Source organism: Mangifera indica, chromosome 4 (assembly GCF_011075055.1).
Source record: "Mangifera indica cultivar Alphonso chromosome 4, CATAS_Mindica_2.1, whole genome shotgun sequence".
Taxonomy (NCBI): Eukaryota; Viridiplantae; Streptophyta; class Magnoliopsida; order Sapindales; family Anacardiaceae; genus Mangifera; species Mangifera indica.
The window spans coordinates 12,072,951-12,210,804 of record NC_058140.1 but is presented as its reverse complement, the minus strand read 5'-3'; the positions used below and the strand labels follow the sequence as shown (position 1 = coordinate 12,210,804).

Sequence of the window (137,854 nt, the reverse complement as noted above, 5' to 3'; positions counted from 1 at the left end):
GATTTTTAAACTATTGGGGGCGGGGGAACAATGATAAAATTTTAGTTTTTTAAATATTTTAAACTAAATTATATTTTTACCTTTAACCATAACAATGAACCTTAATAGAGGAGTAAGTGTTTAAGTGTTTTAAACTTTATAGGTGAGAGTTGGAATACACTAAAGCTTAGGTGGGCATAAGTCTTTTGGGCTATAGAATAAATATATTCTTGAAATATCAAAAGACTGTGTGACACATTTTTTATGAATAATTGTTCATATTTAATTAGGCTTGATTTAAAAGAAGTGGGTTTATACTTTTTTGTCTTTTCATTTGAAATATTGGAACAATTTCTTAGGTGAAATTGGCATTATCTGATTAATCTTCTTATTCTTTATTATGTTACATAAACTACTTTGTAATTTCTATATGTCTACATGAATTACCTGGATATTACATTACCATAAAAAAATTAATCAATAATAAGATATATAATATATTATTGATGAATAATTTTGGGATGAAATGTCTCGAAAATGCGCATTATGGCACATGGGAGTTTGATTTGATTATTTTCATTTTAATAAAATTATGTGTACATATTTTTATATACAATTTAGAAATATAAATAATGTGTTATCATGTGATTGAATTATCTTATATTAAAGATAAAAAAATATTTAATCATATGATGACACAATATTTATATATTTAAATTGTGTATAAAAAATATGCACAAATAGCATTGCTCTTATCATTTTCTTTGAGGTAAAAGGACTATTTCCTACCCAAGTTTAGTTACGTTTATAAAGTCATACTTATAAGGTTTGAAAAACCTAAAATCCCACCCATTGACCAACTACGATTAAAATTTTCTATTAGAGACAGAGGTAAAATCATCATTTTACTAATAATATTAAAAAAATAAAATTCATTACACATTTCTACTAAGTTTTAAAACTAACATTTCACTTCTATATAAAAGTTTTCTAATTTTGAAAAGTTATATTTTCCTCTCCCAAATCTTAGAGTTTTTTTGTTCTCCCCTCTGCCCATTATCTTCGACACCGATGACCTCTCCTCTCCATCTTAAACCGTTGATCGATGTATAAAAAGTATTCTGAAACGAATCTCTTCGTTACAGATGAAAAGTTCCTTTTTAGATTGCTTTTTATGCATCGACCAAAGGTTTAACGTGGAGAGAAGAGTTGTCAACATCGGAGATGATGACCGGAGGGGTGAAGAAACATGTTGAGAGAAAAATGTAATTTTTCAAAATTAAAAAACTTTAAACAAGGGTAAAGTTATTAGTTTTTAAAACTTAGAGGGAAAAACGTAATAAAATTTATATTTTTTAATATTATTAGTAAAATAATAATTTTATCCCAACTTTTAATATAAAATGTTAACGATAATTGTGATAAATGTGAGATTTTAGATTTTTTAAATCTTGCTGGTATAATTTTAAGTACGCAACGAAATTGGGTGGAAATAGTCCTGTGGCCTTTCTTTGTAGAAATAATGCGTCAAATTATAAACCAATTATTCAATCGTTTTTATATTAGCTAGACATGTGCGATATTTAATATTATAATATTTGCTAAACTAAATTTTGAAATATATAATTTGATCTGTAGGGAACCCTTTGGTACGATTGTTATCAAGTCTATTTCCATGGGCTAAATAATTGCATCATTAACAAGCTAGAGAAAATCTATTTCCCACCCATGGTTTGCAAAACGCACTTGTCATCCTTTCAATTTTTAAACTACAATTTTTTGTAAAATTTCTAACTCTATTTGTGAATGATCATATTATTCCTAATAATTTCAATTTTTTTTTGAAATTATATTATTACCTTTAACCATGATTGTTGACAATTTAGTCAAATTTACAACTAAAACACATTCGAAAAGTGAGTGATTTAGCAATCTAGCTTCAATTTTTTTCAAAATTTTGGAAAAGTAAATGACGGTTTTGCATTTTAATGGTTGCTCTTTTATTTTTAACATGGTTGAGTTTTGTTTTGTATGGTATTTTGTAAATGGTGAATTCAATGGGGGAAAACAGTGTTTCCCCAAATTATAGGTAGGCAAATGGAATTCACTTGACAGCTTATAATCACCCTCCACAGGCCTCCCTTGGCAAATCAAATTAATTGAAGCTTGTTATTATTTCAAAAAGGGAATATTACGTATATTTATTTTGGTTATATAAATATATATATATTTATATATATTATTATATAATTAATTATTATTTTATTTTTAATTTAAAATCATAAAATTGTATAATAATATATATAAGTATGTATTATATACTTAAAATAAATATATATAATTTTATTATTGTTTTAATTAGATTCTTAATGTCTTACCCCCACTGACAAATTAGAATACTCAATTATGAAAATTAGAAGAAATGGATGTATAATTTAGAACCCAAATATCTAAGCAATTTCAAATGCACTTTGTCCAGTATCTTCATAGACAATGTATTAAACTCATGAAGATTGATAAATGATAAACAAAACTAGACTGCAAGGATTTGGAATCAATCAATGAATTTCAACATTGAATATATTACAAATAAACAGCCTCATAGTTCTCCCTTAGATTCCTGCAGCAGCCTCTTTGTGCACACAAACCAGTCTTGAATACATTAATTAAATAGTGAATTGCAGAAGAAGAAGAAGAACAAGAAGAAGGAGGAGGGTTTCTGTCATGGAAAAAATCCAACGTGGGGAAGAGGAACAGCAGTAGCAAAAGAAGTTGAAAGGTCTGGAGACATATTCTGCTGAATAAATATTCCAACTGCTTCTGCAACAACGAACACAAACTTAATAGCCAGCTTCACAAGCTCTATGCAGATCTCCAACCTCTGAATCACCATTTCTTTCTTTAATTTAGGGCAGATGAAATCTAGTACGACCCACCAAGCTTTCACGAGTAATACTGTGACTCTATCTCTGATATGTATATGTACAACACGGCTGATGAGATTTATGTAGATGGAGTTGATAGGAGTTACGTCGGATGGAGATGGCCATCCATTTTTCATTTACAGATGCGACATAGGCAGGAGAGATGCACAGTCGATAAGGACAAATAATTGGACTAGGAAATGGGACCAACCAGTCTAGTGAGGAACAAACAAAACATCAAGGAATGGGTCATCTGTTGCTTCATCTTCACTAAATGAATCAACAACCCCTCTCAAACAACAATACACCCTGTTGGGTCTCACCTGTAAGATCATTAGCGGAAGACCTTTAATCAATGTGAACACATTAATATTATGTGCTCTTACATCACACTTTATAAAAGATTGGTCCACTGAATAACCAAAAATGAATCCACATGATATCTTATGATTAAATGGTTGAATATACATTGCTTATTCAAGATTACTTCACCCTTTTATATTATAAATTGTCATAAAGGCTCAACATTTCGCCCTCATAATTAATAACATCATGAAGTAGTGAGAAAGATGGCTGCAAATTTGGGGTTAATTATATGGCCAAAAGACTTATTCCCACCCAAGGTTTAGTGCAAACCCAACTCTCGTCAACTAATTTTCGAAATTTCAAATATCCACTTATTTGTTAAATTTTACTGTTATTATCAGAAGTAAAATCGTTATTTATAAAAAATTTAGCAAACTAATATTTTATCTCATTTTTACCCCCTTAGTTTTAAAACATAACAGTTTTTCCCAAAACTTAAATTTTGAAAAGTTACAATTTCCCCCCAAAACCCTAAACTCAAAAACCAACCCATTTTCCAATGACGAAATCCACTCTAGTCATGTGTTAGTTGATTGGTGACCGTTCTCTGACATTCTCAACGATAGAAGAATCGAAGGAATTGATCGAATCTTAGAAAATTTAATCCATGAATCGGCTTTAGATTTCATCTTCCGTCAACTTCTCTTGATGCCTATCTTTGACTGACTAGAGATGAAGATGTCGGCTTGGAGAGAAATGGGTTGATATCGGAGGGGAAGGGAGGCAAGGTCTTGGGTAGAGGAGTTGATCATAAAAGGTTGTCAAAATATGTAGAAAGTTAAAAATGAAAGGGGGTTGAAACTAAGATTTTTCAGAAGGCTTGGGGGAGACTTGAATAGAAAAAACATGGAGGTTGCAAACTCTAGACATGGGAAAATGTCAGTTTTTAGACTTAGAAAATATGTGGATAAAAGGGAATTGTGAATTTTCAAAACTAAGACAAAAAAAAAGGAGATAATTTTTTTAAATAAAATTTCTAAATGACGATTTTATTTCTGATAGTAATAGTAAAATTTAACAGATGGATGAGAATTTGAATTTTTTAAAGTTAGCATGTGAGAGTTTGAGTTTGCACTAAACCTTAGGTGAGAATAAGTCTTTTGGTCTAATTATATTTATCTATTGACTATTGGTTGTGTATTGCTTGAAGAGAAAAATAAGTATTTATTTGCCGAATCAATGAATTAAAATTGGTTAAATTGGATCATGATGTTAATGATCCAATTTAAGTGTTTATGTTTTCATTAACTTCTAATGTTAATGATGTATCTTAATTATTCATGTTAGTTGTTCAATCTTTTAAGTTTGTAAGTGTTAATGACCATGACTTACCCAACAAATACTCATGTTAAATCTAATCCAATAATAATAAACATAGCAATTTGCATTGAGTACACTACATCTAATACAAAACAACACAAGTGTACCAATGTACGATGAACACACTACAACCAATATAATATATCAGCACAAATGAAATCAATCTACTTGGCCAAAAAACATATGGGTAATCAAACGTGCCTTTAGACACATTGAGTCCTTATTGTGAAAATCTCACGCTCGATCCAATGCAAGATGTTCAATGAATCATAACATGAACTTCTTGCAGTCTCTTAATTTGGTTCTCTACTAGGGTATGTTGTCTCCCTTGTGCAAAGTCAAGGGATTTGAGTGAAAGACACAACCGCATCCTTTGTATAACTTTTCATTGAGTTATACACTATTAATGACAATTAAATCAGGTAAACTTTACAACAAACTTAGTGTTTGTTGTCAGAGTTGATCAGAATGTAAACTTATAGCTATAAACATACATAATATGTTAAATAAACTTAAACAATTATCCTTTTGATAAATATAATACCAGACGATAGTACTTAAAGTGTGGTAAGTTGCCTTTTCAATGACACTTCATGGCCTAAAAAATTGGACACCTCCTTGAAAAGGTGTTCGATGAAGAATGTGTAGACTGTCATTTAGTTTTATATGTTATCAATACTGTCAATTGTTGATACTGTCCAAGTGAGTCGAGGTAAGTGCCCACATTTTCTAACATGTATACAATTGATATTAGAAATGTTGACCAAACATTTGATTTACATATATTTGAATGATGGGTATAACTAATCTAGTTTTTTAACCACTCTCCCTTCATCAGAAGCAGAGACAATAATTGTGACATCTAATATATCAAAATGGATAATATTGTTATACTAATTAAATAAATAAATATTAAAAATAATGTTCAAAATAATTTAGCATCATATATATCCGAATTGATTTAATATATAAATAATCTTGGCTTCATCACAAGGTCATTTATATTAATGAACGAGGCGTTGGGATCTAAGTCTCGGTAATTGAAATCTTTTTAACGGTGGAGCAGCGTGTTCAGGGAGTAAATTGTAAGTGCATTTAGATTTTTGGAGAAGAAATGAGATGATTGAAGAGATTTGGGTGAGAAAGTTCTTTTATCATAGTTTGGGTTGAAATTAGTGATTCAGCAAAACCCTGTTAGTCAGATTCTAGGGTTTTACAGTTGATGCTCTGAGAGCAGACAAGTTCTTGACCTTCTCTGTAACTCAAAAGTAAAGCAGCCTTTTCTTATTCTCTTAAACAAATCCCACTTCAACATTTGAACAATTCAATTAACTCTATATAAATAAACACGTAAGCATTTGATTTGATTAAAATGACCAGCACTTTCTTCCATTAAATGCAGCATTTTTCATACAATTTCTGGTATTGGTCGTGCAGAGTTTGATTGCAAAATGGGCATTGCAACTTTCAATTCCATTTGTTTCACACGAGGGTTTTTGTGGAAGGTTTGTTTCTTGTAAAGAATTAAAATTTAGTCATTTTAGTAGAAACTTTCATGTCTTTATTTAGTTTCTTGAATAATAGGATGAAGCTGAGAGTTCAAGGGCATTGAAGAGATATGAGAAACCAAAGAGGCTTTACGTAAGAGGGTCTGCAACTTTATCAACAAAAAGCTTACAAACGGAGGAGGGGAAGTCTCAGAAATCTGAAAAGCAAGTTCGCATTGGGCTTCTGGGTGCCAGTGGTTACACTGGTGCTGAGGTTAGTTCATGCATGTTTTGTGGGTTCAGTTAATTGTTTTCGATTGTTTGTTTGGTTGCATTTCAAATTGCTGTGTTGCAGCTTGAGCCACCGTTTTTGGAAAACTGTTGTGGATTAAGCCTGAAGTTGAACTAAATGAAGCGTACACTTACATGAAATATAATTAAATGCATCTTTTTCTCTCCAATTTTAAGTGTTTGAAGTTTGGCACTGCTTTTCCGAAGAGGTTTTTATTTTTTAATGTTAGCACTTTAAGTTTAGCCATCTTCAGTTGTTTTCATCCAACTTATTGTTCATCTGGCAGATTGTTCGACTCCTTGCAAACCATCCATATTTTAATATTACCCTGATGACTGCTGATCGAAAAGCTGGTCAATCAATTGGATCGGTCTTTCCTCATTTGATATCACAAGTATGATTCTTTTAATTGTATAACTTTGTTTTGAATAGTAGTTAAAGTTGCTGAACAAACCATAGTCTGATGGCTGTTGAAAGGGCCATAGAGCTTCTTAATATGGTTGTTGTTGGGATAACTTCTTGATATTCCTCCATTGTTGGTATATGGTCCCCTTTATGCTTGCAGAATCTACCAACTATGGTTTCCATCAAGGATGCAGATTTTTCTAATGTTGATGCTGTGTTTTGTTGTTTGCCTCATGGAACCACGCAGGTGTTTTCTTGTTGCCTTTACATCGTTTACCTATTCTATGATACTTTCAGGGCCTGATGAAGTTTTCCATCTCAATGTGGATAAGAATTTACTAAGCGATTGTATTTTTGTTACTCTGTACAGGAAATCATTAAAGGCCTTCCAAAGAGTTTGAAGATCGTTGATCTTTCTGCGGTATGCTTTGAATGCAGTCTTATAATTTGTTCTATCTTGCGTTACAGGAAGCCTGTAAAAAATTTCAAAGTTTTCCCTCCTGTCAAGTACTATTTTATATATTGTCTTGTCAGGACTTTAGGCTGCGTGATATTTCTGAGTATGAAGAATGGTATGGTCAACCACATATTGCACAAGATTTGCAGGTAATTTTCTTTTCTGGCTTATATGTCAATATTAGCTGTAGAAGTGTTACAATTGTTATTTTACAAATGGTTTAAAATTTTCCAGAAAGAGGCTGTATATGGTTTGACGGAAATTTTGAGGGAGGATATAAAAATTGCACGTCTAGTTGCTAACCCTGGTTGTTATCCGACATCAATACAACTCCCTCTTGTTCCACTGATTAAGGTTTGTGTTTATAGCTGTTTTTAAGTTTTTTATGCTTATTTAAGTCTTATTGGATACGTAATAGTTGACTGACAATTTTAAGCATTGTAAAAGGTGTTTGTTGGACTAGGAATGCTCATGCAAATGCCAGATACATGTTCAAATTTAGAACACACACACACATATACATACGTATGTATGTATGCATGTATATGTATATATGATAAACTTGCTTGAATAAACTGTACTACTGGAATCAGACTTTATGCTATGTAGTTTCAGCCAAACCAATCTACTTGCAGCATAATCACTATCCTCTTGTTGTTGACTTTCTTTTTCTCATTGCTTACTTCTTTTGAATGTCCTGTGACTTTCTACTTTGTTTTGGCTTTCAGGCTAATCTGATTCAATATAGAAATATAATTATTGACTCAAAATCTGGTGTGAGTGGAGCAGGTAGGAATTCATTTGCAGCCTTTGATTTATTTTCAGTTTTATCTCGATGTACTTTGTTAACAAGTTAAAATGTGTTACTTGTTGCCTTCTTTGAATATTGAGCAACTGTCCTTGATCAGCTTCTGATGTCTGGTATATTGTTCAGGACGTGGTGCCAAGGAGGCAAATTTGTACTCAGAAATAGCTGAAGGCATTTATTCTTATGGTGTTACAAAACATCGTCATGGTGAGCTTTGAAGAGGAAGGTTAGAACTTTAAACATTTGGATCCTGGGTTTTCTATAGCACTATTCTTAACGGCATAATGAAAGAAATGAATCTTATTCCACCAACTTAAATTCTATTTATGTTATTATGTCTTGAGACTGTGACATGGATTCTGTGTTAAATGCAGTCCCTGAAATTGAACAAGGACTATCAGATGCTGCACATACAAAAATAACTGTCAGTTTCACCCCACATCTAATGCCAATGGTATAGTTGCACTCATTGTATTTGAGGGAATCTTAATGCCTTGTTTTCTCTCTTTTCTTCAAAAGGATATCTCTGTCAATTTTCTTACAGATTCGTGGTATGCAATCAACTATATATGTGGAAATGGCTCCAGGAGTGACAGTTGAGGACTTATACCAGCAATTAAAGTTTTTCTATAAGGTATATCTTACTTTATGAATTCTTCTTATACATCAGTTCCTATACACATAAATCTTTGAACACATTGTCTTAAAGGAAAAATTGTCAAGAACCAAGAAAACTTCAATATGCTTGTATTATTGCCTAGAATTCTCGGATACAAAACCAACTGGAGGGCCTGTTCATGTTAATCCTGGTCACCCTTATGGTTTTGAGGCTTGGCTCAACCTTACTTAGGTTTGCGGATGGACTTATTGATATGCTACCTATCAGCTTACACTTTTCTTGTTCTATTTGTTGATGTTTTGGATCCTTGATATTGTTAAAACTTCTACTACAGGACGAAGAATTTGTGAAGTTGTTGGAGAAGGGAGTTGTTCCTCATACTCATAATGTTCGAGGGTCTAATTATTGTTTAATGAATGTCTTCCCAGACCGAATTCCTGGAAGAGCAATAATTATATCTGTTGTATGTGTCAACTCCACCTTGTGCTCAACTTTATTTATGTTTCTAGCATACCCTTGACGACTCTGTTCCATTGTTACTAAGCTCCTTATAATGTGTCTGCAGATCGATAATCTTGTAAAGGGAGCTTCTGGTCAAGCACTGCAAAATCTTAACATAATGCTGGGATTTTCGGAAAAAACAGGGCTTCTTTACCAGCCCTTGTTTCCTTGACACCTTATTGCTATATATACGCCAGAAACCATATCATGAATTATATTTTCAGAGCTCTCGGATGAGTGTATTGTCAGAGAAAAGTGGTTTTAGGACTCTGTATCATATAACTGGAAGAATAAGCTGATAAATGCTCCTCTTTGATGGTAATTTATCTTGTAATAAGGTTTATGGGGTGAGATGTTAATTTATCAATGATGAGGGGTTCCAATGAATTTTTAAATGGTTGATTAAACAAAACAGATAATTTTGATTAATTTGAGTTGGATCAGGTTGATTCGAATATTAAAAAGTTAGGTTAGAGTAAAAAAATATTGATACAATTCTAATTTAATTAGATTAGAGTTGAAAATCTCTAGTACAAAAGCTAAATTAATATTATACGAATACGATCGATTGACACAAAAAACCGGATCTAGTGTTTGGTATTATAAATAAATTAAAAAGATTTCTATATCTGACATTTAATACTTTTGATGTGTTGTAGTGAGAAAAAAAAAAAGAGAAAATAAATAAGATCCAAATTTTGCGAGAAGAAGCTAGCCACATAATTGTTTACGGTGTGGCGCCAGATCAGCGGATTGTGGCTCAGTCCCTTAAACCCTTCAACAGAAACGTTTCATTCTCCTGAAACATCGAAGTACTTCTGTGAAGATCTTCCTTATCCTTGTATGGCTTTTCTCTTTTGCTTTTGTAAATTTGGTGGATAACATAGCAAATAAACAAAATGAGAACCAACCCATATCACTCTCACTTGTCATCTTCTACTCAGCTTCAAACGCCCTCTCTCATGGCTCTTCATGGGCTCAAGGTCAGCCTCTTCTCTTTTATGTTGTGAACACGCATGGCTTCTTTTTTGTTTTTGTTATAATTTCATTTTTCGGTGGTATGTTTAGTGTGTGAATATGGTTCATGTTTTTGATGGAAAATATTATTTGGGAAATGGGTTTACAAATTTAAAGCTGTTCTTGTTTTGCGTTGATTGATGGTTTCTGGGTTTTTTATTCTCTGTTGATGGGAAAATTAGATTCTTTAAGGTTGTTTGAAATCCAGAATAGTGGTCCTACGATCTTAATTGCAGAGATGTCTAGCATTTAAAAGTAGAATTGCAATTTTCTTTCAAAATTAAGTGATATTACTCTTTACAGCTAGGTTGAATTGCTAGTCAAGGAGGTTGTGTACATGATATATTTTTCTCAGGTAGTTTTTATCGTTCAGTCGGTGATTTCATTTACATAAAGTAATAATAATGAATTGCCATTTTTGGGGCTTTCCTACATTACTGTTGTTTTATGTCGATTAAGATAGAGGGATAAAGTATGGTTTAGGAGATTTGAGTTTAGTATCTAAGATAGAGTAACATTGAATTCAAGTTTGGTAAAATCAGGGCTAGAGTTAGAGCTGGGTTGATGAAATGGACTATGGCTGTATTGTTGTTGTGATTGTGGGATATTCATAAACTTAGAGTCAAAGTTTTATGGAAGGACTGCTACAGTGAAAAGAAATTTGGTTAGTCTAGAAAAAACATTGTTGTTTTTCATTTTTTACGTTAGCAAATACTTATTTCTACTGTATTTCTCTGTTGACAAACTTCTCTTGGCAGGTATCACCATGTTTTAAAGCCCATAACTTAAGTTTGAGTACAAAACTAAATGGAGTCTTTCAGAAAGCTAAGCCCAATATATGCTGTGCTATGAATATGGCTTCCGGACAGTCACGTGATCCTGAGAGGTTAAATTTAAGCAGTATCATGAACAAGGCAAGCGAATTATGGGACAGTTCTCCCCAGCCAGTCAAGTCCTTTCCCTGGAATAGAGCACTGGAGAACTTTGTTCAACTCATTATTGATCTTTTCTTGGCAGTTGTCAAATATTTAAGCGTACCTTTACTGGCTGTTTCCTCTCTCAGTGAGATGTCATATTGTGCACATGAAAAGAAGTTGTTTTTTGTCCCTGTTCCACTGCTCATTGGCATGGCTATTGCTGACATCCTAAGAGAAACCTCATTGGAAATATCTCCTCTGCTCAAGGTTGAAATATTTTACAATTTAGTCATTTTGGAATTTTAAGACATTAGTTGAGTACATGAGGATGGGTTGATATCCTACACCATTTGTTTGAGCAGGCAATACTTTTGTTTCAGTGTTATAGTTTTTGGGCCTTTGCACTTGCGTGCCTCAGTGTGTGTGTGTGTGTGTGTGCGTGCACGCATTCCTGGTTTTAACTAATTGTTTGGCTTGATTTTCAGGATGCAGAAGTTCCTTGGCATCTGATTACCATTGCAATATTCTTTACTTTGGTCAAATTGCCAGGTCCTTATTATCCATACTGGGGACGCATATTCATTCCTCACTTAGCAAATGGGGCACTATTGAGGACTCTGTGGTTTGCATTTTTGTGGAATAGAAAGCCCAAAAAGGCATCAGAAACAGCACAACCCAAAACTCAATGATTCAGTAATCGTTGGCCATTCTGGATCAAATAAACGCTAAATTATTGGGTAAAATTCTTTTACCTTGTATTTTTTGCCCATCCCTTACATGTGGCATTTTGCCAGTGCCCTTCTACTAGACAATGTGCTTCAAATTGGGCTATTGGCTGAAATATTGTTCTTTAGGATTTTATAAATTCAGTTTATTTTTGGGGTGCATTAGTCATCTTTCTTCTGATGTAAATACAGGTGAACTATTTGTACCAATGAAGGAAGGTGATCGGAAGCTTTGGCCACTCTCAAGACTTTGAGTTTTTTATTCTGAGAGTAAAGGACTTGCAATTTAGATGGGGTTGATAAATGTTAAACTAGTTTGTCACTTCATTTTATACATTTTTCTTACAGAAGGTTCTGGAAACAGGCCTGTAATTTATTTGAGATTCAAATTATATTGGAATCAAATGCTTTTCATCCACAAGTACTTCTTTTGTTCTATCTAATGGTATTTGTATTTAAAAATTCTGTTTGGCCAAACCTTCTATTAGACTAATAACCTGTATGGGTATTAGCTGATCCAACTATTGTACTTAAAACTTCTGTCACACTGCCTTTAAAGAGGAAAATGGGGATTATTTTTAACCCATCTGTATGTAGGCACCCTAGTCACCATATCCCAATTGGACTTTGTTGAAGTGGCAAGCATCAAACCCAAAAGAAATATTATTTTACTTGCCTTGGTGATTGAATTTTTTATTGGTTGAATACAAGCAAAATTCTATCCAAATAAAGTGTTAGAAGGGTTTTTATCTGTTACAAATGTACACTTAATAAACTGCGGAGGTAATTGATTACATTATCAAAGATTGCTGTATGCCTTCTCTTACAACCGCATTAAAATTTTCTGTGTTTTAGACCAATTTATCTTACAGTGAAAACAGCAAACAGGTCTATCTAGCCTAAATGATACCTGAACTGGATTTTCCTCAAACTTGTATCTCACCTGAGCAATATTGTACAAACTCACAGCAGAGAAACAGAGGAACTCTTGCTTGCTATAATCCACATGTGAAAATCTGATAATAAACTGTATATATTAGACTGATATATAACTCAAACCATATACAACATTTTGATCTTTACCCTAGTGAAACACACAAAATGAAAACAAGGACTAGATTATGCTACTAATAATGGGCTTGGTAGTTGACTATTATTGGATATGTAGGAAGTATTGGCCCTTGGTCTACCACTTGGCCTTTTGCCATTTAAAAACCCAGCAGATTCTTTGATGCATTCTGATTTTTAGATATTCCAGTTCTTTCCACTTCATTAGCATAACAAATTGTCACAGTAAAACCCATGTTTCCATCATACCTGAAAAGCAGAAAATCATGGCTCCTCCAAGAGTTATCTCTGACAAATTCCACCCAGCCATCCTCCATACCATAAACACATTTCAATGATCTTCACTGTAACAGTCCACGACCCACTAGAGAACTCTCAAAGTTTCTGCATCTGATAGCATCTTTGACAAATGCTTCAAGAATTGCCGAGGAATCCTCTTCTGTTAACAAACAAAATAAAACAAAGATGTTAGCCATGGATATAGGTAAAAAAAAAAAAAAAGCCACCATAAGTAAGAGATCCCAACTGGACTTTGCACGACAATGAAAATGACATTGAGCTTGAATTTGGGGACTGTTATAGAAGTGAGAAAATAATGTTAAAACTAATAAGGAAGGCCGTAGCATGAAAATGAATTTGAAGCATGGTAGTGCCGCGACATTGATGCATGATCATTTGGCTATAGCAATGGCTGACTAATTGTCAATTGAAATTGCAACAGGTCCATCTTGTGAATGTTCCAAATCTGATAGTAATTTTTTAAGCTAAATGTCTTGGTTTGTTGGATTTGCTGCTGCAATGTACTCAGCTTCAGTTGAAGATTGAGCTACAACTTCTTGCTTTTTAGAATTACAAGAGAAAACTCCATTTCCAAATGAAAAACAATAATCAGATTTACTCTTGGAATTATCCACACTTCCTGCCAAAGTTACTGTCTATATACCAAACTAGTTTGTCTAATACCTTGAACGTACTTCAACACCCTCTTAACTGCCAAAGATGTAGTTTACTTGGTGAATGCATGAATCTGGCCAATAATGAAGCTGAAAACATTATATCAGATCTAGTAGATGACAGATACAACAAGCTTCCAACTAGACTTCAATCAAATGAAACAAACGCCTTGTCAAAGTCATCATTCTTACTCAGCTTCTCATTCACCACAAGAGAAGTTGGCACAACTTTTGATCTCTCCATAAGAAATTTCTTCAAATCTCTTCATACCAAGGAGATACTTTTCAAGGCATATTTCTTTTGAGAAATTAAAATACCATCGTTACATTGATCAATCTTCATACCAAGGAAACATTTATTAGTTTCTCCTAACTTGTAAATCGCAAAGTGATTTTTCATATTCATCTTAAGTTGATTAACTAACTTCAAATCTCCCCCTGTAACTAAGAGGTCATCAACATAAAAGACACTATAAGCTTCACTTAAATTTTAGACAGGCACGTAGCCATATCCATTATTGATTCGTTATTCCTTTCACTCACTCTATTTTGTTGAGAAGTGTAGGAAACAATTAGCTATTGTATAATGCCTTCCTAGTTTCTAAAGGTGGTGAATTCTTTTAAAGTATACTCAGAACCATTGTTTGATCTGAGCATTTTTGCTTGAGAACTATTTTGCTTTTCAGTCATAGCCTTAAAAAACTTAAACGCTCATAAAACTTCAGATTTTTTCTTTAGGAAATATATTTAACACCGCCTTGAAAAATCATCAATAAACAACCAAAATATATTAGCTGCCATTCAAGGATGGAATGGTCATGGGACCACACAAATCAATGTGTATCAGTTGGAGTTTTTCGGATGCTCTCCAATTACTTGCGGAGAATGGCAATTTAGTTTGTTTTCCATACCGACAAACATCACCTACAACCCCATCATCATCTATAGTTGGCAAATTCAACACTAACTCACTTGAGTACATTTGCTTCAAAGTAAAATGAGGGAATGTGATAGACCTCCCATAATTAGACAATATCACAGGAAGGGCAAAATGAAGAAAACACCAATTCCAGCTGTAATCCAATCAGCAGAAGCAATGGATCAGTTTGCAGAATCAGCAAATCAAACCAATTTAATTATCTTCAATAAAGCAGATCATAAGGCAAGAACCAAGGGAGAGCAGAAGGCTGAAATGATGCAGAAACTGAAGGAAGAACAGAAGGCGGAAATAGTGCAGAAACTGAAGATGGAGTAGTTTAAAAGAAGAAGAAGGACGAAGGTTCAGGCATCCAAAAAAATAGAATGAAGTCTTGGGTGGGAATTAGGTGGCCTTTGGCCTAGGATGGAGAACTTGGTTCTGTATCAAGTTTATGTTTTCTAAGCATTCGATAATAAAATCTCTTGCTATAAACTCTTGTTTTATTCAGCATCTCAACAATAAACCCTGTGCTGTAATTTCATATTTCATTCAATAAAACAACATCACTCATTTAAATATAACTGTTCATTATAACTTTCCTTGCTTACAATTACATTGTCATTACAAATTCATTACATGTAAATGACCATATTCCTAGGTATCCAGCAGCTGCAACAGACGTAGAATCCATTCAACCTCAACAAATAGCCTCTGATCTAGTGGGTACGCAACAGAATGACTATTTCCCACTCAAACTATGCCGAAATGACAAGTTCCAACCTTAAAGTTGGCAAAAGACATTTTCTCATCTTCCGTAAGACACTTTGTAATTTGTTAATTTTTAGGATAGACACTAAAAGATAAAAATAACCTTTATGACTTTTAATATTTATTAAAAATAAATAACATTTTACCCAAAACTTTTTTATATGCATTTTATACCCTTGTTTCATAATAGATTAATTTGAAGATTTTAAAAAGCCGTTGCCGATGAAATGTCACCAATGACAATTAAAATTGTATTGTATTAGTGTGAGTTTAATCGGAATCATGCACTTCTAGCCAAATTCGCATTGAAATAGTGTGATTAAGCCAAAATTGTAATGTTGATTCCAACTAAAATCTCACTGTTATGATGCATTTTCAGTTGGAATTGCACTGATATGATGTAATTTTAAATGAATGATACCATTTTAGTGTGATTCTAACCCTATTCAGTTATGATAAATGTGATTACAAATTTGAAACTAGTCAAAGTTAAGGTTAGAGTTTTGATATTTTTCAATTGAAGGTAGTGGTCTAAGTGATAAATTTTTAAATTAGTGGGAGAAAATGTGATTTGCTTGTACTTTAGGGGTTCAACTTATATTAATACTACAATATTTACATATTTTATAAACTAAAGAAAATATAATTTGGCCATTAAAAGTAATATTTGATTTTTTATATAAAATTAGAAAATATCATTTTTCAATTTCAATGATAGAACGTATCGTTTTAATATAGGTAATAAGAATATTCTCTCAAAATAGAATAACATCTGTTCTACACTTAATATGCTATGAATAATTTAAATACAACTAACACATCATGAATCAATTTTGTACGTAATGGTATTTCAATTACGACCACACTTTTACTTCAACATCAACAAGTTCACCGTTACAATCTTCACCTTGGAGATGTACATTTTATCCAACTCCTTAAAGATTCCAGCATCAAAAGTCATAATGGTTGAAGCAACCACTATCAATCAACCAAGTTTTCTCTTGTTGATTTGTCGCATAACGAGTAGCAACAAACAAGTTTTCTTCTGTCATAATGGTTGGAGTAACCACTATCAATCAACTAAGTTTGCTCTTATTCATTTGTTGCATAACAAGTAGCAACAAACAAGTTTTCTTCTGCTTCCTCTTTCTTTTCTACCACAAAAGCTTGCTACCCTTTGTGGCTTCCTTTGCTTTTGCAAACTTTCTTGATATGGTCTAGTTGATTGCAAGCTTCATGTCATATTTGGCCTGAACCAGCTAAAATTTGTGCGGTGATTCTTCTTCTATATGAAAAGCTCCCTCAACTGACTCTTCAAGCCTTTTAGCTCTTTTTTTATCCTAAACTTGAAAGGCATTAATAACCTCTGTCAAAGTAAGCTGAGAGAAGTCTTTAGAGTCTTCCAGAGAAGATATCTTTGCTTCGAACCTCTAAGGAACACTTACAAGAAACTTTTCTACCACTTTTTCATCAGTCAACTCTTCACCAAGCAACCTAATTTGATTTACCACCTTCATGAGTCTATCAATATACTCCTTGATAGTCTCAACATCCTTCGCCCTTAGTATTTCAATCCCTCCTCAGATTTAGCACATGTATATGCTTTGATCTTTCACTGCCTTGAAACTTCTCATTAAGCTTATTCCATGCCTCATTGGCCGTTTCACAAGTCACAATTCTTGTGAAAATAGCATCATAGACAACTGAATGAATATTAGACAAGGCTCTTGAAGCCCATGACAGTTCCTCTTCATGGAGCCTGATTTGGTTAGAGTTGGATATGGTCCTAGAGGAGGTGGTTGCTTCTGCCATGGATCAATACCCCTCAAGTAGGCTTTCATTTTAACATCCCATATATGATAATTTTCTCCATTGAAGACTAGTTAATGTATTGTCACTTTGCCTCAAGTATTGTCACTCAATACTTGGTTATTGTCACTCAAGTACTTTTACATCCCATATATACCAATACTTGGTTGAGAGTAGGACCACTAGTTTTGGATCACCACACAAGTTTTAGCTAATCTCGCCAACTCTTACCACTCCAAGCTTATACGAAAAATAACATTTACCATAAAACCTCACAACTTATCAGGGGAATGGTGAAGTACACAGTAAAGAGAGAAAATAAATACATGGAAAGAACAATGTGTTTAAAAAAAACTCAACAAGGCAGCTGTAAGCACAAATTTCTTAATGTGCCTAAAACTCAAACATGGCATCCGCAGAATTTTTGTTTTTATTTTAAGAAGAGATTACAAAAGAGTGAACAAGGTATTCACAAAAGTATAGATCCATTAAAAGGATTATAAAAGATATAAATGGAAAAGTTTTGAAAAACTAAGCAAAAGCTGTAGACAACTCAAAATTCAATGCCAATAGCACAAAATTAAACGAAAGCCCCTGATAACCTAATCTAAGTCAATCAAGGAAACAGAAGAATCTGAAAAGCTTTAGAGACCAGAGAGCGCAGAGAAGCAAACAAACAAGCTCTGTCCCACAAAATAAGAAATCCTAGTCATATTTTGTTTGGCAAGTTACCCAAAAAATAGCTAAAATGACACAATAGTACTTTGGCTTTATCTCTTCTTCTACCAAAGCTAAGGTCATATTCTAAAATAAGAAATCTCTACACGAGGCTGGAATAACCCAGTTCATTTTTGTAAGTTGAATAAGTTTATTACCACAATCTTAACGAGAAGCTACAGTGCAAGAAAAGGTGATTTGAAAATTCATTACCACCAAATCAACCATTAATCTTATTTTCTTGAAAATTCATAGGATTGATAGAGAAACAATGAATGTTATATCATATGGGGTAAGGTTATTTCATTTAAATTCTCAACACTAAATTTTATTAAAAAAATTATTAGTTGCTCCAACTGGTAAGAATTGAAATTGTTAAGATGTAACTTTCAATTTTGGTTCTTACTTGGAGTCACCTTATCATGCCTAGGAACCAATTCTAATTTATATAGAACTAGTTGGTTCTGATTTCATTTCTAATCTTCTAAAGAATTGAGACTAAGAACTAGATTTTAATCTAAAATCTACACAATCCGGTTGACCCTAATTGTTGAATGATCGAATCCAAAATTATCAATTAATTCAAGGATTAAATATGGGTTAGTAATTATGTACTAAACAACTCTAGTTTCCCCTCAAATTTTTATAAGCAATAATAATTTTTCTAATAAAACTCAAAAACGTGTTAATTTACTCTTCTATCGGAGTGGTTGAGTTTTTTTTATTTGTTTGAGACATTAAAAGCAAAATTCTATCCATTTAAAGTGTGAAAGGGGCTTTTGTTGCTGCAAGGGGACTTGATAAAATTGTCCAAATGATACCTCAATGTTAAAATTCCACTACAGAAGAGACAGAGAGCCTTCCTTTCTCACCATAATTCAGATATTAATATTTCATAATAAACAGTGAAAATATCAGACTGAGTTTAACTCAAACCAATTACAGCATCTAAAGTTCAACCAAGTTAAAACAAAAGCCAAAACGAAAACCAGATAATGCAAAATAGTTCAGAGATCCATCAACTTCATCAGGAACTGGAGCATTTTCTTTGTTTGAAATGAACTAGTCCAAGAGAATGGGATGACTTCTCTTGGATGTGAAGGAAGGTTTCTTCTTTTCAACACTTGGTTTCATTGTAGTTCTCTTCGGTTGCTTGCTTGAACTCTCAATTCTGTTGGCATTCACATTGTTTCCTTTCTCTGTCGTTTTAAGCTTCTTGGATTTGTGAGATGCAAGGCTTTGATCTCTTGCTTCACAGGAAAAAAACAAAAAATCAAAAAAAAAAAAAAAAGTAAACCTTTGGTAGATTCAATCAGGCAGTAATAAAATTGAGAGGAGGAACTTTATGTGGAATTACAATAAGCATCTTTTTGATTCGTGTGTGAGCCTTCATCAGAGGAGTTTAATGGAGTATACTGGAGGTTCAAAGCATCAACAGGGTCCTTTCTTGGCCTTTTACCAATTTCATCAGAGGAGTTTAATGGAGTATATTGGCGGTTCAAAGCATCAACAGGGTTCTTCCTTGGCCTTCCCTTTGGCATTCTACCAATTGAGATCCCTGAAGATTCTTGAGGCATTCTAATGCTAGATGTTCCAATTCTTTCCACTCCATTAGGGTCAAAAATCTTCACACTGAAACGCATGTTTCCATCATACTCGAAAAGCAGAAAATCACTGTTCTTCACAGAGTTATCTCTGGCGAATTCCTCCCAACCTTCCTCCATGAACACACCGTTTCCAATGATCTTCACTTTAACCGTCCACAACCCACCAGAGGCAACTCTCAAAGTTGCTGTATCAGATAAATCCTTCCATATATGTTTCATGAATTGCGGCGGAAATCTCTTCTGTTATTGAACAAAAGATAAGATCTCAACCATGGATATAGCTCAACCAAATAAACCAAAAAAAAAAAAACCAACATAAAGTAAGAAAAAAAAAGGACGAATCACCATTGGTTCACCGTCCAAGATGATCTTGTAAAAACATGGCTTGTGGTCTGTCATGGTGCCCATGTTTTCTTTCTTCGAGCTTTTCTCTATAAAGGAGGGGCTTCGATGAATATCCCGGCGTCCTCTTGAGGGAGACCTGCCGTTAAGAGTGAATTTGGAAGGCGTGGTGAAGCAAAAACTCAACAAGAAGGCAGTTGTAAACACAAGTTCTCAATGTGCCGAAAACTGAAACTTGTCAGCTGCAGAAACAGAGTGCTTGCTCTTCTATTTGAAGTGGTTGAAAAAACTCACTCACAAAGATTTTCCCAATTTGTGTTCTATCATTTGGACTATTAGACGAGAAAGAAAGAAATGATCAAAGGGCTAAAAGGGCTTGCCATGTCTGCATCATTAGTTCATTATCAAGCGACCAAAAAGCTCAAACAGATCGAAAACTTAAAAGCAAAGGGATTTCCTTTATCAGCAGTACTGCCAACATTTTTAAGCCAAATACAAAATGGTCAACCATAGTCCACCTAGCTCAACAGGCTTTGCTTAATCGTTGTTGTACATTAGGTAGAGCATTGAAATGATCGAAGGGCAAAAAATCAAGGCTCAGAATATCTGCGTCTTTGATTCAGGTACCAGCTTGGAAAGAACCCGTATGTTGTTTGACAGTTCTTCCCACGCAAATATCATTGATAATTATGAGATATGATACATATTTTATGAAATTGATATAATACAGATGAAAAATGATATATATTATGAAATGCATCTAATTAATATAATATATTAAAAATATTATACGATATAATATATATTACATATTTTTTGAAAAAAATAATAATACATTAGGGTATATATAAAAAAATCTTAAATTTTTAAAAGTATTTATAATATTTTTTAAAATAATTATTTGTTAATTAAAATTTTTTATTATTTTATTTTTTAAAAATTATATCATATAATATAAAATATTAAGTTTTTGGTATGTCATATGAGATATAATTCGACTATCATCTGTTTTCTTTAATTTAAGATTTTTTAAAACTAATTTTCTTGTTATTTTTATTCTTAAAAAATTCGGAATCTAACACCAACATGCTTAACCGTTTTTAAGACAAGGTCCACCTAGACTGCCTATTTAACCGTTTCCCGCGTCCTATTTGTCCTATCCCGGGCTTTTCCCCCTGAATAGTTCCGGTTTGATATTTCCTAGAATTCATCTAAACACTTACCAACAAATCTTCCTTATCAATTATATTCAACGCTTTTATTCGTAATTAATCACCGCCAAATCAACCAATAATCTTGGAAATGTATTAAATCCTTAACCACACTGGTCTAGCAAAATCTTCTCAGAGCATCAATGGGGAAACATTAAAGCTCTATCATTTGGGGTAATCTTGTTTAATTTTACTTTTATGTTTTTTGTTTCTTGGGTAATATTGGGTTTTTATTTTTTTTACATTCAAAGCGGTTGCTGGTTTCAATGAATTAAGGGCTGGTTCTTGGTTGAAGAAGATAAAGATGATGATGAGAGATTTGATGGTGGTGGTAATGTTGGTGGCGGGGATGATGAATAATTTTGCAGATGGAGATGATACGAATGCTGTTTTCAGTCCTTGTGATAATGCAAAAATTAAAAGATTCGATGGATTCACATTGGGGCTTGCATTTTCATCAAAAGAATCGTTCTTTCTTGATCAAATTCAACTTTCACCCTGTGATAAGCGTCTCAACCTGGCCGCTAAACGTGCCCAATTCGCCGTTTTCCGGCCCAAAGTTGATGAGATTTCCCTCCTTACCATCGACAATCCGGTATATATAATATATAACCGATTTATATTCAAGCTAAGAATCAAATCAATGCATGAAATTTCACCAGCCCACATTACAATGTGTTGCTTTTTCAGAAATTGGCAGGCGGGTTCGTGGTGGCATTTGCCGGAAGAAGGTATGCAGCAAGATCACTTCCACAGATAATCTCCGACGCTGACAACACAGTCACTACTTTAACATTGGTAAAACTCAATAAACATGGAATGCAAGTAAACTTTTTCCATATTCTTTCGAGAAATAATTGGTTTTTTTGTTTTTTTTTTTTTGCAGGTCCTGGAATTCCAAGAGGGAACTCTGCTGAACTTGTATTGGAAGAGCTTTGGGTGTGAAATGTGCGGCGGAGATGCCAGTGTCTGCCTCAACCAAACGGTGTGTGCAGTGCCAAATAAAAAGTGTAAAAAACAGGGGGGGCCGGCAGACTGCAACCTGAGCATACAGTTGACATTTTCCGGCACCGATGAACGCAGAGAAGTGCTGAATTCATGGTATGAGGTGGAAAATCTTAGGAAATTTTCCTTGTTTGATTTGTAAGGTAAATTCCGTGATGCCATGCCTGGCCTACCAATGTGAGAAGCCTTCTTTTTTTCCCTGTAAGCACATAGCATAATAGCAATTGCAAGCAGACTAGAGTTCAATTTCTGTTCTCTGTCAACACCTAATAGATTTCTGAATCAAAAATCGACTGGCTACGGTAATTCTGGGCTAGTTTTGATCATTAGTCTCTTGCTTCTTACCCATCAAATTTTATTTTTCTTCTATTTCATTTAAAAAAAATTATATTCACACACTTTTAAATATATAATTGAGTACTAAAATAATATATCATTATGTAATTGAATGATACTATATCTTTAATTTAAAATTACCAAATCACACTTTATCTATATAACCAATTGTATACCTCAAAGTTGTTTGAATAAATTATGTGTCATCATATAGATAAGCGATTTTGAATTAAAGATAATACACACTCTATTACATAATGACGTATTATTTGCATATTTAATTGTGTATTTAAAATTGTATGTACATGATATTATGCAAACATTAATGCATATAATCCTCAACTGTAAGAAGCCGAACAAACTTATAAAAGAGCAATATTATATACATATACTTTTAAATACACAACTAGATATATAAATAAAATGTCATTATATGATTCGATGAATTTCAATTACGAATATAATAAAATTCAATCATTTAATAATATATTATTTATATACTAAAAAATATGTAAACATAATTTTACTGAATTTATATATTCAATTATATACTTAAAATTGTATAGATATAGTTTTATTATTTAACTTTTTTTTTTTTTTTAAATCAAACAAATCCTGGAACCATTGACCATAATGAATAACCAGCAGAAATCAGGCAAATAAAGAGGGCAATATGCGGAACCCAAATTCTTAACTCATCGATATCCAAGGGGCCTTTCTTGGGAGTCAGCCTTGATTCTGTGTAATGGGATAATTTAGTTTTTAAACATGCAACTAAAATAAATGAACTGGATGATGAATGATAATGAAAGAATCAATTGATAGTCTCATCAGTATTTTGTCGACTATGCAAGATAACAAAATCCCCTCCACTGGGGGAATTCGCTTGAATACAAGCATTTCTTTTTCTTGTTTCTATACAGGCTCTAATGTACAATTGCCAAACTATTCCCAGAGTTCTAAACAAATTTCCATGCGACTAACCAGTAAAGAATCTCTCTTGTCTGTATTATGATATTCACATGAAATGTCATTGAAAATATGCACCAGAAAGTGTTGTTAGGGCTTTATTATGCCGGTGGAACTCGCATCTTCTCATGAAGGTTTAGTATGAGATCCCGCAACTCTGGGAACACCGATATGATTATGAGTTCAAGTATTGCGTATGCAAGTTGCTTTACACATATGGTAGACTGCAGTAATCATAAATTATAGATGTTATATCAAATTAGACCATCAAACAATTAATAAGCACAAGAAAAAAGGAGAAAAAATAAGTGTCACAGCACATGGCGTAATTGAGTAAGAGGACTAACCTGAGTGAAATAATATATGTCTTTGGCACACCGCTTGTACTGCTTAGCCCCGATCAAGCTGACCAAGGCAGTTGGAGCTCCCTCTAACAAAAGGAAAGAATAATGAGTTAAAGGTCGGCTCAAGTGGTTAGTAGAAATAATCAGTCAAGTAGTTTCTCAATGGCACAAGGACTTTTGTGAATCTTCACAACAGTAGAGAAATCATCATCAGTCAAAATAGGAAATAAGAACAGAGTTCATGGTTCCACATCCATGCAGAAATTCCGCTCGCAGGATGCAGAAATTTGCTTGTGCAGGTATCCATGCTCAATTTCTTCCAAAGATCATGGTTTGACAAATAACTTTTGATAAATATACAAAATTGTCAATGAGATATCAAAATATGAAGAATTAGTTTCTCCTCAGGCGAGCATAAGAGGTTCTTGACCAAACTGGAAACAGAAATTTTGCTTCAGCTTGCTTCACTGAAGAAGCATTGGTGATACGTGGTAAAAGTCTAGACTACTAAAGCCCAAGGCATGAATTCAGAAACAAAAGAGTATCAAATATTGCTTAATCAAGTAGGGAAATAGTAACTCCAAAACAAGTTAAAAGAAATAAAAGGCATACTAGCAGACCAGAAAAAGGCCATTTTGAAGAAATAAAATTTGCAAAGAATACCACAGGCCGAAAATCGAGGCTGAAGTACAAAATAAGTGACCACGATTAGATGTAGGTCTTTAAAGAGAAGAGTAACTTACCTAAGAGCATTTTCTTGAGATCACTTGCTCTCCGAGCAGCTTCAAGTTGTTCCTCAAAGGACACTGACTTTGAGGCCCTGTGGCCACCAGATTGGTTTCCACCCTGAAAAAATTTCTGGTCTGCTTGAGCATCATCGAGTTTGCTTTGAATATTCCCCATTGGTATAAAAAATGTGCCACCAGGCCAGAGAACCTGAAAGGAATCTGTAATTAGAAAAATGAAATAAAAAATCAAATCTCTAAGCAGAGCTATGATTCTCTCTAACCAGTTCAGTCCTTACATCTTGAATCCACCGAATTCCTTGAGCAATAATGTCTTCCCTTCGAACCCAATAAATTTGTCTCAAGATCCAGTCGTCAATAGCATCTTCCATTAACAGCTGCAGTATTTGCTTTGATATCCAAAAGACCTGTCTTCTACATCAAACAAAATAAGCACATGCCAAACACCAATTATTAACTGTTGCAGGGTAAATCAAAGCCCAATACTGCTGCAATAAGTGTGATACTGGAATAACACTGCCAAAGACAAGACAACTGCATGCAGGCAAGAGGAATTGAGATAGAAAACCTAGAAAGGTGAACAATTGTCATGTACATGTAAGGAAGCACTCAGTAAATTCCAGGTATGGCTCTTATTGGTTTGGGCAGCATGTGATGAATTCCTTAAGGTATTTGTTCACATAAAATAATTCCAACTAACAATGAGCAAACCAAGAAATTCCAAAAAGAATAAAACCAAAGGAATATTCAAAATCATTTATTTAAAGGAAAGAACACGAAGGTAGTAGCACAAAAACCACACGAACAGAAAAAACCAAAGGGCAGCTTCTAGACAGAAAATGACAGGGGAAAAATGATCAGTTACAAGTGCAAAATATGAAAACATAGAGGAGACATAAGAAAAAGAAATTAGTTGGAAAAAATTACAACAAAAAAAAGACAGTCTTCCGCACTAAAATACCACATCCACCATATTGATGCAGGGTAAGTTCTACGGCATTTATTCCAGTATCATTTCACTTCCACGTTAACTAGGATTCACTTTGATTGTTGATTTTTATTGATATAAGGACTTCTATTGTGCTCAGCATTCATGTTTGATTTGGTTACTAGTCTAAAATTAAGATGCATGACAGGCTCAGTGCATTGACAAAATTTTCAAATTTAGAAGCAAAAAATAAATTCACCATATCTGGAGAAGTATAAGGCTTTACCCACCTTAGCCAGCCTCTTCTCTTTAGCTGAAAAACCGTGTCAACCAGATTTAACAGAGGCACACTTACTTTAGACGGAGTCCACTGCATGAAAACAATAACAAATATTACTAACATCTCCAGATATGCAATCAGAAAGAATGAGTCTCTCGAAACAGTAAATAAAATAGCATTAAAAATGCCAAAAGGAGTATATAAGACGAGCACAACAATAGAGAAAACAAACAATTGAAAATATTCCTAACTCTAAAAACATCATATATACTTAATTAACCAATCAAATAACTACTGGAATCATCATCATTGCTATGGCCCCACCCTTTATAATCTATATTCTTACACTTAAAATCTTTAAGATCATAACTGCATCTTCAGGATAGTCCACATAAAATGCTAGTTAACATCTATGTCAAGCTCCCAGTGTTACTAAAATAGTCACTGCAAAATCCATAGATCAACTACCATTGAAAATTATCTTTTGAGATCATATTCTTCTCAATCTTGCAACCAACAGTTCCCAGAAGGAAATACATAGAAGAGAGAGAAGACTGTGAATATGATGAAAATGATATCACTGTCTTAAGTCACATTGTTTTTAACCTATGCCCAATGTTTATGGTAAAGCAACAAAAATCAGCATCCCAGAGACAGATCTAAGAAAGTAAAACAACTAAGAAATAGTTTTATGCTACATCAAAATAAGATAGGTACTTCAGGAAATATAAAGTATAACAATAATGATGCCAACGAAATGCATGATACCTCTGGTGGCATTCCAATTGGGTCTTCCAAATGATCAGGAGTTGCCGAAAATTTGGCCATAGGTGATCCACCATGGGCAAACCGTTCAGATTTTGCATCAGAACTGTGTTTTCTTGCCAAATCTAGGTTTTTAGCATCTTCACCATGTTTCATTACCTGAGGTGGGAAACCCTTTGAGTTCAATTCATTATCTGAATGCCGACCACTATCTTGTGTACTAGATGTGACTTTCTCATGGCCATAGCTTTCGTCTTTACCACCTTCTTCATGATCAGAAAAGCTATTAACTGTTTCGGGGGTACTTTGCCTTGTAATATGAGTACATATCTCATCTGCCTTGAATGAAAAGTTTCTACCGTATGAGGAAGAGGCTTCATCAAGGTTGAGAGATGAACCTACAACTTTTCTCATTAAACCATCTGAAACTCCTCTAAACTGCCGTACAATATCATCCACAGCATCATCCACATTTACTGTTTCATATATATATATATACACACACATAAGATGTTCTATGAGAGTGATAAGCAGAATGATCATAAAATTGAATAAATCTGGCAATCAAAATTATATTTCAGAAAGCAATGAGTTCAAAATCACAATAATAAAAAATTCCCGAAATATAGTTTTGTCATAGGATATCAGCAGTTTCTATAGCTAAGAAACAAATATAGGATATCAGCAGTTGAGAACTTTAATTTTGCTAGTGAAACCATAAGGCAATTTCCTAGAAGTAAAATAGGTATATTCCACAAGGGGATGTTGAAGACCCACTGTTATACACGTAATAAGCCTCTAGAAGTACATAAAAGAGGTAGCAACCCCTACAAACAAAAATATATTTATGCAGCAGCAACAAACGCACGACAAATTGCAAATAAAATAGTCATCAGAAGCAGACCATTATAGTGAATAAAAAAGTGCATATTTTAGAACAGTGATAGAAGAAGGTAGACCAAAAAGATAGGCATCAAACCTTCATTCAAAAGTGGAAATCAAGTCCCAGATGAAAAAAAAATAAAAAATAACATAAATACAACAAATGGGAAGAAGCAAAGCATCCCAAATGATTGATGCTCACTTTGAAAAGCTCTAAACAAAAGCAACTAGGCTAACATACAACTAATAAAAAAAAAACACATACCTGCCAGGGTTCTCATTGCTGATGAAGATTTTCCAAAAGAGTAATTCTTCAAAAAAACAGAGGCAATTACCATGATTCAGATATGACTAAGAAAGTCAGTGACACTATGTTCAACTAAAAATAAAGCCCTAAATGTCACGAAGATGCACACCTTTGAGGTAACACTTAAAAAATCCCACACTTCATGCTGTTCAGCAACATTAGCTATAGACAGGAGATCCTGCATAAAGGCAACAAAGATTAAAGCAACAGGGGAAAAACAACATTCTGAAGAACAAGACAGAGGAGAACTTATAATACTTGCAGATATTTATCGAGCTGAATACAGCGCTGATGAACAAAAGCATCCTCAGTGCTTGAGGAGAATATCCTTTTGGGAGGTAGATGTAATGTGTAATTAGGAATTTCTTTAAGATGCCGATGCAGTCGTTCAAAATTCCTATACCTGAAAAGAGACAAAGAAAACAAGAAAGAGTCAGGTAGCCTGTTGCAACCTATCAAACAACATAAAAGTGCACCAGGAAAAAGTGATATTTTAATTAAGAAAAAGGCAAGAATTAAACCTTCTTTTCACAAACCAAGTTCTGTTTTCTGAATCTGTCACTGCAATTGAATAAACTGCAAAAGATTTTGATCCAAGTTTCTCAAAATAAGCTCCTATAATCTGTAGCACATAAGAAAAAAGAATTTAAGATTCAACCATGATTTGAAGAAAGTGTTCGATCATGAGAATCATCTACATACATAAGCTCAAGAAACAGCTCTTATTTCAATACTGTGCAGAACAAGGATTCCACCAGCAGTTCATTTTCTAACGTGCACAACAATCTTTAACAAAAAAAGTAAATGCTCACCCGGCACTTAAGCTTAGCAACATGTTGTCCCTCACTTCGGACTATTATATCAGAAGCATTCATACCCCTATATTCTTCCCTACACCTACCAAGATCTGGGCTGCAGGACTCAGCAACAACGGGCCCCTCACTATCTCCAGTAAAAGCCTTCTTGGCATCAGGTAGGACTTTAAGAGCAGAAGTACTATTGGATCTCTTAAGCCTATTTTTATTTCCATCAGCACCAAGATTATTAATGTCTTCCAATACAGCAACAGCACGTCCTTCATCAAATGACGATGATTTATCAAAACTCTGGTGCAAATGTGTCCCATTTTCATTCCTATCAATTAATTGAGTGTTAGAACCTAATCCCACTGTTAGCCGTAACACAGATTTATCATCTGCTCCAGCACATGGCTCAGTCCAGTTGCTAGACATTTCTTTCCCCATATTTCCAGTAGCCACAGCAGTATTAATTACATGTTTTTCAACTCCTGCTTTTACACTTTTCTGCTCTTTCCTCTTATAATTTCTTCCCTTTGTCCACATGTTCTCAAGATTTTCAGGGGTAAGAACTTCATCTCTTTTTTCAGTGACAGCCTTCAGCACTTGTGCCCAATCAGCTGAACGCAGACGCATATCTTCCAAGTATGTATTGTTATCCAAAGATGTTTCTCTTTGATCACCGAATTTAACCAAAGTCATATCTCTCCCTTGATTATTCAAAGAAGAATATGGCTTTGATAGAAAATCTCCATTATCATCTCTAATTGAAAGTAAAATGATTTCAATCACTTCGTTGATATATCTGGCCAATGAGATTTTATCAAATGGTTAGGTATTGCAATTAAGTAAAATAATCAATTCAAGCTTTACTTAAATGACAATGAATGTAACATTTATAGTATTAAGAAATGAATATCGGAGTTGTAATGATGTCCATGAGAGTACTAGAATTATTTCATAAATTGTTCCATTTAAAAAGAAATAATGAATAAAAGTAGAAGAAGTTAGATCAATGTGGTCCAGGCCCAGGTCCACAACTGGCACCCTCAGTCCTACCTAATTTCATAAATAATCAATACACACAGTCCTATGGACATAAGGCAGAATGATTCATGACAACATACTTGTGTAATTTTCTTTTTCTTATGATTCAAATAGAACTTAAATCCAGCCATTCTTACGCCTTGAAAGAACTGAAATCTAAATAATTCTCAATCTAACCTCCACTTAAACCGTACACTTAGGACGAAAGTTGTTCAATCTTCAAGCAAAAACTAAGTGAAAAACTATGCTACCAATTTTGAAAAATTAAAAACTTTGCACCCAAACCAAGCATAAGAGAAATAAATTAAAGCTGTAAAATATTGATAAAAAGAAACAAGAATCATTATAAAACTTACATTGGACTTGCTAAATTCATAATAGGTTGCATCACCAAACAAGTTACAAGCTCCCTAGCAATTGTTCGAACAATGGGGCATTGAGCTTCTCGTTGTCGTAGCACTACAGCTAGCACTCCACTAAATATCCGTTGAAGAACCTACGATATTGTAAAAAAAATTAGAAGGGAATACAAAAATTGGTCAAGATAAAACTGAAATTTTAAGATAACTCTTCAATCGGACCTTGTACTCACTCTCAGGAGATATCAATGCCGGATGAAGCTCCTTAGAGACCATAAGATGATGTTTCAATCTTTCATCACGCTCCTCAGAGGACAGCGTTCCCATAACATCAACACCAATAGCAGCTTGGTTTCTTCTAAAAAGATCTAAGTGTTCCCCTATTAAATCTACTATATCACTGTAACATAACAACAGTAATTAGATTGTGTTCATACCAAATAATTTCAAGCTTGATTGAAGTTTCCTAAACTCACAAAAAAAAAATTTCTTACAAAAAAAATTGCATATATACCTTGTTAGCAGGTCAACAAGGTTTATCTCTTTGACCCTTCCTGATATTTCACCAATAGCATCCATGATTATAGTTCGCATTAGCTCTGGGGCTTCCTTATCTGGAGTAATTTCTGAATACCATAAATCAACAACAAAATCCTTCAAAATTTTATCTATAAAATCATTAATTGCAGCCTCCACAATAGGAGAATCAATTTTCCGCTTCCATCTTGGCAAGGGTGGTGCATTAGAAAGCCGAGAATCATCGGTAGACAACTGTTTCTTCCCCAACCTGGATAAATAAGTTTGTGGATGCACTCTTTTAACCTTCCATGAGAATTCCACCTCATTAGATAAAATTCGTAGAGAACAAACTATAAGTATGGATATAGGCAAATTCATCCACATTGACGTACTTGTATCTGCATTAATAATACAAAAGCAAACAAATGTATAAAAATAATCTGCAATACGGTAAGCTAATTAGACCCTTAATCGAAAACAAATTAAATAAGCTTATAAGGTCCTCTGTATTATGTTTGCTTCAAAATTCAAAAACACAATCTAAGCAATGAAATTAATCAAAAAACGCCTACTTCATTTCATCAGCATTGAGCTTAGTTCACTTAGATTATCCAATTTACATCAATAAAACTTTTTTTAAAAAAAATCCGATAACCTTAATTTCAAGCAATTAATTTCTATAGCAACCTAAAAAAAAAAAAACACCAAAACAGCGACGAAATCCGATAACCTTAATTTCCAGCTGAAAAACGACGGCGTAACTTAACCGGACAAATCCATAATCAAAATTCAACAACAAAGGCCGAGTTTTCGGAGAAACTTACGAGACAAGAAATAACAGAAGGTGAATATACACAAGGCCCACCACACCGCTCGCAGTTTGGCTTCCTCGATCAGATCCTGTATCGTCTCCATCGCCTTCATTGTTTCTCCAATTCTTTATCAAAACTTTAATTATAAAATTCATAAATCAAATTAAACATCAATACATATATCTTTGTCACTCTCAATAATCGCAGAAAATAAGGCCATGTTTGGTCGGAAAAAACCGATTCATTTCGGAGAAGCAATGGAAGACGAGACTATCTGAATTTTAATTTCGTTAACCGTTTTGTTAATTTATTTTATATGTTTTTTGGTTTCGAGAGGGAATTGATTCGTGGGATGGGAAAGAATGGAGTTAACGCCGTTAATATTTTGACTCCGTTACTTTACACGTGTAAATTTTGGATCTTCTGGTCTCTATTCACTGTCCGAAAAGTTTTGCTCCAACTTGCTCTCTTTGTCGCCACGTACATCATTAATGTATGTTACGTTAAATATATATAAATAATTGGTAATTTTTGTTTCTCGATAATGACATGGATTAAAAATTAAATTAAATTATAGAAAATTCCCATAAATTAAATATTAAAAGAAAACATAAGTAAATTTATATAGTTTGATTGGTTGGCATGTGGGCAGCGTGGCCAGGTTGATTTCTGATTCCGGTCCAACTCATTATCCTTCATATTTGATCGGATCAGTTCGTTCTCTTTTTAAAATTGAATTAAATTATTATAATTTTCTGCCAACTTTAATTCAAAGTGAATGTTGAGTATTGTAGTGAATGTTGAGTATTGTTGTGATTAAGGCTGGATTCGAATTGAGTCAGTTCGAGCTCGAACTCGGCTCGGCTCGGTTCGAGTTCGAAACAAGTCGGGCTCTGCTCGGCTCGATCGAGCTCGAGCTAGCTCGATAATTTTTTTTAAAAAATTTTTATACAAAACGACGTCGTTTTGATCTATATATATATACAAAACAGTACCGTTTTGATATGAAAAATGAGCCGAACCGAGCCGTAAACGAGCCAAACTCGAGCCGAGCCGAGCTCGAACCGGCCATAAAAAAACCGAGCCGAGCCCGAGCTCGGCTCGGCTCGAATCCAACCCTAGTTGTGATTTCTCATTAGAATGGATTTCAATCAAACCAATTTTGAGTTTGTTAAAACTTGAGTTTGATTTGACATGATTAGAGTTAGCTCGATATTATAAATGAATAAAAAAATTTTAAAATATGATCGTTTAAATGTATATTGATCAGAACGATATCATTTTTATCAATTTATATTGAAAATTTTTAAATTTGAAAACTAAATAAACCAAATACCCTTAAACTCGAGCTCCAATTTGAGCTCAAAAATATTAATTATTAAGCTCAAACTTGAGCTCGCTTGAGCCAAGCTTATTTTCAGTTTGTTTGAGCTGAACTCAAGTTCAAACTCAAATAAACTCAAATCGAATCTAACTCTATTTCTTATTAATAATTTATATATTAAATTTCGAGTTTTGTACAAGATAAATTATAATTATAGGAATTTGACTTTGTTATAGATTATTATGAAAACAATGAACAATGTGAACAGATTACATATAGAGAGGTTTTTAATAAGATTCAGTTTGTTGTTTGAAAGCTTGAGTCTATCATTATGTTATTGACAATTCTTAGAAAGTGTCCCAACAATATGTGAACTAAAATTACTAGAAAATATGTCTTGAAACTCGATTTTAGAGAATTATCAAAGGAGAATAGTTGGATTTTTAAGAAAGTCATCCTATCTCATACCAAGTAATGGATGCTAGAAATTTATGTTGGAAAGATCTTTTTTGTTTATTTTTTTCCACATCTCTCTCATCTCCTACTATATTAATAGAAATAGTATTCATCTTAGATACCCTTGAACTAATCTAATCCCATTGTAGGTACCGAGTTGAGTGGTTGTACTCATTAGTCAAATACCATTATGAAATATCATCTCTTATATCTAAGAGTAATGAATCATATACTAATCTACTATAGCCTCAATATACTTCTCGATATAATCAATAATTATCGTATTGATAAATCTAATAAGAATGCTACATTAAACTAGTGTCAAACTAAACAATTGGAATACGAAATGCAATGGTAATATCAAGTTTAAATATGATAGTTCCACTGTTCATTAGAGTATCTATTCTACTAACACTGGGATTGTTATCTATATGTCATCTATATGAAATCATCTAACAGAACAATATAGTAAATATATAGTTAATATACACTCACGTGTTAAATTAGATTGTCAAAAACAATCTTGGCATATGAGTTTTGTCACTGTCATTTGGTAGAATTATTTGATTGTGATAACCTTACATCATTATTTATGCTCTTGATTAGGATAATGATAAGTCTATAGATGTTTCTAGATTAGCTATCATATATGTTTATAGAATCCTTACAATCAAGCTATAATTGATCTCATTGTCACAGTTTTACTAATTTAATGACATTTATCACTAACACACACACATGCAGAAATAAATGAAAAAATGTCAACTACTCTTAAAACATGAGACATTGTTATAATAAAATTACAAATTTAGCCTTGATGATTGGCTTTAAAACAACAACTCTAATAAGGAGCCCCCATTTTAGCGCTAAACAATTGTTGTGATTTCCCGCCAACAACTGATATATACAATTCCAAATCTTGTTCAAAATAACTACAATGACAACTATTAGATTTAGTTAATCAATCCACTTTTATGAGTATAATGAATAATGTGTGGGGATTAAACACATAAAATGTTTTAACATAGTTCGTCCCGTAACTTGAGAGTTTACATCTATAATTGTGTTATTAAAAACTCTAAGAAAATATTTCAACTAAGTGAGGAATCAATTTATAAAAAATTTTATCCTGAGAAGAAATTGATTTTAGCTAGAATTGTTGAGATCCATATCCCTTGTCCTATCTTATCTAAAGTGATGGATGTTAGCTATTTTCACTACATAAATCCATTCTATTTATCTTTTTTCTTCTTTACCCCTCTTTTTCGATGATTATGTATATTAATAAGATGAAAATGGAACGTTACAATCTGATTGGCTACATTTCAATTTTAAATTCAAACAAATAACTTCTTATTATGTTACATGAGGTTAAGATAATGATTGTGATCTGTTATGACAAGAGTTTATTGCCTTCCACTATGGATGAGAAATATGACAAGAAAATAAGCTGATAGATTGCTTTTTCAAAACAAGAGATGTTTAACTATATGTTGGGTTGTTTGTTGCTAATCTTTTAATTAGTTGTATTTTCAAGTGTTTCGTGAGTTTGGTTAAAGAAGAATTTTTCAGCATAACACTTAAAATACCAAATATATTATATTTAAATATTATGCTAATCAAGGTGAATAAAAAATCTAATGGATCTTAAAGTTGTATTTTCTCCTACAAACAAAACAACGTTTATTATTGTCATGTGGTCAAAACTATTCCTTGGTTAAACTCACGAATTTGACACTTAATAGACAATTAGTCATAAGATAGTAACAACAAGCTACATGATTAATAATCAGACGTGACACTTGTATGTGAGTGGACTTAAGGTGCCAAAAAAAAAAAAAAACTTCACATTCAGAAACATACGGAAGAAGAAAACTTGACAATTATCACAATGCTCCAAACTTCTTCAAGATACAAATATCGTTTCCTATTATTATGAAACCACTTTTTATGATACCATCAATTACAATCGAATTGTAATACTCTTTTACTATTTCAGGAGTACACAATCTCCCAACAATAACAAAAATTATCGAGATTCATTATATTATTGTTTTTGTATTTAATTCTACCTTAATATTTTTTTTTTTATAAATTCATATATGCTTTTGAGTAACAGATTGAACCATATTTAATTGTTCATAATCTATTGCACTAAATTTCATCACTATTCAATATATTTCTTGTTAGTACAAATTAATTTACGTTCTACACAATTGGGGTAATCGATATGAATCAATTATAACCCTAAGTTAGGAAATAATTGCTCAATCATATATATATATATATAAGAAAAAACAATATTATATGTACATATTTTTGATACATAATTTGAGTATACAGATGATATTTAATAATATGATTGAAAATTATTTTATTTTTAATTTAAAATTATTTAATTATATAATAATATATTATTTATATATCTAAATTATATATATAAAATATACACACATAATTTTGTTATTTAAGAAAATGCCCACAACAATAATCTATTCTTGACAACTGTCACAAAATAGTTACATTAATCCACGATAATTGATGCGAATGAGGATTTTGTTATTATTATTATGGCATGTTATTTTAACATATATTATATTTATTTATTTTTAATTACAGCATAAAATATTTAGGGCCTGGAGACCTGTTTCACTGACACATTTGGGCCGGTTCAAAGCTAAAGATTGGGGCTCATTGAAATCACAACTATCTGCCCATGGATTCACGATACGCCGCGTTTTATGAACCAGCTCTCCAAACCAGTGTGCCGGTTCCACACGGCATCCTGGAAGAAAGTTAACATAATCAACGGCAATTATTCAATCTCATCAAATGACAACCGATAAAATTCGAAAATATCATTAAAAAAATCTGAACCTTATCCACTAACTTGGTCCCACCATTGCACATTAATGAATAAAGAAGAATATCTTGGTTTGTCTGTCGACTAATGATATATCTTCTTAATTATCTTCCATTTTAATAACAAAGCAAAAATCTAACCAAAACCAGAACAGGTGTTTGTGTCTTAAGAGCGTTTGTACATGATGTTAAAGTCGATTGTCTTTAGTTCTGGTTCAGTTCCAGTCCTGGTGGATGCTACAGATATTCATGGTACGAGGGAACCCAGATTTGGCTCAGTGGTTTGTTGCTCTTCACGAAACAGCGCTTATAATGTTCCAAAGCTTGAGCCTTTTAGCCGAACCAAGTTCGAAAGAGCCGTTAAAGATCTGCCCTTGATCGAAAAATCTGAGAACGATCTTGCGGGTACGTTATTGATACTCGTTCTCTTGCAAGTAATGAGATTGATTTTTGCTGTGCTTTTCAGGAATGATAATCAGTTTTGAAAGAGCTCTTTCATAAAAGGGTTTTGTGTGTATTTTCATTATTTTTGTAAAGTACTTTTGGCAAAAGCACTTTCTGTTAGTGTTGGAAATGTAAGTTTGGTATGGTTTTGGTGTAGATTATTGTTCAACGCTTGAAGGAGATGATTCCTACAGCTGCTGGAGAGCTTATTTTGAGCTTAAAGATCTGGAAGTAAGTTTTGTTGTAATAAGAGTGTAAGATTCTTAATAAAGTTCCCAGAATAAGGATCTAATTTTAATATCTAATTTGTATGTACTCCAGAGGGAAGCGCCAAAAGAAGATGTTGAGAAACTGATTCTGCAAGCGGGTGGTGTAAAATCCTTGATTGGATACTTACATGGGGTTTCATCGATCCACAAGGGAAAGCGTAATGAATTTTTTTCGGCAAAGCCATCGAGTGCTGAAAAAGAGGGAAGTAGACAATGTCCTGTGCCGGATGGATTGCCCAAATCATTGGAAGAGCTAGAGGAAGAAGAGAGAGGCAGAATGCCAGATTCTCCTTACACCAGATTGCTTAGAAATAAGGGAAGGTTCCCAGCTTGGTATTCCCCTGCTCCCGACCATGAAACAGATTGATAAATTAGCTAGAGCTTATGCAAATTAAGACAGAGGAGTTCATCGAACTTTTGTTCCTGTTTGGTTCTTTGTAGATGTGTTGTGAATTGGGTGTTTATAGAGTTGAGCTTTGATTACATTGTTTATAGCAAAGTAATTTCATGGTAGAGATATTGGGTTCCTAGAATGGTTGTATAAGCCGTGTGAAGTTGTTTTGTTAATAACATTGAAAGCTCCTCTTCCAAGTATTAAGAAAATACTTCTAGTGAGTTTTGGTTACCATCTTCCTAATTCTACTAGTACTGATGTTTTCATATATAACTTTCAGGGTGTTACAAATGTGACAGAGATTCAATTAGATTTGTTAACCCCTGAAGTCAACAATTTAAATTGTTGATAGCTGTTTTTATTCACTAAAACTGACTGATGATCATCATCACTGGCCAAGACCAGCAAAGTTGTATCTAGTTTCTTCCGAGGTTTGTGGCTTCAGGTCAATGCAGATGCATACCAGTATTTGCCAGAAATCTTTATTCATTTAACTGCCAGTAATATCTAACATATAATTAAACTAGACTAGATATTCTTTTTCATATAAAAAATGTAAGAGAGGTTGCATATTTTTTAGGACAGTTTTGATAAATTAGATTGCATTTGTCTATATTTAGATTACTTAAAAATAAAAAAGGAAAAAATTAGGTATACATTTTATTTATAATTAACGGTAACAAAAATGATTTTACATAAATGGTGTTTGATCTCTTGCATCTGCCTCAAGTTGACAATTCTGTTCCATAAAATCACTCATAATCGTTGAATCCACTATTATTACCCCTGCTTCACCTGACAAATCGCAATTCAAATGAATTGTATCCCTAAACTTGGAAGTCTAAAAATGGGTTGCTAAAAAAAGGTCTCAAAATGGCCAAAATCCCAGTGAAGTTTCAACGGTTTGCTTCATATATAAAAGAGCCCCTCGCTCGGTATCTATCAGCAGCCTTGGACCTGCAAGGAGAGTACGGTGTTGTGAAACAACATGCTTCACAACATCAGAAATTTGCAGGCCTCTGGCTGCTGCTTATTGTTGTTTTTGTTTTCTTCCTTCTCCATAATTTCTCATGCTCTTTCGGATGCTGAGGCATCTCTTATTGCTCGTCGTCAACTGTTAACACTTCCTAAAGATGGGAAGCTACCGGTCCCTGATTTCGAGATAGAACTCGACCAACAGTTTGAAAATGAAAGGCTGAAAAGGGCATATGTGGCGCTTCAAGCCTTCAAGAAGGCCATTTACTCTGACCATTTTAACACAACTGGTAATTGGGTTGGATCTGATGTGTGCTCATATAATGGTGTGTTTTGTACACCAGCAAACGATGACCCCAATATCAGAGTTGTTACTGGTATTGATCTTAATCATGCTGACATTGCTGGGTATTTCCCAGCTGAGCTCGGGCTCTTGACCGATCTTGTACTATTCCACGTAAACTCTAACAGGTTCTGTGGAATCCTTCCAATGAGCATGTCAACCATGACCAGCCTTGCTGAGTTTGATATCAGCAACAATCGTTTCGTTGGTCCTTTCCCAATAGTTGCTCTGTACTGGAAAAATGTCAAGTATCTTGACATCAGATTTAATGATTTTGAGGGTGAGTTGCCTCCAGAGGTATTTGAGCTGCCACTTGATGTATTTTTCATCAACAACAACAGGTTCACATCTTGCATTCCGGATACAATCGGAAAATCAAATGCATCTGTTGTGGTATTTGCTCATAACAAATTGTCTGGTAGCATTCCAAGAGAACTTACCAAGATGAAAAACTTGGCTGAGATTCTCTTAATTGACAATCAACTTGGAGGTTGTCTTCCACAAGATATGGGAGAGCTTCACAATTTGACCGTCTTTGACGCTAACTCCAACAATCTCTCAGGAAGTTTGCCTAAGAGCTTTGCAGAGCTAAAAAATCTTGAGAAACTGGACCTTTCTCATAATCAACTAACAGGAACTGTGTCGGAGGAGATCTGCACACTACCGGAACTGTCGAATTTCACATTCAGTGATAATTATTTCCAGGAAGTGAGTAGAGAATGCAGTTCCAGAAAGAACTTTGTGATGAATGATACAAACAATTGTTTGGCTGACAGGCCTGAGCAGAGAACGGCAAATGAATGTTCTGTGGACCGAACTGTTGATTGCAATGCTATCTATGAGAGTTGTGGCGGAAGTGTGCCATCCACATTACCTACACCTATTACAAAGCCAACTGCGCCAGTAGCTCCTGTGCCACAGCCATCCAAGCCGTCCTCATCAAAACAAGTGCTGCCACCACCACTATCACCAACAAATCGGCGGTGGCCATGGACAATTCAGGCACCACCTAAGCCATCATCTCAAATTCCTGAGCCACCAAAACAGTCCGCTCCAGTGCCACCGTCGCCAACACATGTGGTTGAGCCACCAAAAGAGTCTACTCCAGTGCCACCACCACCAAAACAATCCACTCCGGCGCCACCAACACCAGAGGCCGTGGTTGAGCCACCAAAACAGTCCTCTCCGGTGCCACAGCAGCCAAAACCTGTAGTTGAGCCCCCAAAGCAGTCCACTCCGGTGTCATTGCCACCAAGTCCTGTGCCAACACCATCAAAGGTGCCGACTCTAGTGCCACAACCATCAAAACCACCAACACCTACACCCACACCGATACCTACACCAACACCATCCCCAACACCAGTGCCACAACCATCAAAACCATTGACACCTGAACCAGTAACACCATCGACAAAACCAGTGGCACCAACAGCTGCACCATTACAGTCACCACCTTCAGGGCCACAACAACCTAAACAATGGTGGCCATGGACTTCAACACAACCAACACAAACACCTATACCAACCCCGACTTTGACACCAACACCAACACCATCAAAACCGTTACCTCCAGTGCCACAATTATCAAAGCTGCCTACAACAACACCAACACAAACACTAGCACCAACACCTGAACCAACAAAATCGTGGGCTCCATCAACACCTTTGACACCAACAACAACACTAACACCCACACCCTCACCCACACCCACAGCCACACCAACCCTAGCACCAATGCTACAACCATCAAAACAATCGACACCTAAACTAGTAGCACCATTGACAAAACCAATGGCACAAACACCTGCACCAGTACGATCTCCAACTTCAGTGGCACAACCACCCAAGCAATGGTGGCCATGGACTTCAACACCGCCAACACAAACACATACACCAATCCCGACACCAACACCAACACCATCAGAACTATTAGCTCCAGTGCCACAATCATCAAAGCTACCTACAACACCACCAACACAAACACCAGCACCAACACCTGAACTAGTAAAATCATGGGCTCCAGCAAAACCTTTGGCACCAGCACCAACACCCACACCAACATCCACACCTACACCATCCCCAACACCAGTGCCACAACCATCAAAAGCACCAACACCTGAATCAATTACACCATCGGCAAAACCATTGGCGCCAACACTAACACCAACACCATTACAACCGCCACCTTCAGTGCCACAACCACCTAAGCAATGGTGGCCATGGACTTCAACACCGTCAACACAAACACCTATACCAACCCCGACAATGACACCAACACCTGAACCAGTAAAATCGTGGGCTCCGGCAAAACCTTTGGCACCAACATCAACTCCTTCATCTACACCAATACCATCAAAACCACTAGCTCCAGTGCTACAACCATCAAAGCCGTCTATACCAACACCAACATCGACATCGGCAGTGACACCTGGACTAGTGAAACCACCGGCTCTATCAAAACCTTTGGCACCAACACCAACTCCTTCATCTACACCAATACCATCAAAACCACTAGCTCCATTACCACAACCATCAAAGACGTCGAAACAAACACCAACACCGGCACTGACACCTGAACTAGAAAAACCATTGGCTCCATCAAAACCCTTGGCACCAACACCAATATTTACACCATCAAAACCACTGGCTCCCATGCCACAACTATCAAAGCCGCCAACATCTGCACCCACACCTACACCATCAAAGCCACTAACTCCAGTGCCACAATCATCAAAACCGCCAACACCAACACCGGCACCGCTAACTGAACCAGTAGAACCACTAACCCCATCAGAACCTTTAGCACCATCACCTACACCAACACCATCAATACTATCATATCCAACTCCACAATCGCCGACACAAACACCTACACCAACACCTGAGCCACCAAAACCAACCTCCCCTCCGCAGCCATCAACAGTACCGGCTCCACCCCCACCTGTCCAGTCCCCGCCACCTTCTCCAGTAAACACCACACCACCACCTCAAAACCCAACTACACCTTCACCATATGAACAAGCTCCATTAAAACATGTCCTTTCCCCACCACCGCCTCCTCCTGCAGACGTTCCACCCTCGCAAGAGGAGGATGACTTCTCACTCCCAACACACATTGGAGCTCAGTATCTTTCGCCACCTCCGCCAGTATTCCAAGGCTATTAGGGCTGCACTTGTGTAAAACTTGCACTTGATATGATGCAATGTCAATGCATGCTGTATTAGTTGATGAACTTCCCAACGTAAGGATTGACTGACGAGCAAGCAGACAGATTTGGAGAAATTATGTGAAATAATATGTTTATAATTGGAAAAAAAGAGAGAGAGAGAGAGAGAGAGAGAGAGAAATATACTTTTAAGTACTAAAATCTTAATTCATTATATTTTTTTGACGAAGTTTTCCTACATCTAAATAGAACTTCTATTATTTTTCAATCGTCTTTAACCCTAACCTACCCTTCCTTTCATTGTTAAAATTCAAACTTTCAACCCTGATTAAGATTCAGCTAAAAATTGATTTGGCTAATAATTTGTTTTCGTATGTGTTTAAATTAACTTAAACCCTACGGATAGATATTTAAAATTTTAAAATATCACAATAAATATTTGAGAACATAATAAACTTTAGGTGAAAATAAGCCTTTTGACCGTGTCTAAATTGACTTAAACCCTAGACATCTTGGGATTGAACCTATCATTTACAAAAAGTTTGAATTTGTTTTAAAAGCATATCTCTTGGAGTTAAAAACTTGAAAAGCTTATAATCGAAGATTAAGATTAAGCCTTAAACTTGAAAAACTTGAAGTCCGAATGCGGATAAAAAATGGTAGGCGGCACAAGGTTTAATATTTGTTAACAAGGTTGCAAGTTCTTAGTAAACATAACAAAGTTGCTTGCAGGTTTCAGTTTCAAGTGAATAATGTTTACTTACATAGGTATGTAATTAACACAATTTAATTCTTCATTTATAACTAATAGTTTCAGATATTCCCCTTTTTTATCTCCAGATTTTGATTCTGATTTCAATTTCTCAGGGAATGGAATCAAAACCAGCTGATTTCTCAAAACTGGAATTGAAATCTATCCGAAGTAGGCCAGTTCCAAGCAGGAACTAGTGCTGAAAGTAGAGTACTCGACAGTTTTGATTCTAGATTGGTTTTTTTTGCTCACCCCTAATTATGGTTATATATATCAAATTTTAAAAAATACAGTTTATGGTTTAATTTGGTTTGAAAATTGTCCATACTGTAACCTAAACTGAAAATAGTTTTTCAAAAATTTATCAACTTAAACAAAACTATTTTATGAATTAAACCAAACTAAATTGTAAATTTTAAGCGATTCGATGTAATTTTATCATTTGAATCAAATTACGCACACCCTTACTCTCAAATGTCGTATCAATAAGTCTATTAAGAACACTCACTTAAATCACCAAATAAAGTGTTGAGATAGGATTTTAGAGTAAATATGAATGGAAATTTCTTCTCATAAATTAGAGTTCTACATAAAAGATGTTGGAGTAGTGATGATGAGATCAATTAATTTATCTTGATATTCATTACAATGAGAGATAAAATAAATATAGAGAGATTCAGACACAAAGTGATATTTGAACATGGTTCGACCCTTGCCCGATAGCTTACATCAATATTTATATAATTAGCAACTTTTTGAGTGTGCAATGATAAAATGTGGATAGAGATTACAAGATGAGTCATGAAAAATAGGTCTTGAAGAGAGGAGTTCTATTTTTGGAGGAGCTTTTTACACCTATCTTAAGATGATGTTTATCTAACCTTATGTGTGAGCAGTTGACGATATGAGATTGTGTATCCGATTTACCATTCAGTTTTTCCTCTTTCTTTTTTATTATCTCCCTTTCCTTCTCCCTCTCTTTCCCTAATCTCCTTTTTCTTCTTCCTATCCTTCTCCTTTTTTAGTGATCAGTTTTTTATATTTATAAAATGATAACTCTTTACAATTTAAATTAAGATAATGATTGAAACTTGATATGATAGTAAGTTAGTATTTTTTATCATACGTAATTATTCAATCATTTGGTGAGGAAATAACGAGCCTATAAGAGAGACTTGAAAACATCCTAAACTCATCCCACTTAAAGAAAGAAAGCAAAAAAACAAAGCAAGACCCAGTCTGTACTATTAGATTCAGGTCTACCCATGATGGGTCGACCCGATCTATTTGGAATCAATTGCCAATACGCAGTTGGTGAGGGTTGAGAGTAGTTAGAGACGTGTGTGTGTGTGTGAACTAGAGATGATTTAAAAAAACTCCTCTCTCCCTTCCAAGATGAACATATAAACATACAGAAGAATAAAACAATTTTCTTCCAACTCATCTAAAATAGAAAAAAAACATAGAATTCAAGGTCTTTCAATCAAAATGCAGTACTCGGACAAATGATGTTGTGAAAGTGACTAATATCGGGTCTTTGCGTCAATGTGGATTATTCATCAAACACATAATCGAATCCGGGTACAATAAATTTTCTAGTTTCAATTTACAGGACTAGACATAATATTTTTCAACATTGATATTAGAGCATAAGTTCATGTTTTTTATGCTAATATGTACAATTTTGTTGTTCTCTTTCCACATTCTCATTGTGTTTAATGGTAAACTTCACAATATGTATATATAAAATGATTTATATGGCTTTACAATTGTTATGTTTAACTGGAACTACCTGTTTCAGAAATGAGATAAAAAACGTTCCATGTTGCAACAGAGAAGAAAAAATCCTAGTCCTGCAAGTTTTGAATCATCTGCAACACTCTGTCCATAGCAGGCCTTTCTCTGGGATTGCTTCCGAGGCAAAGCCGAGCAATTTCAAGCATTTCATCCATGGTTTCCTTCTGAATTTCCCCCATTCTCTTGTCATACATACCTTTTAGCCCTTCTTGCTTTCTGTTCTGCCATACGTACTCTCTCATGTTTGTCACTGCTGGTTTTTTCCCTGTTATAAGCTCTAAGAGCAGAATCCCAAAGCTGTAAACATCAGACTTTTGTGTAAACACTTTTCTGTGTCTCAACTCAGGCGCAATCCGGCCAGCATTCCTTCTGATTATGGTGGCCGCAGGAACAAGGTAAGCCGTCTCGTAGCTCGATAGACATGCTGAGAAGTCCAGTTGAACCATGACATTAGAAGACTTGATCACCCCACAAACAAGCCCTTCACCATTTTTGGTCACCTGGGTATGCAGAAAGGCCACTGCCTTTGCTGCACAAACTGCTATATGCTTTCTAGCTCTCCAACATATTGGAGTAAACTGGATTCCTTCACTTCCTACATTGCGACAAGCCAAGTTCAAGTAAGACTATATCTACTCGTATTACATTATGTAAGTTCTGTCAAAAAATCTTCACCAATAAAGTAATTTATAGGTCAGAATCAAAGCAAGATAAAGATAAATTACCATGTAACAGCTCTTCTAAGCTTCCTAAGCACAGATACTCGTACAAAATAAAAGCTTCTCCACCATACCAGAAGCTGAAATGCATTGGCAGGAGCCAAGTATTTCGAATTGCTCCGAAGAAATTGATCCAATACTCAAGAGTGGCTTCATCAACCAAGCCTTCTCGAACCATTCTCATGGTGATGGTTGAACCACAATCAAGAACCACCTTAAACAAGGACCCCAAGGTGCCTTCACCAAGCCTGACTTTTGCAAGCTGAGCCAATTCTGAAGGGGCTAATTTCTTGGCCACAGTCTGATCTCCAAAAATCACCTTTGTGGGAAGTGCCACCTTAACTTCTAGCAAAGACACTGGAGTCACATTGGTAACTCTTCCATGACTAGATTTGTCCCTGATCATCAGCTTTTTCCCAACTTTGATGCACAGGAAACAGGATCTCATATAGAAGGAAAGCATCAGAATTTTGAGGGGCCTAACGGTCTGAGGAGTTCTTACCATTTTCAATTTTAAGATTCTGGGTAGTTTTTCTGAAGTGCTTTGTGGAAGATAATTGATGCCTTTTGTCCCTTTTGCACTCAAGCTTAAGTGCTTCTTAGGTTTCTCCACAGATTTTTTTCGGAGCCTTCATCCATTGTAGAAACCGAGAAATTTCTTATTAATTTAATTACTTATGTATTAAGGTAAATTCAATCTAATTTAGAACGCAAAATAACTCACAATCAAAATGTAGAAACTCATGTTTTTTATACAATGGCCGAAATACTTACTCCCACCCAAGGTTTAATGTATTTACAAACTTTCACATGCTAATTTTCAAAAACTTAAATATTTATTTGTTTATTAAATTTTATTGTTATTGTCAACAAAAAATTGTCATTTAAAAATTTTATTTAAACTTATATTTTAAGATTATTTTGGAGTTTTAAAATTTTATTTTTGCCTTTTAATCTAATTTTTTTAGGTTTAAAAACAGATTTTTCTCCCTTCAAAAATATAAGGTTGCAAACTCTGATTTTTTTCTTATATACAACCCGCCCCATTTTTTGAAAAATTTCAGTTTCACCCTTATTTATCATAAGTTTCCATATTTTCATCTCCATTGATTTCTCTCCCGTTAGCCCACCTTTGATCTCTAGTAATATCTCTCCCGATTAGCACACTCTCTTTCTTTTCTAGTTGTCTTTATTGAAAATCAAGATAGACAAAATTATTTTGTATAAGACAAAGATAAAGGGTCTTCATTTGAGAGAGAGTATGTAGGAGAGAGAGAGTGAAGGTCGAAGGTGATGAATGATCACTAAAGAGAAATTAAAAAAAATTCTAGAAGAAAATGATTATTTTTTAAATTTTGAATAGAAAAAATTATTAAATTATTAAATAAAAGAAAAATATGATAAAATTTTAGTTTTTATTAATATTTTTATCTAAATAATAATTTTATCTTTAATAATAATAATAAATTTTAATAAATTTTTATATTTTTTAAAATTTACAAGTGGGAGTGAGCTACCCTTGGGTGGGAATAAGTCTTTTGGCCTTGTACAATTTATTAAAGGCAGGATTGATTTTGGGAATAAACGCAAGGCAGATGGCAAAAAGGAAACACTGGATGACTAAAACGCTGTCGTTTAAAACCTAATTGCAACGAAACAGGTTAAATTGATTGCCTTTAAAACCACGTTGAATGGTCTGGTCTTGGGTCTATTTTCAGCTTCATATCGAAGGTGAGTTGTAACCAAAAAGCTTCTTCATTTAATCCAGCAGTTCCAGATCTCACTTATTCTTTTAACGTTTCATTTTACTCTCATTTTGATTACTATTTTGAGCCCACAAAATGGAAGACGATAAGAACAAGAACGAGAACGAGAACCAAAAACCAGAAGAGAAAAAGTCCCAAAACGAAGAAACTAAAGTTGAAGAATCACCAGCGAAATCTGGAGGATGGGGAGGTTGGGGTTTTTCTGCGCTTACAGTTCTATCAGATCTTCAAAAGGCTGCTCAAGAGATCTCTCGCAATGTAAGCTTTAAGTTTCGTTTTTCTCTCTCTTTATGTTAATTAATGAGTTTCTGTTAGCGCACTTGATCATTTGTTTTACTATATGTACTGTGTTCTTGTTATTATTTCTCATTTCTAGATTGTCTTTTTTGAACTGGGATTTAATCGAAGTATGCTTATAGTTTATTGGGAATTCTTGTTACTTTGGTTGAGAGCTGGGTGATTTATATGGGTTAATAAGTAGGGTTAGTTGAGTTGTTAGTATGTGGCTTGCTACAGAAGGCTTGAGCTTCATTTGCAAAAGATCAATGCTGAAGTTTCACATTATTTAATATTGTAGTGTTTATTATCGGCTTTGTTTTGAATTCAAATTCTTGAAGCAGGTTTGGAGGATTTAGGTTAGCCAGAGCAGCCTTTTTTCTAAGAGATAAAATTTTTAAACATCTATATTTTATTTCTCATCGTTGTTGTTTGATGATTTTCAATATGATTGAGCAGTTCTTTGTGGATGCAGGCATCTGTTGCTGCAGAGAAGGCTGCAACGAGCTTCATGGATGTGCAAAATGAAGACTCCGAACCTCTCAAGAAAGAGGAAAAGGTTGAGGACGCTGCATCTGAGAAGGAAAGTGAAGATGAGAATGAAATAAAACGAAAGTCTGCTTTGGAGAAATTGGAGAATGCTAGTGAGGAGTCCTTCCTAGGCCAGGCAAGTGTTTGTTGTATATGTTGGTGTAATCTCTCCAACTGGATAAGCAATTGGCAATGCTAGTTTTGTGTTTCTGCCTCTAAATTTTTATTGTTCTGATCTATGTGGCATCATATCTTGTTTAACATCAATATCTATCTCAAAATTGTTTTGAGCAAAATGCTAAATTGTTGTTGGAAACATGTCAATGTTGTTAATCATGAAAATTGCCATCAGCTTTAATTCTAATTTATTTATTTTCAGTTACTTGTTTCTGTTGCCAAGAGCTGGTAGTTTTGCCCTTTTGGGCTAATTTAAAAAAAACTTGTTAATAATTGCAGGGATTAAGGGTTCTTGATAATTCTGTTGAGAATTTCACTTCTGGAGCTTGGCAGGCTTTAGGAAGCGCATGGAAAGGCAGTACTGCTTTTGTTCAGAAGTATGTTTAATTGCTAGTGTACTGTCAGATAGATAATTTGATCTTTAGTTGCACTCATGGGAACACAATGATAGTGAAGTTTTCTAGCTGAAGGGAGTTTTCTAGTCATGCTCTTTTTATTCCCCTTAAATGAATAAGCTAGTTGGGAGTGTGCTTGTGCGGTTCTGAATGGTACTTTGTGAATATATAATCTGGTAAAGTCAAATGTTTTCAATTAGAATGTACCCTGTGTGGATTGCTGATGATATCAAACAGCTACCATGGCAGATATTTCCTTATCATTTATCTTGAAAGTCATAAATTAAGATAAATTTAGATGTGCAAGTTTGAGCCTGTAATTAATATGTAGAAACATAGTTAGGAAGATTTATATAAGTGTTTGACTTAGCAAATGGATGCTCGTGAGATGATCTTGTTAAAATGTTGAGTTCAATTAAAAATCATACTTTTCCATATATACTAATTGATTTCCTTGATTGATTACTGGTATCTTGTGTTCTGAGCATACTGCATGTGGGATTAAAATTAAGATACATGAATTTCTAAATTAAGACTTAAGCTGCAGACTCATGTTGACAAGTTTCTCTGATCAATTAAAATTCTTCCTTTTGTTTTCTAGGCTTGAGCACTCTGCTGTGAACCTTGCGGGATCTGTTCAGCAGGGTGGGGAAACTGGTTCTGCTGCACCATCCTTGATGGAGGTTTGTTCAACCCTTGTCTTCTTGTGCAATAATGTTTCCTGACTGCTAATCCCACAAATCTAATTTGCAGACTGGAAGAGCTTTTACAGCAAAGGGAATGCAAGTGCTTGAATATGTAGGCAAGGAGACTATCGATCTACTGATCGCAGAGACTGGTATTGACATTGAAAAGAATAAAGATTCAGAACAAGAAGGTAATGAGGATCAGTTATCCGAGGAAGTGACATTTGATCGTTGCTTCTACATATATGGAGGTCCAGAACAGATAGAGGTCACTTTCTCATCCTTGAAGTTGAACTTTGCACAGCAAAATATATAACTGTTAATAACATTGAACCATGATGATGTCAGGAACTGGAGGCGTTGTCCAACCACCATGCACTCTTATTTAATAGAAGAAAGGCAAAATTATCATCAGATCAGAAATCTGCATGTGATGGAAATCTCAAACGAGTCCAGAAAATTTTTAGCTTGAGTACTGAAGTGGATGGTAGTGCTGAGTCAGATAGAGGAAAAAAAGTAGAAACTGGAACTGAGGGATGTGGTGAAGAAATGAAGAATTTATTTGATTTGAGCGTCAGCAAGGCTGCTGATATGGCTACAGGGTAATGTGCTTTGTTCCATATGCTTTCTTGTTCTTGTTCATCAGTTTCTAATTTTATTTAATTTATTTCAACCTTTTCATAGGCCAGTTTTATTGGCTGTGCTTGTTTGCATTGATTTATTGGTTCTATTGTTAGTATTTGGTCTTTCATTTGATGTTATTGACTTTTGTGATTTTATAGTTGGGCTGCTTTTGTGTTTGACTGTATAAATTCATAGCATCCAATCAGCAGCTCACTCATTTTTTCTTTTGAAAATTTGAATGTTGTATGCCAAAAATCCTGCATTGGTTTTCCTCAAGGAATGTTCATGTGGACCCTAGTTTTCTTGTTTGTTTATTCAATTGTGATTGCAATATCAGCTGGGCTGATATTAATGAGTATTCTGATTTTGGATATAAGAATGTCATACATCAGTTGGAATGTGACCTTTTTCCTGTACTTAACTCCTTTGCTTCATGCACTAATTAATGATTTTCGTATGTCTGCAGCTTCACGAATGCCTTAGCAGGACTAACTGTCAATGATATTGTTCAAAGGACTGCTGGCAGACTAGAATCTGTTCATTCAGAGGGTGTTCATGTATGGAATTAAATTGGAGTTTTTGAAACCTCTTCCACCCAACTGCTTTTAGTGGACTTTGCTTTTGTTTTCTGGTTAATTAGATTTAATAAGTTGATGCATGTCTTGCAGAGACTCTCCGAAATGTGCTGTGTTGCTGTATCTCAATTGCTTTTGCTCGGAAAATCCATAATATCAAATGCTAGCAAGATTCAAGATGGAGATGCTGATAGTGATGCTTTGAATATTGACTGGCCTGAGGATTCTGTTGAAAAAGCTAAAATAATCAGAACAAAGGCACAATCAATGACAGCATATCTAGAAGCAGTTTCAAACAGCTTTATTACAGGTTTGATGTTTGACACTCAAATGTCATGATAATTAAATTGTATTTCTCTGAAATGAATAATTTTACCGTGCCAATACATATTTACATGTCAAGCTTAGTAGAGATTTTGGTTTTGTCAATAATGATGAGCAGTGAATTGGAAGCCTCTTAAAAAATTTTGAACCATATTTATAAGGTCTAAAATTATGTGGTTCTGTTCTCATTATTGAACATAATAAACTTAATACTGTCAATAATGTCTTCTGCTTGGGAGTGTTAAGGAACGCCGAAAAGATGCATCTCCTCAGTGTATCCTTACTAGGAAATTTTTGTATATTCCAAGCTTAGTGTTTTAGGTTTTTACCTTGATTAATTTGTGTTATGCTATGCTTAAGGTGTTCCATAGTGAGATTTCAAGCCCTATGTCATCATTCATCTTTGTTTCTGACAAACTTCTTGTGCGTTTTAAAAAATTTCTACACTAATTAAGACTTGCTGATTGGAAGAAGTAATTTTCTCCTTTTAGGCATATCTGATGTTGCTGAATCTTACCAATCAGCCATGAAGAGTGCTTCTGCCAATTCTCCTGAAGTTGCAAAACCATCAATTCAGGAAAAAGCTAATGCCTTCTCTGAAAATCTCCGTGCTGGTCACACAACTGCAGTGGGAAAAATCCAGGACGGGCTCCAATACTTGTCTTATGTAGTCCTTTCAACTTCTATTCCTGCAGCATGATGACTAAAGATACTCAACTCAGTTATACCTCAATGACTTAATGTTTCATTTCTATTTTGTACAGAGTAGCATATGTAGCGTGTTGTCCACGATCTTGTTCGGAACTATATGTCATGCAACTGAAATTCGTAGGAGAAAGAATTTTTATCTGTACTCCTTCAAACGTTTAGATAAAATAAGAGCAATGAAACATTTAGTTTGATATGGATTTGAGAAAGATGGTCCTGGATGCAATAATCTTAATCTGCATTTAGGGTTTAGATATTTCTTGATGATTTCATGGATCTTAGATCACTTTCTGCAGTTTGCTTTGATTCTGACGGTGTTTGGCCAGTTTGATGGGGAAAATGTAGATGATATGCCGTTTTTGTTTAGATGATGCGGTTGAGATGCATCTGCTCTTAGACAGTGGGTACCACTTGTCATTCATGTCACTGCCTTATACGTTTCGGAAACCATACAAATAATTTCTATGATCGGTACTGAAGTTCTGTCAGTTGTGATGATCTGCGAGATTGATGGAGCTTATCCTTCCAGTTATGATGATCTTTATGAGTTACATTTTTGCAGCAGAAGCTTCCAAACAAAACCCATCAACCAATTTTATTTTCTTTCCAATTCAAACTGTCCATGTTTAATGTGATTTAGCTAATAAATATTATTTTTGCTATATGGATATATTATGGCGTGAAGTGGAAAAAGAAACGAGAGTGAGGCTTTGCAGAACATTTCCTATTCTTTGTAATCTTCCTCTGATAGCTGATTAGTATAATCAGTGGTCCTCCTTTTCATTTGTTTCCATTTTTCTTTGTATTTTTCATCATCTTGCTCATCTTATTAGTTCATCATTAGCCATTCAGTGCAAGTGCTTTTTCCTGGCTGTCTCTTTCCCTCAACCTCCATTGAAGACTACATTAAACTAATAATCAGCATAATGCTCAATGGGCCCTCGCAAAAGGGTGTCAATGTGTCATCTCCTCATCCTCTGTCCCACAAAAATGGCAGACTCCACAAGAAATAGAAATAGCAACATCATCAACACCTGCTGGCGTTGAAATTGTAGAAATTTCCGAACTAACCCACCTTACTGTACATTATATCACCTTCATTGGTCCAGGTTCAATGTATTTAAATTGATACAAAGATTATCAAACACAGCCACTAGTTTCTTATACCATCCATCACACTGTCCACATATTATCCAACCATGCCTGAAGTTGATCCAGCCTTCATTCAACCAACTGATTTTCGCCCACAAAACAAAGTTATTGAAGCCGATGAAATCCCAGTTATTGACTTGTCTGGTGACACCAAAGAAATTGCCTTGGAGCTTGGCCAAGCATGCAAGAAATGGGGATTTTTTCAGGTCATCAATCATGGAGTGCCTTCGGAATTGCGCAAAAGGATGGAAAGGATGGCAAAGGAATTCTTTGATCAACCAATGGAGGAGAAGAAGCTGGTGAAGAGAGATGAAGTGAATCCTATGGGATACTATGATAGTGAACATACCAAGAATGTAAGGGATTGGAAGGAGGTGTTTGATTTATTGGTGAAAGATCCTTCCTTTGTGCCAGCTTCCCATGAGCCTGATGATGAACAACTAAGGATGTTGACAAACCAGTGGCCTCAGTACCCTCATGAATTTAGGTAAAATAACTCCTTCAAAGTACCATACTGTTTTCTTGAATCTACCTATATAAATGACAAATGTATTGCTAGAAATGTGTTTTTCTTTGGATTGAATGTGAGTCTCCACCCTAGAACATCCAAACCCTTGTGCTTGAGGATACATGGGGTATCCAGAGATATGGTTTCTTAAACCAGATTTTAATTTTAAAACAGGAAAAAAGTGTTGCCAGAAATGGATTAAGAAACCCATTTTGCTTTCAGGTTTGCTCTTTCTTTATACGCTCTAATTCATTGTACTGGCTAGGGACACATGTAAGGCATATGCAGGAGAGGTGGAAAAACTAGCATACAAGTTGTTAGAATTTATCTCCCTCAGCTTAGGCTTGCCCGCAAATCGGATGCATGGTTATTTTAAAGATCAAATCAGCTTTATGCGGCTGAATTACTATCCTCCTTGCCCTTCTCCTGATCTAGCTCTAGGTGTTGGTCCACACAAAGATGGAGGTGCATTAACTGTCCTCGCTCAAGATGATGTTGGTGGGCTTCAAATTAAGAGGAAATCAGATGGAGAGTGGATTCCTGTTAGACCAATCCCAGATGCCTTTATTATTAACCTTGGTGATGCTACTCAGGTACTTTTCTTTAATCTTTCAAAGTTTTCATTGGTTCAGGTTTCTTTGAAATCAAATGGTGTGGAATGTTTTCATTTAATGTCTAGATGTAAGGCTACATTGTGAGTGGTGATCTTTTTGCAGGTATGGAGCAATGATACATATGAAAGTCCAGAGCACAGGGTGGTGGTGAACTCTACAAAGGGAAGGATATCTATTCCATTCTTCTTCTTCCCTGCCCACTATGTTATGTTGAAGCCTTTCGAGGAGCTTGTTAGTGAACAAAATCCTGCCAAATACAGGGAATTCAACTGGGGCAAATTTTTTGCTTCTAGAAATCGCAGCGATTACAACAAGCAAAATGTGGAAAACATTCAGATTCGCCATTTCAGGATATAGGAGTAATCATGGCCAAGTGAGTTTGGCTAAATTTACAATCTTAAGTTGCATTGGCTTCGTAAATAAAGCTTGTATATTATTAATAAAACACACACTCCTGAATCTGAGTGAGAGTTAAGAAGAATTTGACATCAAAATATGATAAGTGGAGGCCTCATCTCCTCCATCTTTTGGTATTAACACTGAAACAGCTTAAAAACTTCTCAGTTTTTACTGTATTTTTTCTTCAATTTCTGATAAGAAAATGTAACACCTCATCTTCAGACCATACCGCTGGGAGTAACTATTGAGATGATTTGTCATGCATGCAACAAAAATTTTTTCATACATGTGCATTACGAGAAAACTATTTTATGAAATACCTTGATAAATTTTTATTAAAATAGAAATATGATCCAAAATGTTAAAAATGATAATTATTCAATTGGAACCCACAATCCATAAAAAAAACTGATAGTAATAATAATAATGTATAAAATAATCTCAAAAGTAATTAGTTAATGAATAAATGGAGCATCTACGATAGTGGCCGAACTATCACTGAGCTAATTCTCTAGTCTCCCTGTTCGTTCTGCCTTTATGTCTACCTATAAGCCAAAAACAATATACGAGTGATAGTACACCTAGTAAGCACGCAATAAACCGAGCATTTCGAAACCATCAGTGACAGCCTAGTTGTCTCCATATCCATAAAAATCTAGTGTCCCAAACACTTGTCACATGGATGTCTTAGACACCTCTTACCATTTCAAGTCGTCGATCATAATGCTCTTAAGTATGACATCCCAAACATCTCTTATGTCTTATCGAGAGTCAGGGTAGACAACTCGGATGACTTTTATAACCTTTACCCCATTGAAACGAATATCTCATAAACTTCGTATAACTAGTAAATCATTAAAACGAACATCTCAGACACCTCTAAAAATGAACCCAATTGGAATGGACATCCTGGACATTTCTTTCATCCCTTGACATCTCATATAGGGCAAAAATATTCTTTCCAAGCCCTCAATACAACATACCTTCTTACCTTAGAGGACGACGGTTCTACACTAAGGATGACCTTTCCAAAAAGTAATAGGATGACCGTTCCTCCCTAACCTAGTCCTCACGTGTCGAATAAGCTATGTTTTGAAATTACCAATCTAACCGTTATGCTTAATGCAAACATCGTCTCCTACTTTACAATGGGACAGCCATCCTAGTCCTACTGGGATAGATGTCTCCAACCTTTGAAAGCTATGAAATCTCGTTGTTTTTGACAATGATTCGCATAATTGAAATATCCCGAATCAACCTAAAACTCCCTTACTTTATTCCATTTACCAAAACCAATCCAAAGATACCCATATCACAACAACCTATAACAAGGCTCAAAGAATTTCATATATATATTCTTAATATCCTACCATCATCATGACCATATTCATGTACAATACATACATACATATATAAATGTATGTATATTGCAACACCATAGTATAACTACTCTAAATACAAATCGCACATATCATAATAAAACAGGGCATTAGACATGAGAAGGAAAAAAATTCGCCTACTTCTCCTCCGACGATGCTTAGTCTTCACGTGGCAAGAATCTGGTGGCGTTCATTTGCTCTGGCAGCTCTCAATCCTCACTGCACCCTATGAGAAAATTGAGTCTAGGGTTAGAATGTATAACCTAAACATGACACTGAGAGGAGTTTTATAACTGTTGTAAAACACACATGAGATGACCATCCCTTCAAGTGGGACAAGTGTTCCCAAGATTCACATCGTGAAAATTGCACAAACCCGATTTGAAATTGTTAGCTTATAAGGATGGGCATCCCACAAGTTTGACTTTTTTGTTGACCTTGTAAATTCAATGTAGTCAAACCTTCCGAAAGAGCTGAATTATGCCAAATGACTAAATTACCTCTGAACGTACATGAGGTTACTACAAAAAATTAACTCTGAAGATATGTGTAGGTAGAGATGCCACAAGGTTACTAACGACAGCAAATGATTGAATTGTGTCAGTGGCTACGAAATTTTGAAATGTTCATCAATTGCCAATGGTTGTATTTAGAGTAACACAAGCAATAATCTTTATTTTATTACATATGTAACATTACTATAATAGTATAGTGTTCTTCTCCTGTATTTCTACAGCATGGCATCTGAAGGCCACAAATTTTATTTATTCTGACAATAATAGAGCTGCTTTTATGAGTTACTTAAACCACTCTCCTCACTCTGGAACTCTGAAGTGATGAACTTGGATGTTCTCCACATCAAGCTTCTTGAAATTACTTTGCTTTCTGGTAGCTATAAACTTTCCCCAGTTGTATGCCCGATACTTGGCCGGATTTCTCTCGTTTATCAGCTCATCCAGGGGTTTCACCATGGTGTAATGCGCCGGATTAAAGAAAAATGCAATAGAAAACCTCTCCTTCTCGGTGTTAACCACCACTCGATGCTCCACACTCTCATAAATTTCATTGGTCCAAGCCTGCATGTTCAAACCTTTCCATTAATCACCAAATTTTGAATGCTACTGAATCTTTATCCTGATCCTGCAAAAACGCATTTATACCTGGAGAATGTCACCAACATTGATGATATAAGCATCCGGCGTGGGCTTCACACGAATCCATTCTCCATTAGATTTGCATTTCACTTCGAGTCCTCCGACATCATCTTGAGCGAGGATGGTCAGGGCACCGGAGTCCTTGTGTCGTCCGACTCCCAGAGCCAAGTGAGGAACTGGGCAGGGAGGATAATGATTAAATCTAACAAGGCTGGTTTGATCTCTGTAAAATTTAGCGAAAGTGTTTTCTGGCAGGCCAAGGCTCAGGGCAATAAGTTCCATCAATTTGTAACCTAGTTTCACCACTTCTCTTGCATATTCTTCACAGGCCTCTCTGGTTCGGAAAGTTCATCAAATATAACAAATGCAAACAACATATACAAAATCCTTTTAGAGTTCGAAAAATATTACCTAAATTCAGGAGGGTACTCAGGCAACCAATTAAATTACTCGATGACTTCCTTGTCATCAGGATCAGAGGAAGCTGAGACTAACATTAGATTCTGCACGGCAAAATCAAACAACTCTTTCCAATCTCTAACGTTCTTGGTGTGATCAGCATCATAATAACCCAAGGCAGTTGCTTCATCTCTCCTCACCTTCCTCTTCTTCTCCAATGGTTGAGCAAAAAATTTCCTTGATGCATTCTCAATCTTTTGGCGCTTCTCCAGGGGCACTCCATGGTTGATTACCTGGAAGAAACCCCAGTTCTTGCATGCATTGCGTATCTCCAAAACAAGGCCATCAATGTTCCTGTGATCATCATGTGAGTTTAAAACCATGGGGGCGTTTGGTTCAAGTTATCAAAGATTATCTTGGTAATCTATCTTTTATTTCCTTGTTTAATTTGTCAGTAATAAAATATTACAGTAATTTTCTATTACCAATACTGACATGACAGGTAATATAGATGGTAATCTGATTATCACCTTCACCTTAGGTATTTAAAGATTACCAAGCTAATCTTGATTTTATTATAATTATATTATTATTTATTAATTTTTTGGGATAAAAATAAATTTATTTTTAATTAATATGATAAATAATATAAAAAATATTTAAAAATAATTATATTCAGGGGCATTTAAGTAAAATAATTTATTAGTAATCTTTTATTACCTTTAACCAAACATAATAATTATTTATATCTATCAAATTTTATCAAACATAGTAATTATTTATACCCAGTAATCTTCTAAATAATTTATCTTCAAGATAATTTTTCTATTTTGATAATAAAATATTATTCAAACCAAACACCTTATAAGAGATCAATTAAAAGAATGCCTTGGGCTTCAGTTCCTGAAAGTTTAGGCCTGTGCTCCGGGGCCTGGATAAAAGCCTGATCTATTTCTCCCTCCATGGTGTATAGTTAACATTCAATAAGACAAGAGGTTTATCACTTTAACTTTTGAAAAATGATATTGATTCGAAATTGAGATTACGTAGTCTTTCATAATGTAGAAGAGTTGGGCATGTGAGATTTGACACAAGCAGCATTAGGGGGTAAATGTGGCACTGCAGGTGATGAAATGCGTAGCAAAATTTGTTTTGGTTAATTGTGACGCAAGTGCTTGCACCTGCATGATTTGAAGTTACTTTGCCAAGAAAATTTTGTGCTATCCAATATAATTGTCTGCATTGATTCTTGATTAATGTATGCACTGATTTGGACAGAGACCAATTACTGCAGAGCTTGGAATCCGACGATGATTAATCTGACTAAAATTTTCGTGCCAAATTAAACAGCTGATTATTCTTTGTTTACTGCTGCAATCATGCAAGCAGATACGTCACTTAATCAGTTGATCTTCAATAGTGAACAGAAGCTCGGCCGATTGTTACGTGAAGACGACAAATTTCGCTTGTTTATTTGTAATCAGGCTAAACGACAAGAGCATCCTCCTTAATTCTCAAGGTATTACGTGGCCACTATCACTTTTCCCAATATCCCGTCTACATTCATTCTTGTTCTCCCACCATAAATTGTAAGAATCATTTATCACTATCACAAGTCACAAGCCACTAATCTAATCAATCGCCATGGGGGAAGTAGATCCAGCTTTCATTCAGGCGCCTGAACACAGGCCTAAACTTTCCGTCATTGAAACCCAAGGCATACCTTTGATTGATCTCTCAGCTTTAAACTCTTCTGAAGGCACCATTGATGGAGCCCTGGTTTCGCAGATAGGTGATGCATGCAAGAAATGGGGTTTCTTCCAGGTGATCAACCATGGAGTGCCCCTGGAAAAGCGCCAGAGAATAGAAGATGTAGCCAGGAAATTTTTCGCCCTGCCGTTGGAGGAGAAGAGGAAAGTTCGGAGAGATGAGAAGAAGGTGTTGGGTTACTATGATACTGAGCATACTAAAAACGTTAGAGATTGGAAAGAAGTGTTTGATTTTACTGTATACGATCCAACCTTCATCCCAGCTTCACCTGACCCCGATGATGAAGAAATAACTGAGTGGCATAATCAGTGGCCTCAGAATCCCCCTGAATTAAGGTAAAACTTATTTGCAAGATTGTAATTCTATTCTTTTATGAAATCTAATGATATTGTTTTGCCAGGGAGGCATTAGAAGAATATGCCAAAGAGATGGAGAAACTGGCTTTCAAATTGTTGGAATTGATTGCTTTGAGTCTGGGGTTGCCTGGAAACATATTCCAGGGCTTCTTCAAAGAACAAACCACCTTCATTAGACTCAATCACTACCCGCCTTGCCCAGCCTCTCACCTCACACTTGGCGTCGGTCGACACAAGGACGCCGGGGCCTTAACTGTACTCGCTCAAGATGATGTTGGAGGACTTGAAGTGAAGAGAAAATGGGACGGCGAGTGGGTTCGTGTCAAGCCCACCCCGGATTCTTATACCATAAACGTTGGTGACATGGTTCAGGTTGCAACTTCAAAATCAACTCAACAAAGATCAAATGTAAAACTGCTCTGCTGATTTGTTTAATCTGACAATTGATATGGTTGTGCAGGTGTGGAGCAATGAAGCTTATGAGAGCGTGGAGCACAGGGTGATGGTGAACTCAGAGAGGGAAAGATTTTCGATTCCGTACTTCTTAATGCCTGCACATTACACCATTGTGAAGCCCTTGGATAAGGTGATAAATGAGCACAATCCTGCTAAATATAGAGCATACAAGTGGGGAAGGTTTTTCGCACAGAGAAAGCTGAGTAATTTCAGGAAGCTTGATGTGGAGAACATTCAGATCTCTCATTTCAAGATAGAAGACCTATCAAACAAGCTAGAGGGAGCTCTCAAAATCAAGAAGTAAACATTAATCAAGTTGCTTTCTGTGATTGATAGCAAGCTGTAAGCATAGCAGAAATGAGGCTTTGCAAATGTGGTGTGTGTTTCAGCCTAGTGCTCTAATAATGTCCTGTAAATGAGAATAATGGAATTTGATGGAGATTTGTCTTTCTGAATTTTTTCTAGCTGAATCATGAAATAGCCCATCTCCAATAGAGGCCAAATCCAAGATGTGATGCCCCGACTGCTCACAGTAATAGGAAGAGTGAATGTATTTTCACCCTGTGAGTTTAATGCAATAATGCATTTTTCTCTCCAAATTGAGGTTTAGCAGGTTAAACATAAGGGTGGGTATGGCTGGTGTAATATTTTATTGTCAATAACAAAATATCATAATTAACATAAATTATTAAGGTATAAATTAGTTCTGCCTTTGGTAAAATTGATATATATATAAATAATTTTTATTTTTTGTTGGCATAAATAAAATAATAGTAATATATTATTTTATTTTCATACTCTCAAATATTTTAAATCACATCAAAGGTGTGAAGACAACTGATATACTAAGTAAGTCAAAGGTAAGGGGCCAAAAGGGGATATGTTAACAGGAAAATTGTAGTAAATTGAAAAATAAGATTAAATCAAAGAGTTCGATAGCATCAATGAACATCTTCTCATCTTGTCAGAATCGATGAAAAAGTCATTTTAGTATTCTCATTTTGTTTTGATCTCATCTTCACTAAGGATTTCAACTTTAGTTAATTCAAGGTAAGCAAATTGTAAATTAGTTGTGAAATCAACCGCATTGATCAATCAGGCCAAGAAGATTTTGTGGAAGATTACATCCTCAATTTATTTCTTTGTTCTATTCGATTTTTTTGTTGTGGGTGGTGGAAGGGTGATTGTAATACCCTGAAGTGCGTTTCAGAGGTATTTATGTCTTTTGACCCTATTTCGAGATATTTTCAGTTTTAAATATATTTGTTCACATGCATGTGTGTGTTTATATACATATATATATATATATATATATATATATATATATATATATATATATATATATATATATATATATATATATATATATATATATATATATATAGATATACATAAAGAAATTACAAAAAAAAAAAAAAGAGAAAAGACAAAGAAAATGAGATAAGGATTATATAAAGAGAGAAAAGTCAAAAAGGCAATTTTTACCCTTTTTCCATCATCTTCTCAGCCTCATCTAGCAACCAGCCCTCTTCATGCCATTTTCTTTTGTTTTGTGAAGATAAAGAAAGGAATTGAAGGAGTTTTGAAAAACAAAGAAGCACTTTGGAAGCCTTGGTAACCAAAAGATCTCCTTCCTTTCCCTTTATCTATGTTTATATGCATGTTATGTGAATATGTTAGTGTGTTTTGATATTGATTTAAAGTGGTTTTAGTGATAAAGGAAACAAAAAGAGAAGGAAGCCAACTTGCCAATATTTGGCTTGAAACAAGGTAAGGGGTACCATCCTTGATATGTTGCATGTTTTAGGCTTTTGGTTCCTTGGATCTATGTTATAAATGATGATTTTGAAGTTGAGAAATGTTGTTTTGCCATTTGGGATATCTATGTGTGTGATTTTGTTCATAGCAGAGAGTTGTATAATATTTATAGTTTTGCCACTGATTTCATCCCATGTTTTGACTGTCTTATCTGATGAATCATAAGTGCTATTATAGCTTGTTGGAAAGCTCTTTGAATCCTTTTTCCAATTATATATAGCTTGTATGAATTAGAGATCATTTGGACTGTTAAATATTGCATGAACCAAAAGGACTGTTTTACCAAATAAACAGGGGAGAGTTTTTGCCACTGATTTCATCTCACGTTTTGACTGCCTTATCTAATGAATCATGAGTGCTATTATAGCTTGTTGGAAGATATTTTAATCCTCTTTCCAATGATATATAGCTTGTATAAATTAGAGATCATTTGGACTGTTAAATATTGTATGAATCAAAAGGACTGTTTTACCAAATAAACAGGGGAGAGTTTTTGCCACTGATTTCATCTCACGTTTTGACTGTCTTATCTAATGAATCATGAGTGCTATTATAGGTTGTTGGAAGATATTTTAATCCTCTTTCCAATAATATATAGTTTGTATGAATTAGAGATCATTTGGACTGTTAAATATTATATGAACCAAAAGGACTGTTTTACCAGATAAACAGGAGAGAGTTTTTGCCACTGATTTCATCTCACGTTTTGACTATCTTATCTAATGAATCATAAGTGCTATTATAGCTTGTTGGAAATCTCTTTTAATTCTCTTTCCAATGATATATAGCTTGTATGAATTTGAGATCATTTGGACTGTTAAATATTATATGAACCAAAATGACTATTTTACCAAATAAACAGGGGATAGTTTTTGCCATTGATTTCATCTCACGTTTTGACTGTCTTATCTAATGAATTATGTGTGCTATTATAGCTTGTTGGAAATCTCTTTGAATCCTATTTCCAATTATAGATAGCTTGTATGAATTAGAGATCATTTGGACTATTAAATATTGTATGAACCAAAAGGACTGTTTTACCAAATAAATAGGGGAGAGGTTTTTTGCCACTGATTGCATCTCACATTTTGACTGCCTCATCTAATGAATTATGAGTGTTATTATAGCTTGTTGGAAAGCTTTTTGAATCCTCTTTTTAACGATATATAGTTTGTGTGAATTAGAGACCGTTTGTGTTGTTAAATTGTATGAAAAAGAAGGCTGCTCTATCAAATAAACAGTATTTCGCAGATTTTGGGAAAGAAAGAGAAGGAGAAAAAGGAAAGAAAAGGGAAATTAATTAAAATAAACAAATATCTGTCCGTTTATACGTTTTTAGGCCAACTATAGTACTTTTTACTTTTATAAGCAAACCAATATTTTTATTCCAATAATACCCCCTTCTCTTTTCACATAACTAATCTACTTATGTAGTTTTCATCTTATTTCACCATTATCTTCTCTCTTAACGTTCTTCTTCTATCAACACTCCAACGACAACATATTTTATCTGTGCTCTCTCTGTCATTCATTATCATCATTTATCAAATACATTTCTTTTGCGTTTCTTTTATATAAATAACAATCTGTATTCAAAAAATTGTAAAGCTAATAACCTTTCTAGAGATAAAAAGTTTAAAATTGTAATCAACACCTCTGAGTGCTTGAATCTTTTTATAAATATTTACATTTGTGTATTCAATAGTTTTGTTACCCAGATCTAAGTAGAAATGAAAATCACAGTGTAATACCCTCAGGTATGTTTTAGGGGCAATTACGTCTTTTGACCTTGTTTAGAGATATTTTCAATTTTAAATATAGATATATATATATATATATATATATATATATATATATATATATATATATATATAAAAGAAAAGAATAATAATAAAAAAATAAAAAGATAAAGATAAAGATATTTATAAAAAGAGAAAAGTCAAAAAACAAAAAGGCAATTCCATTTTTCCATCATCTCCTCTGCCCTTCAAGAAAAATCAGCCCCTTCATGCTTGTTTTCTTCATTTTTTAAAAGGAAATTGGATGCTTGGAAGAGTTTGAAAGAAGAGTAAGGAAAGAAAAGAAGAGGAAACACTTTTGGAGCTTGGTAACCAAAAGATCTCTTTCTTTTTCCCTTTCCCTATGTTTATATATATATTGGAGGTATATTATATGAATATGTTAGTATGTTTTAGTGTTGATTTAAGGTGATTTTGGTGTTAAAGGAAACAAAACAAAGAGAAGGAAGCCAACTTGCAAAGATTTAGCTTGAAACAAGATAAGGGGTATCATCCTTGATATGTTACATGTTTTAGGCTTTTGTTTCTTTAGATCTATGTTATAATTGATGATTTTGAAGTTGAGAAATGTTGTTTTGCCATTTGGGGTGTCTATGTGTGTGATTTTGTTGATGACAGAGAGTTGTATAATATTTACAGTTTTACTATTGAGTTCGTCCCATGTTTTGACTATCTTATTGAATGAATTTTTCTCTCCAAATTGAGGTTTAGCAGGTTAAACATAAGGGTGGGTATGGCTGGTGTAATATTTTATTGTCAATAACAAAATATCATAAATAACATAAATTATTAAGGTATAAATTAGTTCTGCCTTTGGTAAAATTAATATATATATAAATAATTTTTATTTTTTGTTGACATAAATAAAATAATAGTAATATATTATTTTATTTTCATACTCCCAAATATTTTAAATCACATCAAAGGTGTGAAGACAAATGATATACTAAGTCAAAGGTAAGGGGCCAAAAGGGGATATGTAAACAAGGAAATTGTAATAAATTGAAAAATAAGATTAAATCAAAAAGTTTGGTAATATCAATGAACATCTTTTTATTTTGTCAAAATCGATGAAGAAGTCATTTTAGTATTCTCATTTTGTTTAGATCTCATCTCCATTAAGGATTTCAACTTTAGTTAATTCAAGGTAAACAAATTGTAAATTAGTTGCGAAGTCAACCACATCGATCAATCAAGCTAAGAAGATTTTGTGGAAGATTACATCTTCAATTTATTTCTTTGATCTATGCCATATTTTTGTTGTGGGTGGTGGAAGGGTGATGGTTGTGGTAGTGTGGTGGTGGGTATAGTGAAATGGTAATTTTAATTTAGATTTAAAAGGGTATTTTGTCTTAATAATTATTTGAGTAAGGGTAAATAGTCAAAATGGATTTTTGAGGCTATGAGGGTGTTTTTATTCTAAAATATAATAAATAATGGTAAAATTATAACAAAATTAATATTATTTCGATAATTTTTTAATATATAAGATGAATATAATAATTATATTTACAAATTATCACTTATATTACTTATCATATCAATTCCATAATAAATAATTATCATATTTTTTTATTATCTAAAGAACCAAATTAAGTAGTGCTACTAATAGAAATCAATAATTACTCAAAATCAAACGTCTCTTAAGAGTCGTTAACATTTTCTAATTTAAGTTCGATTTAAAAACACTTTTTCCTAATGTAAAACTAGGAAAATTCCTTTTCTTTTTTCTTATTTCCTCTCAATTTGTTCTCTTCATCTTTCTTTTTCCTTCCAACCCCAAAGGCCACAACCAAGCCAAATCTCCCTTTCACATCATTTTATTGGACTGCTAGTGTTAATGACACAATTGTACTTAAGAAGGGTGGAGGCAACACCCAAAGTCTGGGAAAATCAACAACAAAAGTGAAAATTTAAGTGAAAGCATGAAAATAAGAATTTTTTAGGGATTGGTTGTGATATTGGTTTATGTTAAGCATTAGGGTTTAATATATAAAGGGGTGAATGTATTTAGGTATTTAAATTTGGATTTTCATTATATCTATATAAACCCTAAAGAGTTGGTCGATATCATATACACCCCCTAATGGATTTGATAATTAAGTTAATTATCCCTATTAATATTCTAAATTTGGGAGTGAGGGGTTAAGTTTTCATACCATGGCATCTGATAAACCCATTCTAAAACAAGCAATATTAGGGTTTGAACAAGTTTAAGATATGACAAGGTCCACTGCATAATTTAAAGATGAATATGAATTATAACATGATTCTTCAAGACAATAGGCCTTGCAGCCATCTTCAAGATCATCCTGATTTTTTCTTCTTCATTTGATCATCATTCTCCTTCTTTCTTTTCAAATTATCATTATTTTTTCGATCCATGATTTTTTGTTGAATAAATGTTCAGTGCTTTCTAGACACTTTGACCCCAAAAAAAAAATAAAAATTGAACACATTTTCTAAACAATGTAATAATGATATGAAACTAATAATATAATCAGTCGGGTAATACTATATATACATTTTTTTTTATATAATTTGAATATATAAATAATATGTTATCGTATAATTAGGTATTATTTTATCTTTAATTCAAAATCATCTAATCAGATGATGACATATCGTCTGTGCATCTAAATTATGTACAAAAAATATGTAGATATAGTTTTATCGTAATCAATATGTATAATGGGTATAACATAATCAATAAAACTATATGTATATAAATCAAAGGTAAGAGGCCAAGAGGATATATGTTAAGAGGAAAATTATAATAAATCAAAAAATGAGATTGAATCGAAGAGTTTGGTGGCATCAAAGAATTTCTTCTCATTTTGTCAAAATTGACAAATGAATCCTTTCGGTGTTCTCATTTTATTTAGATTTCATCCTCATTAAGGATTTCAACTTTAGTCAATTCAAGGGAAACAAATTATAAGTTAGTCCTCAATTTATTTCTTTGATCTATGGGATTTTTTATTGTGGGTGGTTGAAGGGTGACGGTTGTGGTAGTGTGGGGGTGATGGGTGGTGGTGGGTATAGTGATAGGGTAATTTTATTTTAGACTTAAGGGCATTTTGTCTTAATAATTATTTCAGTAAGGGTAAAATAGTCTTTTTGAGGTTTTGATATTATTTTCATTTTATAAATATGAGGGTGTTTTTGTTCTAAAATATAACAAATAAAAGTAAAATTGTAACAAAATTAATATTATTTTAATAATTTTTTAATTCATAAAATGAATATAGTAATCGAACTTATAAGTTACCACTTATATTACTTATCATGTTAATTTTATAATAAAAAATTATTAAATTATTTTATTTTCTAACAAACCAAATTAGATAATGCTAATAAAAGAAATTAATAATTACTCAAAATCGCCTCCCAAAAGTCACAAATATTTTCTAATTCAAGGTTTGACTTAAATACTCTTTTTTATCCCCTAAATACATAAATAATCATCTCTCGTTCAAAATATAATTCCATTAATGTAAAATTAACTTAAAATTGCATGATATTATTTTTAATACCTTAAATTTGAAAAAAAAAATTAAATGAAAATTTCCTTGTCTTTTTTCTTTTTTCCTCTCAATTTTTTTTCTTCATTTTTCTTTTTCCTTAGGCCAAAGGATTTATTCCCACCCAAAAGAATGTGGCTTTTTTAAATTTTTATCCTCTAACTTGGAAAATTTTATTCACCTACCCATAGACTATTAAGTCTATTAATTTTAAAAACAAAATTGTCATTTTATCTATAATATTAAAAATAAAGTAAAATTTCATACTTTTTTCCTCTTTAAACTTTAAAAAATAACAAATTTCTCTCTTAAGTAAAGTTTTAAAAAATCACATTTCCTCCTAGGGTTTATCTTTAATATTCCACCACTTCCTCCAATGTTGTCTTTCGCATTTTCTCCCTCCTGATGGATCATCTTCCTTTGGTGATCTGCCTCAGCATCTATTCTCCCTCCAATGGCCATGCATCTCTCAACTAGGAAGACAATTGTCTTTCTAATCATTTTCTTCTTTCCAAATGACTTGTCTTTTTCTGGAAAGATGTCTGTCTTCTCAGATGAAGAGCTTTATCTTTCCAACGAAGCTCTTCATCTTTTCCCACTTGAATAGTTGGTCGGAGGAGGGCAAGATGATGAGAGAGACATTGTCGGAGAAAGAGGAAGCATCGAGAGGAAGAGGCTATCAGCGATGGAGTCAGAGATGTCGAAAATTGAAAAGTAAATCATCGGGGGAAAATGTTATTTTTTTAACTTGACATAAAAAAAAAATGTTAGTTTTTAGAGTTTAAAGGGGGTGTGGGAGGGGAATAAATTTTAGGGGGTTAAAATTTTGTTAATTTCATTTGGATAAATGTTATACAAAAATTAACTGGGTTTCTTAAATTAGATTTTATTTTTGAAACGAGAAAACATGTGTTGCTAGAAAAGAAATTAATAATAAGAAACCCTTTTCGCTTTGAGGTTTGCTCTTTCTTCATACGGCCTAATTCATTGTACTGGCTAGGACACATGTAAGGAATATGCAGGAGAGGTGGAAAAACTAGCATACGAGTTTTTAGAATTTATCTCCCTCAGCTTAGGCTTGCCTGCAAATCGGATGCATGGTCATTTTAAAGATCAAATCAGCTTTATGCGGCTGAATTCTATCCTCCTTGCCCCTCTCCTGGTCTAGCTCTAGCTGTTGGCCCACACAACGATGGAGGTGCATTAACTGTCCTCGCTCAAGATGATGTTGGTGGGCTTCAAATTAAGAGGAAATCAGATGGAGAGTGGATTACTGTTAGACCAATCCCAGATGCCTTTATTATTAGCCTTGGTGATGCTACTCAGGTACTTTTCATTAATCTTTCGAAGTTTTCACTGGTTCAGGTTTCTTTGAAATCAAATGGTGTGGAATGTTTTCATTTAATGTCTAGATGTAAGGCTGCATTGTGAGTGGTGATCTTTTTGCAGGTATGGACCAATGACACATATGAAAGTCCCGAGAACAGTGTGGTGGCGAACTCAACAAAGGGAAGGATATCTATTCCATTCTTCTTCTTCCCTGCCCACTATGTTATGTTGAAGCCTTTCGAGGAGCTTGTTAGTGAACAAAATCCTGCCAAATACAGGGAATTCAACTGGGGCAAGTTTCTTGCTACTAGAAATCGCAGCGATTAGAAGAAACAAAATGTGGAAAACTTTCAGATTCGCCATTTCAGGATATAGGAGTAATCATTGCCAAGTGAGTTTGGCTAAATTTCCAATCTTAAGTTGCATTGGCTTCATAAATAAAGCCTGTATCTTATTAATAAAACACACAATCTGAGTGAGAGTTAAGAAGAATGTCACGTCAAAATATAATAAGTGGAGGCCTCATCTCCTCCATCTTTAACTAGTAACATTGAAACTGTTTAAAAACATCTCAGTTTTCACTGTATATTTTTCTTCAATCTCTGGTAAGAAAATTAACTCCCAGGATATGTGTAGGAAGAGATGCCACAAAGTTACTGATGACAGCAAATGATTGAATTGTATCAGTGGCCACGAAATTTTAAAATGTTCATCAATTGCCAATGGTTTGTATTGAGAGCAACACATGGAATATTCTTTATTTTATTACATATGTAACATTACTAAAACAGTTTAGTGTTCTTCTCGTCCTATATATCTACAACATGGCATCTGAAGGCCACAAATTTTATTTATTTTGACAATGATAGAGCTACTTTTATAAGTTACTTAAACCATTCTCCTCACTCTGGAACTCTGAACTGATGAACTTGGATATTCTCCACATCAAGCTTCTTGAAGTTACTTTGCTTTCTGGTAGCTATAAACTTTCCCCAGTTGGATGACCGATACTTGGCCGGATTTCTCTCGTTTATCAGCTCATCCAGGGATTTCACCATGGTGTAATGTGCCTCATTGAAGAAGAATGCAACAGAAAACCTCTCCTTCTCGGTGTTAACCACCACTCTGTGCTCCAACTCTCATAAGTTTCATTGCTTCAAGCCTGCATGTTCAAACCTTTCCATTAATCACCATATTTTGAATACTACTGATTCTTTATCCTGATCTTGCAAAAACGCATTTATACCTGAGAATGTCACAAACATTGATGATATAAGCATCCGGCGTGGGCTTCACACGAATCCATTCTCCATTAGATTTGTATTTCACTTCGAGTCCTCCAACATCATCCTGAGCGAGGATGGTCAGGGCACCGGAGTCCTTGTGTTATCTAATGAGGCTGGTTTGATCTCGGTAAAATTTACTGAAACTGTTTGCTGGCAAGCCAAGGCTCAGGGCAATAAGTTCCATCAATTTGTAACCTAGTTTCACCATGTCTCTTGCATATTCGTCACAGGCCTCTCTGGTTCGGAAAGTTCATCAAATATAACAAATGCAAACAACATATACAAAATCCTTTTAGAGTTCGAAAAATATTAACTAAATTCAGGAGGGTACTCAGGCAACCAATTAAATTACTCGATGACTTCCTTGTCATCAGGATCAAAGGAAGCTGAGACTAACATTGGATTCTGCATGGCAAAATCAAACAACTCTTTCCAATCTCTAACGTTCTTGGTGTGATCAGCATCATAATAACCCAAGGCAGTTGCTTCATCTCTCCTCACCTACCTCTTCTTCTCCAATGGTTGAGCAAAAAATTTCCTTGATGCATTCTCAATCTTTTGGCGCTTCTCCAGGGGCACTCCATGGTTGATTACCTGGAAGAAACCCCAGTTTTTGCATGCATTGCGTATCTCCAAAACAAGGCCATCAATGTTTCTGTGACCATCATGTGAGTTTAAAACTGAGAGATCAATTAAAGGAATGCCTTGGGCTTCAGTTACTGAAAGTTTAGGCCTGTGCTCCGGGGCCTGGATAAAAGCCCGATCTATTTCTCCCTCCATGGTGTATATAGTTAACAATCAATAAGACAAGAGGTTTATCACTTTATCTTTTGAAAAATGATATTGATTCGAAATTGAGATTATGTAGTCTTCTATAATGTAGAAGAGTTGGGTATGTGAGCTTTGACACAAGCAGCATCAGAGGGTAAATGTGGCACTGCAGGTGATGAAATGCGTAGCAAAATTGTTTTGGTTAATTGTGACGCAAGTGCTTGGACTTGCGTGATTTGAAGTAATTTTGCCAAGAAAATTTTGTCAGTTCGGACTCTGATTTGGCCAGAGACCAATTGCTGCAGAGCTTGGAATCCGACGATGATGAATCTTACTAAAATTTTCGTGCCAAATTAAACAACTGATTATTCTTTGTTTACTGCTGCAATCATGCAAGCACATACGTCACTCAATCATTTGATCTTCAATAGTGAACAGAAGCTCGGCCGATTGTTACGTGAAGACAACAAATTTCACTTGTTTATTTGTAATCAGGCTAAACGATAAGAGCATCCTCCTTAATTTTCAAGATATTACTTGGCCACTATCACTTTTCCGAATAACCCGTCTACATTCATTCTTGTTCTCCCACCATAAATAGTAAGAATCATTTATCACTATCACAAGTCACAAGCAACTAATCTAATCAATCGCCATGGGGAAAGTAGATCCAGCTTTCATTCAGGCGCCTGAACACAGGCCTAAACTTTCCGTCGTTGAAGCCCAAGGCATACCTTTGATTGATCTCTCAGCTTTAAACTCTTCTGAAGGCACCATTGATGGAGCCCTGGTTTCGCAGATAGGTGATGCATGCAAGAAATGGGGGTTCTTCCAGGTGATCAACCATGGAGTGCCCCTGGAAAAGCGCCAGAGAATAGAAGATGTAGCCAGGAAATTTTTCGCCCTGCTGTTGGAGGAGAAGAGGAAAGTTCGGAGAGATGAGAAGAAGGTGTTGGGTTACTATGATACTGAGCATACTAAAAACGTTAGAGATTGGAAAGAAGTGTTTGATTTTACTGTATACGATCCAACCTTCATCCCAGCTTCACCTGACCCCGATGATGAAGAAATAACTGAGTGGCATAATCAGTGGCCTCAGAATCCCCCTGAATTAAGGTAAAACTTATTTGCAAGATTGTAATTCTATTCTTTTATGAAATCTAATGATATTGTTTTGCCAGGGAGGCATTAGAAGAATATGCCAAAGAGATGGAGAAACTGGCTTTCAAACTGTTGGAATTGATTGCTTTGAGTCTGGCGTTGCCTGGAAACATATTCCAGGGCTTCTTCAAAGAACAGACCACCTACATTAGACTCAATCACTACCCGCCTTGCCCAGCCCCTCACCTCACACTTGGCGTCGGTCGACACAAGGACAGCGGGGCCTTAACTGTACTCGCTCAAGATGATGTTGGAGGACTTGAAGTGAAGAGAAAATCGGACGGCAAGTGGGTTCGTGTCAAGCCCACCCCGGATTCTTATACCATAAACGTTGGTGACATGGTTCAGGTTGCAACTTCAAAATCAACTCAACAAAGATCAAATGTAAAACTGCTCTGTTGATTTGTTTAATCTGACAATTGATATGGTTGTGCAGGTGTGGAGCAATGAAGCTTATGAGAGCGTGGAGCACAGGGTGATGGTGAACTCAGAGAGGGAAAGATTTTCGATTGCGTACTTCTTAATGCCTGCACATTACACCATTGTGAAGCCCTTGGATGAGGTGATAAATGAGCAAAATCCTGCTAAATATAGAGCATACAAGTGGGGAAGGTTTTTCGCACAGAGAAAGCTGAGTAATTTCAGGAAGCTTGATGTGGAGAACATTCAGATCTCTCATTTCAAGATAGAAGACCTATCAAACAAGCTAGAGGGAGCTCTCAAAATCAAGAAGTAAACATTAATCAAGTTGCTTTCTGTGATTGATAGCAAGCTGTAAGCATAGCAGAAATGAGGCTTTGCAAATGTGGTGTGCGTTTCAGCCTAGTGCTCTAATAATGTCCTGTAAATGAGAATAATGGAATTTGATGGAGATTTGTCTTTCTGAATTTTTTCAAGCTGAATCATGAAATAGCCCATCTTCAATAGAGGCCAAATCCAAGATGTGATGCCCCGACTGCTCACAGTAATAGGAAGAGTAAATTCCTTTTCACCCTGTGAGTTTAATGCAATGATGCATTTTTCTCTCCAGATTGAGGTTTAGCAGGTTAAACATAAGGGTGGGTATGGGTGGTGTAATATTTTATTATCGATAACAAAATATCATAATTAACATAAATTATTAAGGTATAAATTAGTTCTGCCTTTGCTAAAATCGATATTTATAAATAATTTTTATTTTTCGTTGACATAAATAAAATATATTATTTTATTTTCGTGCTCTCAAATATTTTAAATCACATCAAAGGTGTAAAGATAAATGATATACTAAGTAAGTCAAAGATAAAGGGCCAAAAGGAGATATGTTAACAGGGAAATTGTAGTAAATCAAAAATAAGACTAAATAGAAGAGTCTAATGACATCAATGAACATCTTCTCATCTCGTCAAAATTAATAAAAAAGTCATTTCAGTATTCTCATTTTGTTTAGATCTCATCTTCACTAAGGATTTCAACTTTAGTTAATTCAAAGTTAACAAATTGCAAATTAGTTGTGAAGTCGACCGCATCGATCAATTAGACTAAAAAGATTTTGTGAAAGATTGCATCCTCAATTTATTTCTTTGATCTATGCGATTTTTTTGTTGTGGGTGGTGGAAGGGTGATGGTTGCGGTAGTGTGGTGGTGGGTACAGTGAATGGTAATTTTAATTTAGACTTAAAGGGTATTTTGTCTTAATAATTATTTAAGTAAGGGTAAAACAGTCATAATGGATTTTTGAGGTTACGAGGGTATTTTTGTTCTAAAATATAATAAATAATAGTAAAATTATAATAAAATTAATATTATTTCGATTATTTTTTAATATATAAGGTAAATGTAGTAATTATATTTACAAATTATCACTTCTATTACTTATCATATCAATTCTATAATAAAAAATTATCATATTTTTTTATTATCTAACGAACCAAATTAAGTAATGCTAACTAATAGAAATCAATAATTACTCAAAATCAAACATCTCTCAAGAGTCATTAATATTTTCTAATTCAAGTTTGACTTAAAAATATTTTTTTATCTATTGAATATATAAATAATCATTTCTCATCCAAAATATAACTCTGTAAATGTAACATTAGGGAAAATTCCTTTTCTTTTTTCTTCTTTCCTCTCAATTTGTTCTCTTCATCTTTCTTTTTCCTTCCAACCCCAAACGCCACAACCAAGCCAAATCTCCCCTTCATATCATTTTATTGGGCTGCTAGTGTTAATGACACAATTGTACTTAAGAAGGGTGGAGGTAGGCACGTCAATTGGGTTGGGCTAAATGGAGGCTCGGCCTGAAGCACGAAAAAAAAATCCGATATGAGAAGACCCCATCTGACACTGTAACGTATCGGGCTAGACCCATGGACCTATCGAGCCGAGTTTAGGGTTTTAATATTAAGCCCATGGATTGGCCCAGTACTGTATATAAAAAATAAAAAAATATTTTTTTTTTGACTTTAGCCTTGGAGAAGCAATCTGCCTTGTGGCTGAAGCAAGCTTCTGCCAAGGCAAAGGCACAATCTGTTTTTGCCTTTTGTGGCAGAAGCCATTGGCCTCTGCTTATTATTTTTTTTAATTTTTTAATTTATTTTTTTATATAAATCCTTCTATTTTCCTTTATTTTCATTTTCATTTTCATTTACAAATTTTTTAATTTCTCAATCTCAATTATTTCATTATATTTTCAATCTCATTTTCTCTCATTAACTCTCTTTCAAAAAATATCTAAATTTGTAAATAATAATTTTTTATATTTATAATTTCATTTTTATTTTTATTTTATCATTACAAAATATTATAAAATATCTGAATTCGCAAATAATAATTCTTTATCTTTGAAGAATTTAGAGATTTAGATATAGAAGATGAATAGATAAATGTTATATAGTAGATATATTTCATTTATGTTTTGTAATTTATACAATATGTAAATTAATTTATTTATACTATGTTATCAATTTATAATATTTTTCATCATGTAATTATGATATTCCTCTGCCACAAGTGAGAGATTATAAATAAAATAATCTAGATACTATTCTCAGTTTTAATAATTGAAAAATAATTTGTGTTTAAAAATTTTAATTAATTTTTTTTGAAAAATTGATTAAATAGGTTGGCCCGGCCCAATTAAGGCACATTATTATATGGCCTGGGCCTTGGGCCTTTATATAAAAATAGGCTAGCCCAGTTCGAAGGCCCATTACTGTTTGGGCCTCGGGCCCAACCCAGCCCATTGACACCACTAGGTGGAGGCAACACCGAAAGTCTGGGAAAATCAACAACAAAAGTTAAAATTTAAGTGAAAGCATGAAAATAAGAATTTTTTAGGGATTGGTTGTGATATTGGTTTATATTAAGCATTAGGGTTTAATATATAAAGGGGTGAATGTATTTAGGTATTTAAATTTGGATTTTGATTATATCTATATAAACCCTAAAGAGTTGGTCGATATCATATACACCCCCTAATGGTAGGACTGGATTCAAGCCGAGCTGAGCCGAGCTCGAGCTCGGCTTGGTTCACATAGAGTTGGCTTGAGTTTGAGCTTGAGCTCGGCTAAGGCCAACTCATTTCGGGCTTGATCAAGCCGAGCTTGAGGTCAGCTCATTTTTCGTTATCAAAATGACGTCATTTTAATATATATTAATCAAAACGATGTCATTTTGTATCAAAAATTTTAATTAGAAAATCTGATAAGTAGCTCGAGCTTGGCTAAGGCCGGCTCATTTCGGGTTTGACCGAGCCGAGCTCGAGCTGGCTCAGCTTGAATCCAACCCTACCTAATGGATTTGATATTTAAGTTAATTATCCCTATTAATATTCTAAATTTGGGAGTGAAGGGTTAAGTTTTCATACCATGGCATCTGATAAACCCATTCTAAAACAAGCAATATTAGGGTTTGAACAAGTTTAAGATATGACAAGGTCCACTGCATAATTTAAAGATGAATATGAATTATAACATGATTCTTCAAGACAATAGGCCTTGCAGCCATCTTCAAGATCATCCTGATTTTTTCTTCTTCATTTGATCATCATTCTCCTTCTTTCTTTTCAAATTATCATTATTTTTTTAATGCATGATTTTTTGTTGAATAAATGTTCAGTGCTTTCTAGACACTTTGACCCCAAAAAAAAAAAAAAAATTGAACACATTTTCTAAACAATGTAATAATGATATGAAACTAATAATATAATTAGTCGGGTAATATTATATATACATTTTTTTTATATAATTTGAATATATAAATAATATGTTATCGTATAATTAGGTATTATTTTATCTTTAATTCAAAATCATCTAATCAGATGATAATATATTGTCTGTGTATCTAAATTATATACAAAAAATTATATACGTATAGTTTTATCATAATCAATATGTACAATGGGTATAATATAATCAATAAAACTATATATATATATATATTATATAATTTAGATACACAGATAATGTGTTATCATATAATTTAGTGATTTTCAATTAAAAATAAAGTAACACTTAATCATATAATAATATATCATTTATATACATCAGTTAGGTATCAAAGATATGTGCACATGTAATTGCTCTGATATAATTTATCAAAAATATCAAATTATTGATTTTAACACAAACTAGAGAGATAAAATTATATTCTTCCTTTTGATTTTCAAAATTTATTATTTATTATATTAATAATATTAGGGAATAAATATAAAAATATTTTATTATTTAAATATTATTTTAGTACACTTCTCAACAAATCTCGTCAACCACTTCCCACCCATATATGGGTGGCTGGTCTTAGGGTAATTATTATGAAAATGAAAACGTAAAAAAAAAAAAAAATTATTGAATAAAAGTGCAATAATAAGAGGAAATGGAAATGTCCTCATTTATCATAAATTATGAAATAAACATTATAATAATTAGGACAAAAGATTCACCCAAATTCTAATAAAAAGACAGTTATATATTCGTGATAATTAAAAAATTTAAATATTTATTCAAAATTTAGTTTATTACTATATATCTATATAAGAATTTTTTTTGTTAGAATTAAATATAAATTTGTTATTTTATTAATAATATTAAAATAATTAAAATTATATATCATTTTCTCTTTTAGCTAGAAAAATCAATAATTTTTGTCAGGATTATAGTTTAAAATATTTACTTTTCCCCCCGTAAGATTTGATATCCTAAAATTCTACTATTTCTTTTAGCGAATGACGTCCCTCTTTTGAAATCAAGTTAAAACTTTTATAAGGACGATGAGTATCGTCCTTCGAAGTATTATGTTTATAGTCCCCAAGTTTGAGATGAAGTTTTCGATAGCTGAGTTTAAGTTGAAAAATTGGTTGTTACCACTGGCAAGAGAGATGAAAAAAAAACTTAGGATTTAGAGAACAAAAAATCATTTTTCGAAGTTAAAACTTAAAGTAAAATATTAATTTTCAAAATCTAAAGAATAAATAAGATAAAATTATATATTTTTTAATATTATTATTAGAATTAGAGTAATTTTAATAAAAATTTAAAAATATATAAATATTTTAAATTTTAAATTATTACAAATATATTTCAGGCATTGATTTAAAATTTAGATTAAAAATAATCTCTGAGTGTAATAATAATTATTATTTATTAATAAGGTCTCCCAGTCACCCCAATTAGACACGTGTCAAAAAAAGGTTACAGAATAATTGGAATAATGGGAATCTGTGATTGAGAATTGATGTTTAGTGGTCTTATTCTAGTCTTCTTTGACTCAACTAAAAAATTCTCTCTTTAAGTATCTTCTTTAAGAAATTAGAAAAAGGCACATTTCAATTATTTATTTAAAAATTTAAGAAAAAAACAAAAATAAAAATTAATTTAATTTGTTTTTTTATCCAAAATCCTTCAATTTCACATTGTAAACATGAATTTAAAACTAAAATTTCCGTTTTTAAAAAATAAAAAATAATGGCATGTGAGTCATAATTCTTTTGATTATTATTATTTTCTTAGGTTGAAATAAATAAAAAAAGGGAAATTAGAGATTAATTAATTATGAAGAAATAAAATAGAAAAATAAATAATTCCAAAAAAATAAATAAAATTTTAATTGCAGAAAGGCCAATCAATTCAAAGCACTGATTGCTGGGGTTTAAAAGAGTGGGAGTGGGGCACCAGAGTTGCCAGGCGAGTAGACCTAGAGTTCCGGGCGTGAGTTGGACGAGTGCGCTGAACTGGTTTAGCATTACCTTTAGGTCAAGTTGTGCCTTATAAGGTTTGAAAGCACAGAGTTTGACTAGAAGCAGTGAAGGAGAAGAAGAAGACAACATAGAGAGACCGAAGAAGAAGAGAAGAATTAGAACTGAAAGCTCAGATACATATAAATACTATATCCTCTTCTGACTGTTTTCACAAATGCCACGCCCTTCTTTTCACAAGCTTATTCTCTCCTCCACCTTTAGAGAAAGGAAGCTGGTAAACCATGTTGCTTGTTTGTTTGCTCGTTTTATCTTCGTTATTTTGAGAAAATTTGGCTAGAGAATATCGAACGGCCTATGAATTTTGTTCTTTTATGGGTTTTCTGTTTCTGGGTATGTTGATGTTTTGTTTGGTTGATTTCACTTTGGAGCTTGATATGCGTGTTGATGAGGTAAAGTTGAAAACCCCTAATGCAAATAAGAAATTGATCAAGTAAAAATTGAAACTTTGATTACTCGGTGAGATTGAGTAAAGAAAGCGTTTATGGGATTCTAGAATAATCCAGAATTGTTTTTGTGGTTCAAAGAGTAATTAAACTAAGTTTGTGTAGATAGTGGTGTTAGGGGGTTAGTTGATTGCATGGTTTTAAGAACCTAAAGACTAGACTGGGCATGGAGGAAATGAAGAGAGTTAATTGAACAATTTGATAACCTGCTTTTGCTAGGAATTGGTTTGGCTGGCTGATAAAGTGGGTAAAGGAGAAGAGGGTATCTTATTTTTTTATTTTATAGTTTTAAGAGGACTATATGAGTTTGATAGGAAGTGAGAAATCGGTTTGGTTAGTGGGGAAACTAGGAAATGAGGAAGAATAGAATTTTAAAGATCTTTTGGATGTTGAGTTCTTAGTTACCTTGATCCTTGTCTGCACTGGGATTCTTTTCAGAAAATGTGGAAAGCGAATTAAAGCTAACTGTGTAGTGATGAATCTCTATGGTCTTTCTTTGTTTTTTTCTTATCCCCTTTGTATATAAGAGAAAATCTATCTTGACATATTTTCCCCTAAAAATCTTATTATTTATATTTGCACAAAATATGGTCCATAGATCTGAATTTGGGCATCCTTTTGTTTTACTATAGAATTTTTTTTTTTTTCAAATAAATTAGTTTCAACCATGAGTTACTGTTTAAATCCTCTTGGGGTCACTAACTCGGGTAATTCTACCAAGAGAGTAGTCTAAAAGTAGTCTCCAAGATAAAACTTGGCAAACACGTAGGAGATATGGATTTCTGACAATTAAGTGACTGGCTGGACATATATTGCGTCAAAATATCCCATTGATGCAATATATGAAGCTTCATCTTAAATTTTATATTAGGGGGTTTGTCATGCTCTGATTTTGATACTTTGACATAAATGCAGTCTAACTTAATCTGCTTTCCTGCAGAGGATTCCAGAAAACTTTGTCAAGAAGTTCAAAGATGAGCTTTCCGTAGCTGCTACACTTATTGTTCCTAATGGTAATGTTTCGCGTGTAGGATTAAAAAGAGTTGACAACAAAATTTGGTTTAATGACGGCTGGCGAGAATTTATGGAACGTTACTCTATATGTATTGGGTACTTTTTGGTCTTCAGATATGAAGGACATTCATCCTTCAATGTTCACATATATAATTTGCCGCCTTCTGAGATTAATTATCATTCAAATCCTTACAGTAGAGCCGAAGTGACTTATCATAGCAAACACTATCGTATATTTGAAGAAATGGAAGATGATGACTCAGAATTTGTAGATCATTCAACACTGAATGAAACTTTCAATTCTCCAGCACCTCAGAATTTGCTTGCTAGTTCCAAATACAAGAACGACATAAATTATGCTGGTGAAGTAAACTTACATCAATCAAAAGGTTCTGAAATTTCATAAGCTGAAAATTAATTTACAAGGGATTTAAGTATTCAGTCTAATGCTGTTGATCTTAAGAAATTTATTTAAATGCAGTGACATTGTATTCCCCAGATGGAGAACTAGAAAGGCTTAAAAAAGCTGGGCGAAAAAAGCGGAAGATCGATCCCTGTAAGACGTTTGAACATAGATTGTTCTGTAATAGTGTTGTGTCATAATGATCAAATTTCTCATTGGAACCCTCAAAGTGCAGATAGTCAGGATTCATCAGTTCAAGCTGAACATGAAGGAGAAATGCGCTTTAGATTTTATGAAAGTGCTTCAGCAAGAAAGAGAACGGCGACAGCTGAGGAAAGAGAAAAGGCGATCAATGCTGCCAAATCTTTTGAGCCAACCAATCCTTTCTGCAGGGTCGTCCTGCGACCATCTTACTTATATAGGGGGTGTATTATGGTCAGCTAATAAATTTCACGTGCTGTATATGTCTTTCCAATTTCATACCATAATATTCTTAAAAATGTGCTTACTTTCTTGCTTCTGCAGTATCTTCCATCCTGCTTTGCCGAGAAACATCTAAATGGGATTTCAGGATTCATTAAGTTACAGATGTCTGATGGGAAGCAATGGCCTGTTCGATGTCTATATAAAGGAGGCAGAGCAAAGTTCAGTCAAGGCTGGTATGAATTTACCCTGGAGAATAATTTGGGGGAAGGAGATGTTTGTGTCTTTGAGGTGCTTAGGGTGAGGGAATTTGTGCTGAAAGTAACTGTATTTCGCATCATGGAAATTACAGGATATGTGAATCGACTGACCCAGTAAGTTTCTCTTAGTTGAACCCATATGATAATGGATTTCTTTTTTTGCTTGTTTATAAGCCTGTCACGTAACCCATCTTTTTCAAGTGAATGTTTCTGATCTGTCATAATGTGTCCATAAACTTGTGTGCACAACTGACTGGAGCTTTTGCTAGTTTTTCGGGGTTTCTATACAAAGCTTTTGTGGCTGGATATGTGTTGTATATAGACTGTCCAATCAAGTTGACATTCATCTGAACTGAACAAAGGATCTCAATCCCAATATAATTCTTATCCTGTTAAGTTTGAAGTTTCTGTTTGTCGCTGCGGTCTAGCTAGTTTCATGAAGGCATCATTTTCCTGCATGCTTTCTACAATGATGTTACTTTAGAGTTTGCTTGAATCTAAAAGCTGTGTCTGTTGATCAAGTTTGATGTCAATTTTGTTTGTTGAACGTGTACCTTCGGAGGATTGAAGTTTGAAAGATATTAATAAACTTCCAGTGGAAAAATAGCCATACCAGATCTGCTGAGGTTTTCAGGGCACATGCCAGTTTAATTGTGTGCCAGAATGATTGAAACCTCAGTTATCTGCAAGATAGTTGGAAGTAAAATAGACAGTTACTAATTATCATAAACAGTGAATGGAGATCGGATTATGATTGATAAAACTATGCGTATTTACTTTTAGCACACAATTTTGACATCATGTGATTAGGTGATTTTAAATTAAAAAAAAAATACACCTAATTACATAATGATACATTATCTATATATATAAATTGTATATCAAAAGTGGATACACATAACATTACTCGAAAATTAATTTGTGTAATTATAAAATAAGGAAAAACATGGTTTTCAGGATTACGATGAATTTTTTTATCCACATATAGAAGAAAACATTATGTAGAAAAATTCCATTTTTTTAAATCTTTAAAATGATAAGCAGGCATTTCATTTAAAACTGATTCCTAAATATTTCCCAGTTTTCAAAAGCATATTTTTATTGATTTTTACTATTGGCCATCAAAAAGAAATCATAATGGAGCCCTGGAACTCTCAAACTATCATGGAGTATATAGTATTTACTGCCCAAGCAACCGAACCCGGATGTTTCCGGCATAGTATGGCTGAATAGGTATACCCAAGGTTTGATGAAATAACAATTACTATATGTTTTCATCCTTTTTCTACTTCCAGTGATGAATTCAGTTAAGTTAAAAGTAATAAATTCTGTTAAGTAAAAAGATAGAAAGGACATAGATTTTATTTTCTCTTTTTCCTCATTATTCTTTTTGTATTCATTTGTCTTATTATTCTTTTTCCCTTGTTTTTCTGTTTTTCCTTTTCTCTTTTAATATTTTTATTTTCTCCTTTTTCTCACCTTTTTCTTCCCTTCGCATCATGCTCCTCCTTGTCACTGGTCATCTCTTCCTAATCTCGCCTAAATCAATTTTCTAAAGTTATATTGGTATTTTATTAATCAGATCTTTCTCATTGTCAATAGCAATAATGTTTTTTCTCAATTTTTTTAAATTAAAAAGTTGATTAGATTTGTTGTTATTAGTGATTGTGTGTGCCTTGCTCGTTGTTCTCACGGTTACAACATCTTCTTCATCTTTGCCGACAAAGATTCCCTATTACTATGGTCGATTTGATTGTTTCCTTGTCATTGATCAAAAAATTTTGAAGTTTAAGGGTGTCAGTAACAAATTTTAAAATTATTTAGAGGCTTAATTTTTTTTTAAGATTTAAGTGATAAATATTTAAACAACTAATATATATATTGTTAAATTAGCATTTATATTAAATATTAATAATTTTGTTATTCTTCTTTTTACTCATTCATTAACTCTTTCCGTTTTGTGTTTTGAGAAAGAATCTAACTTTATTTATAATAAGTTTAATAAGTCTTCCAATAAAAGCCCAATAATGATCATACTTTATAACCCAAATTAACTAATCATACTTAGTGTAATGGACCTTTAACTTAGTGCCCATGAAAAGCTAATTTTGGACTATAGATTTACCTGATTTTTATATTAATCAAACTTAAACCATAATAAATCTATGTCTATGTAAAATTTCAACAAAATTAAACTCAATATGTATGAGTTTATAATTTATTTCATTATGTAACAAAAATTTCAGGAACCCGAACTGGAAATGAGTCTCCTGCTAAATATCGTCTCTAGAATTGGGTTAGTTTTGTCGCCATCACCACCATTTCTCTTGACAACAAGCTTTTTGATGCCACTCTCTCTTACTTTAACCCACCCCTTTGCCACATCATTGAAGCCACCTTCACTCATTTTGATCTTGTCACTGCTCTCTCTCCCTTATCCCGAGTGATGAATCAATACGAGATGAGTGATTATCTTAAGGTGTTCAGTTTATCCAACATGGGTTGTAGTGCAAGTCTTTTAGTAGTTGATATTTTTCACCAATTATTCAAGTCATGTAACAATGCCCTTGCCACTGTCCTTACCTCGAAATATCTTGCTCCAAATTAGTATTGCCACAAAGTAAAATTCATGATGCTCTCCTCTTGTCTATTTTGGCCAGTTGGCTCCTCCATAGAGTTGATTGATAATGACATAGCAAAATAGTTTTATGATAGTTGTTTGAATTTTCAAGTGATCAAAATGATTACAGTGATATTTGGATTGGGGAATTGGTTTTTACAACTAATGGGCAAGGTGGTGTCAGACGCGATGGTAAGGAGATTCAAAAATTAGAGGGAGGCTATGAGGGTTGTGGTGGTGCATACTGTAGTTTGGTTTCTGTGTGTGTTACTTAGATGGGAAGGTGAGAGAAGAGGTGACTGAGGAAATAAGAGGTGACGACGGTGGCGAAGGCAACAGATGAGAAGTGGTGCAGAAGGTGAGAGTATTGAGGTGGTGGCAATGGCGGTGTCAAAGATGAGAAGGGAGGTGGTGATGATGAGAAAAATATATTGGAAAGATATGTCGCCTTCGTCTATATCATTTTGTGTATATATATATATATATATATATATTGGATATTATATGAAAGTATTGATATTTTTCCCTCTTGCCTTCAATTTTCCATTAACAAAATTAAATTTGGGCTGTAAAAATATGATTTATATATTCAAAGGGTGAAGAGTGTTTCGGAAGAAATCTTAGTTGGGAAAATGTTGATCACTCCGATTTTGTAGGAAACCAAAGTCTATACTATTTTTTAATAGAACTAATTTATTTAGATAAATTAGAATTAGTTACTCCCTATTTAAAGATATAAAAGATATTTATTAATAAATATTATTTATATCCATTAGGAATTCAAGATTGTGTAAGGAATTGGAGTTAAAGATCGTATAAGGGATGATGAAAATAGATAATCACAGTTGGAAAACCCTAGTTCTCCCAGTCGTTGCATATTAAAGAGTCGCCATAATTTTCAACTAACCGAGCAATGCCTTGTACAGGAAGAAAAGTACGTCCAATAACACCAAATTCTTTGGTGGAGCCACCATTACACTTTTTCAAGGTTATCCTTCCCACTACCCTGGCAGAGAAGAAGCTGGTAATTCACAGAAACTTAGTTTCATTATTCTTTCCTCCCCATGGATTACTTTTTTCTGCTGATTAGTTTTCATATAAATATGCTCGTATCCGTTTATCCATATTATATTGTTTTTATTTTAGAAAACTGTGTTGTAGATAGAGGCAAAGAGTTTCTGTCTCTCTTCTACTTGTAAGATTTCAGAGTCGCTTAAATCGTTAAGAAATTTTGGTCTTGCTGCATTTTAAATTCAGTTGGGTTGGAGTTCAGCATGTGGGTTTAAGAGTAGTTATGAAATCTAGCTGGGTTTGCAATGCTTGCTTTTGCTTCACAGCCAACCTCTTTTAATTTCATCGTCATTAAGCTTCATATTTTTTGTAGTATTTACTGACATATATTTCCCAAATCTGATTTATGTTACATTGGTTTGGTCATATCTTTTTTATTGCAAAATCATATCATTGGTACAGGGGTTTGTCTTGTCATGGAAGTACATGTTTGATTAATTTTCTCTTAATTTTTATATATATCATCTAACATCTGTGTATTTCTGCAGAGGATTCCTGAAAGCTTTGTCAATAGGTTTAGAGATGAACTTTCTGCAGTTGCAAAGCTCGGTGTTCCTAATGGTCATGTTTGGCAAGTGGGGTTGACAATTGATGGGGAAAATATTTGGTTTCAGGAGAGTTGGCACGACTTTGTTCAATATTATTCAATCAGTATTGGATACTTCTTGGTTTTCAAATATGCAAAGAATTCAACTTTCCAGGTCCTTATCTTTGATAAGACTGCTTGCGAGATTCAGTATCCATATAATGCTCAAGAAGCTGTAAATGATGAGCAGGCTGAAATTAAAATTAAGCCACAAAGCAATGTGAAGAACTCAAAGGTTGGGCCACCAAAAAATAAATTTAAAATGGAAGAAATGTATGACTTTTTCTCTTCACTTGAAGAAATGGGAATCTACATTGCTGATAAACATAGACTTCCTTCGATAAAACAAAGAAAGAGAGCAATTGATATCGCCAGATTTTTCAAGCCAAGAAAGCCTTCGGTCATGTTTATTTTTCAACAGCATTGTCTACGCGAACAGATTGTAAGCTTTTAAATAGAAAGTAGTTGTGAATCCTCTCATACAGCCTTTGCTTGTCTTCTTGAATTCAATTCCTTTTTCTTTGTGCAGCATCTGCCGATCAAATTTGCTAACAAGTACATAAGTAGCAAAGCCAGACATATCATATTTCAAATTTCTGATGAAAAAGAGTGGCTTGTCCAAATCCAGAAGCTCAATACTGGAGGTTTTCGTTTAACCAAAGGATGGACTGGATTTCTAAAAGACTGTGGCTTGAAGGGAGGAGATATCTGCATCTTTGAGCCTATGATCAGAAAGAAAAACCACCTTACTTTAAAAGTTTCAGTATTTAATGCAGCTATGGAGTTAACATGATTAAAATGTTGTGAGTTGATAGCTTGAGTTATCTGTTGCTTTTCTTATTTTCAGTTTTTGCTATTAATATGATTTTTGTAAAAGGCTTCAATACATAAATACAATTGTAAGTTTATAGGATATTTCAGATGTAGAATAGCTTCTATTTCTTTTTTTACTAGGGCTTAATAAACAACAGCATTGAGAAGTTCATTGATTTCAATTTATGACATTTGTAAAAAAACTAACAGACCCAATAACCAAAAACTAAGAGTTATGCCTGGTTTCAAAAAATTGGGCAGTGAAGCGGTGTTGGAAGTAGAACTGAGTCTTCCCATTTCAAATATATGTTATATAACTCCATAAATGAGTTTGGTTTGGAATTACGTTGCAGTTTTGAACGACCATATTCTTAACCCAAAATTCCATATTTGAAAAAAAATATATATAGTTGGATTTATAGATATTTGGGGTCTTCATTTTAGCTTCAATATTGTCTACAATGATTTAATGTTAAACTTTTCAACTTCCAGGATGGCATTAAAGTCCAATCTGATACAGCATTGAAATTATAACTGTCAGCGTGTTTTCTTGATTAATGTGAAAATAAGGGCATCACGGCAGCAGAGATAGAGTCTGAGAAGCAGAAAGCCTAAAGCCTGTAATAGCAGTCATCTGTTATTGCCAATTAACTATATAAATAGCTCAGGCCTAAATGAAAGCCAAATGTCTTTGCATGTAATATGGCGGTGACACCTTCACGTTTCTTCAAGGTTATCCTCGCCTCCTCCCTTGAAGACAAGAAACTGGTAAGTCCTAACTTCTATTCCTTGCTCTGCTGAGATGTTTAGTTAAAACAAGAAAAAAAGACTTTTTTTCCCTTTTTTAAGCTACATAAACGCATACATGCATTTTCATTTCTTGAAGTTTCTTGGCTAGCCAACATAACATATAAGTAATGCAGCATTGATTTTGCATGAGAAGAGCTACCTAGCTTTGAAAGAGAAAAATAAGCAAATAACGTCTTTTTATGCCTTTAAAAATGTAAAGCTGGTATTGATTAAAGCATTCCATTGTTCTATTCTACATGTAACATCCTCTACATGAAAGCTCCAAGTTTATTTATTTTGATGATTTTCTGGTTAATGTTTTGGGTACTGAGAACGTTCAGTATTCATGTAATATAGGCATTAATTTTTTATGTTCATATGCTATGATATTGCGGATTCTGTTTATTTATGTCATTCCAGAGAATGTTGTTCAATATGTCTAAGGCTTCATTTGAGCGTCTGATCAAATTTCTGTGACTTAGTACTTGAAAGGTTTTTCAGATGCCATTAATAAATTAATGCATTATCGTAAGCAAAATTTTCAGTTTCATGCTTGATATTACTTGCTAGACTCATCTCTGTGTTTGTCAATTCCATATTAAGTTTTGTGAAACAATCGTGGGAAAGGAGAATTACTTCAATCTTAACCATGTGGGTCACTTGCTCTCTGTAAATCTTAAATGTGATAAATTGCATGAGCTTGTTAAGTTTAATGAGGAAATCTAGCTAAATGGTTTACTTTCCTTTGTTTAATGACCAAACTTTCTTATACCAATCTTCTTGTCTTTGTAAAATTGATCTACGCTCGCTAAATTTGTGACTGCAGTGTCATTGGAAACATGTATTAGATTGTCTTACAGATGTTTCCTAGTATATATATCATCCAAAATTATTTGCATAAATGCAGAAGATTCCGGAAATGTTTGTGAGAAAATTTGGAGATGAACTTTCTACAGTTGCTACACTCACAGTGCCTAATGGTCGTGCCTGGAAAGTGGGTTTGATAAAAGATGGGCAAAAGATTTGGCTACGTGAGGGCTTGCAGGATTTTATGGAATATCATTCAATCTGTGCTGGATACTTCTTGGTTTTCAAATATAGAAAGAATTCAGATTTTAGTGTTCGTATATTTGATATGTCTGCCTGTGAGGTTAACTATGCATGTAATGGTAAAGATGCAAGCAATGAGAAAAAGAATTCAATACACCAAGATGAAGTGGCAACCCAGGACTCCGCAACTCTAAATCCGTTTTTAACTCCTTTAGGATGCAAAGTTTTTCGTGGATGTACAAGTAGACCACCATATCAGGAAATGTCCTCTGTTTCCAGGGTGAATCAGGAAAAACAAATTGAAGTGGATCAAATAAAGAGGCATAAAATGGAAGAGATGGAGGTGATGAGTGAATCGAAGGAACCCGAATTGAACTTAACTGCAAAGTACTATTCAAGAAGATCTCTGCACTGCAAAGGGCAACAGAGTAAAAGTATTGAGTATTTTGCGCCATGTCTAGTAGATAAAGACATGGACAAGACTGGTAGGACTGAATTTGAGAAATCTAAACACTATGGGGAGGATGAACACAAAACGGGAGTTTCCAAATACAAGGGTGAGAGAAAATATTAAGCCAGTCAGTTATTTATATTTCCTGATTATCTTGATTATCCTGATGATTCCTGATTTCTCCTCAATTCTTTCTTTTATCTCTGCAAATTTCTTTCTTTCTCATTGGAACCCTCAAAGTGCAGATAATCAGGATTTATTAGTTCAAGTTGAACATGAAGGACGAATGCGCTTTACATTTTATGAAAGTGCTTCAGCAAGAAAGAGAATGGCGACAGCTCAATTCTTTCTTTTATCTCTGCAAATTTCTTTCTTTCTCATTGGAACCCTCAAAGTGCAGATAATCAGGATTTATTACTTCAAGTTGAACATGAAGGACGAATGCGCTTTACATTTTATGAAAGTGCTTCAGCAAGAAAGAGAATGGCGACAGCTGAGGACAGAGAAAAGGTGATCAATGCTGCCAAATCTTTTGAGCCAACCAATCCTTTCTGCAGGGTCGTCCTGCGACCATCTTACTTATACAGGGGGTGTATTATGGTCAGCTATTAATTTTCACATGCTATAGTGTCTTTCCAATTTAATATCAGAATATTCTTAAAATGTGTTTACTTCCTTTGCTTGTGCAGTATCTTCCATCCTGCTTTGCTGAGAAACATCTAAACGGAATTTCAGGATTCATCAAGTTACAGATGCCCGATGGGAAGCAGTGGCCTGTTCGATGTCTATATAAAGGAGGCAGAGCTAAGTTCAGTCAAGGCTGGTATGAATTTACCTTGGAAAATAATTTAGGGGAAGGAGATGTTTGTGTCTTTGAGGTGCTTAGGGTGAAGGATTTTGTGCTGAAAGTAACTGCTTTTCGAATCATGGAAAGGACAGGATATGTGAATCGACTGCCTTAATAAGTTTCTCTTAATTGAACCCTTTCGAAAATGGATGTTCTCTTTACAAGTTTCATGTTCTGATCCGTCCTAATGTTTCCATAAACTTGCATGGTTGACCTTCAAATGATTTAACCATTTGCAACTGTAAATACATAACTTATAGTAGACTTATCTTCGTATATCTGAGAATCCATTTCACTGTTTGCCAATGTTCCCTTGTCTGGATTAGCCATGAACATAAAAGTAATTGTTTGACTTGTCTCGATTATATAGAGTGATTAAATTGTCCCACCCAATGTTTGACTTAAAGTAACATTTCATCCCCTGGATACATAAGTCACACTTTTCAATCCAAAATCTAATGTTGTTAACAAAAAATGCCCTATTGTAGCTCTAGACAATTAAAATTACTAAATTATCCACGGTTACTTTATTTATTATAAAATTACCATACTACCCCTGTTTTCTTTCTCTCCTATTCTTATTTTCTCTCTCCTTCTTCTTCGTCAAGACTTTTGACCCAACACCAATCTTGGCCCTAGCTTTGAATTTCTCGGTCGTGTTGCTGACAACCTTGGAGATTATGTCTCCCTTTGTGTCAACCCTAGTGTTTACCTCGATAAAATCTTAGTCTCTGAAATCTTTGGTTACTACAAACTCAGCAAAAAGCATTTCCGGAATTGGGTTGGATTTGCCGCCATTGCCACTGTTTCTGTTGACAACAAGCTCCTCGACGCCACTCTCTCTTACTTTGACCCACGCACTTTGTCACATTGTTGAAACCACCTCCACCCTTTTTGATCTTTGTCACTACTCTCCCTCCCTTAGCTTGTGTGATAAATCAATACAAGATGAGGGAGGATCTTAACGTGTTCAATTTATCCAACATGGGTGTAGTGCAAGTCTTGTACCGGCTGATCTTTTTCACCAGGTATTCAAGTCATATAACAATGCCCTTGCCATTATCAGTAGCTTGGAATATCTTGCTCCAAATTAATATTGCGGCAAAGAAAAATTCATGATGCTCTCCAACTGCCTGTTATGCCTAGTTGGCTGCTCCATAGAGTTGATGATTGATAACAACATAGAAAAATGTTTTTATGATAGTTTTATTGTGAATATTCAAGTGGTCAGAATAATTACATTGTGGAGGAGATTCAAAATGAGAGGGAGGCTAAGGAGGTTGAGGGTGGTGCAAACAATATCTGGGTTTCTACATGTGTTACTCCGATGAGAATGTGGAGAGGTGAGTAAGGAAATGAGAGGTGGCGACAACGGCGGAGGCGAGAGATGAGAAGTGGTGGAGAAGGTGAGAGAGGAGAGGTGACAATGATGACACTGTCAAAAGTGAGAGGGGAGGTGTTAGGGATGGCAATGGGGAGAGATGGGGAGGGGATCTCAACCCTCGTGCTCGTCCTCGTCCCCGTAGGGAATATCAATCATCGTCCCCATCACAAGGATGAAAATGATTCACTATTTTCTCCTCACAAAGAAAAATTTCCTCCCCATCCCCTCTTTGTCTCCGTAGACAAAAATTCCTTTTCCATACCCGTAAAAAGAAATTTTTTTTTTTATATCTTCTAAATATAATATAAATATATTAAATAACAAAATTAAGTAAAATTAAAATTAACTTACTATTTCAAATATCATAAATTAATATATTAACTACTTTAATATACACAATAAATACTTAAATAAATTTGAAAATATAAATAATTTAAAACTATAAAAATATATTATTATTTTAAATAAATATATTAATATAAAATGACGGGGATAAGGGCGGGGAAGCGGTGGGGAGGGGACACATGTATCCCCATCCCCGACTCGTTTCTGATTGCGAGGATTTTCTCAATCCTGTCCTCGTCCCTTTTCTCATTTCTATTTGAGAATCATTTCTCCGTTAGGACCAGAGATAGTCGGAACCCCTAAAATCAGACCTAAATTACTATCCTTAGGAGGTGTGGCGACGCTGAGAAAGATATGTTAGAAATTTATGTTGCCTGAATAATATTTTATTTTTTATTTTTTGGATATTATATGAATGTAAATTTATATTTTTTTCTCTCTTGTCCATAATTTTTCGTTAACAAAATTAAATTTTGGGGTAAAAATGTGGTTTTTTGTATTCAAAGGGTGTAAAGTGTTTTCAAAAGAAACTGTAGATAAAAAAATGTTAATCACTCCAATTTCATGCTGCCATGGAGTTAAAATGATTAAAATGTTGTGAGTTAATAGCTTGGGTTAGCTGTTGCTTTTCTTTTTTTCAGTTGTTGCTAATAATATGAATTTTATAAAAGGCTTCAATACATAAATACAATAGTAAGTTTTTGGGATATTTCAGATGCAGAATAGCTTCTCCTTTTTAACTAAGGCTCATTAAACAGCAGCATTGAGAAGTTCATTGTCTTCAATTTATGACATTTGTGAAAAACTAGCAAACCCAATAACCAAAAACTCTGAGTTTCAAAAAATTGGGCGGTGAAGCGGTGTTGGAAGTAGAACTGAGCCTTCCCATTTCAGATGTATATTATATAGCTCCAAAAATAAGTTTGGTTTGGAATTAAGTTGTCATGGGGGCCTAATTACCGAGGTTTACTTTCGCCGGCCTAAGAGAAAAAGGCAGGAACGCAGCCCGGGGAACCCAGTAGCTGATTCAAGTCAGAGCCGAATATCTGGGGACAGTTTGGGAAATTCATGAGTTGATTTGGTGTTGGGTGAAACACTGCCTCCAGAGGTGATACGCAGCAGCTTTTGAAGGAGTGGGGCCGCCGTTCTGTTATGATATTATTTCAGCATATATTCTGTAGTGAGAGGGAGGAGAAAGCAGAGAAGATTGATATCATTTGTCACTGTAAACAGTTTTTACATTTCCTTGTGAGAGGACTAGCTCTCAAAATCAGAACCCAGCGTCTACTTTCGTTACTGTTATTTTTCATTTCCTGTTATTTTTACAAACTGCCATGGATATGTATTTGCCACTGTTCTTGATCAGTGTTGAATGAAATGAGCCCTATTTTCTTCTTCATCTTCTTATATCTGTCTGTATGTGTCTATTGTTTGTGGAAAGTTGGAGTAGAATCTGAAAATCCGTTGCTACCACCTTGCTCATTTTTCTTGCTGTTTGTTGTGAGATATTGCTGGTTGTTGGAGACTTGCTGAGTGTGGTGTTGATTGGAGAAGAGTTGAACCTGAAACCGAGGGAGCTGCTGTGAATGCTGCTGGAACCCATCAGACTGGAGGTTTGCTAGCCCATATCAACGGGTACCCATCAAGTTGCAGTTTTGAATTACCACATTGTCAACCCAAAATTCTATATTTAAACAAATTTATATTTGGATTTATAGATATTTGGGGTCTTCATTTTAGCTTAAATATCGTCTACACTATTTTAATGTTAAACTTTTCAACTTCCGGGATGGCATTAAAGTCCAATCTGATAGCATTGAAATTATAACTGTCAGCATGTTTTCTTGATTAATGTTGTGCAGAGATAGAGTTTGAGAAGCTGAAAGCCCAAAGCCTGTAATAGCAGTCATCTGTTATTGCCAATTAACTATATATATAGCTCAGGTCTAACAGAGACCCAAATTTCTTTGCATGTAATATGGCGGAGACACCTTCACATTTCTTCAAGGTTATCCTCCCCTCCTCCCTTAAAGACAAGAAACTGGTAAGTCATAACTTTTATTCCTTGCTCTGCTGAGATGTTTAGTTAAAACAAGAAAAAAAAAAGACCCCTTTTTTGTCGTTTTTAAACTAAGCTACATAAACGCATTCCCTTAAAGACAAGAAACTGGTAAGTCATAACTTTTATTCCTTGCTCTGCTGAGATGTTTAGTTAAAACAAGAAAAAAAAGACCCCTTTTCTTTCGTCTTTAAACTAAGCTACATAAACGCATATATGCACTTTCATTTCTTGTAGTTTCTTGGCTAGCCAACGTAACATTTAAGTAATTCAGTATTGATTTCGCATGAGAAGAGCTACCTAGCTTTGAAAGAGAAAAATAAGCAAAGAATGCCCTTTTTATGTCTTTAAAACATGTAAAGCTGGTATTGATTAAAGTATTCCTTTTTTGTATTCTGCATGTAACATCCTCTCCAAGTTTATTTATTTTGATGATGGGTACTAAGAACGTTTAGTATTCATGTAATATAGGCATTAATTTTTTATGTTCACATGTTATGATATTGCGGATTCTGTTGATTTATGTCATTCCAGAGAATGTTGTTTAATATGGCAAAGGCTTCATTTGAGCGTCTGAACAAGTTTCTGTGACTTAGTACTTGAAAGTTTTTCAGATGCCATCAATATATTGATGCATTATCATATGCATAATTTTCAGTTTCATGCTTGATATTAGTTGCTACACTCATTCCTGTGGCTGTCAATTCCATATTAAGTTTTGTGAATCAATAGTGTGAAAGGAGAATTACTTCAATCTTATTTACCCAAAAAAAAAAAAAAAAGAAAAAACTTCAATCTTAACCATGTGAAAGGTTGAAATAATCTTCTATGATTTTGGTCTTTTGTTCTCTTTAAATCTTCAAAGTGATAAATTTCATGGGCTTGTTAAGTTTAATCTAGCCAAATAGTTTACTTTCCTTTGTTTAGTGACAAAACTTTCTAATACCAATCTTCTTGTCTTTGTAAAATTGATCTACTCTTTCTAAATTTGTGACTGTAGTGTTATTGGAAACGTGTATTAGACTGATGTTCAGAGGTTTCCTAGTATATATATATATCATATAAAATTATTTGCATAAATGCAGGGGATTCCGGAAATGTTTGTGAGAAAATTTGGAGATGAACTTTCTGCGGTTGCTACACTCACGGTACCTAATGGTCGTGCTTGGAAAGTGGGTTTGATAAAAGATGGGCAAAAGATTTGGCTACATGAGGGCTGGCAGGATTTTATGGAATACCATTCAATCCGTGCTGGATACTTCTTGGTTTTCAAGTATATAAAGAATTCAGATTTTAATGTTCTTATATTTGATATGACTGCCTGTGAGGTTAACTATGCATGTAATGGTAAAGATGCAAGCAATGAGAAAAGGAACTCAATACACCAAGATGATGAAGTGGCAACTGAGGACTACCCAACTCCAAATCCGTTGTTTACTCCTTCAAGAAGCAAAGTTTTTCATGGATGTACAAGTAGACACCCATATCGGGAAATGCGCACTCTTTACAGGGAGAATTGGGAGAAACAAACTGAAGACATTCAAAGAAAGAGGCAGAAAATGGAAGGGATGGAGGTGATGAGTGAGTCAAGGGAACCCAAATTGAACTTAACTACAAAGTACAATTCAAGAAGATCTGTGCACCGCAAAAGGCAACAAAGAAAAAGTGTTGAGCGTTTTGTGCCATGTCAAGTAGATAAAGACATGGACAGGACTGGTAGGACTAAATTTGAGAAAGCTAAACACAATGGAAAGGGTGAACACCAAACAGTAGTTTCCAAATACAAGGTTGAGATAAAAAATAATTCCAATAGAGTTGGTGAACATTCTTCAGAGGGAGATAATAAAATAAGCAAAATAGGTAAATTATTTATGTACCTGCATCTCTTGTTCTGTTTTTGTTAAACGTTCTTTCTAATAACTGACCATAAATTGCAGAACAAAAGGAGCTGTTGGCTATACTTGAAGATATGGGAATTTATTTTACTAGAAAATATGGCCATATTACAGCAGAAGAAAGAGAGAGGGCAATCAGTGCTGCTAAGTTATTGAAGCCTAAAAAACCTTCATTTATGGTGATCTGGCAGTCAAATAACCTACGTAACGCTCGTGTGGTGAGCTTCAAATATGTTTTCAATTTGATATTAATTAATCAACATATGATATATGCCGAGTTGCCTTTTTATTTGCTTGTGCAGTATGTGCCGCTCAAATTTTCCACTAGATATTTGAGAGACGTTAGCAAACATGTTAAACTACAGTATTCTGATGGAACCAAGTCAGTTGCTAAAATGATATGGTATGATAGTACATGTTATATAAGCAAAGGATGGACTAGAACTACAAGTGACAGGTACTTTAAGACAGGTGATATCTGTAACTTTGAGCTGGTTAGCATGAAGGATGTTCTTTTTAAAGTTTCAGCATTTTCTGCTTCTATAGAGTAAATCTAAATTATTAGGATTTTGTGCAGTTAGCCATGTGTGAGCTGTGAGCTTCAACTTTTTGTAATGAGTTGCAGTAACTGTGATAATCTTCGAGCTTTATTGCTTGACTAAGGCCTTAAATAGATGGTTATATTCATCTCTTTGAATCTCCTCAACTGAGGTAATGTGGTAGAAAACTATGCTTGAATTGGAAGATGATAAGTTTAATTCCAACAAATATGCAACTGAGGTGATGTATGCTTCGCGGCATCCTTTTTGCTTGTGAAGAATGTGCTGCTCAAATTTGCAGATACATAATTGAGGTAAGTTACCAAACATATTAAACTACAATGTTGTGATAGAACTGAGTGGCTTGCTGAAATGTTTATAAGCAAAATTGGGTTACATTTTCAAATGAGAAGAACTTGGAGGAAGGCTATATTTGTAACAGTTTAGCCTATCATGAAGGATGTTCTTTTAAAGTTGCAGTATTTCATGAGTTGATAGAGTAAAAGGTAAATGATCATTAGGGTGTTGTGAAACCTGTGAGCATAGCTTAACCACTTTCCAATTTCTTTTGTAATGTTTGTTTCAAAAGGATCCATAACTTGAAATAGTTCTTAATTTTTATAATGAAGCAGTAGCAGTGGTAATCTTTGAGCTTTATTGCTTTGAATAAGGCCTTAGATAGATGGTTGTATTCATCTATTTGGAGCTACTTAAGAAGGATAAGTTTAAGCACAGTAAAATGGAACAAATTTGGTTTGAAATGGTTTTTGAAAATTGAAGAGAGTAGCGACTCTGAGACTGAGAGACGGGTTCTATTGAATTTGGCCTTTGAAGTCAGAGATATCAGAAAGAAAGACATCTCTGTACTAAACCTTTCAGAAGTAAGTGTTGAAATTTGATATCCATGGCCTGTTAGAGAGAAAAAAATCAGCATCTCTTAAGATAAAAGGTGGCATGACTCATAATATAATTTGTAATTATCTAAATTAATCTGAATAATGAGTTAATTAATTTCAATAAATATTGAAATTAAGTTAATAAAATATATATGAATTCCTATTTCATGGGATAATGCCACGTAGTCTCTTGCTGAAGGAGTTACATTACATCCCGTGTGAGCACGTCTCACCTTGCCCCTTCTGCCTGTATAATTTTTCACTGAATTAATCCAGAAATCTGTCAGTTTTCTGCAATTGTGTTAAGATTTCCGATCATCAAATCAGTATGACTGCTCTGCCTCTGCACCGTGATTATCATGAAGTTCGCATTGTATGGCGGCGGCAGGCAGGCAGCATCCTCTACATGAAGGAGGAGTCAACAGTTAGACATGCGGGGCCCACAGTATTGAATTCGGTTGGAGTAAAATTTGCCTTATTTAAGGCACAACGAAATCCGCATTTTTCGGCCTCAAGGGGAAGCTTGGGTGATACGAGTCGGGCCCTGCCCAAAAGCTGTATTTCTTTTTCATTCTCACCTTCAAATACAGTACTGACCATATCCACATTTCGGTTGCTTTTTCTTCGAGGCTCTGAGTAACAGACTCTTCTAATTTGGCTTTGTTTTAGTTTTTTCCCTGAAGAACAGAAAAAATGGCGCCCAACAGAACCAACAAGAGGTTGCCTGAATTTTTCAAGGTCTACATCCCAATGCGCAGCTCTTCCTGTTTGGTACTTTCATTTTCCTTGCTGCACTTATGATCTGTCTTTTACATGTCATGATTCACATTTAATGATGAAATTGTTTTCTTCTGTAGAAAATCCCGGATGCTTGGGTACAACACTTGAATGCATTGCCAAAGAATGTTGATCTCCAGAATCAAATGGGAAAAGTTTGGCATATGAAAATCAGATATACTGACAATGGGGTTTTTTTTGTGAATGGCTGGCAGAAGTTTGTGGAAGATAATTCTTTAGAGTTTGGAGATTTTCTAATTTTTCAACATAATGGTGATGGTAGATTCAATGTTAAGATTTTGGGAAAATCTGGCTGTGAGAAGAGTGAAACTGGTCCTCTTGTGGGCTTTGATATAAAGGAGGAGGAACAAGAGGATGAGCATGAAACTGTTGATGTTGACCTTGATGATGATCATAATATTGACAATGATGACAGTGAAAGTAATGTTGAAGAGGAGGAGGAAATAGAACCAAAAGTAATAGCTACATTGCACCATAGAGTCGAAATGATTTGTGGGAATGATGGTAAACATTATATATTTTTTACACTTTCTTTCATTTCAGAGTAATTCTATGTACATTTATGAATGCCTTAGAGATATGTAATGGGGTTTGTGTGAGATATAAGTAACCCATTGTTAATTTGATTCAGGAGACAAATCCAAGAAAAGTGCCGGTGTCAGGGCAAGAGTGCCCCGAGAATCTGACAGTGTCTTGACCAGGGAGGAAGTGAGACAATATGTTAATCATCAAAATCCCTACTTTGTGACAAAGCTTAGCAAAACCAGGAAAAACCTACTGGTAATGAGCTAAAATCATCTATTACTAAAACACATGATCTTGCTTTGTATAGTCAGTAAGTTATGGTGATTTTACACTAGCCACTACTTTCAGCATCCATTAGTTAAACTTACATGTGAGATGCTAATTCTTTCAGTTTGATAGGATTTATGATACTGTCTGCTTGACATGGAGGATAAATTCTCCTCTGTTTTATTTTTTAATGAAGAAAAGTTTCTGGTATTATGAACCCATATAAATGACTTGAATTTATAGGGGTCAAGCCATGAATGCTAACTATTATGTTTATTACACAATATAGTTGCTAATGGAAGAATTTTCTATTCAATATTGCAGTTTGTTCCATCTTATGTGTTGAAAGATTTTGGAATTCAATTGGCTGCACAAGTAACCTTCCTTGATGAGTTGGAGAGGAAATGGCCTGGGACAGTTATGTACTGGAAGGATGGTCGAATCTGGATTAAAGGATGGAGACAAGTCTGCCGGTGGAACCATGTGCAAAAAGATGATCGTTGCATATGTGAATTTCCACTAGCAATTGGGAGAAGCAATATAATTCTGGTGCATATTGTCCGAGGTGTTGGTTCACAAAGCCAACCCACCAACCAAGAACCAAATCAGACTAACCAGTGAAATAAGGATTATAGTCTAGTTTAAGTTTCCACAGCAAGCTCTGCTAATGTTCATGTAAATGTTGTGCTTTCGAGAGCAAAAAGTGTTATGAAATGATGAACAAGATTTAGAGTTTTTCTGGGTCACTGTTGTCAAGGGTTGGGTAGGGCACAAGTTAGTTTGAAAAAGGCTCTTGTCAAATTGCATTATTACGAAGTCTCTACAACTATTTACTTTGTTGAACCATGTAAAAATTATGGTGGTCTTCTTTAATTTCTGCTTGTATGTTTTTTGTTCAATTGAGAGGAAGTGAGAGTGCTCATTTACATTTCCCAATCAAGCGAATCAATCAAACCTGAATCACAAAGCTGCTTATGTGTAAAAATTGACGGATGGAAGTTTGAAATTTCACCAAACCTGGGGTGGGAAAAAGCGTTTTGGCCTTTTTAATATTTCTATTTCAGTGCTACTTAGCCAACCCGAGGGTAGCTGGAGCAGGGGTGTCCACACTCCAGCTCAACTAAGGATTCCTCCTTAAGAAAATAAGGGACATTTTTCAATTGTCCTGCCAAAAGCTGCATTTCATTTTCATTCTCACCTTCAAATATTGGCCATATCACACATTTGGGTTGCTTTTCCTCCAAGGCTTGGAGTAATAAAATTTGGCTTTGTTTTAGTTTTACCCTGAAGAACAGAACACATGGCGCCCAACACAACCAACAAGAGGTTGCCTGAATTCTTCAAGGTCTACATTCCAATATACAGCTCTTCCAGTTTGGTACTTTCATCTTCCTTTCTGCACTTATGATCTGTGTTTTTTTCCCCTTTTTTTTTCCTTGAAGTTCTTTTGGTTGGCAAGATGAATCTCTCTCTCTCTGCATTTCTTAGCCGATTAATGAAAATAACTTTGAGACAGCGCTTGAAAGCTTAAATCTTTCTTAGAGCTCGCTTTGAGAGAGCCTCATGTACTGTAGTTTTCAGCGATCAAAGAGAATATTGGAGGAATTTTATTTTGGTCTTCCATGTAGAAATAAAAAACGCTCGGATAATAATGATACGACAATAATGTCTGTGAAACATGGAAAGCAAACCATTTAGTCTCTTCAGAGTTCCACATTTGAATCCTTTGAGGCCTGTGCATGAAAGTTGCAGGTTTAGTTTCTTTTTCTCTTTGTTGTGATTTTCTAGAAAATTATATGGGTTTGAAGCTAATTTGATGTTTGTTCACTTTAGGCAAAATTTGTAAAGTTCATTTTATTTTATATAACTCCAATATTTTTTTATGATTTGGGATTTGTTATGTTTTCAGTGTTGAATATTATTTGATGTTAATTAATTGTTTCATTTACATATACAAATTTTGTATGTGAAAGAGTAAAATTACTAAAGAAACAGATTTTTAACAATTTTCAATTGTCTTTTACATGTCATGATTGACATTTAATTATGAGATTGATTTCTTCTGTAGAAAATCCCAGATGATTGGGTGCAACACTTGAATGCATTACCAAGGAACGTTGTACTTCAGAATCGAATGGGAAATGTTTGGCGTATTAAAATGAGACATACTGACAATGGGGTATTTCTTTTGAATGGTTGGCAAAAGTTTGTGGAAGGTAATTCCTTAGAATTTGGAGATATTCTAATATTTCAACATATTGGTGATGGTAGATTCGAGGTTAAGATTTTGGGAAAATCTTGCTGTGAGAAGAGTGAAACTGGTCCTCTTGTGGGTATTGAGATAAAGGAGCAGGAACAAGAGGATGATCATGAAACTGTTGATGTTGGTATAGACCTTGATGATGATCATACTAGTGATAGTGATGATAGTGAAGATAATGTTGAAGAGGAGGAGGAAATAGAAGAAGAAGCATCAGAAGTTATAGCTTCATTGCATAAGAGAGGCAAGAGGATTTGTGGGAATGATGGTAACCATGGTATATTTTTTACCTTTTTTTTCATTTCAAAGTAATTCTATGTGCATTTCTGAATGTCATTGTTAATTTGATTCAGGAGACAGATCCAAGAAGAGTGCCGGTGTCAGGGCAAGGGTGCCCCGAGAATCTATCAGTGTCTTGACCAGCAAGGAAGTTAAACAATATGTTAATGATCAAAATCCCTACTTTGTGACAAAGCTAAGTGAAACCAGGAAAAACCTACTGGTAACAAGCTAAAATCTTCTATTACTAAAACACCTGATCTTGTTTAGTATAGTGAATAAGTTCTGGTGAGATATGCACTAGCCGTTACTTTCAATGTCCATCAGTTAAGCTTATATGTGAGATGCTAAATCTTTCGGTTTGTTAGGATCTACAGTACTGTCCGCTTGACATGGAGGAAGTTTTATTTTTTAATAAGGAAAGTTAGTGGTATTAATGATTTCTTGCACATTTATGAACCTATATAAATGGCATGAATTTATGGGGGGCATGAATTCTATTTTATTTTTTAATCAATATAGTTGCTAATGGAAGAATTTTCTATTCAATATTGCAGTTTGTTCCATCTTATGTGTTGAAAGATTTTGGAATTCAATTGGCTGAACAAGTAACCTTCCTTGATGAGTTGGAGAGGAAATGGCCTGGAACAGTTATGTACTGGAAGGATGGTCGAATCTGGATTAAAGGATGGAGACAAGTCTGCCGGTGGAACGATGTGCAAAAAGATGATCATTGCATATGTGAATTTCCACTAGCAACTGGGAGAAGCAATATAATTCTGGTGCATATTGTCCGAGGTGTTGGTTCACAGAGCCAACCTGCCAACCAAGAACCAAGTCAGGCTGGCCAGTGAAGTAGAGGTTACAGTCTAATTTAAGTTTCCACATCAAGCTCTCAAATGTTTATGTAAATATTTGTGCTTTCAATGGCAAAAAGTGTTTTGAAGTGAACAAGCTTTAGAGTTTTTCATTGGTCACTGCTGTCAAAGGTTGGGCAAGGCACACGTTAGTTAGAAATAGGATCTTGTCAAATTTCAGTGTTATAAAGTTTCTACAACTATTTACTTTGTTATATGTTAGGAGCAATGTTTACTTCTCCCGCAAATGGAAACAACAAGGGCAGAAGAGTCAAGCAGACACAAGTAGCAAAATCATGAAAATGACAAATGGTAGCAAGAGCAAAGAAGAAGAGAAAACTGGACCACCAAAAGAGAAGGCTGGAACGTGGCAAGAAGAGAGCATGGGAGAGAGTTATGCAAAGGAAACAAAAGCTGGAAGGGAATCGGCAGAGAATCAAGAATTCAGAAGCCAAGAAAGGGTTTAGAGAGAGATAGCCGGCCTCTCGAAAGCCTGGCAGTTGTTTACTGTTTAATTGTAAAGAACCCAAATACTGATACGAAAGTTGTACCTGGATTTTGAGGAATAAAAGCTTTTTTGATAGTTCATTAAATTATGTGCACTTGTGTGGATTATCATTCTTCTGTTATTTGGATTCTGTGTATGTTGTCAGTTGTGGTTGTGGAAGAAATATCGCAGGTGGTTCTTTTTTTTCATAAGTAATTCAAATCAAGGTTTCACAAACGCGACAAAGGCTCGAACTTAGGTCTTCTCTCTAAAAGTTCTAATGTTTTACCAGTTTTGCTAATCTCTGATCAGGTGGTTCTTGGTTGACTGGAAGGGAAATATAACTAGTGCTGTGAAGTTAAGGAGCCAGACTGAGGAGAAAGAAGCCAGGTTTGTCACATTATACAAGAAGCTTGTGACTTTCCTAACGTTGATGATTTAATCTTTCAGGTTTTATTTCATCCAAATAGACCAATTTCTGGGCTTTTGTGTTCTTGAGTCCCCTTTTCGAGAAGACAGTTATCTATGTGCTTCTAATAGACATCATCAAGGACTGGGACCTGAAGATGATTTTAAAGATGGCTCAAACTAGTGGTCAGTTTTTATTTGCAAGGCGGATGTCTCGTTTTTCTTGGCCTATATTTAAAGTTACACAATTATCTAATCCCTTGCAAACCAACCGTCCTCTCCCCACCTTTTTCTATCTTGTTCCATACAAATCTTCATTTCCTTCCCTCCCATCATCTTTGTAATTCCACCCACATAAACAAGAATCACAATACCTCTCTAATCTCTATGACTACTAACAAACCATAGATTTGTAATATTCCTCTTACAACCTTTCCATTTTTCTTGATTCTTTTTTAGGTAGTGGGTGAAGATCAATAATGGCAGCAGCCTCAGCTACACTCTTCATCAACGTTTATTGTTGCCACATTGGCAGGCCCCATAGGAGAAGCAGCATGAATGTGAGTTACATAACAGGGCTGAACTCATTTGGTGGGCTAAAAGCACACAACAATGTGGCCTCACTAGGCTTGCCAGTATGCACTGAGCAAAGTTTTGCCGAGATTGTGAGCTCATTGAGGATTCTTGGAAAAGGCCAAGGCAGAAGTGGAAGTGTCTTGTCTTCAACATGCAATGCAGCTTGTTGGAGTTGCAGTGGGGTTTGTTCTTCTCCAAATTGAAGCATCTCTGGAGGAGACTGAGTGAATATTGAAGCAAAAAATTTAGTTGGTTTTTATATGTACTCTTTTTCCATCAAGCTTGTATATTTACAAATCTCTTCATTTAATGTAGAACTTGATTGTTTTGGATAATATAAACCAAACTCAAGAACTGGGAATTTGATTAGCTATCAGTGAAACGAGCTCGATCAATTCTTTGATTATTTGATGTAATTTCTTTAAATGAGAATGGAAATCTTAAACTTCAGTACTGTATAAATGCAAGCGGCATTTAAAATCCAAATGTTGTGTCCAGGTTTTATGATTCTGTAACATCTGTGATTAGAAACTGGATATCTTCGACTTGTTAGCCTTGCTGTCACTTAGAAATTTAAGTTCAGAAACTGCTGCTATGACTTGTTAGTTTAGTGGGTTGAACAATTTACAGAAGGACATAGGCCACATTAAACAGATATATTCTTATAGAGAATGGTCCCAATTGTTTGCGTGGATTGAGGAAATTCCACAACTTGTACAGTCATCAGTGTTGTCTTTTTGTGCAAAAATCTGAGATTTATTTCATGCTGCAGAACTGGATTTATATGCATTGAATTCTCATCTTCAGTTATCTAATTTCCTCGGACAGTGAAAAACTATGGGATTTTAGCAAGGAGCATCTAATTCACAAACAATACTGAGGAAGTATTGCAGCTATAGGAATGATACAATGCATATAATATTGATAGCAGCTTCTGAGTGATCTGCTGATCTTAAGTGAACATGAAATTTTTCATGTTTAACTTACTACATCTTAAGGATTAACTAGCTTTAAGCCATCAGCTGCTACAGAAACATCTATGACTCTACTATGAAGTTGCTCATATTGAGTTGACTGACACCTGGGGGCATATTTTCTAGCTAATATTAGGCAGACAGATCCTGTGAATATCAATATTCCAGAGAGTATCCAACTGAATTGCAAGTTAGCTAGTCCCCGTGCTCGAAAATCTGCCTCATGAGACATGCAGATGACAGCACCATGCATGTTGCTACTGACTTCCTCTGCAAGCTGCATAGTGCATCCCTGAGGAACAAACTCGGGAGACCAAAGATTGAGCCCCATGTTCACAAACCAACACCCTTGGAACACAACAGAAATTGAAAGAACAAGAGCTGAAAGAAAATGGTTTGGGAAACTAGTCGCTGATATAGCTGCCACAAAGGAGATGAACACTATGAGCTGCAAGAGCCAATGGTAATGGCCTTCCAGGCCAGCATGATCAGCTGAGTGGAAATGAATTAGAAAAAGCTCCTGACTGAAAACAGAAGCTACAAGCATTCCTGGAACTCCAGATAGGATCTCAGATGAATGAATTATATCGGCACAAAGAGTGAAACCTGCAAATATGGCAAGATGGAGAAACATGGTAGCATGCTCAAAGTTGTCGAGCTTGAACGCTAAGTGAAGAAAAGGGTAGTCAAGAACTTGCATAAAAATTGCAAGAACAGAGAAGCATAAGATGAAATAGAGCTCCAAATGTTTTAGCTTTGATAAAGGGCCATTGAATGGAAACCAAAACCTTACTTTAAAGCAGTTAGAGCCTTTGAGACAATAAGCTCTGATAGTGTTGATAGTATGCCACAGGCCAAGAACAGTGAGGGCTAGACCCGGGATTATGTGTCCAACAAACGTTCCCATGGAAGCTCCTTTGTTTCAGAGAAAAAATGCTTGGTCTTTGCAGTGCTCTCCACTCAAAAATTTAAATACCAGCAGCAATTGGAGGTACGTAACAAGATGCTATCCATTCATATCTTTGGTGCATGGTGCATGTTGCATGTGTTTCCACAAACAAAAATGCCAAGAAAAAGACACTCAAATGGTGCAATAATTAAAAGAAGATGGGACGTTATAAGGCAAATAGAGTTTTAAATGACTACATCTTAAAGAAGTAAATGACAATTGGTTGGTACTTCAAGACCACGAAAATAATCTTTTTAATTGAGTATCCAAGTAGCCTAGTCAAAAATCACACAAGATTTAACATATATGAACTTATTTATGCATTGATTGATTCCCATGATTTACTATACAACCAAATAAGTTAAGTTTTGCCTATGTGTTAAAGGAAAAAAAGATTTTGCCCCTTAGGGACTATGAGGGCCATATAGTCACCCCAATCAATCTGCAGATAATGGAGACTGAGATGTCTCCAATATAATGAATGGCAAATCGGATGATTCCATTTGGCAAGTGAATTCTTATGGGAAACGCATTTCATTAGAAATGTAATGACTATAGATAAAGAAGTTGCAAGATTCCAGGCATATTCCCCTTCACATTGCAGTGATTTCTTAGAATAGAAAGGTTCAACCCCACTCTTAAAAGTTGAAGCTTACAGCACCTGCAAAAGAGAAAAAAGGAAACATTTTTGTAAGCTAGTGAAAATAATAGAAGAAGATAATGGAAAGTGGGATCTGCTGAGGAAAATAAGTAAAAAATCTGATGCACCACATTGACCACTCAGGCTCCAATTAAAGCTTTCAATTAAACTATTGGAACCACTGAGCCCAGATAAATAATTTCAACTCTGGTGAAATCATGTTTTTTCTCCAATTTTTAGAAACTAATCCCAATACCTGAAATAAAAGTTCCATCATTTGAATGTTAGGTTCATTAATCATTTATTATTCATGAAATAAGTGGATTATACTTTGATATTACAAATTTCATTTCTTTGTTGAAGGTAAGATAAATGCCATTAACACCACTGAATAAAGCATAGATTAATTACACAAACTCATACATTATATTCATGTAATGAACAATTAAATCATAACATATTTTTATACATACAAGTTATAGATTACTGAAAATTAAAGATTTAAAGATTCAGACAAACCTCTCTAAATCCAATCAATTATAAATCTAGTAAAATTGATCTTCCTTTCTCATATGCATCCAAAATGATGATATTTTGATAGATAAATAATTATGCATCCATTAGAAAAAAAACCTATCATTTTTTACTATAGTTTGTTAGGTCCTCCCATAAAAGACCCAATAAACTCAACAGTCTACATTTTTATCATCGTAACTCAAATTTTATTTAAGTTTATTAAATTAAAACAATATTAATGTTTGCACAAATTGGGGAAATTTTCTAACATAAATTAGATTTCTTCAAGGAAGGTAAGATATTAATGTGATCATCTAAAAGCCATTAATGTTAAACTAAGTATCTCAGTTATCAGCATGACTGACTAAATGTTGTTGATCAAAACATGAACCTTCAGAGCAACACATTAACTGGTCGATTCCATTTCCATCTGTTTCTCAATGATGTAAAGAACTTGTCCCCAATACTGCCAGTGAAGTTTCGTGGGGAGATTCACTAAGGTTAACAATTCTGATGAAAATTATGTTGGCCAAAAGTTTTATTCCCACCCAAGGCATAGTGAAATCCTAATTGCCACCCTTCAACTTTCAAAAACCCAAAGACCAACCCACAAGCAAATTTTTGTTAAAAATTTCAATTAAGTTTAGAGGTAAAACCATCATTTACTAAAAAAATTAAAGTTTTATCACATTTTCCTATCTCATATTTAAAAGTCTTAAATTTCCCCCAACCCAAAGTTTAAAAAGTGACAAATGCCCCTTAGGGTTTGTTTCTTTTCCTCTAGCATTGATTTCTCCTTCTCCAGCCGACGGTCATCCTCCCTCCCTACCAATTTCTTTCTCTGGTCTCTTTCCCTTGCAATCGGAGACAAAGATAACTCAGACAAAGATGATCAGTTTTCATTTGAGAGACGAAGACAATGCATCTTTATCTTAGATAAAAACTGTTTGTCTTCGTCTCTAACCGTCAAGAGAGAGAGACCACAAGGAGTGATAAGGGGGGGAGAGAGGACGACTGACAGTTGGAGAAGGAGAAATCGACCTTGGAGAAAAAAGAACAAACCTTAGGGGGGTATTTACACTTTTCAAACTTTATGTTGGAGAAAATTGTAAGATTTTTAAACATAGAGAAAAAAATGTGATAAAACTTTAATTTTTTAAAATTTTTAATAACTAACAGTTTTACCCTTAACTCTAACTGAAATTTTTAATATAAATTTATTTATAGGTGGGTATTTGAGTTTTTGAAAATTGGAAGGTGGGAGTTGGGGGTTTCACCATACCTTGGGTGAGACTAAGTCTTTTGGCCAATTATGTTTCCGAGTGTTCAACTTTGAGGTAGTCATGCTGGCAAAATCCCTTCATGATACCAAGCACCTTGTATCAAAAGCTGCGTGAAACATAACTAGTTACCATTTCTGTTGATGGAGTGATGGGTATGGCTACTGTAAGACTTAATTTTGCATAAACTTAAGGTAAACCAATTAATCTTAAATCATAAGATCTATGTATATGTTATAAAATACTGAATTAAATTTTAAGATTTTAAGAATATTTGGATCGTTAAACAATTTAAATTCATAAAATATCTAAAATTATCTGCTAAGAGGTGTCGAGATCACCTCTCAACATGACCTCTTTGAATGGGTAACCTATACTACAAGTATATTATATTAAGTTTTAAAGTATGAAACTAACTAATATATAGTAGGTTAATTGACCCATCAAGGTTTAATAAATCTCAAAACCATACTCATGTTGTTCACTTAGATCATAACTTTTAAGTGTATTGAACTTATCTTTGTAAACACTTAGTTCATCTGTAAACTAACATTGAAGTATTCAATTATCTGGTTTTATTAAACTAAAAATATAATTACTGTAAACTCATATTAGGAAATTTCTAATAGCTACAAGTATATGGATTAATTTGTAGGGAAATGAATAATTTCTTCAGCAAATTGCATTCAGAAAAAATCATTCCTGTTTGAAATTGTGCTCAATTCATCAGTCACGTGTCCAAGACGTGAAGATACAAAATGCAGACAGCAGCATAGTTAAGTCCTGGATTTCAAAAAAAATGTGAAAGAGAGAAAAGAATTGTTCAAGAATAGTTTCTTACCATTGTTTTCATTACACAACTCATCCCTTTCAAATTGAATCAAGAACTTTACAATAGGGCCAATCATTTTAACAAGAAACACCGGTTATAGCAAGTCAATAACCTTATTAAAAAACCCTCTTCCCGGATCCCTAACACAACTCCTACTGTAAAGATCCCTTCTGCCATTGCATATCTATAATTAGAACTTTGTGATAATCACCCTCACTGGATATAAGACAATATCACTCTCGAATAACTGACAATCCAGAACAAAATTTCTTACAATAAGAACCATAGCATTTATGTGACAGAAACCTAAGTTAAGACTAACAGTATTAGTTTTTCAAGTTTAAGAAGAATTTTCATTTTTTTTGGGCCAAATTTCAAGGTTTTCACTGCAATAAACCTTTATTGATCCGCCTTCAAGGTTTTGAACATGTATTCACCATCTTTCCCCTTTTCTTTAGTGATTGGAGTTCCACATGCAATACCCAAATGAGAGATTGATAATTAGGTAGCATTTATTTAGTTTTTAATATGTAAATCATCATGAAAGAAAGGACCTCTCTGTTTAATAAACTCAAACCAAACCAGTTTTTAATATTTAAGGATCAAATTATCACAAGCCAACAACACCACTGAATAAAGTGTAATGTCTTGAAGGAAGATAAGATGCTGATTTGATCATTAATATTAAGTATTGGTTTGGTTGTAAAAGAAAAACTACTCTTCCAGGTTGAGATAGCCAGATCCAGATCCAGAGCAACTCTCAAATCAAAAACTACAGGTACAGACATTATCGGCAGCAGAAATGAAGAAGATGTTTCCGATAACTTAATCCTGAATCTTTTTGCTAAAACGTTGTCATCAAGTTTTTGGACTCTTCCTGAGTCCCTGACCTTTCCTCTGTTTTCATGAGGAGCTGCAAAATCTTATTTTATTTCCCTGGTGGAAAGTTCAGTGGCTGAAGTTGCCGGCATAATTTGCAATTTGATCAAATCATCATCACTTCCAAAAACTATGACTACTCCTGCTCCATGATAGGGAGCATCTTTAATGGCCACTTGAGAGGCCTCAGTCAGTTACAGAGAGATTGATTTGTCGGTTGAAACTGAGATTGAAATGTATTTGATCATGGCATGTTAGCTGATGGGAGCATCATTCATGGGCATTTGAGAGGCCTTGTCAATTACAAATCGATTTCAGTTCCCACGAACAAATCATTCCATTCACATAACTGAAATGAGATTACTTCATTCGTTGGAACTGAGATTGATCTATAATCAATTAAGGTATGTCAGCTGATGGAAGCATCTTCCCTGGGCAGTTGAGAGGCCCGTCTATTATAAATCGTTCTCGGTTACAAAGAACAAACGATTTACACTCACATAAGCTACTGCCACTAAAGTATTGGGGGGCTCGTCAAGGCAGAACAAGTCTGATAAAGAGCTGTTTCTCATCTGCAACTTTGAGGTAGTCATGCTGGCAAAATCTCTTCATTACACCAACTTTTTATCAAATGTGAAAAATGACTAGTTAATTTTCTGATTTAGTGTCACGAAACACATTGAGAAATATAAGCAATTAAGGCGCTAGAATCCGTTCATGGGGTTAAGGATCAGTGGTGGTTTAGAATAACACATATTCTGGGCAGTTAACTAAGGAAAGCTCATTGTTAGAGCAATGATGAGATGAATTGAAAATTAATCATGTATGGACATGCTCCATAAGAAGAAAACATTTTAATTATGCTACAATCCAGAGCTCTTTTACTTCCCTGTAGTATACACCAGGCAAGTTCATGCTTCAATTTGTAGTCAAATGAATAACTTCTCCAGTAACATAACAGAAATTGCAATGAGGAATATCACTCTTCTTTGAAATTATGCTAAATGCATACAGCAGCATAGCTGTCCCCGTTTAAAAAAATTGAAAAGAATTCCATAGAATAGAATAATACAACAAAATGCACCAACTTACAAAAAACTAATATAAATAACTTATTATAAATCACAATTAATAAATTTCATTCTGCTATCTCAAATTATTCAACAGCTAAGAGACTTGAGCTGTAAAAGAACCAAATCTTACCAAACTGATTACAGTCCCACAAATAAGAACCTTTTTCAGGTGAACAAGCAAGAATGCACCTCCTGAAGCACTCTATTTTATGTTAGTAGTTAAGTTGATGCAGCCTGAAAAATTGTTATGAATCACAGGTTTCTGAAACATTACCAACATTGCCCATCGCCTCAATCAAAGAGAAGTACAAATTGTCATCAGGATTGATTCCTTTACTAACCATTTCTCTGAGGAGCTCTTCAGCAAGACGTCCTTCCTGGTTTTTGCATAAACCTTGTATAAGGGCATTGTAAGTAAGAAGGGTAGGATTGAAACCAATACTCAACATCTCATCCCGAACCCTAAAAGCATCCTTCATATCACCTCTCTTACTGTAGCCACTAATAAGGGTGTTGTAACTAACATGATCAGGCGTAATCCCTCTTCTCTTCATCTGATCTAGAAGCTCACGGGCTTCTTCAACTTTCCCCTCTCTGCAACGCCCTTGCATTAGGGTATTGTAGGTCACTTCATCAGGAAGAACTTTCATGTTGTCCATCTCCTTAAGTAGTGCAAATGCACGCTCAATGTTACCATTAGCACAATGTCCATCAATCAAGGCATTGAACATAACAACATCTGGCAAAATGCCTTTACCAACTATCCTTTCAAACAATTGATCTGCTTCCCTCATTCTATTTCGCTTACTCAAAACATAGATAAGTGATGTATAAGTTATACTTGTTGGCTGAATGCCTCTAATCACCATTTCATCATGGAGGCTAAAGGCTTTCTTCGCATTCCCACATCTGCAATAGCCATTAATCAAGATATTATAAGTTATAGAATCAGGAACAATCCCCTTTTCACCCATTTCTTTTATCATTTCATCAGCTTCGTTCATCTTCCCTTCCATAAATAAAGCATGAATCAACAAATTATAAGTAGAAGCAGTTGGCATTATACCCTGCTTTACCATCTCATCCCTATAACTGAAGGCCATCTCCAAGTTCCCTTTATTGCAATGAGCATCAATCAGGGTGTTATATGTCACAGCAGTTGGAACTAACCCATTTTCTTTCATCTTATCTAACATCCTAGCTGCCTCTTCAAGCCTGCCTTCCTTACACAACCCACTGATAAATGATCCATATGTATAAGAATCTGGTTGAACCCCTTTAGTCTTCATTGCATTCCAAATCAGTTGAGCCCCTTCAATTCTGCCTCTCAAACAATATCCATGAATGATTGTATTATATGTAACAACATTAGGCTTAACTCCTAAATCCTCCATAAAACATATAAACTCCTTTGCCTTCTTTAGCTTTCCTTCCTTACACAACAAGTTAATCATTATATTAAATGTATACACACTCGACTTAATCCTCATCCTAAACATCTCAGCATACAGCACCCATGCGCTCTCCGTTCGATTCAACTTCAGGAACAAACTTAGCATAGTATTACAAGTCTCAATAGTTGGAACAAAACCCTTTTGTTTCATAATATTAAAACACTCAACTGCATAATCACCTCTTTTCAGTTCACAACAAGCCCTTATCAACAAATCAAAAACAATACTACTCTTAGTACTTAACTCATCACGGGCAAGAACCAGCTCATCAAAAAGCACATTAGTTGAAGCAATGTCACTCATTAAGGTCTCTTTTAAGAGCTGCTCGGCTGGTTTTGGTGACGGTAACCTAGAGATTACAGCTACAGCAAGGCAGCGGGTTTTTATATCAAGAACGTGAGTAAAATCGATATGGTTTATAAATTGGAGAGCTAAGTCAGGGGTTTTATGAAGACTCAAAAGAGTTGTTGTGATAAGAGCAGGAGTAAGATTCGACGCAAGGTGTTTGATGGAATGCCAGTGAGAAGAGTGGATGTAGTCAACAAGTTGTTCATGTCTTATATCAACTGGGGCCTTTATCAGAGGTCTGAGGAGTGAATCTGAGATAGTTGCGTGGGTTTTGATCGTGGGGTTGAAGAGAAAAAGGTGAAGGAGGGAGACTGGGTTGTAGAGAGAATCGTTTTGACGCTTTGGTGTTTGAGTAAAGGACAGAACTTGTAGAGTTTCATGTTGAAGGAAGAGATGATTCTGCGTCTAACCGTCCTAAGTCCAGAGAGAGACAGGGGTTTAACTGACACGCTGCCTGTAGCGACTGAGACCTGGTGTTATAACAGTCTAAAAATATCTGATTTATCAATTTATGTTTCGATAATTGTAATAATAATAATTTATTTTTATGGTTAAAAAATATTTTTTTCTTATATTTTTCATTTTTACTCCTTCTCTCTCATCATCCTTACCATCAATCATCAACCATTCACTTTCTCCTCCTATCATTTTTATTAATGATATTATTGTTGATCATCATTTTTATTTGATCATCTTTCTCTTATTGTTATTGTTATCACCGTTCTTTCATTTGAATTGAAAAGATTTCAATAAGAATAAGAATAAAAGACAAATTAAAATTTATAAAAGGAAAAAAAAAATTGAAATATAGATTGACATTTATTAAAAATAAATTAGTGGAAATGTGGGATAAACATTACTCATTTGATCATCTCTTATTTCCCTATACTAGACCCACCTCTCTACACTTTGCGGAGGCGACAATGACCTCGGCACCGTTCCTCCCTTATCGTTCATCGTCACACATCTCTTTCATGCTGCCGCTCCTGATATATTCACCGTCGAAGACAAATCTCTCTCACTTTCTTCCCTTTTTGGTTCTTTCTTTCTTCTTCTCTCTAATTCTCTCCTCACTTCACAGTCCATTTTTTGTATTTACTTTGGTGGTGATCTTCATAATTGTTAGATCGAGCAAAATCGTTCGTACTCATTGACGACACTGAACATGACACTGACGGGGCCTGATAAAGGAGGGATGACACAACATAGACGGGGCTGGGAGGATTATCGAGGAGTTTTGAGTTTGGATTGAGATTTTAGAATAGTTTGTGCTGGTGCAAAAATCGAGCATGGTTTTTGGAGAGTGGGTGGCACCATCTAGGCAGTGGTGGACCAGATGTCGAAGATTGTATTGGTTGCTTTGTCGTCATCAAAGGGTGATGGGAGATCTTCGTACAACCCACCAAACATTTCAACACGTGAGTTAAGAACACCTTCGATATTTTCTGGAATTTGAAAGAATAGAATGGGGAAAGATTTTATTTGAACTGATAAGAGAATAGTATTGTAACGGGGAAAAGCTGAGGGTTGAGCATCAGAGTATTGACTGCATTTGAAATCATTTAATCACTAAGTTTGCAATAACGGCTGTCTGCCGAAAAGACAATTATTTCGCTCAGCTTCGACAGTCCTTCACAAGAACAACAGTTATGCAGTCTTCCTCTGCCGGAAGCAAAGGTTGCAAACAAAGAACGAAAAATTGGGTAAAGGATATTTACAATGTCAGTGACTTTACTGGTCTGCCGTTGAAACCTGGACTGGGCCTCTGGTTGGATCGACACCTGATTTGGGTGTGAAGATATCACTATAAAACGAACAGTTTGTGTTGGTTGGTCATGCCCGTATTATCTTTTCGTGTTAATTATAAACATTACCTATATGCTTAAATATTTAAAAGTTAGTAACAAAAAAGTTACATGTCAAGTGGGATTGTCACCATAGTTTATCTTTAAAGAAAAACACATCAATCTACAATGGAACCCCAGAAACCTTTTTGCTGGCATGCCAATGGAAACTCAAGAAATAGATTTAGTTTTGTTCTTCATTCCATAACATATCCATTAAGAAGACACAAGAATAGTAACAATCAATTTAAGAAGGCACAAGAATTATATCAAGTCAGAATAAATACGTAACAAGAACCTTATAACAATCACTCTTCCCGGACACAGTTTTGTTCATTAATTACTAAAATCCTCAACACAATTCCTTTTGTAAAGATCCCTTTATGCCATTGTGTATCCATCATAGACCCTCAAAACAATCACTCTAATCAGAAACAAAAAAAAAAAAAATCATTATTAATTACTGATAATCCCGTACAAAACTTCTTAACTCCTTAGGAAAGATATCTTCGGCCATTTAGTATCCATATTCTGCCCAAGCCACATGCAAATCTTGAGATGATCAGCAACGCAGACAATCAACCAAAACTGAAAACAAACCAAGTTGCAAATAAAATCATAATTAGCAAATCAAAATATATATCTTAGTTATCCTTGGAAATGATAATAGTATTTTGTAAGCCAGCTTTGATTTTTCTGAATACAATGGTACCAATAAAGCAGACTGAACAGAATTTTACAAAGAAAGAAAACAAACTGGAACCTAGGAAATAGGTGATACATGATTTGATCATAATGATAATATGGAGAGCAAAAATTGATTCATTATCTATTTGAGCCAATAATCGACTGTAAACACCACCCATACATCATAGCAAAATTGAGGAAACCACGTTAAATAAGTTGTCATTTTAAGAAAAGAACAATAAATTATCTCAGCAGGAACAAGATACAACTCATATAAATGGCACACTTGTTACATCCAATTGAGGTAAGGAATAAGAAAGTTGAAACACAAACCTAAATAGATAGTTGGAACTTTTTGATAACCTTAAGATTTCTCAAACCCACCGAACGAACTAAAGTACAGAACTACATATCCACTCGGTGAATTGTCTTAGGATAAGAGGATGCATAAGGCTATTGATGGGTTAGGTAGTCCTTAACAATCCCAACTCATACCCTGTGAAAGGCAGACCACAAGCCTAGCAACTCAACTAATCCTCTAGCAATATTCTCGACCTATATATGTCAAATGAAGGAAACACTCATCTTTATGACATAAGAGCATATCAGTATCTTATAAGAATAGGTCAAAAAAATTTTGTGGAAAAAATTACAAGTTCGTTCAAAGGTCCGCACTTAAAAACATTAATTTTACAAGCCAAAATCATTTAATTCAGTGAACATGGCAAAACCAAATCAATAAATTTCAACCTGGTTTTCTATAGATAGTGTGTCACCGCACAAATCAAAATCTATGAAACCAAACACAACAAAAAATAACGTGGTACCAGTAATTAATTAAAAAAATAAAAGTTAATAGAAATTATTACCTGGAAGCGTTTCGTTAAATTACGCGGCGGCAACCGGCTGTTGTTGGGAGGGCTCGAGTTTATCTTTCGGTTTGTTGTCGAGGAAATCTTCGATGTTGTAAATTACAGTTATGAAAAGGGTACAGCTGGGGCAATTCGCAATTACCTCGCCTTGTTGGAGCTCGGCTTTGGATATTTGAAACAAGTCACCGCATGGGCAGGGATAGGTATACGCCTGCAACTCCTCGTTCCACTCCATGTCTTCGATCTCCACGTCGTCGTACGACATGATCTATGGTTTCAGTTTTTTTTTTTTTTTTCGGTTGAGTTTTTTCGGGCTAGGGTTTTTGTTTGAAGGAGAAGAATGAAAGAATTAGAAAAATGGCGGTTTCCTTTTTAGCCTCCGCGGAGGAGGCTTTTGCTTTTATAAGTTAGGGAAAAGAACTATGTCCCACCCAAATTTTAGCCGGATTTCTGAATCACATCTACAGGAGATGAAAAACCCAAACTCCCACCCATGGCCAAATTACAGTCTAAATTTTCAGTTAGAGACAGGGGTAAAATCATCATTTTATCTATAAAATTTAAAATTTTATCATTTCCCTCCTTCAAGTTTTAAAAACTAACACCTCAACTCATCCTCAAGGTTTGAAAAGTTCATATTTCACCCTTAGGGTTTGCTCCTTCTCTGACCACCACCGATGATCGATGCATTCCATCGATCTCTCATCTCTAGCTACAAAGGATGATAAAAGATGACCCTTCGTTGCCTAGATATGAATAACAAAGTGTCGTTCAGATTTGAAAAAACAAACGAAGGACGACGTTTCGTCATCCTTTGTTGTTATGTTTGGACAACATGACAAGAGATGAAGAATGACAAAGCGTTGTCCTTCATCGTCTGGGTGGTGTAACGAAGAGATCTCTGTCTCTTTGTCGTACCTTGTGACGAGGAGATGAAGATCTTTTCATTACACCACCGTCATCGCACTAAGAGAAAAAAAGACTGGAGACAACATTGGAGACAACGCCAAAAGATGAAGTTGAAGAGTGGAGGTGAAATTACTATTTTTGAAAGTTATGAGGGCGGTTGAGTTTTAAAAAATATGGAAACCTTAGGTTTGAGGGTGAAAATATTACTTTTCAAAGTTTGAAAATTTTAGGTAAAGGTGAAATGATAGTTTCCAAAACCTGGGGGAGCGGGGAGTAATAAACTTTATAACTTTTTTAATATAAACAGTAAAATGACTATTTTATCCCTCTTTTTAACAGAAAAAATTAACAGAAATATGACTATGGGTAGGAGTTGGAACTTTTCATCTTTCAAGAGTGTGGGTTTGAGTTTGAGTTAAAATTTAAGTGTGACTAGTTCTTTTCCCTATAAGTTATATTGGTCCCTTTATGTTTATAAATTTTTTTCGACCAAATGGCTTGCTTCCACCCAAGGTTTAGTATAAACTCACTCACCCCTATTAACTTTCGAAAATTCAAATATTCACTCACTCATTTGTTTTCACTGTTACAATTAGAGATAAAAACATCATTTAAATATTTTTATTTAAACATAGAAAAGGTTTTTTTTTTTTCCCTTAGATTTAAAAATTAACCCTTTCCCACCAACTTAATTTTAAAAAATTAATCTTTCACCCCCACCATGTATAGTTTTTAGAGTTTTATATTTTAAAATTCTCCCCCTCAAACTTTGAAATATTACACTTACGTCCTAAAAACTTCATTTTATCTTTTCGACAATCGTTCTTCCTAGTGTTTATCTTTCGCTTTCTCTTACTCATATACCAACTTTGAAATTCAAACATCTAAAGACTTTTGGGCTATCAACAACCAAGAGTTCAATGTAAGCAATATAATAGAGCCAACTTCATTATGTGAGTGTTGTTTGCCCATATGCCTTAGCCTCAAAGATCATAATCATGTCCCCATAACTTATCAACATCACATTACCAAAGTAGGGCTCCTGTACCCTTTATCTAAGCGAGAAAAGAAAGTAATGTTTCGTGTTAGTCCAATGGATTAAACGTAATCCTATCATGAAAAAGAACTCAAAAATATTGAAGTAAACGTTAACACCATTAAGTCTAAACCAAAACTCCCCTTCAAAATTCGCCTTCACATCTATTGTTACAACATAAAGTGTGTTATACTCTTTTGAATCAAGATTCCTTCAAATTGAGAAACTTTCAAAAACATGTAGTTTTGAAAAGTTTCTTTTACTAGTCAATCAATATCACTTGTATTTTGGCCAAAAACAACAATATTCAAATAAAACATTTTTGTATTGAAACTTTGTGTATAATGTGCATTGACCACACATATGTGGAAAATTTGAACAACCCCTCTCATATACGTGGAAAATATCAATTAGTCCCTACCATAGACATCACATATGCACAAAAAAATTTAATTAGCGATTCACATGCCTGAGGGAATGCAAATTTTCAATAAACTCTTCCATGTGAAAACTATCAATTAACTTCTAGCATCTGCATCACATATACCTATCATCTATATAAATCACAGATAACTTAAAAATTTTTATTTAGCCCCTATCATACATGACTTGCATGTCTAATTAAAAGAAAGTACAATTTTAATAACCCATTGTATGGGAAAACTATCAACTTAACCCCACCATATGTAACACATATATCTATGACCTTCATCTATTCACACACCATATGGGATATCACACATGGTGGAAAAATCGAGCCTAAATGTGTATTTCATATTTGATTTCATTAATAATCCATAATAATCTTATTTGATCACAAAAAAGTCATACAAATTAACAAAATCACACTCGATTCAATTTATTTCGCATAAAAACACTATAATCGAAAAAAGCTTCAATTTCATATTCAAAAAATCTCAGTTAGTATAATAAAACTAAGCAAATATCCACATTTTAAACAATGAAAAATGAACGCTTTACAAACCTTTTTTTCCTTTTCTTTTTTGCAAGAAAAATCATTGAGTTAATCAAGAATCTACTACAAAAGTGATTATGTGCTATATGCAAGTTGTGTATGTGGGGTTTGAAAGAATTGAAATTGAAACTTACAATTTCTTTTAAAGTTAACATCGTCAAACCCTATTCGATTAGTCAATTTTGTATACACTACTCCAAATTTGTTATTTTATTAAGGTCAAAGGATTTATTCCAATCCAAGGTTTAGTTTATTGTTAAACTCATATTTATTAATTTTTAAAAATTCAAATACTTGTCAATCATCCAAATTTATTGGTGAACTTTGTTAATTTAATTATAAATTATTGATTTACCTTTTTTAACATTTATTATACATACCTAAGGAAAACCAAAACTTAATAAAGGAGTGCATTATTCTGAAAAATCACATTTCACCATGTCCCAAGGTTTCATATTATTCAAAATTTTTATCTTACAACCCCCCAAAGTTTAGAAACATCAATTTGCATGTTCCACTATTTTCACAACGAAATCTGGTGACTTCTCCCTTTATCTCTGTTTGACGAAGAAATTAAAGAAACAACGATTTGATCTTGCCCACTAAGATAACCGATGAAGAAAATCAGCATTACCAACAAAAAATTGAGGAACCAAGTCAATGAAAAACCTAAGAACAAGCCAACGTTCTTGCACACAAATCAAAAAAGGAAAGCGTTGGGATCTAGATCTCTCATTTGTTTTTTAGTGAAAAAATCATGATAAAAGTGTCAAAAATACCATTGCAAAGGGGGAATATGCCAACAAGATAATTGACAATACATTGGAGTAAATTATTGGGAAGAATAGTCACTGAAAAAAAAAAAATTTGTAAGGGTGTAATTGTAATATTCTGAAATTTGAGAGAGAGTCAATTGTTATTGGTACAATAATAAAACCTTGGAAATGCAGGGTATCAGTAAGTTTTTAATACTAAGTTACGTATAAATTATCAATTTTCAAAATTATGATAAAATAATGGGATAAAAATTTATTTTTTAAATATTTTTAATTAAATAATATTTTTATCTTTATATCTAATAAATTTTATTAATATTATAATTGACAAATAAGTATTTAAATTTTTAAAATTTAATAAAAAAAGTTTAACAATGCCCTAAAGCTTGCGAGACATAAAAGTTTTTGGCCTTCTATGTATTACCTTATCAAGGAGGTTACAAATTAATTACTCTTTTTTTATGAGAAAAAACATAATTAAAAAAAAAAAAAGAAAAGCGAAAGCGCTCGTAAGAACGCCATTCGTCAAACTTGCTTTCCGGCGACAGATTTCAAAAAGGAAGTGTTATGCGAGAGAGAAAGAAAAGAAGTGAATTAGACAAGATTAGAGGAAAGAATTTGAAAGCAAGAGATGCGAAACCAACACAATGATGCAAGGACTCCATCACCAGCAACAACAACTAGCAGCGCTACTCTCCGTCGCTCTTTCCAAGGACGACTCCACTTCTTCTGCGACAATAACTACGACAGCAACAGTAACAGCCACAACAACCGCAACGGTAGCTTCATTAGCAACAACAACAACCACCACGCCCAGTGGCGGCTCCAATTCAGTAGACGAGGACTCGGCTCGGCTTGGCGCCATCACCTCACTCCACCGCTTGGTTCTCTATCCTCCTAACTCTGTTCTCATCACTCACTCCGCTTCCTTCCTCTCACAAGGCTTCTCTCAGCTTCTAACCGACAAGTAATCTCGCTCTCTTTTTCTTCGTTGTCTTTAGTTGTTGTGTAAATGATGGGAATAATTTTACATTATGAGGAAATTTGACATTTTTGGTGCAATTTATGCAATTTTTGTTTATTATCTGATTTTGAATGTCAGGCAGACGATAGATGAAAAAACAGAATTGAAATCTTAGTTTGTTATTTTGATTGAATTTGGCATTTGAGGCTCTATGAGTATGCTGTTAGAATTTTGGAGGCTTCAATATTTACTTTTGTGGAAATTAAGTTTGGAAACTAAGTTTGGAAACTAAGTATATCATCTGATTGTGATTATAATGAAACGGGTGGCCTAGTTAATGCTGTTTTTGGCTAATGAAGGTTATAAGATTATACGTCAGATGAAATTTGAAATTTGACATTTGACACTCAATTGTATGCAAACCAAGTATGGTATTTGATTTTGAATGCAGTGAAATGTGTGGCTGTGCTAATCCAAGTATATTGACACTGGATGATTGGTCTTGAGGAATAGAGTTTTTGAATGTTAAATGATTTTGTGGATATGAACTTACTGAAGATCATGATCATGTGTGGTTTTTTGGGATTAATTTGTGATTTTTGTTATATTTTAAGGTCATATGCAGTGAGGCAGTCTGCAGCAGTTGCTTATGGTGCACTCTGTGCTGTGGTGTGTTCAATCCCTATAGGATCAAATGGTCGGCAGAACCATGTTATGCTTGGCAGTATGGTGGATCGGTTCATTGGTTGGGCTTTGCCATTGCTTAGCAATGTCAGTGCTGGAGATGGGACCACAGAACTGGCTTTGGAAGGATTACGTGAGTTTCTTAGTATTGGGGATGTTGGTGGGATTGAGAGATATGCTTTACCAATCCTCAAATCATGCCAGGAACTTCTTGAGGATGAGAGAACCTCCTTGAGTTTGTTACACCGACTTTTGGGTGTTTTAACTTTGATTTCGTTGAAGTTTTCTAGATTCTTCCAACCTCATTTTTTGGACATCATTGATCTACTTCTTGGGTGGGCATTGGTACCAGACCTTGCGGAATCAGATAGGCGTGTTATTATGGACAGTTTCCTGCAATTTCAAAAGCACTGGGTGGGTAGTTTGCAATTTTCGCTTGAGCTTCTGTCTAAGTTCTTGGATGACATGGATGTGCTACTTCAGGATGGTAGTCATGGGAACCCACAACAATTTCGACGATTGCTTGCGCTGCTTTCTTGCTTTTCAACAGTACTGCAGTCCACTGCTTCTGGGTTACTCGAATTAAATCTACTTGAACAAATCAGCGAACCAATTAGCAAAATGCTTCCTCGGTTGTTGGGATATTTATCTATGGTTGGAAGGAAGTTTGGTTGGTCACTGTGGATTGGGGATTCGTGGAAGTGCTTGACTCTCTTGGCAGAAATATTATGTGAAAGGTTTTCCACCTTTTATCCACTTGCGGTTGATGTTCTGTTTGAAAGTTTGCAGCCCCTCGGAGCTGCGAAGATTACCTCTTTTCAAGTTCATGGGGTTTTGAAAACCAATCTTCAGCTATTATCTCTGCAGAAATTTGGTCTTCTTCCATCATCTGTGCAAAAATTGCTTCAATTTGATGAACCGATATCTCAGCTACGTTTGCATCCAAATCACTTAATAACAGGGAGTTCTGCTGCTACTTATATTTTCTTGCTTCAACATGCTAATGATGAAGTTGTTCAACAAGCAGTAAGCTCATTGATTGAAGAGCTGCAGTTGTTGAAGGGCCTGCTTGGAAAAACTTTTGGTCATGGTGATGAGGTGGATAGTGCCACAGATTTTAAACCCTATTCAAAACTTGAGTTGTTTGCATTTATTAAATTTGACTTGAAAGTTCTGTTAACCTGTGTTTTCGTTGGTGGGGATATCAGTTTGATTGGTCAACCAGATGTTGCTGCCATATATCTAAAACGGTCAGAAAAATTGGGAGACTTTATTATGGAGAAACTAAATCCCTTTGAATCGACTATTCAGGAATCTGTGGAATTGCAAGTCAGCATTATCAAAGCATTGGAGAGGCTAACTGCAGTTGAATTCTTGAGCAATATTTCCTTATTAAAACAGAGTAGCAATAAAGCTTCTGTGGATGGTGCTTTCGAGAAGGACCAAAATGGTAGTGGTTTCAGGGATAGGTTTTCAGCTGTGATTGTTGATCATATGAGGAAGAACAAAGAGCTCGTGGTGAAAGCTCTCTATTTTTCTTCTCCCCTTGCAGTTAAAGTAGCAGCTCTTGAATGGATTAAAAAGTTCTGTGAGAATCTTATTTCTATTAATGAGAAATCAAATCTGAACTCTTATTTTTATGAAGCATTTGGATATGTTAGTATTTCCGAGAATATGGTGTTCTTAGTTTTGGAAGCTGCATCTGACAAGGAACCAAATGTGAGGTCACATGTTGCATCAGTCTTGGAGCTGCTTCTGCAAGCAAGACTGATACATCCCATGTATTTTTCCTCTATAGCTGAAGTGCTTCTGGAAAGAGTTGGTGATCCTGATATTGACATAAGAAGTGCATTTGTTAGGTTGTTTTCCCATGTCTTGCCAACAATGATGTACACTTGTGGTCTAAATGATTCTGGAGTGTGTGGCACATGTAGGCCTGGTTTTCTTATATTAAGCAATGGTTCCAACCTGCACTGGAAGCAAGTATTTGCCTTGAAGCCACTACATTGGCAACTTCACTCGCAGCAGCTTGTTTCCATTTTGAGCTACATTTCACAAAGATGGAAAGTGCCTCTTTCTTCTTGGATTCAGCGGCTCATTCATAGCTGTAAGAGTTCAAAAGACTATGCTTTGGCTCAACATGAGGAAACAGGAAGCATTGGTGTCAATGACTTATGGTTGGATATAAAAGTGGACGAGGATATTCTGGAAAGAATTTTCTCAGTTAATAACCTGGCTGGTGCTTGGTGGGCTATACAGGAATCGGCAAGATATTGTATTGCAACGCGCCTTAGGACTAATCTGGGTGGGCCAACCCAAACTTTTGCAGCGTTAGAGCGAATGCTTTTGGATGTTGCACATGTGCTACAACTTGATACTGAACAAATTGATGGAAACTTAAGTATAATTGGCTCTTCTGGTACTCATTTGTTACCAATGAGATTGCTTTTAGATTTTGTTGAGGCCCTAAAGAAATATGTGTATAATGCCTATGAGGGATCTGCTGTTTTACCACCTGCTACTCGTCAAAGTTCATTGTTTTTTCGAGCAAACAAGAAAGTCTGTGAGGAATGGTTTTCTCGCATATGTGAGCCGATGATGAATGCTGGATTGGCACTACAGTGTCATGATGCAACAATTCAGTATTGTACTTTGCGTCTGCAGGAACTTAGAAATCTAGTGGCTTCAGCCCTGAAAGACAAGCCCAGGGCACAGGCAGCTGAGAATCTTCATAGTCTTCGGAGTAGATATTCCGGAGAGATCTTGCGGGTTGTACAGCACATGGCACTGGCTTTGTGTAAGTCTCATGAATCAGAGGCTTTATTTGGCCTACAAAAGTGGGTTTCAATGACTTTCTCATCCTTACTTGTGGATGAACACCAGTCTCTAAATCACAGTGGAATAGTCATGCCCTTTTCGTGGATCACTGGGCTTATATATCAGTCTGAGGGCCAGTATGAAAAGGCCGCTGCTTACTTTGCTCACTTGTTACAGACTGAGGAGTCACTCAGTTCTCTGGGTTCTGATGGTGTACAGTTTGCTATTGCACGTATAATTGAGAGTTACACTGCTGTATCTGATTGGAAATCTTTAGAATCCTGGCTATTAGAGTTGCAAACACTTCGTGCCAAGCATGCTGGGAAGAGTTATTCTGGTGCATTAACAACAGCAGGCAATGAAATAAATGCAATTCATGCCTTAGCCCATTTTGACGAGGGTGATTTTCGGGCAGCTTGGACATGCCTGGACCTGACACCGAAAAGTAGCAGTGAACTCACACTTGATCCCAAACTGGCCTTGCAAAGGAGTGATCAAATGATTTTACAGGCATTGCTTCTTCTGTCTGAGGGGAAGGTAGACAAAGTGCCACATGAATTGCAGAAGGCCAAAACAATGCTGGATGAAATATTATCTGCTCTGCCACTTGATGGATTATCAGAGGCAGCAGCACATGCCACCCAGATGCACTGCATCTTTGCATTTGAAGAAGGCCAGAAGTTTATGGCAAATCAAGCAAAATCCAATCAATACCAGTCAATTTTGAGTTCATATGTCCTCTCAATGAAGAATGCAATTAATAGTGTTCATCAAGATTGTAGTCCATGGTTAAAAGTTCTCCGTGTTTATAGAAATATTTTACCATCCTCATTGGTTACTTTGAACCTCTGTATGAATTTGTCAAGTTTGGCTCGTAAACAGAAAAACACAGTGTTGGCAAATCGTCTGAACAACTATCTCAGAGATCAGTTGTTGAGTTGCTCTGAGGAGAGATACCGTGAATTCTTGGTATCAAAATTGCAATATGAGGAAATCCTGCTACTGTATTCTCAAAACAAGTATGAAGACGCTCTTCTGAAACTCTGGTCCTTTGTGAGCCCTCTGATGCTTTCTTCTGGATCAGGTGTTTCCAGTTGTAGTGATAGTTATTTGAAAGCCAAGGCGTGCTTGAAACTCTCAAATTGGCTGAGACGGGATTACTCTGACTTGAGTTTAGAAAATATTGTTCTGAAAATGTGTGTAGATTTTAATATGGCAGACATCTCTTCATTTGCCGGAGGTGGAACCTCCTCTGTTGATGAGAATCTAAGCTCTAAACCAAGTGTAGTTATCGAGGAAATAGTGGGTACTGCTACTAAATTGTCGACACATCTTTGTTCCACCATGGGCAAGTCGTGGATTTCATACGCATCTTGGTGTTTCAGTCAGGCAAGAAACGCTCTTTTGGCCCCACATGAATCTGCATTCCATTCGTGTTCTTTTTCTCCTTTACTTTCTGCAGAAATTGTACCAGAAAGATTCAAATTAACTGAAGGTGAGATTGTAAGAGTGGAATCTGCAATTGTGCGGCTTTTTCAGGATAAGGGTGTTGAGAGGGGCTTAAAGGATGAAGGAGATGGTTGGAATGTTTGGCTTGATTCTGTTGAACATTTGAGAAATGAAAACCTTATCAAGCCTTTGACGCAGCAAGTAGTTGATATAATTGAAGCTGCAGCTGGGCTGTATAGTGAAAAAAACTCTAATGGTGAATGTCTTTCCACCACTGTAGCTTCTCAGTTGCAGCTTTGCTTTGCACGTGCAGATGTTGGCCTAGAAGAAACTGATGTGTTATCTGTAGTTGATAGCTTAGTTGATGTTTGGTGGTCTTTGAGGAGGAGAAGAGTCTCATTATTTGGGCATGCAGCACATGGCTTTATAAAATACCTATCATATTCATCTTTGAAGCTTTGCAATGATCAGTTGTATGGTGCTGATAGTGATTCATTGAAGCAAAAAACTGGAAGCTACATATTAAGGGCTACATTATATGTCCTACATATTCTTCTCAATTATGGAGTGGAGTTGAAAGATACACTTGAACCTGCTCTTTCTATGGTTCCTTTGCTGGCATGGCAGGTGAGAAGTTTTCTCTTAGTTTTTTTGACCGGGATAATAGATGAGATTGTGATCAAAATCTTTCTGTAGGAAGTGACACCTCAATTGTTTGCACGGTTGAGTACACATCCCGAGCAAGTGGTTCGGAAGCAATTAGAGGGCTTACTGATTATGTTGGCCAAACTTTCTCCTTGGTCTATTGTGTTCCCAACACTAGTTGATGTAAATGCATATGAAGAGAAGCTAACACAGGAACTTCAACATGTACTTGGTTGTTTGGTAATAAAATTTCTTTCATTAGTTTGGTTAACACTGTTGTGCATTTATTACTTGGTGACATTTATGGTATAAACTACATTTAACTTGCCCCTTTGGCAATTGAGGACAATATTTTTTAGATTGTCATTATTGATGCCTACTGCTTTCCAATCACTCTGGCTGTTATGTTTGACATCAATAAGAGTACCTTCTATTTGAAGTTTTGATGTGGTATGTTTGTTGCCTACTACTACAGAATACAAAATTGTTCAAAAATTTTTACTTACGATGTCAATATCTTTCATGGTACTCTGTTCATCGATGTTAAAAAATTTCTATGTTCAAATTCACATCTAGTATGCATGTGGATTCCCCTCATGCTTTTGAGTTCTTAACTTATTCATAGATCACCATAGCCTTCATGGTGGTCAGGATTGATAAGTCATTGACTTTGCAAAATTTGATCAATAACATCTTCACTGCTTTGTGACCTTTTCATTTGATTACATATTGATAATGCATGCCTAGAAATCATAGATAAATCATTTATGATTTATAAAGGCTAATTAGGTAGCAGCCTTTCAGTATATATAATTGCATGGCTCTTGTGATTTTGATCTTGCTTTTTCTCCTTTTAGTGCATTTAACCCAAGCTGCTTCATTATCCTAAGTTTAGTTTTTAGATAATAATTTGCTCACTCTTACTGGAATACGAAATGATTAGATCATAATTGTTTTACATGCAGAAAGAACTTTACCCAAGATTGATTCAGGATGTTCAACTCATGATAAACGAGCTTGGAAATGTTACTGTTCTTTGGGAGGAGCTATGGCTCAGCACACTTCAAGACCTTCATGGAGGTAACAAAGGCTGCTTCTTTTTCTTGATGCTGTATTATTTGATTAATGTTATAAAAAAGAAGTGGATTTTGCTTTTCACTTGGATAAATTTTATATGAATTTAAAAATCAGTGTTTAACGTGCAAACCTCAATTTAAAATGAAAATTGTGGCATTAGAATGGGACCTTGAAGATATATTTATGTAGGACGTATGCATTGGTTTGTCATTGTTAGCCTATTGTTACTTTGTTATGTGAGATGATGAAGGTTGTGATTTTATCTAATTTTGTAACTGCTAGCAAGCAAGAATATGGAGTTTCATGTTTTTTTCTTTCACCTATACTACTTTTTGTGCAAAGCACATGGCATACTGATGACATCTTCCCAATTTTTTCTAGATGTGATGAGGCGCATAAATGTGCTTAAAGAGGAAGCTGCAAGGATTGCAGAGAATGCCACACTCAGCCAAAGTGAGAAGAGGAAGATAAATGCAGCTAAATACTCAGCCATGATGGCTCCCATTGTTGTGGCATTGGAACGCCGTTTAGCTTCAACTTCTCGGAAACCTGAAACTCCTCATGAAATATGGTTCCTTGAGGAGTATGGGGAACAACTGAAATCAGCCATCTTAAATTTTAAGACTCCTCCAGCATCTGCAGCTGCTCTTGGAGATGTTTGGCGACCATTTGATAACATTGCTGCATCCTTAGCATCTCACCAGAGAAAGTCATCAGTTTCTTTAAGCAAAGTTGCACCACAATTGGCCCTATTATCATCTTCTGATGTTCCAATGCCTGGTCTTGAGAAGCAAGTCACAGCATCTGAAACTGACGGAGGTCTTGCTGCGACTCTCCAGGGAATTGTTACGATCTCCTCTTTCTCTGAGGATCTGACTATCTTATCAACAAAAACAAAACCTAAGAAACTTGTTATACTTGGTTCAGATGGAAAGAAGTATACTTATCTATTGAAAGGCCGAGAAGATCTCCGTCTTGATGCTAGAATCATGCAATTGCTGCAAGCTGTAAATAGTTATCTTCATTCAACTCCAGCAACTCGTAGTCAGTCACTTGGCATTCGCTATTATTCTGTGACTCCAATCAGTGGTCGGGCTGGCCTTATCCAGTGGGTTGACAATGTAATAAGTATATATAGTGTCTTTAAGTCATGGCAAACACGTGTTCAGCTTGCCCAACATTTTACAGTGGCTGCTGGCAACACAAAAAATTCTGTTCCTCCGCCCATTCCCCGGCCTAGTGATATGTTCTATGGCAAGATCATACCAGCACTGAAAGAGAAAGGCATTAGGAGAGTAATTTCAAGAAGAGATTGGCCTCATGAAGTTAAGCGTAAAGTTCTTCTTGATCTGATGAAGGAAGTTCCTCGACAGCTTCTTCATCAAGAACTTTGGTGTGCTAGTGAAGGGTTCAAAGCCTTCAACTCAAAATTGAAAAGGTACTCCCTTTAAGGAAACTTGAATAAGATCTTAAGTTTTCTTGTTACTGATCTTCATTCCATTAATTAATGTACTCATTTCAATCCAACTAAATCTTAATCTCAACTTCTTGGTACAGTGAATTCTTTTCACTTTCCAAGTTCAGTTAAAGCCCCTCCTCCTTATTCTGTGCAATCATACCTTTTGTCTCTCCCTTGACCCATGTCTTCTTTTTGGACTCCTCGTTCCTTGGAGTCTTACATCCACTTGCTGCTTCTCACTGTGACCCATTTATTTGTTTCCAATATACTTGCCACATCACTTTCAAATTGGTAGCACCTCAAACTTCTAATGATTGCAATTCTTTCTTATTTAATTTTCTTTTGTGTTTCCTGCTATTTTACTTTTCCCATTACTATCAGTTATTGTTCTTCACGTCTTTTATTTTAGTTCAACTCGATCTTTAGTGTATACTTATTGATTATCCTATATTCTGAAAAGCAAATTGTTAGGCTGGGTAAAGTGGTAACTTAATATGGTATCAGTGTAAGTTGACAATAATTAGTTTAAGTATACTGAAAATCTTAGTTGATGCTTGAAATGAAGTACTGCTTATATAGTTCCCCTGTCCTTTTTCTTGGATAAAAAAATAGTGATCCCTCCTCAATTATGGTTCTGCTCTTTATTTCCCCTAATAAATGCACAAGCATAACCATAGCACAGTTTGGTATGCAAGGTGTTGATATCTTGAATTATACCTGAGATGTAGACACAAAATGTACTGCTCAGCATGATATCTATTTATTTGTCCACGATGTTGTTTTTATAGTGTGGAGCTAAATAATCATCAAAATCTTGACAGTTAGGATCATAGTTATTAATATTATATGATATACAATACATATCGTACAATACGATGCAAATAGATAATGATACGTATCCGAAAGTGTATACAAAATTATATGATATGGTGGATGTATTGTATGATACGATACATATTATATGAAATAATACATATTACCGACATAAATTGATACACTTTTATAGAAGTGATAATATGGTAAGGGTGTATATGAGAAATTATATATTTCCAAGGGATTTTTGTGATATTTTCCAAGATAATGATGGTGTGACAATTAGAATTTTTTATTATTTCATTATTATTTTTTAAAAGATGTATCCTACGATAAAAAAAGATATGTGATACACGATACGGAAAATTAGGTTTTTTATACACAATATAATACATTATTCGACTACCATGGTCAGACTTGTGAATTCTTAGTAATTTATTACTTATATTGGGATGATGTTGTTCTACTAATGGCATGGTATTAATTTTAAATTTTAAAGGACATTCATTTTCTTTCTACATTTATAGGTATGCTGGAAGTGTTGCAGCTATGAGTATGGTGGGCCACATTCTGGGCCTTGGTGATAGACACTTGGATAACATTCTTGTGGATTTTTCTAGTGGGGAAATAGTACATATTGACTACAATGTGTGTTTTGATAAAGGCCAAAGACTAAAAGTTCCAGAAATCGTTCCCTTCCGTCTTACCCAGACAATTGAAGCCGCTTTAGGGTTGACTGGAATAGAGGGTACTTTCAGAGCAAACTGTGAAGCAGTGATGAGTGTTCTGAGGAAAAACAAAGATATACTCCTGATGTTACTTGAGGTCTTTGTGTGGGATCCACTTATAGAGTGGACGCGGGGAGATTTTCATGATGATGCTGCAATTGGTGGTGAAGAAAGAAAGGGCATGGAGTTAGCAGTGAGCCTGAGTTTATTTGCATCTAGAGTACAAGAAATCCGTGTTCCCTTGCAGGTATATAATAATTGTTGAAGCTTGCTTGTATATATACCTTACTTTTAAAAATGATAATATGTGGTCATTGGGTAATGCCAATTCTGTTGTTGTGTAAGCCAATGCTGTGTCTGCTTGATGAGTGTAATGTCTTTAAGATAGATTATGTTGTATTATTTCATATTTTTTGCATTGTCTATCAAATTGGCATGTTGGCTGGTCTGTTGTTGCAATCTTTGCACACAATAACTCAGCAAAATTTTTCATTGTTGTAGTTCTATTTGGAAATTATATCAAGCATACTGACAATCTTTTATGTCTGCTGTATTCGGAACTGTTATCAGGAGCATCATGATCTTTTATTGGCTGCTTTACCTGCTGTTGAATCTGTTCTTGAGGTATTAAGATTTAATGCCAAAAATCATGAAGCTATATGCAAGATTTGATTTTTTTTTATACTAGAAGTTTAATTGACTCAAAGTTTGTTTTCCAGAGGTTCGCTGATGTTCTAAATCGATATGAGCTTGCTTCTGCACTTTTTTATCAGGCTGACCAAGACAGGTCTAACCTTATTGTGCGTGAGACATCTGCAAAGGCAATTGTGGCTGAAGCAACTTGTAATTCAGAGAAAATCCGTGCCTCATTTGAAGTTCAGGCTCGGGAATTTGCACAAGCAAAGGCCCTAATAACTGAGAAAGCTCAAGAAGCAACAACTTGGATAGAACAACATGGGAGGATCCTTGATGCTTTACGAGGCAACCTAATCCCAGAAATAAATACCTGCATTAAATTGAGTGGTCTGTCAGATGCATTATCTCTTACATCTGCTGTTCTTGTTGCTGGGGTTCCATTCACTATAGTTCCTGAGCCCACGCAAGTACAGTGCCATGATATAGATAAGGAAGTCTCCCAGCTAATAGCTGAACTGGATCAGGGACTCTCATCTGCCTCAGTTGCTCTCCAAGCATATGCTTTAGCCTTGCAAAGAATCCTACCTCTAAATTACCTTACAACCAGTTCGGTGCATAGTTGGGCACAAGTTCTGCAGTTGTCTGCTAATGCTCTTTCTGCTGATATCCTTGCTCTTGCTAGAAGACAGGCTGCTGAACTCATTGTGAAAATACATGGAGAGAATCTTGATTCTATCAAACACAATCATGAACAACTTTGTCTTGAAGTGGAAAAGTATGGGTTGGAGATAGAAAAAGTTGAAAAAGAGTGTGCTGAGTTAGTCAACTCTATTGGCTCAGAAACTGAATCAAAAGCTAAGGATCGATTTCTATCTGCTTTCACAAAGTATATGAAGTCTGCAGATCTTTTAAGGAAAGAATACGCTAATTCTTCGTATCAGTCTGGACAACTTAAATATGATGGGACAAAAGATGCCAGGTTGCAGGGGACTCAGGAAGAGAACAAGGAAAGAGTATTATCTGTTATGAATATTGCTGTAAGCCATTTGTATGAGGAGGTCAAGCGTAGGGTCCTTGAAAATTTTAGTGGCACTGTTAGGGTAATGAGAGGAAGCAATAGGTTGAGATCTGATTTTGGAACTATCTTCTCTGATTTTGAAGAGCAAGTAGAGAAATGTATACTTGTAGCAGAGTTTGTCAATGAACTCTGGCAAATTATTGGCAGGGACATGTCTAATGATGATGCAGATGTAGACCGTCCAAAATATCATCCTGAAAAAAATTGGGCCTCTATCTTTAAAACCAGTTTAGTTTCCTGTAAGAACTTGGTTGGCAAAATGACTGAAGTTGTTCTACCAGATGTAATGAGATCTGCTATTTCATTCAATTCAGAAGTTATGGATGCATTCGGTTCAATCTCACAAATCAGGGGGTCCATTGATACTGCAATTGAACTGCTTGTAGAGGTTGAATTAGAGAGAGCATCCCTGGTTGAACTGGAACAGAACTACTTTGTCAAAGTTGGTCTCATTACTGAGCAGCAATTGGCCCTTGAAGAAGCTGCTGTGAAGGGTAGGGATCATCTATCTTGGGAAGAGGCAGAGGAGCTTGCCTCACAAGAAGAAGCCTGTAGAGCAGAGCTTAACCAACTCCATCAAACTTGGAATCATAGGGACGTGCGAAGTTCCTCCCTCCTGAAGCAAGAAGCTGATGTTAGAAATGCCTTGGTTTCTTCAGAGCGCCATTTTCAATCTTTAATAGGTGCTGAAGAGTCTAGTGAGCCACATGTTTTGAGAAGCAAAGCACTATTGACCATGCTTGTTAAGCCCTTTTCTGAGTTGGAATCAGTTGATAAAACATTAGCCTCCTTCAGGTCTTTTGATTCTAAATCAGATAGGATTCCTAAATTAGCAGAGCTGATGACTTCTGGGCGTTCAATATCTGAATGTATCTGGAATTTTGGCAGCCTGTTGAGCAACCACTCTTTCTTTATTTGGAAAATGGGTATAGTGGATTCATTTCTCGATTCATGCATACATGATGTGGCATCATATGTTGATCAAAATTTAGGATTTGACCAGCTGTTCAATGTTGTGAAGAAAAAGCTTGAAGTCCAACTTCAAGAACATGTTGGTCAATACTTGAAAGAACGAGTTGCTCCTGGTTTGTCGGCTTTGTTAGATAAAGAAATTGAGAATTTGAAGAAATTGGCTGAGGGAACAAAGGAACTTACAGCCGAGGAAGTTAAAAAGGAAACTGAGGCTGTGAGAAGGGTCCAACTATTGCTTGATGAATATTGTAATGTGCATGAAACAGCTAGAGCAGCAAGAACAGCTGCTTTCCTGATGAAAAGGCAGGTGAATGAGCTCAGGGAGGCTCTTCTCAAGACTAGCCTAGAGATTGTCCAAATGGAGTGGATGCATGATGTTGTTTTAACCCCCTCATATAATAGTAAGATAATATATCAGAGATGTTTTCCCAGTGATGATAACATAACTCCGATTATTTTAAACCTCAGCAGACCAAAATTGCTGGAAACTATACAGTCTGCTGTCTCAAAAACAGCTAGATCAATTGAGTGCCTGCAAGCTTGTGAACGAACTTCTCTCACCGCTGAGGGGCAGCTTGAGAGAGCAATGGGGTGGGCTTGTGGTGGGCCAAATTCTGGTGCAGCCGGAAATTCTTCAACCAAGCCTTCAGGAATTCCACATGAATTCCATGACCATTTGATGAGGCGTCGACAACTACTATGGGAAGCTAGAGAAAAGGCATCTGATATTGTCAAAATATGCATGTTAATACTGGATTTCGAATTGTCAAGAGATGGTATTTTTCAGATTCCAGGAGAGATTTATCCCTTGAGAGGTGGTGGTGATGGAAGGACATGGCAGCAGGCTTACTTAAATGCACTAACAAAACTGGAGGTTGCTTATCATTCATTCACATGTGAGTTTGCCATAATACAACAATACTTAAAAATGCTATATATGTTTATATATGTGTGGTCTCAATGTTCTTGTATCAGGTACCGAACAAGAGTGGAAGCTTGCACAAAGCAGCATGGAATCTGCATCTAATGGCTTGTATTCTGCTACAAACGAACTTTGCATTGCCTCCCTTAAAGCAAAGTCAGCTTCAGGTAATAAGTCCTTCATTAACTTGCACATCTTTACATTGGCATATAATCATGTCTTGGTCTAACATGGGCACACACTTGTGTATTGGTTGTAGCTCATAAGTGCTATTATTATATACTTTCATTTACTGCAGGTGATTTACAAAACACTGTTCTTGCAATGAGGGATTGTGCATATGAAGCCAGTGTTGCCCTATCTGCATTTGGTCGTGTATCAAGGAGCCATACTGCTTTGACCTCCGAATCTGGTTCCATGCTTGAAGAAGTATGCCCTATATGTGGAAAATTTTCTCTTTTTGTATAGACTTTATATCTGCAAACCTATCCAAAAAATTTAAAAAAAAAAAAGTCAAACCAGATGTGTACAATAGTAAAAAGGCCTGGAAAATATCTACCAAAATCTTTAGATCCCTGCAAAAAATTTGCAACATAAAAACCCTTTTTTCTTTTCCTTAAAGTTTTAAAGATATAAGTTGGTTTGGAGGTAATTTTGAGTGTTTGATACCAGTTTTCTGAACTCAACTTATCTTTCTCTTAACTCATTAGCTGACCATTACATTTGATTCCTTTTTGGTTTAATGAAATGATTGCTGTTGTTGTATTTCTTTGATGTATCAGCATTATTGATGTTTCTGTAAGTCTTTAGGTAGCATTTTTCTTAGCCCTCCCTGCATCTGGTCGAATGTTACTATAATTGCTGCACTTTACCTTTTTATACTAGTTTCTTCTTTGGGGGTGGGATACATTATTGGTTCCTCACATGAGGCAGGTTGATGGTATATTTGTGGTCTCCTTTGAGTTGTAAATTAAGGAACAATTAATAATTTAATCTGTTATCTTGATGTTTTTGTTTCTAAATTATTTTGTATTTCTCTTCAGGTTCTGGCAATCACGGAAGACCTGCATGATGTTCACAGTTTGGGGAAGGAGGCTGCTGCAGTGCACCATTCTCTTATGGAGGACCTTTCGAAGGTTTTTCTTGTCTTTCAACTCGATATTTGATATGTACTTCCTTGTGTTGCTTTTGGTGTAGTTCTAGTGACTCATTTTTCTAATCTTCATACTTCATAGAATGAAACTTCTTTTAAGAGTGTGGTTGCTTTAGGTTTTCTCTAGACTTAAAAACTGTATCTGCTGATATTTGTTTTCTCCGGGCAGGCAAATTCCATCCTTCTTCCACTTGAATCTGTTTTGTCTAAAGATGTTACTGCCATGACTGATGCTATGGCTAGTGAGAAAGAGACCAAGATGGAAGTTTCTCCTATTCATGGACAAGCTATATATCAGTCTTATGGTCTTAGAGTGAGGGAGGCATTTCAGATCTTTAAGCCCTTGCTTCCATCACTTGTGCTTTCTGTAAAGGGGCTATATTCAATGCTTACAAGACTTGCACGAACTGCAAGTCTCCATGCTGGCAATCTTCATAAAGTAAATTTCCATATCCGAGTTTAATCATGTTATTTATATACTTGGATATTGCAAGTTGGAAAAACTGACAAAATTTGTCTATCTATATGTAGGCTCTTGAAGGACTAGGAGAAAGCCAAGAAGTAAAATCACAGGGAATTAGTCTGTCAAGGCCAGACCTCGCTGCTGCTGATACTTCCCAATTCGATGAGAAAGAGAGAGAAGATCTCTCTAGATCTGATAGTGAGAGCACTAAAGAGGATCTTCTTGGTGTTGCTGGACTCTCTTCCGAAGATAAAGGATGGATATCTCCTCCAGATAGCATCTATAGCAGCAGCTCTGAGTCTGGCGTCACCTCAGGTGAAGCAAGTCTTCCAGACTTCAACAACCCTGAAGAATTGATAACACAACATTCACATGAGGAGGATGAGTATCGGCCAAGTTCTATTCCGTCCTCGCAAACTGATCTCCAATCACACTCTTGGCCATTGGCTGTGGACAATGGTGATAATGGTTCTGTCAAGTCAAACATTAATGAACCAAATGTAAATCTGGAAGCTGTAAAATCACAAGATTATGAAGCTGCAAGTGTGCCTGGTGGAAGTTTACAACCATTGAATAATTCAGTGGTGACTGTTGGAGTTAAAGATGAACTATCCTCATTAAACAAAGTTAAGATTAATGAGGAAAATAATGAAGATCCTATTCCTAATGCACGTGCTGTTATCCAAGTTTCCAGGGGTAAGTATGAGATCTTTTTTTTATGGAGTGTTAACATTCCTTTTCTTGAACTTTTAATTCTTTCAGAAAGAAAAAAGATAGAGAAAGCAGATAATCCTGAATCTAATTTTGAACACGATGGAATTGTAGGATTTCAGACATTGTGATTAAATTAGCAAACAGAGGATATCATTTATGTTATCATGGCAATAGGGTACTAATATATTGGAGTTTAGTCTACAAGTAATTTGAATGTTTACTTTTGGAACTCTATATACCAAAACTGTCTTTAGTTTACCTGTACTGGCACTGGTGACCAGATTGTCCTTGTGTTTCTTTTGCCAGCAATTTTCTATTAAATTATGTTGGATAAATATTCTTTTTAATTAGCCCGTAAGTTCTCGGCTTCAATGTTAAAAATATTGGTAATCTGTTATTATCATGTTAAGATGTTTGATGGTGTTTGTTGCTGCCTCCTTATCTCCCTCAGAGGGAAAAAATAAAAATGATTGAATATCAGTGACTGTTTCAACAGTTTTTACTGTTGGCATTAGTGAGTGCATCTACCGAGATTGTTTTTATACTAATCACAATTATTGTTATAATTTGTAATGATTGGTTATGTATAGGTAAAAATGCTTATGCATTAGCAGTATTACAGCGTGTTGAGATGAAACTTGATGGTGGAGATATTGCTGAGAACAGGTATCTGCTTTTTTGTGGTAAATTTGTAACAAAGTCTCGAATGAGCTACTTACTAACAGTAAACCTTCTCCATACATCTTACAGGGAGATCAGCATCGCAGAGCAAGTAGATTATCTACTCAAGCAAGCATCAAGTGTGGATAATCTTTGCAATATGTACGAAGGATGGACACCATGGATTTGAACATGTGAAGCCATTTACATACGAAGCATGTTAGAGCCATTTCAATTACTAGTCTCACTGACTTGAGCTTGTGTCTGAAACTCTCCGTTTCTCAGGGAGTAAGCCTTCTGCAAAGAGAATTATCTCTTGGCTTCAGGGCCCTGGCATTTCGGCTGAGGAATCTGCTATGAAATGGTACCAGCTTGCTTAAAAAGGTGCTATCTAATCATCCTCTATCTGGTACTGATTTCCTTCAAGGGAAAATTTGTGAGACTGAGGGTTTTCTCCAATCCTTTATTGGTATCTCTTTTTAAAAGGCTCCGCCATGTGACAATTTCAAGATGGAAAATACCTCAGTGCTCTAAGATGAATTCGAATTCGATGACTACTCAAAGTGCTTACTCTTGCCTTTCCCACAGCTTGAAACCCCCCCAAGATGTTATAATAATATCCGCTGCTGCACATACGGAAGTTAGTTTTCCGAAGGTCTCAACTTCGTCACCTCATTGCCCGTGCTATTCAAGTGAGAAATTTGCTGAGTCAAAACTGCATCCCGAGTGAAGGCACTAAGTTGGACATTAAAGATTCGTGAGTATTCACTGCTTGAAACGAGTACAAATCTGATGCCTAAATCACCCCCTTATTCATGTACAATCCTGTCACATTGATGAAACACAAGAACTTAAGAAGCTTATGGTGCATGCTATTCTGTGATATACTGTAATATCTACTCGTGAATTATCGCTATTGTCAAGAGTGAAGGGGTGCTTTTTTATATCGCCATTGTCACATAGATTACTCATGTTTTTTCAATTTTACATTGGGTTTCAAGATTGTATTTGAAAACTGTTTTTTTTTTTTTTAAAAAAAAAACAATTCCATTTATTATTTGCAAACATTTTCTATAAAATTTGTTAAATTTCATATTTAAAAAATTGTAATTAAATTGCAACCTGCTTCATCAGTTTTCAATATATTTCTGCAGAGATTTATGGTGATAATAATAACTAATTTCCTTATTGTCAGCCTCATATTTAAAGAACTCAAACAAGTTAATAATGCATTTTCTAAAAAAATACAAAATTATCAAAATCAAATAATGTAATCGGTCATCCGATAGAAATATAATATAGGTAAAAAGTGATATCTATCAAGAGATATTTCATAATTAATACAATATAATGAATATATAATATGATATGATACATATTATCGATATGAATTAATTTATTTTTTTAAAGAAAATGATAAGATAATAGAAATATATATAAAAAATTTTTAAAGGTGTATATGATATTTTTCAAAATGATGATGTGTCAATTATATTTGTTAAATATTTTATTTTTTAAAAATTATATTATTCAATACGATGTAATATATAAAATTAAATTTTTAATACAAAATTCCACTACCATGTTTGAGAGCTCACAGGGTGTTTGCATTCTGTTAGCTATAATAATTTAGTTTTTAGATGGTTAAATATTTTATTATTTTGGTATACCCTAAAGTATGGTTATTTTAATAAACGTTGATGTAACACTCAATAAACAATAATATCCAGTAATCAAGATAAACATGGATTCGACAGTTAATTAATGTCGCGATCATTGCAGTTGCGACACTCGTTTTGTAAGCCCAGCCCACAGAAAATTTCAACCGAGAGTCCCCATTCACCGACTTTCTGCCCCCTGGAAATTCTTTGCCAAAACCGCTCTTTAAAATTTCCTATATAAACTTGATGTTTCTTCCTCCCCAAATTAAAACATTCTGCAGTTGATTTGAGAATTTGGCAATAGTAATCTTAATGTCTGGAATAGTGGATATGTGGAGTAGTGAGGTAGCCAAACAGCGTGAAAAGGGTGGAGCCAGTTCCGGTTCCAGTGCTGCTGATCATCAGGGGTCGTCGTCAACCCAACAAGCCGTTCCTCCTAAAGAAGAAGGCAAGTTATTTGGTGGGAAGCTCCAGGGTATTCTCCAAGAAATGAGAGCCAATTCAGCTGTTTTGCTGTTCCCTCTTTCTGAGGCTTCAGTTTCCATGATCGTTGAGTGCTCTAGTCCTTGAACAAGAAAGCACCCATTTCTCTTTCTGCTTTGGTGTTCTTGTTTTTCAAATGATGTAAGCAAAAATGGCTCCTGTTGGCTTGTATATTTATTATTAAGTGATACATGGTTTTGCTTTGCTGCAAATGTTGAACACTGCTATCACTGCTTTCTTTCACATAAATCTACTGAAAACACCACACGGTTACATTGACCAACAGTCTAAAAATCCATAATAATGGAAATTGAACTAAAAAAAATTAATTAAAAGTCCTGGTAAGTTTTGCAATTGTAAGCTTTTGATGGTCAATTTTTAGATATATAGGAGTTGTCAGTCATTCCACGTGCCTACACTTGTTGTCATTTGTAACTCCACTTGATAAAACAATATTAATATACGTTTGGTATATATTATCAAATAATTTAATAATTTTAAATTAAAAATAAAATAATATTTAATTATATAATAATATTTTATATATATTTATTTATACACATAAAAATAGATACACATAATATTTTTTATCTTCAAAAGAGTAATATTATAAATATAATTTTTATATACAATTTTATACATAAAAAATAATATATTATCATATAATTAAATAATTAAAAACTAAAAATAAATTAATATTTAAGTACAATAAAACCCCTTATAATTTGTTAATAAAAAATTTATATATAATTTTATTAGAATTAAAAATTAGTATTTTGAAGAAACTTGAACTGAACAAAATTACAAAAACCACACGTTTTTAATGTGTATAAAAAAATAAATATCAACCATTAGATTTTTTACAAACAACATTGAAGATATTTTTTTGTTTGGTTAAGTAACATTGAAGATATTATTGCTTTCAATTCTTTCTCTTGTGTTTATTGTCACGTTTTTTGTTTTTAGTATTAGATATTTTGGCACTCCTTGAGTTAGCGTCGAATGATCCAAAGGAGTTTTGAAATTAAAAAAAAAAGAAAACCTTGAGATTTCCTCAAACCATGAATAATAAATAATAAATAATAAATAATAATAATAATATA

General features: G+C 34.8%; 21 protein-coding genes and 3 pseudogenes across 31 annotated transcripts; 17 read left to right on the top strand and 7 right to left on the bottom strand.

Annotated features, from left to right (window-relative positions):
* Positions 1-5,771: 5,771 nt before the first annotated feature.
* On the top strand, positions 5,772-9,553 carry LOC123214728 (probable N-acetyl-gamma-glutamyl-phosphate reductase, chloroplastic). The gene is made up of 13 exons (XM_044634692.1): positions 5,772-6,094; positions 6,174-6,350; positions 6,655-6,762; positions 6,934-7,020; positions 7,144-7,194; positions 7,308-7,379; positions 7,465-7,584; positions 7,959-8,019; positions 8,165-8,245; positions 8,413-8,492; positions 8,583-8,672; positions 8,992-9,120; positions 9,223-9,553. The coding sequence occupies exons 1-13, from the start codon at positions 6,041-6,043 to the stop codon at positions 9,328-9,330; spliced, it is 1,218 nt and encodes a 405-aa protein (XP_044490627.1). The 5' UTR covers positions 5,772-6,040; the 3' UTR covers positions 9,331-9,553.
* A 349-nt stretch (positions 9,554-9,902) lies between these two features.
* LOC123214729 lies at positions 9,903-12,238 on the top strand. Its single transcript, XM_044634693.1, has 4 exons — positions 9,903-10,141; positions 10,934-11,359; positions 11,578-11,829; positions 12,010-12,238. The coding sequence occupies exons 1-3, from the start codon at positions 10,058-10,060 to the stop codon at positions 11,779-11,781; spliced, it is 714 nt and encodes a 237-aa protein (XP_044490628.1). The 5' UTR covers positions 9,903-10,057; the 3' UTR covers positions 11,782-11,829; positions 12,010-12,238.
* Positions 12,239-18,911: 6,673 nt separating this feature from the next.
* LOC123213218 (B3 domain-containing protein At1g49475-like) lies at positions 18,912-20,317 on the bottom strand. Of its 2 annotated transcripts, none has more exons than XM_044632608.1 (3): positions 20,004-20,317; positions 19,409-19,898; positions 18,912-19,301 (listed from the first exon to the last, which is right to left on the bottom strand). In XM_044632608.1, exons 1-3 carry the CDS (start codon positions 20,064-20,066, stop codon positions 19,114-19,116), a joined length of 741 nt encoding a protein of 246 aa, XP_044488543.1. In that variant the 5' UTR covers positions 20,067-20,317; the 3' UTR covers positions 18,912-19,113. The 2 variants fall into 2 exon arrangements, with proteins under 2 accessions (XP_044488543.1, XP_044488542.1); XM_044632607.1 differs by having other exon boundaries at positions 19,409-19,901; positions 20,004-20,304.
* An 866-nt stretch (positions 20,318-21,183) lies between these two features.
* Positions 21,184-22,545, top strand: LOC123214943. Of its 2 annotated transcripts, none has more exons than XM_044634974.1 (4): positions 21,184-21,385; positions 21,488-21,806; positions 21,902-22,009; positions 22,098-22,545. In XM_044634974.1, the coding sequence occupies exons 2-4, from the start codon at positions 21,516-21,518 to the stop codon at positions 22,356-22,358; spliced, it is 660 nt and encodes a 219-aa protein (XP_044490909.1). In that variant the 5' UTR covers positions 21,184-21,385; positions 21,488-21,515; the 3' UTR covers positions 22,359-22,545. The 2 variants fall into 2 exon arrangements, with proteins under 2 accessions (XP_044490909.1, XP_044490907.1); XM_044634972.1 differs by having other exon boundaries at positions 21,463-21,806.
* An 803-nt stretch (positions 22,546-23,348) lies between these two features.
* Positions 23,349-31,633, bottom strand: LOC123214471. Of its 5 annotated transcripts, XM_044634244.1 has the most exons (16): positions 31,320-31,611; positions 30,888-30,893; positions 30,491-30,798; positions 30,199-30,376; positions 29,974-30,113; positions 28,586-29,375; positions 28,295-28,395; positions 28,032-28,176; positions 27,883-27,951; positions 27,732-27,777; positions 26,588-27,060; positions 25,830-25,909; positions 24,890-25,025; positions 24,609-24,801; positions 23,869-23,951; positions 23,349-23,745 (listed from the first exon to the last, which is right to left on the bottom strand). In XM_044634244.1, the coding sequence occupies exons 3-16, from the start codon at positions 30,568-30,570 to the stop codon at positions 23,623-23,625; spliced, it is 2,637 nt and encodes an 878-aa protein (XP_044490179.1). In that variant the 5' UTR covers positions 30,571-30,798; positions 30,888-30,893; positions 31,320-31,611; the 3' UTR covers positions 23,349-23,622. The 5 variants fall into 5 exon arrangements, 4 of the variants coding, with proteins under 4 accessions (XP_044490179.1, XP_044490177.1, XP_044490178.1 ...); XM_044634242.1 differs by having other exon boundaries at positions 30,491-30,893; positions 31,320-31,633; XM_044634243.1 differs by having other exon boundaries at positions 24,890-25,022; positions 30,491-30,893; positions 31,320-31,633.
* A 4,366-nt stretch (positions 31,634-35,999) lies between these two features.
* On the top strand, positions 36,000-37,287 carry LOC123213027 (CCG-binding protein 1). The gene is made up of 3 exons (XM_044632349.1): positions 36,000-36,354; positions 36,551-36,624; positions 36,715-37,287. The coding sequence occupies exons 1-3, from the start codon at positions 36,132-36,134 to the stop codon at positions 37,027-37,029; spliced, it is 612 nt and encodes a 203-aa protein (XP_044488284.1). The 5' UTR covers positions 36,000-36,131; the 3' UTR covers positions 37,030-37,287.
* A 632-nt stretch (positions 37,288-37,919) lies between these two features.
* On the top strand, positions 37,920-41,721 carry LOC123213540 (pollen-specific leucine-rich repeat extensin-like protein 4). Its single transcript, XM_044632997.1, has one exon. The coding sequence runs from the start codon at positions 38,045-38,047 to the stop codon at positions 41,537-41,539; it is 3,495 nt and encodes a 1,164-aa protein (XP_044488932.1). The 5' UTR covers positions 37,920-38,044; the 3' UTR covers positions 41,540-41,721.
* A 2,418-nt stretch (positions 41,722-44,139) lies between these two features.
* LOC123214297 (probable inactive receptor kinase At1g48480) lies at positions 44,140-45,313 on the bottom strand. Its single transcript, XM_044634060.1, has 2 exons — positions 44,815-45,313; positions 44,140-44,684 (listed from the first exon to the last, which is right to left on the bottom strand). Exons 1-2 carry the CDS (start codon positions 45,311-45,313, stop codon positions 44,140-44,142), a joined length of 1,044 nt encoding a protein of 347 aa, XP_044489995.1.
* Positions 45,314-46,509: 1,196 nt separating this feature from the next.
* On the top strand, positions 46,510-51,066 carry LOC123214077. The gene is made up of 9 exons (XM_044633784.1): positions 46,510-46,832; positions 47,326-47,517; positions 47,838-47,935; positions 48,555-48,636; positions 48,707-48,907; positions 48,988-49,241; positions 49,730-49,820; positions 49,932-50,148; positions 50,654-51,066. Exons 1-9 carry the CDS (start codon positions 46,650-46,652, stop codon positions 50,860-50,862), a joined length of 1,527 nt encoding a protein of 508 aa, XP_044489719.1. The 5' UTR covers positions 46,510-46,649; the 3' UTR covers positions 50,863-51,066.
* A 927-nt stretch (positions 51,067-51,993) lies between these two features.
* On the top strand, positions 51,994-53,769 carry LOC123214078 (protein DMR6-LIKE OXYGENASE 2-like). The gene is made up of 3 exons (XM_044633785.1): positions 51,994-52,509; positions 52,796-53,123; positions 53,247-53,769. The coding sequence occupies exons 1-3, from the start codon at positions 52,070-52,072 to the stop codon at positions 53,499-53,501; spliced, it is 1,023 nt and encodes a 340-aa protein (XP_044489720.1). The 5' UTR covers positions 51,994-52,069; the 3' UTR covers positions 53,502-53,769.
* Positions 53,770-55,577: 1,808 nt separating this feature from the next.
* On the bottom strand, positions 55,578-57,468 carry LOC123214076 (annotated as a pseudogene).
* Positions 57,469-58,080: 612 nt separating this feature from the next.
* Positions 58,081-59,512, top strand: LOC123214075 (flavanone 3-dioxygenase 2-like). Its single transcript, XM_044633782.1, has 3 exons — positions 58,081-58,580; positions 58,646-58,973; positions 59,062-59,512. Exons 1-3 carry the CDS (start codon positions 58,120-58,122, stop codon positions 59,359-59,361), a joined length of 1,089 nt encoding a protein of 362 aa, XP_044489717.1. The 5' UTR covers positions 58,081-58,119; the 3' UTR covers positions 59,362-59,512.
* Positions 59,513-65,699: 6,187 nt separating this feature from the next.
* Positions 65,700-67,917, top strand: LOC123214296 (annotated as a pseudogene).
* Positions 67,918-70,194: 2,277 nt separating this feature from the next.
* LOC123214074 (flavanone 3-dioxygenase 2-like) lies at positions 70,195-71,632 on the top strand. The gene is made up of 3 exons (XM_044633781.1): positions 70,195-70,700; positions 70,766-71,093; positions 71,182-71,632. Exons 1-3 carry the CDS (start codon positions 70,240-70,242, stop codon positions 71,479-71,481), a joined length of 1,089 nt encoding a protein of 362 aa, XP_044489716.1. The 5' UTR covers positions 70,195-70,239; the 3' UTR covers positions 71,482-71,632.
* A 5,260-nt stretch (positions 71,633-76,892) lies between these two features.
* Positions 76,893-79,929, top strand: LOC123213161 (B3 domain-containing transcription factor VRN1-like). Its single transcript, XM_044632539.1, has 5 exons — positions 76,893-77,197; positions 78,367-78,829; positions 78,922-78,996; positions 79,079-79,278; positions 79,369-79,929. Exons 1-5 carry the CDS (start codon positions 77,138-77,140, stop codon positions 79,642-79,644), a joined length of 1,074 nt encoding a protein of 357 aa, XP_044488474.1. The 5' UTR covers positions 76,893-77,137; the 3' UTR covers positions 79,645-79,929.
* A 1,877-nt stretch (positions 79,930-81,806) lies between these two features.
* Positions 81,807-84,608, top strand: LOC123213562 (B3 domain-containing transcription factor VRN1-like). The gene is made up of 3 exons (XM_044633021.1): positions 81,807-83,170; positions 83,706-84,245; positions 84,333-84,608. Exons 1-3 carry the CDS (start codon positions 83,060-83,062, stop codon positions 84,594-84,596), a joined length of 915 nt encoding a protein of 304 aa, XP_044488956.1. The 5' UTR covers positions 81,807-83,059; the 3' UTR covers positions 84,597-84,608.
* Positions 84,609-85,203: 595 nt separating this feature from the next.
* LOC123213563 lies at positions 85,204-88,059 on the top strand (annotated as a pseudogene).
* A 2,142-nt stretch (positions 88,060-90,201) lies between these two features.
* LOC123214200 (B3 domain-containing transcription factor VRN1-like) lies at positions 90,202-94,127 on the top strand. The gene is made up of 5 exons (XM_044633962.1): positions 90,202-91,117; positions 91,345-91,526; positions 92,627-93,401; positions 93,479-93,654; positions 93,739-94,127. The coding sequence occupies exons 2-5, from the start codon at positions 91,461-91,463 to the stop codon at positions 93,985-93,987; spliced, it is 1,266 nt and encodes a 421-aa protein (XP_044489897.1). The 5' UTR covers positions 90,202-91,117; positions 91,345-91,460; the 3' UTR covers positions 93,988-94,127.
* A 102-nt stretch (positions 94,128-94,229) lies between these two features.
* On the top strand, positions 94,230-97,334 carry LOC123214203 (B3 domain-containing protein REM20-like). Its single transcript, XM_044633967.1, has 4 exons — positions 94,230-95,642; positions 95,729-96,173; positions 96,301-96,449; positions 96,786-97,334. Exons 1-4 carry the CDS (start codon positions 95,565-95,567, stop codon positions 97,080-97,082), a joined length of 969 nt encoding a protein of 322 aa, XP_044489902.1. The 5' UTR covers positions 94,230-95,564; the 3' UTR covers positions 97,083-97,334.
* A 198-nt stretch (positions 97,335-97,532) lies between these two features.
* LOC123214201 (B3 domain-containing protein REM20-like) lies at positions 97,533-100,450 on the top strand. 5 transcript variants are annotated; one of them, XM_044633964.1, is made up of 5 exons: positions 97,534-97,839; positions 98,530-98,998; positions 99,075-99,223; positions 99,558-99,861; positions 100,081-100,450. In XM_044633964.1, the coding sequence occupies exons 1-4, from the start codon at positions 97,762-97,764 to the stop codon at positions 99,852-99,854; spliced, it is 993 nt and encodes a 330-aa protein (XP_044489899.1). In that variant the 5' UTR covers positions 97,534-97,761; the 3' UTR covers positions 99,855-99,861; positions 100,081-100,450. The 5 variants fall into 5 exon arrangements, 4 of the variants coding, with proteins under 4 accessions (XP_044489900.1, XP_044489899.1, XP_044489898.1 ...); XR_006501824.1 differs by having other exon boundaries at positions 99,558-99,989; XM_044633965.1 differs by having other exon boundaries at positions 97,533-97,839; positions 98,530-98,989; positions 99,558-100,450.
* A 1,721-nt stretch (positions 100,451-102,171) lies between these two features.
* On the bottom strand, positions 102,172-103,308 carry LOC123214204 (transmembrane protein 45B). Its single transcript, XM_044633968.1, has one exon. The coding sequence runs from the start codon at positions 103,207-103,209 to the stop codon at positions 102,322-102,324; it is 888 nt and encodes a 295-aa protein (XP_044489903.1). The 5' UTR covers positions 103,210-103,308; the 3' UTR covers positions 102,172-102,321.
* Positions 103,309-108,362: 5,054 nt separating this feature from the next.
* LOC123214295 (pentatricopeptide repeat-containing protein At2g15630, mitochondrial) lies at positions 108,363-110,921 on the bottom strand. The gene is made up of 2 exons (XM_044634059.1): positions 110,862-110,921; positions 108,363-110,678 (listed from the first exon to the last, which is right to left on the bottom strand). Exons 1-2 carry the CDS (start codon positions 110,919-110,921, stop codon positions 108,717-108,719), a joined length of 2,022 nt encoding a protein of 673 aa, XP_044489994.1. The 3' UTR covers positions 108,363-108,716.
* A 2,756-nt stretch (positions 110,922-113,677) lies between these two features.
* LOC123214392 (DPH3 homolog) lies at positions 113,678-114,062 on the bottom strand. Its single transcript, XM_044634126.1, has one exon. It carries the CDS (start codon positions 113,939-113,941, stop codon positions 113,693-113,695), a length of 249 nt encoding a protein of 82 aa, XP_044490061.1. The 5' UTR covers positions 113,942-114,062; the 3' UTR covers positions 113,678-113,692.
* A 3,775-nt stretch (positions 114,063-117,837) lies between these two features.
* LOC123214864 lies at positions 117,838-135,551 on the top strand. The gene is made up of 15 exons (XM_044634870.1): positions 117,838-118,340; positions 118,952-123,914; positions 123,984-124,172; positions 124,898-125,012; positions 125,391-126,447; positions 127,809-128,256; positions 128,580-128,633; positions 128,729-131,591; positions 131,671-131,784; positions 131,916-132,046; positions 132,661-132,753; positions 132,940-133,209; positions 133,302-133,929; positions 134,538-134,613; positions 134,698-135,551. The coding sequence occupies exons 1-15, from the start codon at positions 118,021-118,023 to the stop codon at positions 134,795-134,797; spliced, it is 11,421 nt and encodes a 3,806-aa protein (XP_044490805.1). The 5' UTR covers positions 117,838-118,020; the 3' UTR covers positions 134,798-135,551.
* Positions 135,552-137,854: the final 2,303 nt, after the last annotated feature.

Bases quoted from the DNA above. Each gene is read 5' to 3' on its own strand.
- LOC123214728 (XM_044634692.1), top strand. From the start codon at position 6,041: ATGGGCATTGCAACTTTCAATTCCATTTGTTTCACACGAGGGTTTTTG. The intron at 6,351-6,654 runs GTTAGTTCATGC...TTCATCTGGCAG, and splicing joins GTGGTTACACTGGTGCTGAG to ATTGTTCGACTCCTTGCAAA. The intron at 7,021-7,143 runs GTGTTTTCTTGT...TACTCTGTACAG, and splicing joins TGCCTCATGGAACCACGCAG to GAAATCATTAAAGGCCTTCC.
- LOC123214729 (XM_044634693.1), top strand. From the start codon at position 10,058: ATGAGAACCAACCCATATCACTCTCACTTGTCATCTTCTACTCAGCTT. The intron at 10,142-10,933 runs GTCAGCCTCTTC...TTCTCTTGGCAG, and splicing joins TGGCTCTTCATGGGCTCAAG to GTATCACCATGTTTTAAAGC. The intron at 11,360-11,577 runs GTTGAAATATTT...CTTGATTTTCAG, and splicing joins AAATATCTCCTCTGCTCAAG to GATGCAGAAGTTCCTTGGCA.
- LOC123213218 (XM_044632607.1), bottom strand. From the start codon at position 20,066: ATGGGCACCATGACAGACCACAAGCCATGTTTTTACAAGATCATCTTG. The intron at 19,902-20,003 runs GTGATTCGTCCT...TTTGTTCAATAA, and splicing joins TCTTGGACGGTGAACCAATG to CAGAAGAGATTTCCGCCGCA. The intron at 19,302-19,408 runs GTAATTCCACAT...TTTCCTGTGAAG, and splicing joins GAATCAAAAAGATGCTTATT to CAAGAGATCAAAGCCTTGCA.
- LOC123214943 (XM_044634974.1), top strand. From the start codon at position 21,516: ATGATGATGAGAGATTTGATGGTGGTGGTAATGTTGGTGGCGGGGATG. The intron at 21,807-21,901 runs GTATATATAATA...TTGCTTTTTCAG, and splicing joins TCCTTACCATCGACAATCCG to AAATTGGCAGGCGGGTTCGT. The intron at 22,010-22,097 runs GTAAAACTCAAT...TTTTTTTTGCAG, and splicing joins CAGTCACTACTTTAACATTG to GTCCTGGAATTCCAAGAGGG.
- LOC123214471 (XM_044634242.1), bottom strand. From the start codon at position 31,419: ATGAAGGCGATGGAGACGATACAGGATCTGATCGAGGAAGCCAAACTG. The intron at 27,778-27,882 runs GTGTGCATCTTC...GTTTTTTTGAAG, and splicing joins TTTTAAGTGTTACCTCAAAG to AATTACTCTTTTGGAAAATC. The intron at 23,746-23,868 runs GTTAGTCCTCTT...TGATTACTGCAG, and splicing joins ACATATATTATTTCACTCAG to TCTACCATATGTGTAAAGCA.
- LOC123213027 (XM_044632349.1), top strand. From the start codon at position 36,132: ATGATGTTAAAGTCGATTGTCTTTAGTTCTGGTTCAGTTCCAGTCCTG. The intron at 36,355-36,550 runs GTACGTTATTGA...GTTTTGGTGTAG, and splicing joins ATCTGAGAACGATCTTGCGG to ATTATTGTTCAACGCTTGAA. The intron at 36,625-36,714 runs GTAAGTTTTGTT...TATGTACTCCAG, and splicing joins TTGAGCTTAAAGATCTGGAA to AGGGAAGCGCCAAAAGAAGA.
- LOC123213540 (XM_044632997.1), top strand. From the start codon at position 38,045: ATGCTTCACAACATCAGAAATTTGCAGGCCTCTGGCTGCTGCTTATTG.
- LOC123214297 (XM_044634060.1), bottom strand. From the start codon at position 45,313: ATGGTAAGAACTCCTCAGACCGTTAGGCCCCTCAAAATTCTGATGCTT. The intron at 44,685-44,814 runs GTAATTTATCTT...GTCGCAATGTAG, and splicing joins CTTAGAAGAGCTGTTACATG to GAAGTGAAGGAATCCAGTTT.
- LOC123214077 (XM_044633784.1), top strand. From the start codon at position 46,650: ATGGAAGACGATAAGAACAAGAACGAGAACGAGAACCAAAAACCAGAA. The intron at 46,833-47,325 runs GTAAGCTTTAAG...TTGTGGATGCAG, and splicing joins CTCAAGAGATCTCTCGCAAT to GCATCTGTTGCTGCAGAGAA. The intron at 48,908-48,987 runs GTCACTTTCTCA...TGATGATGTCAG, and splicing joins GAGGTCCAGAACAGATAGAG to GAACTGGAGGCGTTGTCCAA.
- LOC123214078 (XM_044633785.1), top strand. From the start codon at position 52,070: ATGCCTGAAGTTGATCCAGCCTTCATTCAACCAACTGATTTTCGCCCA. The intron at 52,510-52,795 runs GTAAAATAACTC...TGTACTGGCTAG, and splicing joins CAGTACCCTCATGAATTTAG to GGACACATGTAAGGCATATG. The intron at 53,124-53,246 runs GTACTTTTCTTT...ATCTTTTTGCAG, and splicing joins ACCTTGGTGATGCTACTCAG to GTATGGAGCAATGATACATA.
- LOC123214075 (XM_044633782.1), top strand. From the start codon at position 58,120: ATGGGGGAAGTAGATCCAGCTTTCATTCAGGCGCCTGAACACAGGCCT. The intron at 58,581-58,645 runs GTAAAACTTATT...TTGTTTTGCCAG, and splicing joins CAGAATCCCCCTGAATTAAG to GGAGGCATTAGAAGAATATG. The intron at 58,974-59,061 runs GTTGCAACTTCA...ATGGTTGTGCAG, and splicing joins ACGTTGGTGACATGGTTCAG to GTGTGGAGCAATGAAGCTTA.
- LOC123214074 (XM_044633781.1), top strand. From the start codon at position 70,240: ATGGGGAAAGTAGATCCAGCTTTCATTCAGGCGCCTGAACACAGGCCT. The intron at 70,701-70,765 runs GTAAAACTTATT...TTGTTTTGCCAG, and splicing joins CAGAATCCCCCTGAATTAAG to GGAGGCATTAGAAGAATATG. The intron at 71,094-71,181 runs GTTGCAACTTCA...ATGGTTGTGCAG, and splicing joins ACGTTGGTGACATGGTTCAG to GTGTGGAGCAATGAAGCTTA.
- LOC123213161 (XM_044632539.1), top strand. From the start codon at position 77,138: ATGCCACGCCCTTCTTTTCACAAGCTTATTCTCTCCTCCACCTTTAGA. The intron at 77,198-78,366 runs GTAAACCATGTT...GCTTTCCTGCAG, and splicing joins CCTTTAGAGAAAGGAAGCTG to AGGATTCCAGAAAACTTTGT. The intron at 78,997-79,078 runs GTAAGACGTTTG...CTCAAAGTGCAG, and splicing joins AAAGCGGAAGATCGATCCCT to ATAGTCAGGATTCATCAGTT.
- LOC123213562 (XM_044633021.1), top strand. From the start codon at position 83,060: ATGCCTTGTACAGGAAGAAAAGTACGTCCAATAACACCAAATTCTTTG. The intron at 83,171-83,705 runs GTAATTCACAGA...GTATTTCTGCAG, and splicing joins CCCTGGCAGAGAAGAAGCTG to AGGATTCCTGAAAGCTTTGT. The intron at 84,246-84,332 runs GTAAGCTTTTAA...TTCTTTGTGCAG, and splicing joins ATTGTCTACGCGAACAGATT to CATCTGCCGATCAAATTTGC.
- LOC123214200 (XM_044633962.1), top strand. From the start codon at position 91,461: ATGGCGGAGACACCTTCACATTTCTTCAAGGTTATCCTCCCCTCCTCC. The intron at 91,527-92,626 runs GTAAGTCATAAC...GCATAAATGCAG, and splicing joins CCCTTAAAGACAAGAAACTG to GGGATTCCGGAAATGTTTGT. The intron at 93,402-93,478 runs GTAAATTATTTA...CATAAATTGCAG, and splicing joins TAATAAAATAAGCAAAATAG to AACAAAAGGAGCTGTTGGCT.
- LOC123214203 (XM_044633967.1), top strand. From the start codon at position 95,565: ATGGCGCCCAACAGAACCAACAAGAGGTTGCCTGAATTTTTCAAGGTC. The intron at 95,643-95,728 runs GTACTTTCATTT...TTTCTTCTGTAG, and splicing joins TGCGCAGCTCTTCCTGTTTG to AAAATCCCGGATGCTTGGGT. The intron at 96,174-96,300 runs GTAAACATTATA...AATTTGATTCAG, and splicing joins AATGATTTGTGGGAATGATG to GAGACAAATCCAAGAAAAGT.
- LOC123214201 (XM_044633964.1), top strand. From the start codon at position 97,762: ATGGCGCCCAACACAACCAACAAGAGGTTGCCTGAATTCTTCAAGGTC. The intron at 97,840-98,529 runs GTACTTTCATCT...TTTCTTCTGTAG, and splicing joins TATACAGCTCTTCCAGTTTG to AAAATCCCAGATGATTGGGT. The intron at 98,999-99,074 runs GTATATTTTTTA...AATTTGATTCAG, and splicing joins TGGGAATGATGGTAACCATG to GAGACAGATCCAAGAAGAGT.
- LOC123214204 (XM_044633968.1), bottom strand. From the start codon at position 103,209: ATGGGAACGTTTGTTGGACACATAATCCCGGGTCTAGCCCTCACTGTT.
- LOC123214295 (XM_044634059.1), bottom strand. From the start codon at position 110,921: ATGATAGGAGGAGAAAGTGAATGGTTGATGATTGATGGTAAGGATGAT. The intron at 110,679-110,861 runs GTAAAAATGAAA...TAGGACGGTTAG, and splicing joins AGGATGATGAGAGAGAAGGA to ACGCAGAATCATCTCTTCCT.
- LOC123214392 (XM_044634126.1), bottom strand. From the start codon at position 113,941: ATGTCGTACGACGACGTGGAGATCGAAGACATGGAGTGGAACGAGGAG.
- LOC123214864 (XM_044634870.1), top strand. From the start codon at position 118,021: ATGATGCAAGGACTCCATCACCAGCAACAACAACTAGCAGCGCTACTC. The intron at 118,341-118,951 runs GTAATCTCGCTC...TTATATTTTAAG, and splicing joins TCTCAGCTTCTAACCGACAA to GTCATATGCAGTGAGGCAGT. The intron at 131,592-131,670 runs GTGAGTTTGCCA...TTCTTGTATCAG, and splicing joins TGCTTATCATTCATTCACAT to GTACCGAACAAGAGTGGAAG.